This window comes from Notolepis coatsorum, assembly GCF_963971535.1.
Source record: "Notolepis coatsorum genome assembly, chromosome: 2".
Classification (NCBI taxonomy): Eukaryota; Metazoa; Chordata; class Actinopteri; order Aulopiformes; family Paralepididae; genus Notolepis; species Notolepis coatsorum.
The window spans coordinates 206103251-206225146 of record NC_140166.1 but is presented as its reverse complement, the minus strand read 5'-3'; the positions used below and the strand labels follow the sequence as shown (position 1 = coordinate 206225146).

Sequence of the window (121896 nt, the reverse complement as noted above, 5' to 3'; positions counted from 1 at the left end):
ATACAGTATATAGCACATTTTGTAATGGTACACATATTTGTCGATATTTGTCTATGCATCCTTACAATAAATAAATGGATTGATTCATAGATATTATGCATATTGCAGATCCTGTTATTAGCTCCTCTGGTCAGCCAAAACCGTCGTCTCATTAGTCCTCGGTCTGTGACTCAGATGCCACTGGCCTTCCGGTCACAAATAGATCTTGACCAGTGGCTTCAGACACAGGCTGAGATTTACATGAAGACATGATAATGAAAGGACATGGATACATTTATCTAGGGACATGAATAATTGGATCTAGGCTCACAAGTGCCATGGCTATAAAACACACAGGTCAGGAGATACGCTAATTTGAAAAATTAAACAGATATCCAAATGCTATAAATCAAATCAAATAAAATACAGTTTATTTGTAAGGCCCGACAACACACGTTAATGTCCCCATGGGCCAGACACGTCTTCTTTAAACAAGTCAAGAAGAAACATCACAATAAATCAAGAACAAAACAAAAACATGAAATCCAAAATAAAATGTAAAATAAATAAATTAATGCAACACTCCCAGACATACCCCACGCAAAGATAAGGAAAAACTCACAAAAAATAGGGAAAAAAGCACCACAGGCAATGTGGAGGGCAGATAACACCCTGCCTTTGGGCTATTCATAACTTCTCTAGTAGAACTTTCAAAAAAACCACAAAGTCTCATGTATAAAGTAGGCCAAACCTGTAATAAGGCTCTCTGGGCCAAACAAGCCAAACAAGCACCAAGTTCATGAAATGTCACATGACCTCAGGGGGTTGGACGCATTCTTTGCCCTCTGACTGGATATCAGCCTGTCAATATTTGGTGTCGTCACTTGGTCCCGCCCCCTGTCCTGACCGCTGCTCGGGAGGCTGAAACATGTAAGGTTAGCCAGGCTGTAGTGTCGGCTCGTAGCGTTAACTTAACCCACAACAACGTAGGAGGACATACTGGATGTTGTTGTTGTTGTTGTCAACCGCTGGTTTTACGGTGTTATGAAAAGAAAGATTTAATAATTGTCTTCCACTGGATTGAGGTAAGAGAGGATATTGTTAACTTCATTGACAAATCTGGCCGGTAGCGATGGCTCATAATATTAGCTCGCCTTGTGTAGCTTAACGTTAGCACAACTAGCTTGGCACCACCACCACCTATGAACATGCAATAAACAATAAAAACACATTAATCTAAATCATTAACTTGAGGGGGGTGACGTCTACAGGTACCTCAGCTGGCTACCAAGCTAGCTATGCTAAGGTTAGCATGCTAGCTATGAATGAAGATTGGTTGTTTGTGTCGACATGGCCATGATTGATTGAAAACTTTATTAACAGATTGCAGAATGAGTACAGTACAGCTCAATACACACAACACAATTGTTAAGGGGATGCAGACCAGAGAAAGACTTTCGTCTTGTTTACATTAATCATAACATAATAACACTACGACATACAGATAGACTATGATTTCTGCCCCCTTTCTCTGCTACTAGATTCAACACGATGGCGTCAGCAGCCCCTCACCTCCGACGCACGGACTCTGCCCAGGGGGACTTCTCTCCTCTCAAACACTTTGTTGTGGCCAAGAAGAAGATCAGTGATGTGTTTGAGCAGCTACTGGAGTATGTCAAAGTAGGGTCCCAGTTTGTAGAAGGTGAGTGAGTGAGTGTGTGTGTTTCAAAGTTTTGTTTTTATTTGTCACATAAGGTACATGTACATTACAGTGAAATGATGTATGAGCCTCCTGAGAATGTGCTTCATACAGTAAAGATAATAAAGTCCACAGTGTTTGCACCGACGTCACGATTTGGTCAGTAACCCGATGCGCAGCCATTATGGTGATAAACATTGACGTAAACAACGGGTGATTGAAATGTAAGATTTAAGTGGTAAGTACAGGAAAACGCGTGGAAGCTGCTAGAACATACAGAGAAGGATTCAGTGTCATTTATGACATACACAACATACATGACATAGGGACATACATGACATACAGGTATATAGTACTGTTACATTTGTGACATATACGATATGCAAATATACAGTACTGTTACCCATAGATCCTAACAGAAAATATATACATATGATGGGAGGAGACTGTACATTAGGAGGGGGTGGGTGGGTGGGAGAAAATATATACATATGGTGGGGAGGAGACTGTCTATTGGGGGGGGGTTGGACATTTACGGTGGCCAGGTGGTGAAGATCTGTACGAGCTGGCTCCTTCATCTTGGAGTTACGACCCGACAATTCTGCCTTCTATTGCCTATCCCGACACAGTGAACTACCTAGTTTTTTCACCAAGCCCATACACAGATGAAGACCTTAAATCTTACAAATGTAGGGCGGCTACGTGGCGTAGTGGGCAAGGCGCTCGCCACGAATGCGGAGACGCTGGGCTCGCCTGTTCGAGCCCAGCGCTCCACATTGCTTTCAGTTTAGCTGGTCGTTCATACTAATACACATTGGCCGTATTAGGGGGTGGGAAACTGATGGGTGGGGATCGGGCGTTGTGGACAGCGACTCCTACAGGTCGGTTGGTGCGCCTGCGCAGTAGAATCAGGAAGTGTTGGGGGCAGCGTGAGCCTCCCACGCGTTACTCCTCGCCACTGAGAGGTCGAGCTGCGCAGGTGAAAAGATGCAACTGCTGTTACCTCAAGTACCGGAGGGGACTTGTGCTATGTATGACTTAGTCCACATTGCAGCCGGCTTGTGGGAGGCAAGAAACAGCGTTCGTGACAGGGGAGGGTTGAATTGGATGATACGAAATTGGGATGGGAGAAAATATAGAAAATGGGAGAAAAAGTGGATCAAAAAAAAAATCTTACAACTGTTTGGATGCCTATTCCTACTATTGCCTGGTGTGTGGATGGGTGAGCGAGGCACAGTATCAGCTCATCGATGACATGTCATGTATACACACAGTGAAAGCCAAGGTGGATTCAATAACGTTACTAGATCGACTGATCTTTACATTTGATTTTTTTTTTTTCTAATAGTCTACTAGTACAAATGTTTGGATCGAAATGCTGATCGTTACTTTGGTAGTTCGTTCAGAGGGGAGAGGAGAGGGGGTGTTCGCCTCCTTTTTGCACTCTTCTCCCTGATTTGTAATAGCTTTTGGCAATGTCAAGTACTCCAAATGCTTTTCCCGGTCCGACCGATTAGTACAGCCAAAAACACGGCAATAATTGACCATTTTGAGCAACAATGACCAGGAACAGTTGCTAGTTTGCTTGCGTTGGATACGTTCAGTATCGCCCAAAAGGGGCGAACTCTGTCTGGTTTGATGATGCAACGTGAAAACACTCTATATACAAACTAAAGTACAAAATTAAGTATACATTAAATGCACTAGCAGTGCACTTTGTATTTGATTTTTTTTGTGTGTGAGAGATTTGTTTATCAAATATGAACCCTTGCAGTGAAGATATAAATCCGGTTGAAGTTTTTAGATTAACAGAACAACAACAAATCAAAACAGACTTCTATTGTTTCCTCATTGCAAGGGATATTGACATATCAAAGCAGGTCATGCAGTTTTCTCATCTGAGTTCATGTGTATCTGTGTTTGATTAGAAACCTGTCAGAATAAAGCGTTGGAGAACATCGCCAGTGAGGATCAGAAGAACCAGATCCAGGCCTACTCCAGCAAGCTGGCGGTCATCAAGGAGGTGCTGGCACGCAGAAACATGAAGGTGGCGTTTTTCGGCAGGTAAATGATTCCATTTCTTGGTGTGTAATTTCATGCTCTGATTGATTGATTGAAAACTTTATTAACAGATTGCAGAATGGGTACAATACAGTACGGCTCAATACACACAATTGTTAAGGGGATGCAGACCAGAGAGAGACTTTCGTCTTGTTTACATCAGGGTTCCCCCATTTTCAATTCATAGTGACTGGAATGAACATTGGATTTCACAGTTGGTGATTCAAGATTCAAGAGATTTATTTGTCACATACACGAGACATGTAGTGAAATGAAGGTGGCCATGCCCGCCTTGATTGTGCAAAAATAGATGGATAGATAATGGATAATAAAATAGACATGCTAAAAGTAATAAGAATCAAATACAATGCAATGCTAAACTTTAACTCATTCAGCGCCAGCTATTATCCGTATCCTGTAGCCAATGGGCCACGCTAAAAGATAGGCATTTTCACTGTGCGTCACGATCTTTTTTGCAGAGCTATATCTATATTCTATATTATAGCTATGGAGACAATACTATGGCTCATTTGACAGTCACCATCTCTCGTCCAACATGTAAAAAATAGTAAATTTTTTCATGTTTGCGTTTTATCCTGTGGTGAATATTGTATCGTTTCAGAGTGATCCAGGCTAATTCCTGGAAGCTGCGTTATGGAGCGCTATGTGAATTTAGCTAATTTTGCGTTCCAACTTGCTCGAATGAACCGTTTTACTTGGCGGGGTCCAAATTCTCCTCCCGGATCATATAAAATGTAACACACAGTGTGAAATAAGGTTTCAAAGGGTAGGCGATACTGCCACCTAGCAGGATTCGGCCGGCATTGCACTCTCGAGGTCTCAGAATGAGTTCCAATGGTAACAATGAGGTCTGTGAGAGTGTATAGGATATTAACCCATTCTCCGCCGGGCATTGTACCCATCCTAAACCATCCTCTGCCAGCTCTATTTGTCTATGGAGATGTTCACCTTCTTTGCAGGGCTATAACTTTTTAAATTGTATTGCTAAATTGACATTACTATGGCCCATTCAACATCAATTATCTATCGTTCAGGATGTAGGAACGTTTTACTTTTTCATTCACACATTCATACAAAAATACGGCCTAGAGTATAAATATGTTTTTATCGTTTTCTGCAGTATTTCATAGAACGTGAGATATAGCCATAAATGCATATATTAGACCAGTCGTGCCCAACCAGTCGATCGCGATCGACAGGTAGATTGTGCGCTGGTTTCAAGTAGACCGCGAGATTATTTTGGAAAATCATTTAATTTGATTTGATTTGGAGGGGAGGACAACACACGTTCGAGCAGTCCTGTGTATAACAGGCAGTCGGCAGCCTGAGCCAATCGATACCGTCTACATTCCGTACATTCCGGACAGCGAGCTTCACCCATAGGGATGCAAATTGAGCCTTTGTTTTCATGGAGTGGCATGAGTGGGGGTCGGGCCCATCACCTGGCAGGTACAGTATAAACATGGCTCTGAGACCAGCCTTGAGTCACTCTAAACTGCAAGATGAATGGAACACCACCAGCTAAAAAGAGGTTCATTCAGAGGACGCTACTTTTCAACAACGCAAGCAAGACTTCACTGCCGCCAGAGCCAGGACCCTCCGACGAGCTGCCGCCGCCAGGGAGCAGCTCCAACGTCGCCTCCGACGAGCTGCCGGCGCCGCCAGGGAGCTGCTCCGACGAGCTGCCGGATAGCACCAGCGTCGGCGCCGCAAGCAGAACCGGAGCAGCCAAAAGACCAAAAACATATAATTTCCATGAAGAGTGGGAAGAGGCTTACGTTTTTGTTTATTTCAACGCAAAATCAGTCTGTCTGATTTGCAAACAAACCGTGGCTGTGCCGAAAAAGGGTAATTTGGAGCGGCATTATACAACGATGCACAAGAAACACTGCGCGCAACTTTCCTCACATGCAAGCAGAACTTCAACGTCAGGGTGAGGACACCGCACAGTTTGATTGCACACATTATGAGGAGCAAGTTCAAAGCATCTTGTCAGAGTTTGATAAGCGCTTCACAGACTTTTCAATACTTGAACCTGTTGCAAGCTACATGTGTTTTCCATTTGGAACTGTAGATGTGGATGACATCAAATCCAAAGTGGCCACACTGTTTAATCTGGACAGCCATGCTGTGGAGAACGAGATCCTCACACTTCAAACTGACATTGAGATTAAAGCCAGGGCAACACAAGGGATGAAGGCAGAGTTCTGGGAGCTACTGCTGCCTGAGAAGTACCCCAACCTCAGGAGATATGCCATGAACTTAACAGCATTTTTTGGATCAACCTACCTGTGCGAGTCTGCTTTCTCTCACATGAAGATCATCAAGTCCAAGTACAGAACCACATTGACAGATGACCATCTTGTCGACTGCCTGAGGCTTGCAACCAGCTCCTACAACCCAGACTTTGAAAAACTAGCTACCTCTTCCCAGTGCCAGCGTTCTCACCAAGAGACATTTAATAAAAATAAATAAAACAAGATAAAGGAGAACTATCAGTGACTGTTGACAGACCTTTTTGTGGAATTGTTTTTTGATTGTATTCCATTTTGCAATGTGACAGCTCTGTTTACACATCATTCCTATTCCCTTTTAATTGTACATATATTTTTGTTTGGATTGTATTGTTCCACTTTTGCTTTGGCAATGTAAACGCATGTTTTCTCATGCCCATTGAACTGAGTGTGTGTGTGTTGTCAGTGTGTATGCAGAGTGAAATAAACGTGAGACGTTACAGTTAGTCTTGTAATTCCTACACTACACTGTTACAATGATATATAAAATTCATACTAACATATAACATATTTTTCAGTTAGTTAGAATCTAACTAACTGACAAATATATTCACAGTATTCACAGTGTCATAAGGTGCATAAGGCTTGTATTAGTAGTAATAATATATACCCATTCAATATGCACATGACAGAAAATATTATATGCCATATAATATTTTCTGTCATGTGCATATTGAATGGGTATATATTATTACTACTAATACAAGCCTTATGCACCTTATGATACTGTGAATATATTTTTCAGTTAGTAATTTTCAGTTAGTAATTGAAATTAATACGTTTTTAGTCATTATCTGAAATGATTAAAAAAAAAAAAAAAAAAATCTAACCCTGACTAACCTTACTGTCATGCACTTGTCCTAATAAACTAACCTACACTGTAACACGCAACACTTGATGAACATTGTTACTCAGCTGATAGAGTTGTACCCTTCTTGCTGTCTTGTCGTACAGAACTTGTAAGTCGCTTTGGATAAAAGCGTCAGCTAAATGACTAAATGTAAATGTTATGACACTGTGAATATATTTTTCAGTTAGTTAGATAGTCAATTATATTGACCTATTTGTTTACACTGCTTGTGTTGTTTTTACTACCTGTACCCCCTTCCCCCATGCTGCTATTATGCCTGAATTTCCCCAAGGGGATCAATAAAGGAATATCTTATCTTAGCCGAGAGTAGGACACATTTTGGCTGGTAGCTCTCGGCTAGGTGGCAAATTAAAAAGTAGATCTTGGTTCAAAAAAGGTTAATACACCCCTGTATTAGACCATCAAATGCAGTTTGATACCGATCGACGGCAGATAAAAACGCTGAAACTCACCCCAGTCTCCTCGTAGCGTTGGGTGATGAGAGTGGAGCAAAAAGATCGCTATTATGGGATGTTGATCGATGCGATCCATTGCCGGGTTGTATATTACTAATACACGTCCAAATAATGTTGATTATTGAGTTATGGCAAAGATCCATATCCACGGTGTCTGTATTGACGATCACCGATTGGCCGGACGAAAATAGGGGACGGACCAAGCACTTCCGGCCACTTCCGGTTTGGCAACTCGTCGATCGGCCACGAGGTTGCGGTATTGAAGCGTTGCAGAGTTGAGCGGAGTCCTACAGCAGCAGCCAAGACTCCATGGGTGAAATGTGAATACCATGACGAAAATATGAAATATTGATCATTGGCAGATTACGCATGGCGGAGAATGACGTGTTAACAAGTCATTGGCGAGCAATGGGTTAAAAAAGAAAAAAACGATCTAAAAATGTAATATTACGTGTTTGGTGCTCAACGGTTGGCGAGCAAACACGTAATATTACGGGATTGGCGCTGAAAGTGTTAAGAATAAGGTAATAAATACTATACACAATAATATACAGTTGTGTTTTTTAATGTGACCTTTTTTGTAGTGTGTTTGTGTGTGAGAGAGTGCAAGTGAGGATGTGTGGTGTGTGTGTGTGTGTGTGTGTGCTTGTGTGTGGAGAGATCAGTGTTCAGTGTTCTGATGGTCTGGGGGAAGAAGCTGAGTCTGAGTCTCTCTGATGCGTGAGACTGAGAATGACTTATCAGTATCCGGCTCGCTTTGATATATTTTAATGTAGGTTTTGCGCTGCGTGTAAAGTGAACTGGCTGGTTCTCCCTCACATTATTAGCATGCCAAGCAGCCTAGACGGCGACGCTCTCAAGGAACCGCTGAGCATTTGGTTTCACTATCTTTTCATTCACTCGTTTCACTCGTGTGCTTGAATGATTCACCTTGCCCAAGTCTTTTATGGTCCAGAACTTGCCCTGTGTAACTGAGTTTGATGCCACTAGTCGGCTGTGACGTTCCTCTGATGTGAAAGGGAGCCTGTATATTATTCACCAACAGATCCTTGTGTTATAAAAGATTGTGTTTGAGGTCAAATCAGGTTCCTTGACCTGAAGTGACACATTGACATGATGCAGGCTGCAACTGGATTAACTGATTAGTGACCAAGTGAAAAAGGACTTTCTCATCTTGTTAACTAATGCGCCTGGGTGACCTGTGTGGCTACGGTATGATCGCATGATGCCAAAACTTTTACTGGGATTTATATCCATATTTGGTTATTCTCCATTCCTGGATATTGGGAGAATTTTTGTTCTGCAGTCTGGGCTGTAAATTCAACATAAAATATGAGGGTTCTGCACAGGTCCAGATTCTTGCTTTCTGTAGTTGCTACTTTATGACCTAATAATTTATTAGTCTGTTATCAGCTTGAGCACAGTATTATTCACACATTATTACGAATACTAAGGTTATTATTGTTATCACTATGAATATACTTTCTTTGGTTTGTAGGGTTATCTGTGTTCTGTTTGCATTTATAATTCTGAAATATGGGAATAACTTGACCCCCCCCCCCCCCCCCCAACCCTGGAAGACTTAAGCGTGGGAAGGGGACTAACAGACCAACTCCACCGACTGCTTGGGCCAATCACCCACCCAGCCGTAATAAATTATTACAGTTCTTCTGTGAGGGTCACATAACTCCTCCCTTCTCTGATGGGGGAGGGGGGGCACGTTTGGTCTGTAACAGAAAATAATATGGGCCAGAGAGTGACTGCCGGTATTATTGTACTTTTTTTTTTAATATATATTTTTTGTATTATAGTTAATGCTAGAGATAAGTTTATTATTTTGTTATACACTGTACTGATGTGTGGGTATTACTTTTCAAGAGTGATATGTAGCCTATCTAAGGGCATTATTACTGTCACAATGACATCTTTCATTATTCATCGCTATTGAAGTCGGAACAGTGAGCGTGCCTATGCCTCCGTCTGGTTTAATGTCAGGTCCCATTCTAGTCACGGATGGTCTCAAAGACTGATGCAAATGTTCATTAGTGAGTCTTGATCTCGTCCAAGAGTTTTCAGCAGTTTTACTTTTATGTGTGGAAACGTCTTGACTGCATGCCCTTTGATGTTTGGATGAGTAGTTTGGGAGAGCGGCATAGAATTCAATGAGACCGTTGGGCTTGGAATGTAGAACATCACAGTTCTGTAACTCGGCCAAACTGATAAGAAGGCAGGGCTTCGACAATTTCGGCAACAAAAAGGTTCTGGAAAAGACCGATTTCTTCCACATAATAGTTCACCGGATCACACATCAAAACTCCTGGGCTTCCAGTGCTCCTTATAGAATAGAAATACTTTATTTATCCAGAGGGAAATTTGGCACCACAAATCGCTCATAGTAAACTGTAAACATTTGGGTAGACAAAAACGAAAGTCACGAATAAGCCTAAGAATAAAATACGGTCCGGGATATACATTTCCTATGTTACATTCTAATATAAAATATACATTAAGTGTAAAATTGTCAAAGTAAAAGTCCAGGAAGATAGTACTGTCACTCTGTGCTCAGTGATGCAGTGAGCCACAGTGATGCATTGTAAAGTCTGATGGCTGTCGCAATGAAGGACTTCCTGTGCCGTTCAGTGCTACATCTTGGGAGTCTTAGTCTAACACTGAACGTTCCTTGAAGATGGAACGTCAAGTTGAGTGTGAAGGAAAATAGTTCACATTATTATCAAATACAAATATGATATGATCAAAACATTTAATAATAAAATGTTTCTAAATGTGATCTGGCATCTTTCAAATGGTTGGGGTCCCCTGATATAAGCAGCCGTTGGCTAATGTTTATTTTGCCCATACAGGACGAGTAACGGGAAGAGCACCGTGATCAACGCCATGCTGAGGGACCGGGTGCTGCCCAGCGGCATTGGACACACCACCAACTGCTTCCTGAGCGTGGAGGGCACCGACGACGACCGGGCCTACCTCAAGACCGAGGGCTCCGAAGAGGAGATGAGCATCAAGGTTAAAAGAAACTGCACACACGCATACACATACTGTACAACCCGCTAATCTTAATCAGAACATCTGTGTTGTGTGGTAGTGAAAGGGTTAACCTTCTGTAGTGTGGTAGTGAAAGGGTTAAGGTTGTAGGTTGTTGTACTCTTTACATGTCAGGTGGTCGAGGGGCCAATCAGATTACTTCCTCCTCACCCATTATAACATGATGGAACCAAGCCCACACCTTGGTTTACTGTATCCCACCGTGTGACCCTAACTCTACCCTGTCACAATAAAAGCCCACACCTTGGTTTACTGTATCCCACCGTGTGACCCTAACTCTACCCTGTCACAATAAAAGCCCACACCTTGGTTTACTGTATCCCACCGTGTGACCCTAACTCTACCCTGTCACAATAAAAGCCCACACCTTGGTTTACTGTATCCCACCGTGTGACCCTAACTCTACCCTGTCACAATAAAAGCCCACACCTTGGTTTACTGTATCCCACCGTGTGACCCTAACTCTACCCTGTCACAATAAAAGCCCACACCTTGGTTTACTGTATCCCACCGTGTGACCCTAACTCTACCCTGTCACAATAAAAGCCCACACCTTGGTTTACTGTATCCCACCGTGTGACCCTAACTCTACCCTGTCACAATAAAAGCCCACACCTTGGTTTACTGTATCCCACCGTGTGACCCTAACTCTACCCTGTCACAATAAAAGCCCACACCTTGGTTTACTGTATCCCACCGTGTGACCCTAACTCTACCCTGTCACAATAAAAGCCCACACCTTGGTTTACTGTATCCCACCGTGTGACCCTAACTCTACCCTGTCACAATAAAAGCCCACACCTTGGTTTACTGTATCCCACCGTGTGACCCTAACTCTACCCTGTCACAATAAAAGCCCACACCTTGGTTTACTGTATCCCACCGTGTGACCATAACTCTACCCTGTCACAATAAAAGCCCACACCTTGGTTTACTGTATCCCACCGTGTGACCCTAACTCTACCCTGTCACAATAAAAGCCCACACCTTGGTTTACTGTATCCCACCGTGTGACCCTAACTCTACCCTGTCACAATAAAAGCCCACACCTTGGTTTACTGTATCCCACCGTGTGACCCTAACTCTACCATGTCACAATAAAAGCCCACACCTTGGTTTACTGTATCCCACCGTGTGACCCTAACTCTACCCTGTCACAATAAAAGCCCACACCTTGGTTTACTGTATCCCACCGTGTGACCCTAACTACCCTGTCACAATAAAAGCCCACACCTTGGTTTACTGTATCCCACCGTGTGACCCTAACTCTACCCTGTCACAATAAAAGCCCACACCTTGGTTTACTGTATCCCACCGTGTGACCCTAACTCTACCCTGTCACAATAAAAGCCCACACCTTGGTTTACTGTATCCCACCGTGTGACCCTAACTCTACCCTGTCACAATAAAAGCCCACACCTTGGTTTACTGTATCCCACCGTGTGACCCTAACTCTACCCTGTCACAATAAAAGCCCACACCTTGGTTTACTGTATCCCACCGTGTGACCCTAACTCTACCCTGTCACAATAAAAGCCCACACCTTGGTTTACTGTATCCCACCGTGTGACCCTAACTCTACCCTGTCACAATAAAAGCCCACACCTTGGTTTACTGTATCCCACCGTGTGACCCTAACTCTACCCTGTCACAATAAAAGCCCACACCTTGGTTTACTGTATCCCACCGTGTGACCCTAACTCTACCCTGTCACAATAAAAGCCCACACCTTGGTTTACTGTATCCCACCGTGTGACCCTAACTCTACCCTGTCACAATAAAAGCCCACACCTTGGTTTACTGTATCCCACCGTGTGACCCTAACTCTACCCTGTCACAATAAAAGCCCACACCTTGGTTTACTGTATCCCACCGTGTGACCATAACTCTACCCTGTCACAATAAAAGCCCACACCTTGGTTTACTGTATCCCACCGTGTGACCATAACTCTACCCTGTCACAATAAAAGCCCACACCTTGGTTTACTGTATCCCACCGTGTGACCATAACTCTACCCTGTCACAATAAAAGCCCACACCTTGGTTTACTGTATCCCACCGTGTGACCATAACTCTACCCTGTCACAATAAAAGCCCACACCTTGGGTTTACTTAAAATAAGGTCTGAGGTGCGTGAGAACAGGACGAATACTAGTTCAGCTTTCAGCCGTGTCTGAAGTGCCACAGTACTCCAGGGATGTTTCTAGTGGTGTCGGGTGTCTGAAAGGGTAGAGGGGTGCACGGGACACTGTCTTCACCTGAACCTGCTCCTATTGGTTGAAAGTAATGTCTGTCTGATGGAGCAAAACACGATTATAATGAAATGTTAATCATGTGAATCATTCTTGCAAGGAGAACAGTGTGGTAGGAGGAATGCTCCTAATTTCTCCTATCTCAAACCCTGCCCTCTTTTATTGATCCTTCAATCACAATTATTCCTTAAATTTCTCCTATGCACCTGTGAAGAGAAAGTTAGGGTGCGCAAAGACTTAAAGACACATAAGAGTTAACCCCTTATGCCCGAGCGGTCCGGTACCAGTACGAGATTGATATCACGCCATAAATGGATGAATACAGAACGTATTAATTAATGTTGCCTTTCTTTTTCAAATGTAGCCAAGAGTAAAGACCCTAACCCTATCAAAACAGCAGTCAAAGTGTATATTTTCAGCACTACGTTTGTTTACCAATGGTTTTAAGTGTTATTAGTGATATATGAGTTTATAGAAATCTCAGTGTATCGAGTCGGAAAAAGGCGCATATTGGTGCGAGCACATGGCACAACCTAACTTGACTTGAGTGTAGTCTTTTGAAAGAAGAGACTCGGTTTCGATGGGCTTTTGAATTTCATAAAACTACACGTCCCAGCTCACGACAGCCCCTGTCAATCATCTGTACTTACAGTAGATTTAATTCACGGTTTTTGCTGCCCTGTCAGGGCGCCTGGTGGAGATTTGGCCCGATCCATAGATGTGTGACTTGGCCATAATAAGGTCATTTATAGGCCTGATATTCTATATTCATATTTCAAATTGCATGTGTCCGGATGGCAGAATTCAGTACTGTATCTACAAAAAAACCTGTAAATCATCTGCTCTTTATTCATTTGCTTAGATTTTCTGTACACGTGATCTCAAGAAGGTGCTGAATTTTTCATGTCTGGTCAATTTTAGCATGATGTTATTCACCGTCAAAGATGAAAAAATTAAATAAAGAATATATCAAATTGATATTCTCCTTTTGGTTCATTACAATTTACTCAAGCCTAGTAACGGACACAATATGTCTGATACTGGGAATAGATGTACCTAGATACAAAGAACATGCAAATCGACTTTGTAGAAGTGGAGCAATCTTCCATTTACTTAGGTATGTATTTCTTGGCAAATTTTCCGAAAATATGGCTAGGGCTTAAGAGGTTAAGCTAGTTTTTGCTACAAGTTCATAAACCAGGCCTCTTGGGTTTTATTGATTAGGCTAGTATTGGCTAGTTTTGTGGGATCAGCACTGCCATTAAAATGAATACGCTTGGAAATAATTATTTGTGCTTAATTTGTTAGCAGTGTCTTTGCTAAGGTGTCTTTGCTAAAGTGTCTTTGCTAAGGCCAGATGAATCAGTCAAGCAACTTTACTGCAGCTACATAATGCACACAACTGAGTCAAGAGTGTCCCTAATAAGTGAAACATTGAAGTCCTGTGAGGTCAGTCTTTACTCAACCCCATCATCCGTGTCCCTCTGCAGACGGTGAACCAGCTGGCTCATGCTCTCCACATGGACGAGAGCCTGGACGCCGGCTGTCTGGTCAGAGTCTTCTGGCCCAAGAGCAAATGTGCCCTGCTGCGGGACGACTTGGTGCTAGTGGACAGGTACCACCCACACCCTGACACCCTGCACTGACACCCTGCACTGACACCCTCACACCCTGCACTGACACCCTCACACCCTGCACTGACACCCTCACACCCTGCACCAACACCCTGCACCTGACACCCTGCACCTACACTGACACCCTGCACTGCACCAACACCCTGACACCCTACACTGACACCCTCACACCCTGCACCAACACCCTGGCACCCTGCACAAACACCCTGCCACCCTGCACTGACACCCTCACACCCTGCACTGACACCCTCACACCCTGACACCCTCACACCCTTCACTGACACCCTCACACCCTGACACCCTGCACTGACACCCTCACACCCTGACACCCTGCACTGACACCCTCACACCCTCACACCCTGACACCCTGCACCATTGCACCAACACCCTGCCCCCACACTGCACCAACACCCTCACACCCTGCACTGACACCCTCACACCCTGCACTGACACCCTCACACCCTGCACTGACACCCTCACACCCTGCACTGACACCCTCACACCCTGACACCCTGCACCATTGCACCAACACCCTGCCCCCACACTGCACCAACACCCTCACACCCTGCACTGACACCCTCACACCCTGCACTGACACCCTCACACCCTGCACTGACACCCTGCCCCCACATTGCACCAACACCCTGCACCTGACTGATTATAATTTCTTTCCTCTCAGATAAAGACATCATCTATAAGAAACATCGAAATTCAATTGAAATTGAGAAAAAGCGGACTAATGGATTAGGAAATGAATTAGGAACATTAAGAAACTAGGGAGAGTATACCTGCAGCCACACCCTGACGGCACCCTGCACCCACACCCGCAGACTGAACTGTAGCGTAACTCTGTGTACATATAGAATACTATACACACAGTGTGCACATGTATAATATTTACTAAACACTGATGAACTATGGTGCAGTGGGACTAATATTTCTACTACACTCTTTACACCAGAGAAGAATCCCTCAAGCCCGTCCATCACTCTGTACTACCAGTGTAGTAGTTGTGTGTCCTGTAAACGCCGGGAGAGCCTGGAGCTCTGACCGGCCGTGCGCTTCAACTCCTCCCACCTCCAGCTTTCATTGACTATCTTTAGATTTGAACATGTCCACATTTCCTTCTATTCAAGCGCTTAAGATCCATCCTATTTTAACCCTTTCACTACCACACTATAGAAGGTTAACCCTTTCACTACCACAACTACTACAACGTGTGGTAGTGAAAGGTTAACCTTCTGCAGTGTGGTAGGGAAAGGGTTAACCTTCTGTAGTGTGGTAGTGAAAGGTTAACCTTCTGTTTTACATTTACATTTACATTTAGTCATTTAGCTGACGCTTTTATCCAAAGCGACTTACAAGTTCTGTACGACAAGACAGCAAGAAGGGTACAACTCTATCAGCTGAGTAACAATGTTCATCAAGTGTTGCGTGTTACAGTGTGTAGGTTAGTTTATTAGGACAAGTGCATGACAGTAAGGTTAGTCAGGGTTAGATTTTTTATTTTATTTTTTAATCATTTCAGATAGTGGTTGAAGAAGTGAGTCTTTAGTCGACGGCGAAAGATTGGACGGGATTCGGCTGTCCTAACTGGGATGGGTAGTTCATTCCACCATTGTGGGGCAAGGACTGAGAATAGGCGGCTTCTCTTTGATGACCCTCCGGGAGCTTGGATAGGAGTAGGTCTGAGGCGGCCAGAAGATGCAGAGCGTAGGGGTCTTGAGGGTGTGTAGTTAGAGACCATTGACCGGAGGTAGGCGGGAGCGGTTCTATAGTGTGGTAGTGAAAGGGTTAACCTTCTGTAGTGTGGTAGTGAAAGTGTTAACCCTTTGTAGTGAAAGAGTTAACCTCCTGTAGTGTGGTAGTGAAAGGGTTAACCTTCTGTAGTGCAGTAGTGAAAGTGTTAACAATTTGTAGTATGGCAGTGAAAGAGTTAACCTTCTATAGTGTGGTAGTGAAAGGGTTAACCTTCTGTAGTGCGGCAGTGAAAGCGTTAACCCTTTGTAGTGAAAGAGTTAACCTCCTGTAGTGCGGTAGTGAAAGCGTTAACCCTTTGTAGTGAAAGAGTTAACCTCCTGTAGTGCGGTAGTGAAAGAGTTGACCATCTCTATTCCAATGCCTGTGGAGTGAGAAGTTGTAACTGTTCCCTGTGTGACCTCCGCTCTCCTCCGCAGCCCCGGGACAGACGTCACGTCGCAGCTCGACAGCTGGATCGATAAGTTTTGCCTGGATGCCGACGTCTTCGTGCTGGTGGCCAACTCTGAATCCACGCTAATGAACACGGTAATGCCTGTTTAACTAAATGTGCTCACCGTCTCCTCCAGAGTCGGACAAGAAGATCGATACTGATTTCCTCTGTGCATTTAGTGTAAAGCTATCCGGCTGCAAGCTAAACTTAACACTAATGAACGGAAGTGGATATGGACCAGTAGCCTAGAGAGGCGTGTTTGGTCAACAGCTAGGCTAGTGGTCGGTATCCGCTTCCATAAATTTGTGCAGCCGAATAGCTTTCTACTAAACACACAGTGTAAATTTGATATCTATCTTCTTGTCTGACCCTGGAGAAGATGAGTGCATTTCCCATAATGTTGCACTTATGGAGTGCCTTTTGGTCTACATTTGGAAAATCTCCTCTTAGAAACATTACCTAGCACATCACGGTGCAACTTGCAAGTCAATGTTCATTACACATCTTGTACAGTGTCAATAGCAAGGCAGTAACTTCAGATGTAAGCCAGGTCATGAGAATGTCCCGGATTATTCTTTCAGACTAGATTAGGCGAATAATTCAATAATCTGTGAATTAGGGCTGAACAATTAAACAAAGTTTTATTGAAATCTCCTTCTGAATTGAATCTGCAATATCCAAATCGCAGAACGCTGCAATATTTGGTACGGTGAAATGAGAAATTCCATTCTAAATTGATCATTCTGGTGCTGCATTGTGGTACTGCATTGTGGTGCTGTATTGTAGTGCTGTATTGTGGTGCTGTGTTGTAGTGTTGTAGGTTAACCGTCTGTAGTGTGGTAGTGAGAGGTTAACCTTATGTAGTGAAAGGGTTAAGAGAGAGGAATGCATTATTAGTATTGGTATTTAAAAAAAGATTTTTTTTGCTAGAAGAATACCTGGATTCACAGGGCCTTTACAATCTAACATGCTTTTCAGGAGAGATGACACGTCTTCCAATACGTTTCCTATGTTCTTTTTAGCCTTTTGACCTCCCTCATGTAAACCTCCCCCCTGTAGTTCAGTTTTGAAATATGTCCTTATGTGGGATGAAGGAAGGGGCCAGCAGAGGGGTTTCCTGGCCCCAGCTCCATCTAAACCCCGGCGGTACACAGCCTTCCTGGCCCCAGCTCCATCTAACAGGGTTCGCACAAGGTCCTTGAAGTGCTTAACTCATTGACTGCCACACTCTTTTCCCATCTTTACTCAATGGCGCCAGCGTTATTGACAATTTTCGCAATGTTTGCGGACCCATCGTGTGTTCTGTATTATAGCTATGGAGACAATAGTATGTCTCATTTGACAGGCATTGTTTATAGTCTAACATTGACAAACCAGTTCATTTCTACATACTTTAGTTTGTGCGCTATTACACGCTAAACATCGCCCTTTCCAAAATAATCCAGTCTTTTTCATAGATTGCGACATATGACACGTCTTACCCCGAAAATGCGATCGTACCAAAAGCATGTTTTAGGTCCGGTAAAATACGACACTGTGATCGGTACAAAAACATGTTTTAGGTTCGGTAAAATAGACATAGAATGCACCTTACATTAGCCAGAAGGTACTCTAAAAAGAATAATCCCGGTGATCCCATCGCGCTCGCAATTACTCGTGTATGTGCATACTCGTGTATATGGGAAATAATAGGTTTGAGGCGATAAAATGAGCGATCGCTCTGTCCTGATTCTCTCTGAAGGGGAGGAGTTATTGCAGACACTCCCCACACTAAAGTGGCCCCACTAAACTATCCCAGTTCAAAAGGTAGGTGATACTGCCACCTGGCGGGATTCGATTGTCATTGCAATTCCAAAGTAGGCAGCTGTGCCAGCCAGGGAGACCCAGGAAGCTCCGAGCGAGTGTTTAGAACGGGGATCAAAGGAAAAAGATCAAGACCCGAGAAAAGTCGGGTTTGGCGCTCAATGGTTGGCGACGAAACCCGACTTTTCTCGGGTTTGGCGGGCAAAGAGTTGGTCCTTGATTTAATAAAAAAAAAATTAAAGTCAAGGCCCGGAATTGAAAACAGCTAATTTGTTAACAAGGTGCTTAAAAAGTCCTTGAAATTCAAATCAACCATTCGCATTGAACGTTTTGTTAATCCATGATAAAATTGTTCTGAATCAAGATTTACATTTCTTTTATTTAAAGTGTAACTAATTGTGGGAAATTGGTTTTAAGCCATAAATATTGGATCAGATATATATTTTTTATATATAAAAAAACAGCATTTAAAAGTGAATTGTATCCTTTTTAAATAAAAAATTGTGCTTGGAAAAGTACTTGAAAGTCATTGAATTTCTTTTCCCAATGTCTGGGAACCCTGATCTAAACTCCGGCGGTACACAGCCTTCCTGACCCGAGCTCCATCTAAACCCTGGTGGTACACAGCCCCCTCTCTGTCTGCTCAGGCATTCAGACTATGTCAGCACGTCCGTCATACAGAACTCCTTATCTGAGCCACGGCTCTTAAAGGGACAGGACCCACATTCCCCACATGGCTTTTCAGTGGAAATTAACTGGGGCTTTGACAGGCAGGCGCATAGACAGTGAAGCAAAAAAAAAGGCTTTAGACAGAAAGGGTTTGAATCCTGAGGCTTTGTGTGAACACTACCCATGTGTTGGTACCCCCACTGCACTCCCTCCTCACCTCGTGAGTGAAGCAAACTAAATGACACGGATAACCACTCTCATGGAAAAAACACAATACTAGTATCAGTTGAGTTGAACTTGTTTTTCAACAGGTTTGATTAGATTAGATTCAAATTGACTGTCATTGATCCCTCCCCCCACCCATCAGCACCGGTGCCCCCCCCCCTCCCCCAACCCACTAACCCTGTAGGCAACAGTATGCCCCTCCCCCAACCCGCTAAACCCGTATGCAACAGTATGCCCCCCCCCCCCCCTACATCCTATCACAACCATCACTACCAGGCCAGTCCGGTGTGGAAGCAGTTCTCCAGGATCAGCCTGAACAAGACCAGAGGACCAGACAACACCAATCCCAGGGTGTTCAAGGTGTGTGCCGGGCAGCTGGCAGCACCACTCCAGTACCGTATCCAACTTTCCTCCCTCAGATATCCACGTCTCTGAGCGGATCTCGGCCTGTCTGTACGACATCTCGGCCTGGATGACGACCAACCACCTCAAACTGAACCTAAGCAAAACTGAATTGCTTCACCTGCCGGCCAAATCCTCCCCCCTGACCGACCGTTCCACCTCAGACCTACTCTTATCCGACCTCCTGGAGGGATATCAACGAGAAGCCGCCTATTCTCTGTCCTTGCCCCACAATGGTGGAAGGAACTTCCCACCACAGTTAGGACAGCCGAAACCCGTCCTATCTTTCGCCGTTGACTAAAGACTCACTTCTTCAATCAATATCTGAAATGAAAAAAACAAGAAAAAAAAACGAACCCTACCTAACCTTACTGTCATGCACTTGTCCTAATATACTAACCTACACTGTAGCACTCAACACTTTGATGAACATTGTTACTCAGCTGATGGAGTTGTACCCTTCCTGCTGACTTGTCGTACAAAACTTGTAAGTAGTTTTGGATAAAAGCGTCAGCTAAATGACTACCGGTAAATGTAAGCCAATCTCTCCCTGAGGCTGAAGAAGGTTCCCCGGCTCTGGAAGACCTCCTGCATCGTCCAGGTGCCCGAGAAGGGACGCCCCAAGCGCCCTCAGCCACTATTGGGCCAGTCGCTCTGACGTCACAAGAACAAAGCTGGACGATATCCTGGAGAATCTAATCAAATCAAATTTATTTGTAAGGCCCGACAACACACGTTAATGTCCCCATGGGCCGGACACGTCTTCTTTAAACAAGTCAAGAAGAAAACATCACAATAAGTAAGGAAGAAAACAAGAACACTATAAAGTCCAATTTTTTTTTAAACAAATGCAAAATAAATAAATGCAGAACCCCGCCCGCTCCCTCTGAGGAGCTAGCCAAGATGAGGAGCACGTCCATAGACTCATCCCGCCCCAAATTGCCTCTGCCAGTCCTTCATGCCAGTAGCCATCAGGCTCCACAGCCGTGGGCATGGACTGCTGCCAACAGCTGGAGAACCGTTTGACTCTTAACTACTGAACATTGAACGGCGTAGTGTGTTATTGTTATTGATGGAGTATACATATGTTTCACCTGTGTGACCACACTATCTTTTTTACTGTATCTATTAATATTTTATCTTGTTGTTTTACCTCTACTCTGATATTTGTATTATCTATATTTTACTGTCATTTCTGTACCTGTACTTCCCCTCCTGGTGTTATGACACCTGAATTTCCCCAAGGGAATTAATAAAGGAACATCTTATCTTAATAATACAGCTGTGTTCCTATCCCAAAGATAATAAGAGTATCATCCTCTTCCTGTCACTGTCCACTGATCTCTCTCTCTCTCTTTATTCCACCCAGGAAAAACACTTCTTCCACAAGGTGAACGAGCGTCTCTCTAAACCCAACATCTTCATCCTGAATAACCGCTGGGACGCCTCAGCAAACGAGCCAGAATACATGGAGGATGTGAGTCTTTGTGTCTACTGTGGCTCCTGTGTTCACTTGCACTCATAGCACTGATCACCCCATTCAATTTCGATTCACAAGGTCCCGATTTTGATTTCAATATCGATTCAGTTAGGCTTGATGGCACTGGTTTCAGGGGGGATGGGGGTAGTGTAATATATATATATAATAAGTATGGTAATATAAACAATGTAAGGTAATATAATAATATAAAAAGTTTAAGGTAATTTAATAATATAATGTAAGTTAATATATTATAATATAAACAATGTAAGGTAATTTAAGGTAATATATAATGTAAACAATGTAAGGTAATATATAATTTATACAATGTAAGGTAATATCATGTAAGGTAATATAATGTAAGGTAATATAATGATATAAACAATATAAGGTAATATAATGTAAAGTAAGGTCAAAAATGTAAAGTAAGGTCATATAATATATAACCTTATAACGGGGCGGCGTGGCTCAGGGGTAGAGCGGGGCGTCCAATGATCGAAGGGTTGGTGGTTCGAATCCCGCTCAAGCCCATGTCCATCCCATTGCCGTTGTGTCCTTGGGCAAGACACTTAACCTACTTGCCTCGTATGAATGTGTATGCATGTGAATGAATGTTGGTGGTGGTCGGAGGGGCCGTAGGCGTTGATTATTCGCCACGCTTCCGTGAGTCTGCCTCAGGGCAGCTCTGGCTGCAATTGTAGCTTACCACCACCGGTATGACTGTGTATGAACGAATAATGGACTCTGTGAAGCGCTCTGAGTCAGAGCAACAGTCAGTCAGAGAAGAGCGCTATATAAATCCAATCCATTATTATTATAATGTAAGGTAATATAATAATAATCATTAATTCATTCAAACCTTTATTTATTCTTATATCTTCTATTTATAACTTATAGTAAGGTAATATTAATAATGTAATGTAAGGTAATATATAATAATAATAGGCAATAGGTAATAATAATTAGTGCTGTCAAAGTTAACGCTTTAATTTTGGAGATTAATTTAAATTATGTTTACTTCATGTCGCGGCTGACCCATAACGTGTGCAGCCAAACTAGATAAAGCGAGCCGCCTGGTTAGAGGACAGTCACTGGCGCGAAGATGGACAAAGGCAGACTTTTAGGCCAGAAGTTTCACTTTAAAAAGTTCCCAGACGGCTCGTTGGAGAAATGTAAAGTAATTTGCGCACTTTGCAAAGACGATTTCAACTACCATAGAAGTAGTACGTCTTTGGCGTATCATCTCAAAGCAAAACACCCTGCTGAAGTTACTTCCACTGGGCCTCGCCAATCTACGCTGCTGGAGTGTGGTGCTCGTGGGCGGATAACTAAACCTCTAAGTGGACTCTGCAGTCATTTGCGCTAACTGAGTAAAACAGAGGAGCGACACTATGCTGAGACATGTGCTGACCATTTTCTGGAGGTTGCAAATGTATGGGAAATCATGTGTTCTCACTCCCTCTTCCCCTGTTGTGTGTGTTCTCACTCCCTCTCCCCTGTGTGTGTGTTGTTCTCTCTCTCCATGTCTGTGTCCACCTGTTTTCTGTGTGGGTGTGTGTGTTCTCACTCCCTCTCCCCCTGCTGTGTGTTCTCACTCCCTCTCCCCCGTGTGTGTGTTGTTCTCTCTCTCTCCATGTCTGTGTCCACCTGTTTTCTGTGTGTGTGTTCTCACTCCCTCTCCCCCTGTTCTGTGTGTGTTTTCTGACATGAAGATGGAACACATTTTTGTTGTTAATATGATTTATATTACTAGTAGTTCATACAAGACATTATCGTCCTCTAAGCCAATCTGCACGTTACCATAGGCCTGGGTTGTTTTTATTTCTGTTAGCGCTGCGTATATAAGAAAGAGGTCTTTAAAGCTGACTCAATGTTGATGGTTTTGTTGTTTGTTGAGAGCGAAAGCACATGTCTCTGAGAGAGAGAGGAGAGGAGCAGGGTTGAGAGGTGAGACAGAGAGAGAAGAGAAGAGAGGAGGAGAGGTGTCATTAAATATGGATCATTGTGTAATATGGTCAAAGATCAAAGAAAGCTATTAAAATAGTCTTTGAATCTAAATATACTTTCTTTGTGTTGATTCTACATTAATTCCAGGATTTTACTCGAGTAAATATCTGTTACAAGCTTCGGTCTTAATTAGAAAAATGCGATTTCTTTTAATCTAGATTAATTACAGAAAATTGTGAGATTAATTAGTTTTTTTTTTAATCTATTGACGGCACTAATAATAATATAATGTAAAGTAAGGCCATTAATGTAAGGTAATGTAATAATAGAATGTAATGTAATAATAGAATGTAAGGTGAATTATATATATAATTATAAATATTACATTTATATAATGTAAGGTAATATAATAATAGAATGTAAGGTAATTTAATAATATAATTTAAAGTAAGGTAATATGTAAAGTAAGGTCAGTGTTTCCCATTAATTACCTAGACTGTGGCGGCCCTAATTAGTCCCGCCACAGTTGTATAATGAACAAACAAAAAGTTTAATAAAAAAAAATATATTAAATATATTATTAAAAAAAAGAATTTAAATATAAAGTTTGCCAATAGGGATTTATCAGTAGTATTGGCAGTGGTAGTAGTCGTAATAGTAATCCACTATATTTTTTTTATTTTCTAAAAAATAAACCAGTTCAACACGGGTAACCACTTTTGCTTCATTTCTTTGATGGCTCAAATGTATGCTCTAGTCCAGTGGTTCTCAAACCTCTCCTCGAGGCACCCCAGCCGTTCCATGTATTTGTTAAATTCCACCACCAGCACACCTGATTCAACTAATAAAGGGCTTGTTAAGTTGAATCAGGTGTGCTCGTGGTGGAATTTAACAAATACATTGAACGGCTGGGGTGCTTCGAGGAGAGGATTGGGAAGCTCTAGTCGATTTTGTGTTTTGAGCACAAAGTTCATCATAGATCTAGCCTCTTTATTTTTCTTTCAAAGTGCACCAGATTGATGCACTTTAAAATGTGCCAAAAAAAAATTCCGGAGGTTCACCCCCCATAGTCTCTGAAAATCCTGTGGGAAACACTGAAGGTCATATAATACAGTATGTAAAGTAAGGTCATATAATAATAATAAAGTAACGCCATGTCTTCCAGGTGAGGAAGCAGCACACAGACCGCTGTGTCCACTTCCTGGTGGAGGAGCTGAAGGTGGTGGACCGCGAGCAGGCGCCCAACCGCATCTTCTTCGTGTCGGCCAAGGAGGTGCTCAACTCTCGCATGCAGCGTGCACAGGGGATGCCTGAGGCAGGTAAGAGGAGGAGCAGGAGGGAAAGAAAGAAAGAAAGAAAGTGTTTTTTGTTTTTGTGTGTTATGGTTATTACTAGCAAAACTAGTTCATTAGATGTTTGGGGGGGATCTTTAATTTTGGGGCAATTTGATTAAAAACTGTTCATCAAAGAGACAAACTTATTAACATTAATATGATCATATAACCTCTGTATCTGTAGACATTGAGACTTTACATTCATTCCATTTTATATTGTTTTGCTCTCAGGGTCATTCCAGGGTTCCTCTATAATTACCCCACTCTCCACTACCTCTCCAGATAGCCCCCCCCCCCTAACCCCAGCCAGGCCATAAAGATGTCAGTTCTATATCTGCTGTGTGGCTGCTATCACCAGCACTCACATGGGACCCAGTCACCTGTATACTTGGCTGGCTGTCATTGTCCCCACTGACCTTTTTAGAGAGTTTGAGAAGGTTGCCTTGTGAACTCTGTTTTAGCGAGAGTTGGAGAAGGTTGCCTTGTGAACTCTTGTTTTAGCAAGAGTTGGAGAAGGTTGCCTTGTGAACTCTTGTTTTAGCGAGAGTTTGAGAAGGTTGCCTTGTGAACTCTTGTTTTAGCGAGAGTTTGAGAAGGTTGCCTTGTGAACTCTTGTTTTAGCGAGAGTTTGAGAAGGTTGCCTTGTGAACTCTTGTTTTAGCGAGAGTTGGAGAAGGTTGCCTTGTGAACTCTTGTTTTAGCCAGAGTTGGAGAAGGTTACCTTGTGAACTCTTGTTTTAGTGAGAGCTGGAGAAGGTTGCCTTGTGAACTCTTGTTTTAGCGAGAGTTGGAGAAGGTTGCCTTGTGAACTCTTGTTTTAGCGAGAGTTTGAGAAGGTTGCCTTGTGAACTCTTGTTTTAGCGAGAGTTTGAGAAGGTTGCCTTGTGAACTCTTGTTTTAGCGAGAGTTTGAGAAGGTTGCCTTGTGAACTCTTGTTTTAGCGAGAGTTGGAGAAGGTTGCCTTGTGAACTCTTGTTTTAGCCAGAGTTGGAGAAGGTTACCTTGTGAACTCTTGTTTTAGTGAGAGCTGGAGAAGGTTGCCTTGTGAACTCTTGTTTTAGCGAGAGTTGGAGAAGGTTGCCTTGTGAACTCTTGTTTTAGCGAGAGTTGGAGAAGGTTGCCTTGTGAACTCTTGTTTTAGCGAGAGTTTGAGAAGTTTGCCTTGTGAACTCTTGTTTTAGCGAGAGTTGGAGAAGGTTGCCTTGTGAACTCTTGTTTTAGCGAGAGTTTGAGAAGGTTGCCTTGTGAACTCTTTTTTTAGCGAGAGTTTGAGAAGGTTGCCTTGTGAACTCTTTTTTTAGCAAAAGTTGGAGAAGGTTGCCTTGTGAACTCTTTTTTTAGCGAGAGTTTGAGAAGGTTGCCTTGTGAACTCTTTAGCCAGGCCTCTGCTGTACAGTCATATACTATGTCCATGTAGTATCTGTCATCTGTGTTCTCTGAGTAACTACCAGGTAGGTAGATTGAATAGTACATACAGACTTTTGCTAGCCATGCCCCCCTCCCCCCTCGCTTTCATGGATACATGGAAATGAATTGGTCTTCAAATCATGGAAATGCATTCATAGCGAGCCGGAGCTCTGAAAGTAAAGATCTTTCTATGAAAGTAAAGATGAGGTGAATAAGGTGAATATCAGTAGGATGTTCTACCTCATCTTCAGCTCTAAATGACTGTTCTGTCTAAAAGGTGGTGCCTTGGCCGAAGGCTTCCAGGAGAGACTGCAGGAGTTCCAGAGCTTTGAGAGGAGGTTTGAGGCAAGTGTGTGTGTGCGTGCATGTGTGTGTGTGCGTGCATGTGTGTGTGTGCGTGCATGTGTGTGTGTGCGTGCGTGCATGTGTGTGTGTGAGCAGGTCTGTGTGAGCCTGTGTTTGTCCAACATCTTGTGTCCCACAGTATGTTCGTACTCAGTTCAGATAATAAAACCTCTTTCCCCGATGGAATCCAGATGGGCTGCTGCATCAAATAAATGAATTAAATCAAATAATCAAGCTAACATTTCAGGAGGAATTTAACTGTGTGAATGTGAATGTAGTCTAAATGATATATTACATGATATCTTTACATCTATCTCAACAGTGCAAACTGGTAAGGAAATTAAATCTGCTCGTAGTTCAATCAGGCCAAACACTGTAGACTCCTCCACTCACTAGGAACAGGATATAGCTTTAAAAACACTGAGGTCGGTGCATGATAAAGAGTTAGTCAAATCACAAGCGTTATAAACACTGAGGTCGGTGCATGATAAAGAGTTAGTCAAATCACAAGCGTTATAAACACTGAGGTCGGTGCATGATAAAGAGTTAGTCAAAGCACAAGCGTTATAAACACTGAGGTCGGTGCATGATAAAGAGTTAGTCAAATCACAAGTGTTATAAACACTGAGGTCGGTGCATGATAAAGAGTTAGTCAAATCACAAGCGTTATAAACACTGAGGTCGGTGCATGATAAAGAGTTAGTCAAATCACAAGCGTTATAAACACTGAGGTCGGTGCATGATAAAGAGTTAGTCAAATCACAAGCGTTATAAACACTGAGGTCGGTGCATGATAAAGAGTTAGTCAAATCACAAGCGTTATAAACACTGAGGTCGGTGCATGATAAAGAGTTAGTCAAATCACAAGCGTTATAAACACTGAGGTCGGTGCATGATAAAGAGTTAGTCAAATCACAAGCGTTATAAACACTGAGGTCGGTGCATGATAAAGAGTTAGTCAAATCACAAGCGTTATAAACACTGAGGTCGGTGCATGATAAAGAGTTAGTCAAATCACAAGCGTTATAAACACTGAGGTCTGTGCATGATAAAGAGTTAGTCAAATCACAAGCGTTATAAACACTGAGGTCGGTGCATGATAAAGAGTTAGTCAAATCACAAGCGTTATAAACACTGAGGTCTGTGCATGATAAAGAGTTAGTCAAATCACAAGCGTTATAAACACTGAGGTCGGTGCATGATAAAGAGTTAGTCAAATCACAAACGTTATAAACACTGAGGTCGGTGCATGATAAAGAGTTAGTCAAATCACAAGTGTTATAAACACTGAGGTCGGTGCTTGATAAAGAGTTAGTCAAATCACAAGCGTTATAAACACTGAGGTCGGTGCATGATAAAGAGTTAGTCAAATCACAAGTGTTATAAACACTGAGGTCGGTGCATGATAAAGAGTTAGTCAAATCACTAGGGTTATAAACACTGAGGTCGGTGCATGATAAAGAGTTAGTCAAATCACAAGTGTTATAAACACTGAGGTCAGTGCTTGATAAAGAGTTAGTCAAATCACTAGGGTTATAAATGCTGAGGTTGATGATGCTAAAGAGTTGGTCAAATCCTCAGTCCTTTATTTCCAGGCTGCTGTTAATGAGGAAGATGGCCGTTTACTAGGTCTTTATTGGCCTCAAAGGATAGTTAGTTATGCTGTACACAATTCTGTAATGACACAAATGTACACAATTTGTACATCCATTAGTGCATTAACCAATGAATGTACCAAATTGTTTAAATAGATAGTTATGTAATTGGAGAAAGTTGAAGAAAAAATGGTAAGCAAGAAAGATCCTTTTCCAAATCATGTAGAACCACCCAATAACCTGTTCTATCTCTAACCCCACACTGTGGGTCGTCTTCCCAGTCCTCCTTCATACTACCCTGTACTGGTTCCCAGTCCTCCTTCATACTACCCTGTACTGGTTCCCAGTCCTCCTTCATACTACCCTGTACTGGTTCCCAGTCCTCCTTCATACTATCCTGTACTGGTTCCCAGTCCTCCTTCATACTACCCTGTACTGGTTCCCAGTCCTCCTTCATACTATCCCGTACTGGTTCCCAGTCCTCTTTCATACTACCCTGTACTGGTTCCCAGTCCTCCTTCATACTATCCCGTACTGGTTCCCAGTCCTCTTTCATACTACCCTGTACTGGTTCCCAGTCTCCTTCATACTACCCTGTGCTGGTGCTGGTTGCGTTTCTCCACAAATCACTTTACTCTAGAGTCTCCCACTACTAGATCAACCAATGTGCCTTTTCCATCAACCTGAGTCTTCATTGCTGAAGTCTAGATTTGCTCTGGCGAGGACGTCTCTTCCTTTCAGTTCTATTTTCATTCTGTTCAGTGTCTCCTTTTGATTGTTGTCTCTAGTCTTTTGCCTGCACTGTGTCTCGTCTGAGTTGTTTTGTGTGTGGCGAGGGTGCGTTAGATAACCCTACTAACACGGTTGTTGCACGTTTAGATACATTCTTAACCTCTTAAGCCCGACGAGTCCGGTACCGGATCCAAGCCATAAATCCATCTCTACAGACTGTATGAATTAATGTTGGGTTATTTTCCAAATGTAACCAAGAGTAAATACCCTAACCCTGTCAAAACAGCAGTCATAGTGTATATTTTCAGCAATACGTTTGTTTACCAATAGGTTAAAGTGTTATTAGTGAAATATTCGTTTTGGGAATGTATTCAGAAATTAGCGAATATCCGCCATTTTCAATGCGCGCCGCCATTTTGTTTGTAGTATGAGGACAGGAGACCCAGAGCTTTCGAATGCCGTTGGAATTTCGAAAAACAACACTACCCAGCTCAAGCCAGCTTCTGTCAATCATATGACTTGTGGATACATTTTCTTATCTTATTTTTCGGGGTTTATCTACCACAAACCTGAACGTTATTGGCATAAATTGGAACGCAGTTTTCAGTACTGCATCTACAAAACCTTCTGTTTAATCATCTTCCCTTTATTAATTTGCTTAGATTCTTTGTACCGGTACATGTGATCTCAAGAGGGTGCTGAACGAGCTCAGTGGCAGTCTTTCATGTCTGGTCATTTTTAGCATGGTGTTATTCACAGTCAAAGAAAATAGAATTGATGTTCTCCTTTTTGGTTCATTACAATTTACTCAAGCCTAGTAACAGACACAATATTTCTGACACTGGGAATACATTCTCTGAGATCCATAGATGTCCCTAGATACCAAGAACATGCAAATGGTCCTTGTAAAAGTGGAGTAAGCTTCCATTTACTTAGGTATGTATTTTTAGGCAGATTTTCAGAAAATAGGGCTAGGACTTAAGAGGTTAAGCCCAAGAAAACGAATCAAATAACAATGATGTCTCCAGAATATCTAGTGTCTTTCTGACGTGCAATGACTGAACAGGCTTTTATCTGTAAACCCCGATATGATATTAATGAATAATTTTCCTGAATTCAGTTAATTATTTTCAGGAAATTGCTTTTAATCTCATCTAGGAGGACAGAGCACTCGATTAATAAGTAACTCTCTGTACTCTATAATTATATATATATATATATACGTAATTATATCGAGCACATTAACAAATTATCTTATTTTACCTTTGGCTGTTATTATTTGTTGTATTTCCTTTTCGTTCCTATGATTTTGCTATCGCTTCACTAATACGTTACTGTGTCATTAGAGGAAGCAGGGTCTTTTGGGACACGAGATACACACACGGCTGCTGTCGTCTTTAACTTGTTTCCTTTTCAGTTCTATGTTTTGTCCCCAAGTCTCAGGAGCAGGTGTGTATCTCGTACTCCTTTTTGTCCCCGGCGGCGTGTTGTGTGTCGCACGGCCGTAGCCCGCTGCCCTGTCACAGTAACGTGTGTGTTGTGGCCTCGCAGGAGTGTATCTCGCAGTCAGCAGTGAAAACAAAGTTTGAGCAGCACACTATCAGGGCCAAGCAGATCACTGAAACGGTCAAAGGCATCATGGACGCCATCAACATCGAGGCGGCCGAGAAGAGGTGGGTGTACCGTTTCATCCGCTTTCTCCTGATCTAGCTAGTTGGGAATGGGCCGGGCCGGGTTTCCCTGCAGTGTTTCGTTGTTCCGAGATTGTCTTCTCCTTTTGGATTTCCATGATAGAGATGGACTCGGCTATGAAACCTCCAGGAAACCCTGTCCTGACCTGTACTAAATGGGTTGGTGGTACGAGCTTAGAATGTATGTGGAAAGTAGTGACACAAGTGGTTATTATTAACTTGAAATTAAGTGCTAAACACAACCCCTAAATACACACTGACTATATAGACTACTACATTTCCTGTACAATGCAGTGTACCCAGTGTTTGTGACATCATGTCCTGTTGGGGGGGGCTACAGGGTGGCGGCGTTGGAGGAGAGGGAGTATCTGATCGATCGGCTGGATTTTGTGAGGAACCAACTCAACCTGTTGATGGACGACATCAAGAAGAAGATCAAGGCCATCAGCGAGGAGGTGGAGGGCAAGGTGAGGGGAGCAGTGAGGAGGTGGAGGGCAAGGTGAGGGGAGCAGTGAGGAGGTGGAGGGCAAGGTGAGGGGAGCAGTGAGGTGGAGGGCAAGGTGAGGAGAGCAGTGAGGTGGAGGGCAAGGTGAGGAGAGCAGTGAGGTGGAGGGCAAGGTGAGGGGAACAGTGAGGAGGTGGAGGGCAAGGTGAGGAGAGCAGTGAGGAGGTGGAGGGCAAGGTGAGGAGAGCAGTGAGGTGGAGGGCAAGGTGAGGAGGTGGACGGCAAGGTGAGGAGAGCAGTGAGGAGGTGGAGGGCAAGGTGAGGAGAGCAGTGAGGAGGTGGAGGGCAAGGTGAGGAGAGCAGTGAGGAGGTGGAGGGCAAGGTGAGGGGAGAAGTGAGGTGGTGGAGGGCAAGGTGAGGAGGTGGACGGCAAGGTGAGGAGAGCAGTGAGGAGGTGGAGGGCAAGGTGAGGAGGTGGAGGGCAAGGTGAGGAGAGCAGTGAGGTGGTGGAGGGCAAGGTGAGGAGAGCAGTGAGGAGGAGGGCAAGGTGAGGAGAGCAGTGAGGAGGAGGGCAAGGTGAGGAGAGCAGTGAGGAGGTGGAGGGCAAGGTGAGGAGAGCAGTGAGGTGGAGGGCAAGGTGAGGAGAGCAGTGAGGAGGTGGAGGGCAAGGTGAGGAGAGCAGTGAGGAGGTGGAGGGCAAGGTGAGGGGAGCAGTGAGGAGGAGGGCAAGGTGAGGAGAGCAGTGAGGAGGAGGGCAAGGTGAGGAGAGCAGTGAGGAGGTCGAGGGCAAGGTGAGGAGAGCAGTGAGGTGGAGGGCAAGGTGATGAGGTGGAGGGCAAGGTGAGGAGGTGGAGGGCAAGGTGAGGAGGTGGAGGGCAAGGTGAGGAGAGCAGTGAGGTGGAGGGCAAGGTGAGGGGAGCAGTGAGGAGGTGGAGGGCAAGGTGAGGAGAGCAGTGAGGTGGAGGGCAAGGTGAGGGGAGCAGTGAGGTGGAGAGCAAGGTGACGAGAGCAGTGGGATCAAAAAGTACAGGCATCTTACGCTCTGAAGTAATGGACTCTGAAAAGCACTGAAAATGCTTTTTCCGGGTCTGGAATAACTGGAAAGTCATACAGATCTTAAAATAATAATCAACCTGTTGAGGGATCGACGTCAAGCTTGACAGCTGGTAGAGCTAGGTGCCTTTTTTGAAGGAATAATGGGATTTTTTGCTGTATTACTAATACTAAGTGTGTATTTTTGTTCTAACCAGGTGTCCAGTGCCATGGGGGAGGAGATCTGCCGTCTCAACGTCATCATCGACGAGTTCCAGGCCGACTTCCACCCCTCCCCTCATGTTATCAAGATCTACAAGACTGTGAGTAGCAGGACCACCTAGATAGAGAGGTCTGTGAGTAGCATGGAGAGATAACTAAATTGATTGATCACCGTGGGTTGTGTCACAGAGCTGCTAAGATACAGTATATTGAGTTGTTGTCAAGGTGCCCCATGACTAGACATGCTATCTAACAAACTATACAGTCAAACTAAAAAAACTTCATTAAATGCTCACTTCACCCTGAAAAACAAACCAATGCAGATTTATTTTGCACATAACCTCACACACATTCAACACTCTAAACAGTTTTCCACACATTAATTTAGTTTGACAGTTAATGAGAGTACTGTACATTTGTTTGAATATGATCATCAGGGACATTGAATCCTTGTGTTGTTTTAATTACAGCTGTCATACCATACAAATCATGGTAACCGTCCCTATAAGACAAGGTATTGATAATTTTCCATCTACATAATTTCATGGAGCTGTAATTAACACAACACAAGATTCAACGTCCCCAATGACATCACTGGTCAAACATTTACTCTCAATAACTATCGAACTGAATTAATATGTGCAAAACTGTTCTTGGATGTGTGTGAAATTATGTGCAAAATAAATCAGCATTGTTGTTTTTTTGTGATGTGCCCCTTTAACTCTTTCTGTGCCATACCCGAGTATAGTCTGGTTTCGCCACCAGCGGTTGAGCTTTTGATTTTTTTCCTTTGATCCCTGTTCATACACTCAGCCGGAGCTCCCTAGGTCTCCCTGGCTCATCTGCCTATGTTGGAATTGCAATGACGATCGAATCTCACCAGGTGGCAATATCGACTACCTTTTGAACTAGGAACTGGGGATATCACTTGTCTTGTGATCCACTCCGGCTGTTTCCGCCTAGGAGTGGATCACAACATAGCAATCGGTGGAAGATTTGGTGCCTCAGAGCTAGGGATGGGTACCGAATTCGGTACTTTTAAGGTACCGAACCGAAACACGTCGGTACTACCGAGTATCGATTCAAGTGAGATACCGAATTTTTTTCTTCTTCATGTCAACGTTCACACGCACAATATATGCTTACCTAGGATTTGACTTAATTCAACAACAAAGCAGTCGGAGCAATGGCAAGCCGAAAACGGTCGGAATTGTAGTTATTTGAAGTTTGGATTTTTTTTTACGACTGAGGTAGGTAAATAACCATTTTTTGACACTAAAGTACCGAGAAAGGTACCGTTGGGTACCGGTATCGATTCAAATGTGAAAGGTACCCATCCCTACTCAGCTATTATTTTCCGTATGGTAGCCATGCCCAATATACACAAGTAATTGCGATCGCCATGGGATCGACTGGGATTTATTCATTTTGGAGTACTTTTTGACTGAGGTAAGGTCTATCTTAGGTAACCTGCTGGTATTATTTTTTTACGTAAAACTTGCTTTTGGTAACGATCACAGTTTTGAGTTAAAACGACCCCCCCCCTTGATGATTTTGTGAAGACTATGTACATGGTATATACCTTTTTGATTTGGAAGTATTTGGGGTTTCGGGCGAGCAACCAGAACGATTTGGGCATATTGCATATAACGCGTCATATCTCGCGATCTATGAAAAAAGACTGGATTATTTTGGAAAGGGGCGATGTTTAGCGTGTAATGGTGCACAAACTACAGTATGTAGAAATGAACTGGTTATTCAGTGATGGACTATGAACAATGCCTGTCAAATGAGCCATACTATTGTCTCCATAGCTATAATACAGAACACACGATGGGTCTGCAAACATCGCTACAATGGTAAATAACGCTGGCGCCATTGAGTAAAGATGGGAAAAGGGCGTGGCGCTCAATGAGTTAAGGCTCGTCTGAGCATGCCCAGATCTCTAACCTCATCAATATACCAGTACCAGGCCCTTGTTTGTTTTCTATTCAGTGAAATGTGAAGATGTATAATAGGGCTGGGCGATATGGAAAAAAATCATATCGCGATAACGATATGATAATGTTATCATATTTCTCGATATCGATAATTATCGAATTGTTATAAGTATAAAAAAAATTGAACAACAGATGTATGTTTATTTTGCAGCAATTCTTTGTCATTGCCGCCATCTTTAGTGTTACATCCCCTCACACTCCAGTTCTCAGGCTGCAGCTGGTTTAAAAGCGAAAGTAAACCGGCTTCTCTGCTGGCTGTGGCTCCAGGGGAGTTGAACAGTTCTGGCTCTGCTAGTTTATTTTCGATCTTTTGGCGCTTTTTTGGTGGACAAACCACCGCACATGTGCACCGTGACTCGTGACTGGAGTCTAGTTCTGCTAGCACACATAGCCTACTGTGTACAGACGGTTTCAAACTGTATTTTACATTAGAAAGCAAACAAAATAAATGGACAAGAGAAAAATAAATCTCAATTTGGTCAGTATTGTCATTTGGACAAGCAAAGCCATTACTTTAAGTTGCAGGCAAGAAAGACAAGTCTGTCCACTGTCTCTGGTTTCAAAACTGCCCTGTTGCAGGTCAAAAATTTTTTTTAAAGAAAAAACTATTTTTTCGATTTTTTTTTTATTTCGATATTCGATATCGATTATTAAAATATATCGCGATATTTATCGTTATATCGCCCAGCCCTATTGTATAACCACTATGATCATAACAAGGTACCGCTCGTCCTGCAGCTCGCTTACAGACTTACAATAACAGAGAGACACTATTCCTGGGACTGTTTTCGTCTGAGCTTTGACCTCTGACCTGTAGCTGCTGTCCTCTTCTGACAGGAGCTGCTGACCCACGTGGAGGAGGGCATGGGGAAGAACCTGGCCTTCCGCTGCTCAGACGCCGTCAACGCCTCGGTCCAGTCCTCCCAGAAGTGCATGTTGGGTAACTCGGCACAACACTGTTCTACTACATCACATGTTCTGTAACTCGGCACAACACTGTTCTACTACATCACATGTTCTGTAACTCAGCACAACACAGTTCTACTACATCACATGTTCTGTAACTCAGCACAACACTGTTCTACTACATCACATGTTCTGTAACTCAGCACAACACTGTTCTACTACATCACATGTTCTGTAACTCAGCACAACACTGTTCTACTACATCACATGTTCTGTAACTCAGCACAACACTGTTCTACTACATCACATGTTCTGTAACTCAGCACAACACTGTTCTACTACATCACATGTTCTGTAACTCAGCACAGCACTGTTCTACTACATCACATGTTCTCTAACTCAGCACAACACTGTTCTACTACATCACATGTTCTGTAACTCAGCACAACACTGTTCTACTACATCACATGTTCTGTAACTCAGCACAACACTGTTCTACTACATCACATGTTCTCTAACTCAGCACAACACTGTTCTACTACATCACATGTTCTGTAACTCAGCACAGCACTGTTCTACTACATCACATGTTCTGTAACTCAGCACAACACTGTTCTACTACATCACATGTTCTCTAACGCTGCACAACACTGTTCTACTACATCACATGTTCTCTAACGCTGCACAACACTGGTCAGTTCTACTACATCACATGTTCTGTAACGCTGCACAACACTGGCCAGTTATACTACATCACATGTTCTGTAACACTGGTCAGTTATACTACATCACATGTTCTGTAACACTGGTCAGTTCTACTACATCACATGTTCTGTAACACTGGTCAGTTATACTACATCACATGTTCTGTAACACTGGTCAGTTCTACTACATCACATGTTCTGTAACACTGGTCAGTTATACTACATCACATGTTCTGTAACACTGGTCAGTTCTACTACATCACATGTTCTGTAATGCTGCACAACACTGGTCAGTTATACTACATCACATGTTCTCTAACGCTGCACAACACTGGCCAGTTCTACTACATCACATGTTCTGTAACACTGGTCAGTTCTACTAAAAAAAAATCAAATTTATTTATAGGGCCCGACAACACACGTTAATGTCCCCATGGGCCGTACAGGTCTTCTTTAAACAAGTCAAGAAGACAACATAACAATAAGTCAAGAACAGAACAAGAACACCATAGGGTCCAAAATTTTTTTAGATGAATGCAAATAAATGAAAGAATGCAAGCACTCCCAGACATACCCCACGCGAAGGTAAGGAAAAACTCACTAAAACCTAACAATAGGGAAAAAAAGCTCCACAGGCAATGTGGAGGAGAGAAACCTTAGAAGGGCCGTTCAAGGGGGGATCTCCCTTCTTAGATGTCGGTGATAGTAGTGTTGCAGACGGACAGTTGGTAAGCATGCACTCATGTGTGTGGTGAGACACAGATGAGTGCATGCAATAGCAACTGTACATTTTGAAAAATTAAAGATAGAGCTAATAGCGATAGCAACTGAACATTTTGAAAGATTAAAGATAGAGTTGATAGCGGATCTATTTGAGGCACAGGGGCGGCGCAAGAGGGTCACGTCCTCCCCGTCTTAGTCACGGGACATTCAACACTCCGGTCGTTGCTCAGGGACAGCCGGAGACAGGGGGAAGGGGGGTGGCGCAGAGAGGGTCGCGAACTCCCGACATCATCGCGGGACATCCGGCACTCCGGTCACCACTACGAGACCTCCGAAGACAGGGGGGCACGCAGAGGGGGTCGCAATCTCCCGGCCTTCGTCACGGGACGTCCAACACTCCGGTCAACACTCCAGGACAGCAAGTCGTAGGAAGACAGGGAGACGGGACAGGCGTTAGACAGCTACTACATCACATGTTCTGTAACACTGGTCAGTTCTACTACATCACATGTTCTCTAACGCTGCACAACACTGGCCAGTTCTACTACATCACATGTTCTGTAACACTGGTCAGTTATACTACATCACATGTTCTCTAACGCTGCACAACACTGGCCAGTTCTACTACATCACATGTTCTAACAACATCTATATTACATTCACTTTGGTCTGGTTGACTTTCTTGCTTCATGTTTGTTCGTTTTTTTTCCTGGTTAAAGGGGAACTATCTTATAAATGGCCTTTTTGAGTGTTTAGCATTGTTTCCTAGCTATGTGAACTTATATTAATATGATCTATGTCTCAAAATTCTCATATTGGCGCATTCTTCCAATTCTCCTCTCACAATATTCACCCTCACTGAACTGAGTCATCTGAAAATGTGCCCTATATGTGATGTCATAAAGACACCGCTGCATGTTAATGTTGAGATAGAAGATGAGCTGCACACAGTGGCCCCTGCACTCTTGCCACATCAGCTCAAAACGGCTCGAGATCTTGAGGTAGAAAAATGCTGTTTTTGAGGACTTGATTAGAAATACAAAACAATGAATAAAAAAAATATATATATTACAGAGGTGTTCCATAGACTCACAGGAATTGTGTAAAAGTGCCCAAATAGTGAAAGAAATAGTAAAATAGTTCCCCTTTAAGTGAAAATGACCTGCTATAGACCTGGGCAGGCAGTGATTTATAGACCTGAAGAGTGAGGTTCCACTGTGATTTATAGACCTGAAGAGTGAGGTTCCATTGTGATTTATAGACCTGGAGAGTGAGGTTCCACTGTGATTTATAGACCTGGAGAGTGAGGTTCCACTGTGATTTATAGACCTGGAGAGTGAGGTTCCACTGTGATTTATAGACCTGGAGAGTGAGGTTCCACTGTGATTTATAGACCTGGGGAGTAGTGAGGTTCCACTGTGATTTATAGACCTGGGGAGTGATGTTCCACCTGTGATTTATAGACCTGGGGAGTAAGGTTCCACCTGTGATTTATAGACCTGGAGAGGGATGTTCCACTGTGATTTATAGACCTGGGGAGTAAGGTTCCACCTGTGATTTATAGACCTGGAGAGGGATGTTCCACCTGTGATTTATAGACCTGGGGAGTGAGGTTCCACTGTGATTTATAGACCCGGGGAGTGAGGTTTCACTGATTTATAGACCTGGAGAGGAAGGTTCCACCTGTGATTTATAGACCTGGAGAGGGATGTTCCACTGTGATTTATAGACCTGGGGAGTGAGGTTCCACCTGTGATTTAGGGGTTCACACTAGCCATCGGGGTCGAATCAGCGCGATCGCACCAGAATATCGCGTGATGAGAACGCCCCGTCCCCGGGGACGCTGATTCGCTCCAAACCTGGACCGCTGGAATAGGTGGTCTCGGGTGCGAACCAGCGTCCCCGACGAGGAGTGGGGCGTGGTGTGCAAGCTTACTGTAATGCTTTCATGCTTGCTTGAATTTTGGGCAGATAAAAACATACAGTAACAACTGGACAATACCCACAAAAACGATATTTATGGGCAATTTGGCGAGTTCAGACCTCAACCAAACAAGCATGTTGAGCCTCACGGTTCAGTGGATGAAAACTTCGAGATGAAGCCACGTTACAAGCCCAAGACTTCCCTGGCTCGCATTAGGCCTGGCAATTTTTTTTGCCATTGCTATATCTATACATTGGTTTCTTGTTCAAATGCATTTATTTCTATAGACCAGTGGTGCCCACTGCCCAACCAGTCGGCCGTGATCGACCGGTAGATTGCAGGCTGATTTTCAAGTAGACCGCAAGATTATTTTTATATAACATAGAGTATGTTGTCGCGGCTGAGATGAGGCTTGCTTTAGCGCAGAGCTTTCCTCTCATTTCATTATAGACACAGACCAGCGCGGACCTTCAATGACATGCAATATAATAATTGACTTGAGCAATGGGCTAACGTTAGCTGCTAACTAAGTTATCCCATGACTAGGCTAAGCCGCTAACCCTGGAAAACGCTCAAAGCGGACTCCACGACACCAGTTCCATTCGTGAGAAAAGGGGGTGGGTTATATTGACATGGCTTGACAAGAGTTTCAAAGATAACTTCATATTTATTGGTTATTCGTTTGAATCGTTTCTTTATATCGGGCATCCAGTTTCCATCACCGTGTTTTCAACTCTTCATGTGCTGACGTTCGAGTGTGACATCATCGCCTACGGCAGCTTACACGCTCAAAACGCAAACAGTAAACAAAACCCGAAGCGAACCAATACTGCAGTGTGTACACAAACCAGAGGGGGGAGAGGGAGGGGGGGTGGGGAGTTCACACTCAGGGACGGAGCGAGGACGGAGCGGAGCACCCGTTCCTAATGAGAAAGCCCCCTTATAGACCTGGGGAGTGAGGTTCCACCTGTGATTTATAGACCTGAAGAGTGAGGTTCCACTGTGATTTATAGACCTGAAGAGTGAGGTTCCACTGTGATTTATAGACCTGAAGAGTGAGGTTCCACTGTGATTTATAGACCTGAAGAGTGAGGTTCCACCTGTGATCTTTCCCCATTGTAGATGACCATTAAAGATCAAAACTATAAATATTACAGCCAGGTTAATAATCTTTGATGGAGGTATAGATTATTTCATTTTTATACCCACTACCCTTTGAGAATGTATTGCATGTATACACACACAGCCCTTTTCGTTTGTATTTACAACAGACAGAGAATGCAAATAATTGACCTAGATATTAAGGTATTGATTTTGTATACCGTAATTGCATTCTCCTTGTTAAATGTCTTTGCCTTATTCATGTCGTCCTCTAATAAGTTTTAATAAGATTGTTTAGTGGATACAGAGAACAAAGCCCAGCACCGAAGATGGATGAAACCTTTCGGCTCTCGGGCCGTGTCCCACAACACCCAGCACCCACACCCGGCCTGCTATATTTACCCTCCTCGCTAGCTCATATTATTATGGCACACGTGCTGCGGACACAAGACGGTGTGGTGTGATTACAAGGAGGAGGCGGGAGCAGCAGGATGTGGCTTGTTCATATTACATTTTAGAGGACGCCAGTTCCTGCCTCGTTTATGCTTCCTTTTCTCCATGTCGAGAAAAGGAAGTCTGTTTAAGAGACTAGTTCTGGTGTAAATTCATTCACTCGAGCTGCCTAGATTGATGACTTTGGTAGTACAGGGAATAACAACAACAACCATGGGTTAGGATCTGACGCCGATATGACATCATATCATCCCTTTTAGCTATAAGTGGGGCGTCTGTAAAACGGACCTCCGATAAGCACCCTACTCTCCTTCACTGTACTACTCTCTCTCTCCCTGTCCCAGAGTGCATGCAGCCTCTGCTGCCCCCCGGTGTTCAGGCCCAGATCCACATGCTGATACCCAGAGGGAAGTTCGACCTGAGCTATGACCTGAACTGCGCCACGCTCTGCAGCGACTTCCAGGAGAACATCGAGTTCCAGTTCTCACTGGGCTGGAGCTGCCTGGTCCACCGCTTCCTTGGCCCGGCCAATGCGCAGAGGGCCCTCACACTGGTGGATAACAACTTCCAGGTAACCGTGGGGTCATCGGCAGTGTGCAAACCATACCATGGTCTTCGGGGGAGCTCTTTTTTATTTGTATTTGGGGGGGGGGGGGGGGGGGGGGGTCAGTAGCTCTGCGTGAGGACTTTACTGTGACGCTTGCTGTAGATGAGTAACGTTACAGAACCACACATAGTCCACACAGGTCTGCATGCATGATGAAGACGCACATATTGAAATACACATGCTCAGATTAGCCCCTCTGGCTCTGATCCAACACTAAAAGACACGAGACAAGCGCAGCTGCGCATGTAACCAACACACTATAACCATACTGTAGAAGCCAAAACCGGCATATTGGAAATTGTATTATTTATGGTAATGGTATTGTATTTATGTTTCGAACACTAGGGGCACACCACCTCTTAACCCTTTCTCTGCCACGCTTATATCCATCAATGTCTGATCACTGCCAGCTCTATTTGTCTATGGAGATGTTCACCTACTTTGCAGGGCTATAACTTTTTAAATTGTATTGCTAAATTGACATTACTATGGCCCATTCAACATCGATTAGCTATTGTTCAGGGTGTAGGAACGTTTTACTTTTTCATTCACACATTCATATAAAAACTGTATAAATATGTTTTTATCGTTTTCTGCAGTAATTCCTAGAACGTGAGATATAGCCATTTATGCATATATTACATCATCAAATGCAGTTTGCTAGCGATTGACGTCAGATAAAAAATTTCAATTGTACAAGGTCCTAAACGTCATGACCCATCATCTGCTGGTGACCGGAGGGGGGGGGGGTCGTTTATAATGCAATGACCGACATTAAATGAATCATGTAGTATGGGTGATATATTGATCATAGCAGTTTGTATGGATAATAATAATCAAAAACGCTGAAACTCACCGCAGCTTCCTCGTAGCGATGGGGGATGATACTGGAGCAAAAAGTTCGCTATTATGGGATGTTGATCTAGATGAACCATTTCCGGGTTGTATAATAATATATACGTCCAAATAACGTTGTTTATTGAGTTATGGCAACCGATCGATTATCCAGTGTGTCAAGATGGAGTCCCGGGAGCGATCGCGAGTGGCGGACGGAATAGGGGGGGCACCAAGCACTTCCGGCCCCACTTCCCCACTTCCGGTTTGGCGATCGGCCACCAGGTGGCGATATTGAACCGTTGGAGAGTTGAGTGGAGGTCCCCAGCACCCGTCAATGATCCGTCGGTGAAATATGATTACCATGACAGATTTTTGAAATATTGATCTCAAAGACGCTGTAAAACGTCATTGGCAGATTACGCATGGCGAGGAATGACGTCTTAACACGTCATTGGCGATTAAAGGGTTAATATAATAGGCTCTGTAATTAGAGCAACGTTATGCACCTGCTGAGAGAGAAAACATCCTACCGGAGCAGATGTTTTGTTTTTTTCTTCTGATAAAACGTGGGTGAATTTGTGCCTGCAGCGCCGCCACGCTCCGATGCAAGAATAGCATGCATTTCGCTATCTATTACGGCGAATTAGTGAGCAATCATGAATCATACATTTAGTAATTTTACGCATTATACACGATGATGACTATACCGAAACTTTTGTAAAATAGAAATGCATGGCAAAATTTGCATTTATTGTCAGTATTTTAGAGACTCCCCAAAATTTTATTTTGTTTTGATTGTGCTTCATACAGTAAAAAAAAAGTTAAAGATTAAAGAAAGACCAAACACTATACAGAATATACAAAACTAAAGTACAAAATGCAAGCAAAAGGCAAACAATGAGTAGTGCACATCTTTTAGTAATAAATAGATGCAATATGGTGTAGTGTTAAAAAGTGTCTAAAGTGAATGAATGTTTAAAGTGAGTGTGCATGTTTGATTGATTGATTGAACATTTTATTAACAGATTGCAGAATGGGTACAATACAGTACGGCTGTGTGTACAATGAATATAGATGGATGGGTTATTATTGTTCCATAGAGTCATTGAGCATCCTGATGGCCTGGGGATAGAAGCTCCTTTTGAGTCTCTCTGTACTGGCCATGAGACTCCGGTATGAATGAATACATTGAGTTTGCCAGTTACTGGAACTGAATAGTTGGGTTGTTGACAACTTAAATGACTAAACTAGGAATGCACTGATACAACTCCCCCCCCCCCCCCCCCTCTCTCACAGATACAGACTCTTGAGTGCTTTAAAGTGTCGACCAGATTAGACAGAATTTCTTCTCCTTATGAGAAATGATCTGTGTGAAAAAGGCAAAAGCGGCAGTGGCTGTTTGTTGGTACTTGATTTTAGTGTTGAGGAAATTCTTTCCATAGCCATATTTTCCGAACATTCACCTAAAAGTACATACGCAAGTAAATGAAGAATTGCTCCACAACTACAAGGCCCATTTGCATGTTCTTGGTATCTACATCTAGAGAACCTCATACCTCAGGGAATGTATTCCCAGTGTCAGATATATTGTATCGGTTACTTGTAAATTTTTTCCATCTTTGACGGTGAATAACACCATGCTAACAATGATCAAAAGCAAAAAGATGCCACTGAGCTCATTCAGCTACTTCTAGAACAAGTATAGTAAAAAGCTAAGCAAATGAACAAAGGGCAGATAATTTACAGGGGTAACGTTTTGTAGATACAGTACAGAATTTTGCCATCCGGACACATGCAATATGAAATATGAATATAGAATATAAAATGCCAGGCCTATAAATGGCTCTTATTATGGTCGTGTAATACCTCTTATAAAAGTTTTATGAAATTTAGACATCCATCGAAAGCCTTGGGTCTTCCCTTTCTCTCGACTACAACGATTTTATGAGTGATTTCCTGTTCTCGCGTCGTCTAAATCTAACGTTTTCCAATGCAATGTGCATAGATTTTTTATGAGCTCATATTTCGCTAATAACACTTAAAATCATTGCTAAACAAACGTAGTGCTGAAAATATACACGTTGACTACTGTTTTGATAAGGGTTAGGGTCTTTACTCTTCGTTACATTTGAACCCAGCGTCAGACCTGTTGATACTGGACCTGATCTTAACCCAGACCTGTTGATACTGGACCTGATCTTAACCCAGACCTGTTGATACTGGACCTGATCTTAACCCAGACCTGTTGATACTGGACCTGATCTTAACCCAGCGTCGTGCCTGGCTCCCATATCCAAGGTCCATCTGTATGAGTGCGTCCCTATAAAGAACAGCTTCAAGCTTCTTGTCTCTCGGGGCGGTCAGGTGGCGTAGCGGAGATTGCGCTCGTCACCAATGCAAGAGGCTGCGGTCTCGACTCCCGGAGTCAGCGTTACCTTGGCTTGGGCTGATCGCTATACTAACTCGTTTGGCTGGGTTAGGGGGAGGGAAGCCGTGGGTGGGAAACTGGCGTTGTGGACAGCGACGCCTACAGGTCAGGTCTGGGCGCTTGCTCAGCGGAGGCAGGACTTGAGGAAGGCAGCGTGACCTCCCACGCGTTACACTTCACCAATGAGAGTCCTCGCTGCCAGGTGAGAAGAGAGCCACTGGCTGTCGCCGCACGTGTCGGAGGAAGCGTGCGGATGACTTCAGGGTTCCCTTGTACCGACCAGTAGGAGGAACATGCGCACAACAACCAGGTAGGGGAGGGGGGGAATTGGCACAGCGACTAAATTGGGACGGGGAGAAAACAGAGAAAAATCAGAGAAAGAGAGATACAAAAAAATAAAAAAGTATCTTGTCTCTGTGTCGTTGCCCAGATGGCCCGGCCAGCGCTGCCCCCGGCCCTCACGCCGTCCTCGGGTCCCTCCTCCATTGCGGCCCCGCCCAACCACGAGACGGCGGTCATGACCCAGGAGCAGCTGATGGTGGCCATGGCAACCAACCTGGCATCTCTGACCTCGCGCACCTCCATGAGTGTGGTCATCGTCGGAGGAGTGGTGAGTTGGTTTCTAACTTGGCGACAGGTGCTAAATTAAATCAAACGACTAAAAATCTTATGAAAATGGGGTTAGTGGCCTAATTTGAGGATCCTTAACATGAAATGGTTTTGGAACTCTTAACCCTTTCACTACCACACTACAGACGGTTAACCTTTCACTACCACGTAGTGTTGTTACTCAGCTGATAGAGTCGTACCCTTCCTGCTGTCCTCAAAACTTGTAAGTCGCTTTGGATAAAAGCGTCAGCTAAATGACAAAATGTCAAATGTAAATGTAGTGAACGCGTTAATTCTTTGTAGTGTGGTAGTGAAAGGGTTAACCTTCTGTAGTGAAAGTGTTAACCCTTTGTAGTGTGTTAGTGAAAGGGTTAACCTTCTGTAGTGAAAGGGTTAACCTGCTGTAGTGTGCTAGTGAAAGGGTTAACGTTCTGTAGTGTTAACCCTTTGTAGATGGTAGTGAAACGGTTAACCTTGTGGAGTGTGATAGTGAAAGGGTTAACCTTCTGTAGTGGTAGTGAAAGCGTTAACCCTTTGTACTGTGGTAGTGAAATGGTTAACCTTCTGTAGTGTGCTAGTGAAAGGGTTAACATCCTGTAGTGTGGTAGTGAAAGGGTTAACCTGTAGTGTGCTAGTGAAAGTGTTAACCCTTTGTAGTGGAAGTGAACGTGTTAACCCTTTGTAGTGTGGTAGTGAAAGTGTTTAAACCCTTCTGTAGTGTGGTAGTGAAAGGATTAACCCAAACAGCCCCTCTGAATGTGGTGCCTCTCCTCTCTGCAGGTGTGGAGGACAGTGGGCTGGAGGCTCATCGGGCTCTCGGCCTCTCTGTACGGCCTGCTGTACCTCTACGAGAGGCTGACCTGGACCACCAAGGCCAAGGAGCGCGCTCTGAAGCGGCAGTTCGTGGACTACGCCACGGAGAAGCTCCAGCTGATCGTGAGCTTCACCAGCGCCAACTGTAGCCACCAGGTCCAACAGTAAGTCCCGAGTCCACGCCCTGTAAATGGTGCATTTATATAGAACAGCTTTTATCCAAAGCGCTTTACAATTTTGTTCCTCACATTTGACCCATTCACTCACACATTCACACACCGACGGCGGAGGCGACCGTGCAAGGTGCCAACCTGCGCGTCGGGAACAATTGGGGGTTAAGTGTCTCGCTCATGGACACTTCGACACGCTGCCCGGGAGGAGCGTGAATGGACTTGCATGGTTCTTCATTGCCAGGGTTTGCACTTCCTGTGGTTTTATAACCAGCCTGAATTAGTCATCACATCAGGAATGACTGTAAATTAAGGTTGTTGTAATATGTCTATAGTATACTATTATGTTACTATACCTATATTACTACCTACTATGCTAATTTGTCTATACTACTATATATTATGTTACTATACCTATATTACTACCTACTATGCTAATTTGTCTATACTACTATATATTATGTTACTATACCTATATTACTACCTACTATGCTAATGTCTATATACTACTATATACTATCCTTATACTACTACCTATTACCTACTATGCTAATATGTCTATACTATCTATGCACTATGTTACTACACCTGTATTACTACCTACTATGCTAATATGTTTATACTACCATCTACTATGTTACTATCCTTATATTACTACCTATCATGCTAATGTCTATTCTACTATCTACAATGTCACTATGCTTATATACTACTCCCAACTATGCTAATATGTCTACACTACTATGGACCCAGATGGTAACACTATCCGACACGACTAGTCGACACTGTTAGACGAACAAAGCCACTGACCCTTAGCTGCCAGAGACGGACCCCTCCTGCCCACATGTTGTTCACGATGGCGCCGTGCTCTTTGTGCCGCCCAGGGAGATGGCGATGACCTTCGCCCGGCTCTGCCAGCAGGTGGACCAGACCCAGAGGGAGCTGGAGGCGGAGATCAGTCAGCTGACCACCAAGATACAGCAACTGGAGACCGTCCAGGGCCACTCCAAGACCCTACGGTCAGCCCCGCCCCTTTATTCACAGGCCACTCCAAGACCCTGCGGTCAGCCCCGCCCCTTTATTCACAGGCCACTCCAAGACCCTGCGGTCAGCCCCGCCCCTTTATTCACAGGCCACTCGAGTGGTTTTGATGACGTTGAAGAGTTGTTATCGTCTCGTGACGTGGGGCTTAGATAGTTTGCCCTCTGGTTTGATTGCAGTGTGCTCCAGTGGACAGCTGAGTGTCCTGATGGTTTGCCCTCTGGTTTGATAGCCCTTCACTGTAGCACACTGCAGAGTGTCTTGGTGTGTAAATGGGGGGGCGCGGGTGGACTGGGAGGACAAAATGGCGTCTTAACCATTTTGATGCACCTTGGTCTGTACGATCAACATACAACAAGACATCAGTGTATTTATAGAGCTTAGATTAGATTCTAATGTATTGTCATCATACAGTACAAGGAAAATAAGTTTGGCATCCAACCAGAGGCAAATGTAACAAGTGCAACAGCAATATACAATGTACAGGTGATTAAACTGGGTACAAAATATACAAATTAGTACTACTGAGTGTAGTGCTAATTAGGGCTGTCTTAAATACTTCGAAGCTTCGAAGCTTCGTTCGATGGGCATGGGATTCGAATATGAAAATAAATTCGATTATTAAAAAAAAAAAAAAACGTGTCATTTATAATTCAATGACCGACGTTAAATGATTCATGTAGTATGGGTGATATATTGATCAGAGCAGTTTGTATCGAAAATGGTAAAGAAAAATGCTGAAACTTACCCCAGTCTCTTCGTAGCGTTGGGCGATGAGAGTGGAGCAAAAAGATCGCTATTATGGGATGTTGATCGATGCGATCCATTTCCGGTTTGTATATTACTAATACACGTCCAAATCATGTTGATTATTGAGTTATGGCAAAGATTCATATCGACGGTGTCTGTATTGAGTCCTGGTACGATAAGCCAGTGGCCGGACGAAAATAGGGGACGGACCGAGCACTTCCGGTTTGGCAACTCGTCGATCGGCCACGAGGTGGCGGTATTGAAGCGTTGCAGAGTTGTGATGGCCCAGACAGCATCACCCAAGACTCCGTGGGTGAAATATGAATACCATGACGAAAATATGAAATATTGATCTCAAAAACGCCTTACGGAGTTATTGGCAGACAACGCATGGCGGAGAAACCCGCCTTAACGTGATTGGCGAAGAATGGGTTAATTACAACAAGCAATGCTGTTTGTTATTTAAGATGAGGTCGGACTCGGCACTGACAGATTTGTGTTCATTGTGCTGCTTTTATAAAGCCTCAAATGACGGCTTACAATATTTCATGAAAGCAAAATGTTTTGTTTGTCTAAGATTTAAAAAGGTTTAAACTTTACAGCACTGACAAAGTTGAACAAAGTGCTGTACAAGTCCCACAACAAAGTAAAATAAAAATGTTTATAACTTTTTCTTTTTTATCTCGAAGCTTCGAATTAAAATCGAATCTCTGCCCCGAAGCTTCGAATTCCAAAAAAAAATCGAAGGTCAGCCCTAGTGCTAATCAGATGTATGTACAGAGTTGTAGTTTAATATATGCAGTGATACAGGTGTAAAGACAGTATGGTAGTATGGCCAGCAGCGTAACTACTAAGAGTAGGATATGTACAGATATACAGTATAGTGTCTTTACTATTGAAAGGTTATGGAATAAATAATTTATTTTAAAAATTAAGTTCATGTGTATTGTGTATGCGTGTGTGTATATATATATATATATGAATGTATGCATGTTCTCTCTCCCCCCCTTCAGACACAGAGCCACAGACCTGGAGAGGCAGTTGGAGGAGTTCACAAGCCAGTACCTACAACCACAGCAGTGATCCCCACCCAGGCTGCCTGCTCCTCTCCGCCATCTTGGCTCCTTTTGAACCTCCTCCCGCCGGGACAGGGCCGCCGAGCCGCCGGGGCCTGCTCCTCCCGACCTCCGCCTCACTGGTCTCTCTCTCTCTCTCTCGCCTGTTTTAAAGTGGAGAGAGAGAAGAGCCGACTGTATCCCCCCTCCCCGCCTCCACGTACCAAACGGATACCTGCCGCGCTCAAACCGAGAGACTCCAGAGAACAAACTGTAGAATCAACCAGACGAAGATGGGATCTCTGCGGCTCGGACCGAGTTGTGGTCGAGAAAACCTTGTTTGGCATGAATGCTAAGTGTGGCCAGGTGCTGTGGATCACACTAACTGTGCTTCTAACTGTGAATATGCCTTTTTTTGACTAACTCTGCGGCGAACAAAGTTTGTGTGTTTTGTGTGTAAATGAAGAACTGTTGAGGCATGTGTTTTTCAGTTTGGAGTGGGGGATCTTGTGCTGAATGACCGGCAACTGGTCAAAAAGCTGTAAGAAATGAATGAAGAAAAGAGTTTATTTTTGTGAATGATCAGGACCTACTAAAAATCGATTGAGGGAAAACTGTATTAGGCTGTAAGGGAAGGCCCATCTTTGTTTTACATGAAGGATTCATGTTAGACTTGAAACAATCCGTGTAGATAGTCTTTTGATAATTTCCTGCATTTTATAATGTCATCGTTTATATAAATTGGGCCCATCATGAGAATTTCAACAGTCTTTTTTTTTCTTGATGAATGTGGTTTGAAATACCTCCTGATTTTTTCCCAGATTGTATTAAAAGAATATATGCTACTGTATATAATAGACTGTCTTATATTTGTATGTGGGTGGAATACCCTAATGCACTTGAGGCATACTGAATCACTGTATGAGGCAATTTTGCCTTTATATGCACAAGCCCCAACTCTGCTAATAAACACATTTATATAAAGTTGAAGTGTGAAAAAAAAATGTATTCTAACTTTGTAAGCCACAAAATCAGCCAACAGATATATTCTTGGTTAAAAGCTTTTTTTTTTCTTTTTCCTTTTTTTTTTTTATTGGTTACAATATCAACTCATGGCAACAGATCAGTTATCACCAAGCCACTGTACAAATACAAAAAAAAAATCTGGTGTGAAAAAGACTATAAAAAATTATTCCATAACAAGTGATTATAATTTCACACAATAGTACTGTAAGATAATTATCATGGCACCAAGTCCCTGGTTTTCACTGGCTTAAAAACACAAAACAATAAATAAAGGAGAGAAGAAGAAAATAATCAGAATGTTGGAAAAAAGGTTCTGGAGCCACAGGACAGTGCATTAATTTGTGATGTTTGTGGTGCTTGTTCACCAGCTGTAGAACATTTTAATTGAGTTTAGTGGGGTGCCATCTTTTTGCCTGACCCAGAGAGCTAGCCTCCTAACTGACTCCACATCATTGAAACACGCATGCGCGAGCGTCGTGGCCGGGTCTGGCTCAACTAGGCTGGCTTTTCCTCCCGCTCACAAAACTGCACAATTCTTCCATATTCATACACAAATTCAGAGGGTAGTGCAATCCTCATAAAATAGAATACTGCCTCGATGTACACAGAGAACACTAATAGTGTCACGTCTCTCTCTAAGTGGCTCTCTAAGACACAGGGACTCAACGCTGGAGAAAGAGTTGCATCGACACTGGAACTTCTAACCAGAAACAGTCAAAGTTTACATTTAGTCACTTTTAAACTTAATCATTTTGAGTCCTAGAAATAAAATTAAACGGCACACAACCATTTCAGACCAAGGCCATAAGCTGGCGTGAGGGACTCCAGAGTTGTGTTGTTAACTGAATAGATGTAACTGGGGGGAAATAAATGACTATAGGTAAATACAACAGTATGATCACCGAGGCTGAGCACCTGTTTGACTGGTGACTTTGTGGAGTGAAGTGTAGCTCCTGTCCCTGGTTCCATCTACTAATACTGCTGTGTTACACAGAACTCTCCTGTCCCTGGTTCCATCTACTAATACTGCTGTGTTACACAGCTGTGTCGGTGGTCAGAACATCTCTCGGTGATACAGGAGATCCCCTTTTGTCGGCTCATCAAGGCTCATGTCGGAATGAAAGTAAAAATGTAGGGGTTGCCGTGGAGGTGTCAAAGTTCAACATCTCAGTTCATTGTTTTATTGTCTTATGGCAACAAATGAATCATTAACTTCGTGTTGCATTCTTTACAGTACAGTCCATCCACTGTAAAAAAAAAAAAAAAAAAAAAAACTGAATTCTATATCTAAACATTTAGACTTAATATCATCTTGGGTGCAAAAAACTTCTTTTTATGGCCAACCGATTGGTAAAAGAAAAAAAACAATAAGGATGTCATTTGTGGCAATTGAAAAAGGTTGGCACCTTGAGTAGAGCCAGCGAGAAATGTTTAGTCGTGCCGACTGGCTTTCAGTTCACAGCTCAGGGTCTGTGGATAACATTGGCACAAATGAGAAAAATAACACTTATCTTCTATGTTATCCACGTCACGTGCATCAGTTCCCCGCCCCCCCCCACCCCCAACACTGATATGCAACACATTTCACATCCAAGGTACCTCCAAGATATTCTCAGACTAAACAAATAATAACCATTTTGTTTTTAACATTGTCAAAAATAAAATAAATTCATTAATGCAAAGCCAGGTAAAATTAGCTAAAAAAAAAAAAAAAAAAAAGATAACCAGTCACTATAATCACTGTAGGTCCAAGAGGGGTTTTCTTTGCGATCATTAATAAATATAACAAACTGCACGCTAGTAGAAAGCAGAATTGTACAAAATGGTGTACAGCACTTTTTTTATGAGAAGCCATACTGAGCTGCAGGTGGTGGTTTCTAAGCATGGTTTTTAGTGTTCACTGGAATTGGCAAGACTATGTGCTTCTTGTTGGTGTGAAACCGTTTCTTCAAACTGTTACAAGTGTAATAGCTCGCAATCTGTCTCTCAAACAGCATCAATAAGAAGTCTTAAGAGGAAACCTTTGCTGTGGTTGATGCTAGTAGATTACGGTCTAATATATATAGTAAGGCAGAATGGAGACACACCTCGTAGATTGAATGTTGGAGTAGGCACCAGAAATGGCAGATGGGTCAATTTTAAAAAAGAAGAAAAAAAAGCAAGAAAAAACAATGATGGAAGATGACTGAGAAACGTACTCTCCAGAGATATATATCGCCCGTCTATTGGGTATAATAAGTGACGTGTCCGTTGCTTACATTTGTACTAGTTTGTGAGTGCATTCCTAGCTCTCTATGAAGTGTACTTTTCTGTCTACCAAGTGTACTTTCTTCACTAGTAATACTTAACTGTTCATAGCATGTTTTTTTTTGTCTCTTTTTGTGTTTTTATTTGGTGAGGAAAAAACATTTAAAGTGTTAAATACAGACGAACCATAAAAAAGGGGGGAAAAAGAATTCCCTACAGGCTCAGGGCACTGGTGTATTGTCTACACTGGTGTTTTCTACAGGCTCGGGGCTCCTGGTGTGTTTTCTACAGGCTCAGGGCTCCTGGTGTGTTTTCTACAGGCTCGGGGCTCCTGGTGTGTTTTCTACAGGCTCAGGGCTCCTGGTGTGTTTTCTACAGGCTCGGGGCTCCTGGTGTGTTTTCTACAGGCTCGGGGCTCCTGGTGTTTTCTCTACAGGCTCAGGGCTCCTGGTGTTTTCTCTACAGGCTCGGGGCTCCTGGTGTGTTTTCTACAGGCTCGGGGCTCCTGGTGTGTTTTCTACAGGCTCTGGGCTCCTGGTGTGTTTTCTACAGGCTCAGGGCTCCTGGTGTGTTTTCTACAGGCTCGGGGCTCCTGGTGTGTTTTCTACAGGCTCGGGGCTCCTGGTGTGTTTTCTACAGGCTCGGGGCTCCTGGTGTGTTTACAGGCTCAGGGCTCCTGGTGTTTTCTCTACAGGCTCAGGGCTCCTGGTGTTTTCTCTACAGGCTCAGGGCTCCTGGTGTGTTTTCTACAGGCTCTGGGCTCCTGGTGTGTTTTTGAGGCGCTAACATGGTTTCAGTTCCATGACATCACTCGGTTAACAACTTGTTGGCAATAATAGGGGGGATTCTAAAAATCCCTCAAGGTAAAACATAACATGGCAAGAAGCACTGACAGGCATCTCTCTCACTCTCTTTTCCTCTCCTTAAGTCAATAGAAGCAAAATCTCACAAAATAGTCTCTTATGCGCCTTACATGGAGCCATGGCTCCTTTAACAACTTCATACGGCGACTGATCTCCAGTATCTCCACACAGGCCTCTCATACAGTAGGTGTTGCTCCTGCCTCTGAGATGACGTGGTGCCCTCCTCTATCATGGTGGGTCTTCTGGGGCAGCTCTTTAAACATGCTTTCTGCCTCAGATTAGTCTCAACTCTTTCTATAGAAATGGTGGGTTTTGGAAAGCTCATCAAGACAAAGACTTTATTTGGATTATGCGTTTGTATCGCACAGTTGGCGATTTTTCCTGGACCTTGATCTTGAGATATTCAGCATCCAATGATTTTGAGACCACAATCCAGTGCGCAGGGGACCATAGAACAAACAAAGGGCCTCCCGGTAAAATCTACAAGTCAACTATCTTGGCCTCCAAGCCATCCGTTTCTACCTAAAGGTGCTAAAACTGCAGACTTAAATCTTTTTTTAAATACCCTCGTTGGCTTAGGGGGCCTTTCATTAAAACACAACCGTAGTACGATTCCTTTGAGAAGAAAACCCCAGACTGTGGCGAAGGAAATGCCAACGGATTACAAAAAATAAAATCATAATAATAATCATCATCACCATCACAGCTATCATCCACATGGATACAATAGTTTTTTTTGTTTTTTAGTTTTTTTTAGTTACGGCACCGTGTGTGTATGCCCACGCCCATAACTGTCACGCGCACACACATGCATGACAACACTTACACACCCATGTATGAGGAGAGTGAGATAGAATTCGTAGAATGCGTGTTATCGCGTAGTATTGTGAATAGTATGTACATTTAAAACAAAGGCAGAAAACAAAAAACAAATAAAAAAAACAAAAACAATCATAACTCAAGGGTGAGAAATTAACTACAAAAATATATACATACACATTATATATGCATATATGATGCATATATACACACATAATGCTATACATATATACTGTATTTATATATACATTTACATATTACACACGGACTGTCCTCTAGTCTGGTGGTAACCACGGTAACATGCATTCTTTATCCACCCTGTCTGGGAAACCGAGGACGACAAACTGGTGTTTTTTTCCCCTCCATTTCTCCCCTCAATGGTTCACAACTCCTCTTTTTACTTTTTTTTTTGTTTTGTTTGTGTGTGTTTTGATTGGACAACTCTACGTAATATATACTGAAAAGCTCTTTTTACTTTTTTCTTTTTTAAACGTGTAATAGGTGGGTAGAAAAAACGTCACTCGGAAAGGTAGAAAGAGTTGGTGCTTTCTCACAGGCGGGGGTTGTTGTTGTTGTTGGGGTGGGGGGGGGGGGCGGGGCTCGTGGTAGAGTGGAAGGACGAGGTGCGTTGGATTTTGGTAGACAGTGTTCACCCCTCAGGTCCGGCCCCGACAGATAAGGGGAGGTGGATGTTTTTTTTTATTTATTTTTTGTGTTGGGTCGGGTTGTGGGGGTCAAGGAGGTGGGTGAGTGGCTGGGTGGATTGGGATAGGTGGGGGGGGGGGGGGGGGCAGGGGCAGGGTGAGGAGGAGAAGCCGTCTGGTTTTAATTCCAGATCCGGAGGAAACTGTCCCAAGAGCCGGTGGCCACGGCCATGCCGTCGTCCGTCACCCCTAAGCAGCTCACCCGGTTGTCGTGGCCCGCCAGCACTCCTGGAGAGAGAGACACGCACAGGGTCATTACAACTTCCTGCAAACCACAGAGTACACTAACTGACGTTAACCAATAGGGGTGGGAATCGCCAGAGACCTCACGGTCCGATACTATCGCGATACGGTGAAAATATTGCACTATTTTTTTTTTGTTGCTCAAATTTAATTTATTACCTTTTTTGCATATTCTTGGTATCTAATGACATCTATGGACCTCAGGGAATGTATTCAGTGTCAGAAATATTGTGTCTATTACTAGGCTTGCTTAAATTGTGATGAAACAAAAGGAGAATATGAATTATGATTTTTCTTTGCATCTTTGACAGTGAACACCATGATAATAATGACCAAACTTAAAAAACTGCCACTGATCTCGTTCAGTACCCTCTTGAGATCATGTGTAAAAAAACATCTAAGGAAATTAATAAAGGGAAGATGATTAAACCGAAGGTTCTGTAGATAAAGTACTGAATTCTCCCATCCGGACCAATGCAATTTGAAATATTATTATAGAATATAGAATATGCTTATAAATTACCTTATTATAGCCAATTCGCACATATATATATACATATATTATCTTTCAAATGCCCGAGTTCAATTTGGATTTAGTATCACCAGGCGTGCATAAGAACAGATAATGATATCTACTGTAATTTACTGTATTTTTTTATTTTCACCACAGTGCAACCATTTTGAAACTAATTTCAGATCCAATTGTTGCTACATGCTAACAATAGGGAGGAGAAACTAACTGCGTTTCAATATTTGTCAAAAACATTACCTTTTGTGGCTTATTATCCCGAATAATAACAGTTATTGACATAATTCATTCAGAACGCTGAACCCCCATAGAACTTGCCGGGAAGTGAAGTTCGGATGAATGCCAACGCTGATCCACAGCTATGCATGCCCTCGACAAAATGGACGCAAAAAAACTACAATTCCCATGGTTCAAAATGGTCACTGTCTTGGAATAGACTTCAGCAAATCGAGAAGGTAAAACTATCTAATGGCACTTTTAACCTATTGCTAAACTAACGTATTGATGATAATATACATTCTACATGCTTTTATGACATGTTAGTGATGTTAATACTTAATTTTTTTGCAACACTCTGAAAAATATTGATTTATGATCAGATGCCGTTTTGGGACCGGATCCAGTCCCGTCGGGTGGAACAGGTTAACCAAGCGTGTTAACGTTACTCTTCACTCACAAATCGTTGAAAGATAACGCCCTTTATGAAACTGCTAATCGCTCAGAAATCACAAGAAGTCACAAGGCTTGTAAATGTCACTAATCACAGATAAGTCAAAACCATGAAATCGCTCAGTAATCACTGAAAGTTACTCTGCTTGCAAATTAATTAAAGGATTAAAGGGGCACTTCGCCAAAACAACAATTGCAGATTTATTTTGCACATAATCTCACACACATCGCAAAATTCTATAGTTTTGGACAAATTAATTTAGTTTGACAGTTATTGGGAGTGAATTAGGCCACTGTTGATGTCATCGCGGACATTGAATCATTGTGTTGTATTAATTACAACTCAATGAAATGATATGGTAGCAGTCCCTATAAGACAAGGTATTGCTATGTTTTTAACTCATTTCATAGAGCTGCAATTACACAACACAAGGATTCACTGGTGGCCATATTCAAACTCATTGACCCTCAATAACTGTCGAACTAAATGAATGTGTCCAAAACTGTAGAGTTTGTAATTGCTTATTATGTAATTTGGTTATTACCATCACAAGACAACCCATTATTTTCAACCAAGAGACACTTTAAGTCCATGCCATCACGTGTACGTCTCTCATCACTATAGGTGATGCTAACATGAGATTCAGGAGATACCACGTGTGTACATCTCTCATCACTAGATGATGCTAACATCAGATGCAGGACGTCTCTCTCATCACTAGATGATGCTAACATCAGATCCAGGAGACATTAAAAGAGACCAGGAGACCGACCTGCTCGCTCCGCCTTCAGCGTGTCCCACACGTTGCAGTTGAAGTCGTCGTATCCGGCCAGCAGGAGGCGGCCGCTCTTGGAGAAGGCCACGGACGTGATGCCGCAGATGATGTTGTCGTGGCTGTACATCATCAGCTCCTGGTCGGCGCGCAGGTCAAAAAGCCTGCAGGTGGCGTCGTCCGAGCCTGTGGTGAAGGCGTTCCCGTTGGGGAAGAACTTCGTGGGGGGGAAAACATTACAGTAAGTGTAAGAGTAAAGCTTTCCTGGGGCTGGGCGTGGTGGTTTTTTGGTGGTGTAGCCACTGTGTTATATGGAAACGTGCCCTAGAGAGGTGTTACCGTTCTGTACCAGAACCTCATCCTGGTGTGTGATAGAGGAGATGAGGATAGAGGAGAAGAGGATAGAGGAGATGAGGATATAAGGACATGAAGAGATGATGATAAAGGATAGAGGAGATGAGGATAGAGGAGATGAGGATATAAGGATGATGATAGAGGATATGAGATGAGGATAGAGGAGATGAGGATAGAGGCTATGAGAATATGAGGATATGAGGAGATGAGGATACGAGGAGATGAGGATAGAGGTGACGAGTAAGGTTGGGTACCGAACTCGCACGTTCGGTCAATCTGTGCCATTTCGGTACCTTGAAAGCAGGTAGATTAAGACCAGGTAGAAAATAATCAGAATTCCAATCGCACGCAATTGTCATTTAATAATGCACACAGACCGTACAGTTTAGAAGCTATGATATCTATTATCTAGCTATTCAGCCCTGCATTTCGACAGCCCTGTTACAACTCAGCAGTTACCGTTTCTAGGTGCAGTGAAAACTGTGCGTAACGGGTCCAATGTGTCTAACATGCTTTGCATCCTCGTCATTCCTGTATGCCCACGTCACGCCACGTCAGGAATAAGAGGGGCTGAGCCCGAGACTCTCTCTCTCTCTCTCTCTGTTTGCGTGTCTCTGTACGCCAAGTAGCCAAACGTCACACTATAAAAAATACTGGATAGTTGATAATAAATATTTAACTTCATTAGCTGAAATATTCTAAAATCATTAAGTCCGCTATAAGATGTGGAGACGGTCATGCATGCCTTCATTACGTTCAGGCTCGACTACTGTAACTCTTTGTATGTGGGTTTAGACCAGCTCTCTCTACGACGCCTAAGGCTAGTGCAGAATGTTGGCCTTTGGTGTGGCTGCCCCAAAGCTGTGGAACAAGTCACCTTTACATATTAGATCTGCCCCCCAAGCTGTGGAACAGACACCTTTACATATTAGATCTGCCCCCCAAGCTGTGGAACAGGTACCTTTACATATTAGATCTCTGCCCCCAACCCTGGCGATTTTTAAGTCTCACCTCTTCTAACTGGCTTTTCCTTCAGGTTGAGCTGTACATCCTTGCTTCTATTTTGACTGTGCATTTTATATCTTTCTGTTGTATTTGTATTGTTATATGTGTAGTACTGTTTGCAGTACTATTTCTGTTTGTGTAAATTGTGCACCATGTGTTACTTACTTACCGGTACATTACTATCTCTTGGGTCTTTGGAAAGACCAGAAGAGGTCAGAGAGGAGTTTGATAGTATTTACTGAGGATGGCCAGATAGTGTTGATATTTAAATGTTTAAAAAAAAATATATATAATATATAATAAATGTACCGGTATACATGATCACAGTGTAAAAAAATATATACATTTGTAGGAATGGTTTGGGAGGGGAGAGGGAGGGGTTTCATTTTGTGTGGTGTGTTACAACAATAAATAACAGAATTGAGACGTTTCGACTTACAATTTCTGTTATTACAGAGAGTAAAATAGCTAGAAGGTACCGTTGGGTACCGGTACCCAACCCTAGATATGAGGAGATGAGGACAGAGGAGATGGGGATAGAGGAGATGATGAGATGGGGATAGAGATGATGAGATGAGAGGACTGAGAGATGGGGTATCAGTTTTCCCTCAACTCAGATGGAATTTCAATGTGTGCCGTTTGGGGTTGTGTAGATCTCTGGAATGCTAACGGTCAGTGTCAACCATTACAACATGCATTGATTATATTCCTTCTCACCATGAGAAAGCACAATGTGAGACACAAATCTAAATCTATATATACAGTACTCTGCAATGAATCAATCAATCAATCAATCAATCAATCAATGAAGCACATCTCTCTCCCACTGGCAGTGTGTGTTGTGAGAGTCCGGTACCAACTTCAAGTGCAATATTGAATATTCTACCCACTACTGTCTGACACTGTGATTGTTGTATATTCTGTATATTGTATAGTATTGTTTCTTTTTTATTACTTATGTGTATAGTATCATATTGTGATATTATGTTTATTTTGTATTACTTGTCTGTACTTGGTTGTACGCTCAAGTATAATGACAATAAAAATCGACTGTATTCTACTCACGCAGACGGCGTTGATGTCGGACACGTGGCCGGTGAAGGACTGCCTGCACATGCCGTCGCGCACGTCCCACAGCTTGGAGGAGGCGTCGCACGCCCCCGAGACAAATGTCTTCATGTCAGGGCTCAGGGACAGGCTCATCACGTCCCCGGTGTGGCCCGTGAAGACGGTCGCCTGCTGGCCCGTCTCAATGTCCCACAGTGCACTGCGGTGGCGGAGGAGGCAGGCAGGAGAGGTGTGACCCGTGTGAGAGAGGGAGAGAGAGAGAGAGAGATATGCATATATGAGTTTACACACATGTAAATGTAGTCTACACATCCAATTAATGATGGAATCCCCCCCCCCCCCCCATGTTGTTGTGAATATGTCCAGACTTTTGTCTGTAGATTAGATCGGAGTCCTGCTGTGACTCACCAGGTGGTGTCTCCAGAACTGGTCACTATCTGGTTGTCATCCAGGAAGCGACAGCAAGACAAATAACCTGTGGACAGACATCAACATCCTGTCAGCAGACAGACACCCGTATCATTCACATCATACTGAGGGCTGTGGAGGCGAACTGAACACCAAGGTACACCGTCCTGGATCCATGCAGAGCTTGTGGATCTTTACTATACATTCATCAACGATGTATAGAAAACGTGAAATTATACAAATGTTATTTTTTTTTGTTCATCTAAAATCTATGCTTGTGGCAGGAATGTGAATATTTTGGGATACAACTTCTATTCAAATAGACCCTTTTGAGTGAAAAAGCACCATGACAATTGTACAAAAAGTTATTGTAATTATGATGGGGGGAAAAAACAACTACTGTATCAAAGTGTGGACTGTGGCCATGTTAATGAGGTGCTCAGGTCCCACCTGTGTGTCCAGCCTGCTCCCCAGTGGACTGTGGCCATGTTAATGAGGTGCTCAGGGCCCACCTGTGTGTCCCGGCAGCTCCCCAGTGGACTGTGGCCATGTTAATGAGGTGCTCAGGGCCTACCTGTGTGTCCAGCCTGCTCCCCAGTGGACTGTGGCCATGTTAATGAGGTGCTCAGGGCCCACCTGTGTGTCCCGGCAGCTCCCCAGTGGACTGTGGCCATGTTAATGAGGTGCTCAGGGCCCACCTGTGTGTCCCGGCAGCTCCCCAGTGGACTGTGGCCATGTTAATGAGGTGCTCAGGGCCTACCTGTGTGTCCAGCCTGCTCCCCAGTGGACTGTGGCCATGTTAATGAGGTGCTCAGGGCCTACCTGTGTGTCCAGCCTGCTCCCCAGTGGACTGTGGCCATGTTAATGAGGTGCTCAGGGCCCACCTGTGTGTCCCGGCTGCTCCCCAGTGGACTGTGGCCATGTTAATGAGGTGCTCAGGGCCCACCTGTGTGTCCAGCCTGCTCCCCAGTGGACTGTGGCCATGTTAATGAGGTGCTCAGGGTCTACCTGTGTGTCCAGCCTGCTCCCCAGTGGACTGTGGCCATGTTAATGAGGTGCTCAGGGCCTACCTGTGTGTCCCGGCAGCTCCCGGGTGACACGCACGTTGCCCTCGCGGGTCTTTAGGCTGTAGATGGAGCAGATGTTGTCCAGGCCTCCGCAGGCCACGTAGTTTCCCGAGGGGGCGTAGGCACAGGTCATCACCCAGGAGGAGCGCAGAGGGATGGCATGCATCTGCGGGGGAGGGGAGAGAGGGGAACGAGGTTAAAAACAAACAACATGGACGCTGCTGGGGCTTCCCTGGTTTTATACAAAAAAAAAAAAGATATATAGTATATACAAAATAAAAGCTTATTTTTTTTATGATGATATGACAAAAATAATCAAATAAACAATCAATCAGGTGGTCAAAAGAAACGTAGGTAGGGAAACACTGGTAGCACCGTGTGACGTTCAGGGCAGATTCCGATTCAGATCGGAAGACTGCAATAGTAGGTGTGTTAAATCAATGGTGCAGTATTTAGGGAAGGAGTTGTCTGCAAAGACAATGTTGGATATTATGGAACGTGCACTCTAGCCTACCGGTAGGACTGGTGCCCTCTAGCTACACTCTAGCCTACCGTTAGGACTGCTGCCCTCTAGCCTACTGCCTGCTGCCTTGAATTAGAGTGTGTTGAACTAGATCTTTGATTCAGAGGTCAGAGAGGGGAGTCAGTATGGCTGATAGCAGGAGGGCTCTCTAATGCAGACTAACCAATGCCCGCTGTGACAATAGGTCTCCTCTCGTCCAAAACGTTTCTTCTCATCCTGCAGAACATTGTTCTTGTACAGATGTTCAGATTTGCCTTGTGCAGACAGCGTGTACGTACAATCAAGACTAGCCTTGTACAGACAGGAGCTGATCGTGGATTTTAGAAGGAGACAGCAGGAGACACACACACACCACTGAGGATAAACGGGGCTACCGTGGACAGGGTGAGCAGCTTCAAGTACCTGGGGGTCCACATCTCAAAGGACCAGACATGGACAACACACATAGACTCAGTCGTAAAAAAGGCGAAGCAGCGCCTCTACCACCTGAGACAGTTAAGGAAGTTCAGAGTATCTGGGAAGATACTCCAGTCCTTCTACTCCGGAGCTGTAGAGAGCATCTTGACTGGAAACATCACTGCCTGGTATGGCAACAGCACGGCACAGGACAAGAAGGCCCTACAGAGAGTGGTGCGCTCAGCCGAGCGTACCACGGGTATTGCACTACCAACCCTGCAGGTCCTATACAACAAGAGGTGCAAATCCAGAGCCTGCAGGATAATGAAAGACCCTCACCACCCCAACAACAGCCTGTTAATGCTGCTGCGGTCAGGCAAACGCCTGCGAACACCAGTAACTAGGACAGAGAGACTTCGGCTCAGCTTCTTCCCCCAGGCCATCAGAGCCTTGAACACTGAACTCTCCACGCACAAGCACACATGAGCACACACACAGTACACGCTCACACACTAGCAGCCACTTTAACATGAGCACACACACTCATGCTGCACACGCTCACACGTAAGGTCACTTTACAAAAGGAAAGGTCACTTTAAGAATAGTATAGTATAACTTGAGATTGTATAATATAGCATTGTATAGCAGTGTACATAAAGACCCAGTGCCTCATCCGTAGCTAACAGTGTACTGCACTACCACAGGACCTAGCATGTCCTACCATGCTCTGTAAATAACTCCTGTACAGATACCGATATGCCCTACTTTGTTTACTTGTTTATTGCACAATGTCGCTCTATTGGTTGGATTCTTATTATATATTATTACTATTGTATTATGCACATCGTTGTGGGCAAGACCCCCCGCATTTCACTGTATACCTGTATGCTGTGACAAATAAAACTCTTGTATCTTGTAAGACTGAGGTCAATATGTGCTCAGCTGAGATCTGCCAGCCTACCAATAGCCCTCAGAGCCAGAGACGTGTCCTCGAAGGCGAAAGAAGGAATGCACTTTCTCCTCCGCTGTCCTCATGAGGAATTCAAGTATTTCCTGAGTTAGTTTGTTTCTGAAGCATCCTGAGTTAGTTTGTTTCTGAAGCATCCTGAGTTAGTTTGTTTCTGAAGCATCCTGAGTTAGTTTGTTTCTGAAGCATCCTGAGTTAGTTTGTTTCTGAAGCATCCTGAGTTAGTTTGTTTCTGAAGCATCCTGAGTCGGTTTGGATGAATGATGAGTAAAACCTTGAGGGGGAGATGTATGCGCTTCAGGTTATGGACTTTTGCCATTGATAATTTCATTTCTTAACACTTGGAGGGAAAATATATAACGTAGTTCAAGTTTTGTTTTATTAGTCACATATAATGTGCATTACAGTGAAATGCTTGGTGCTGTATGAGCCCCCTGAGATTGTGAGTCATACAGTAAAAAGTTAAAAGAATAAAAGGCCAAACACTATACAAAATATACAACTAAAGGACAACCTAAAGTACAAAGTGAAGTACAAAATGCAAACAATGAAGTACAAATGCAAGCTTTTTTTAAATGCAAAAATGCGAAGAATGAGGTAGGGATGTCGTGCAAATATTTTAGTAATACATAGATAATTAGATATAATATGGTGTAGTGTTTAAAGTGTCTAAACGTGAATGTTAAAGTGAGTGCGTGCATGTGTGTGCAATTAATGTAGATGGATGGGTTAGTGTTACATAGAGTCATTGAGCATCCTGATGGCCCAGGGCAGGGGTCAATGCCCGTCAATGTGCAGCTCTTCCATCCATAAAAAATAAAAATAAAGAAATTATAATATTTTATTTCCTTTACATTTTTTTTTACTTTATTTTTATTTTTATGTCACTCATTCCATAAGGACATGGAATAAACATTTAAAAAAAAATTAAATGGTCCATTTGCATGTTCTTGGTATCTGAATCTAGGGACATATATGGATCAGTGTCAGAAATAGTGTGTCTGTTCTATTTAAAAAAAAAAATATCTTTGACTGTGAATAACACCATGCTATAATCTTATATTTCACTAATAACAGTTAAAATAATTGGTAAACAAACGTAATGCTGAAAATATACACTTTTACTGTATATCTCGGGCTTAAGAGGTTAACCCTGTGAGGCCCAAATTAAAAAGACATTAGCAACTTCAGAGGCCAGAGGGTGGGACATATAAACACATTTACTATCAAATAGCATTGTGAGGCTGAACAACAGGACCAATTGACTATACATGTGCTTAACATTTTTTAAATAAACATTCTTTTTTTAAATGGCTAAAAGTGATTTTGTAATTTTGCAACAGTGGGTCTCACAGGGTACTTTTAACCCTGTGAGGCCCAAATAAAAAAGACATTAGCAACTTCAGAGGCCAGAGGGTGAGACCTATAAACACATGAAGGGTGCCGTGACTGAAAAAGGTGACTGAAAAAGGGTTGAGAAACGCTGGTATATGGTGTGGCTCTTTGTGGTACCAGTAATTTTTGTGGCTCGTCTCTTGGTTGGCCACCCATGGCCCAGGGGATAGAAGCTCCTTCTGAGTCTCTCTGTACTGGCCATGAGACTCTGGTAGCGCTTGCCTGACCACAGCAGTGCAAAGAGGCAGTTGTTTGGGTGGCTAGAGTATGTATAATATAGTTTGGCATTATTAGAAATGTGTTTTCCTTTGTTACTTCATTGTGTTACATACATTTAGTCTTGTTGAATCAAGATAAGAGGAAACTTATCTTGAACTAAAAAATGCTGTTAAGCCACTGAGGGAAGGCAGGGTTTGCCGATTACCGCGTATGTTCTGTGTACTTTGCCTATAGTGGTTTTCAATGGAACTTTTTGCAACTGGATATTGTGCAATCAACGTGTTATCATCTCTCACCTTGTTTGTTGTGTAGCTGTCCCAGATGATCAGTTTGCCATCTTGGGAGGCGCTGACGAGTAACCTGGACACAAGTAAACAGGACATGAGGCTCACGGCCCCACAGAAGGCAGGCGGCAGTATCACAAGCATGTGAGCAGTATCTCCTGTCCCACCAAAGGCATGGTTGGTAATAAAGCGGCTTGTATATTTTATATACAAATTATATATCAAGATAAGATAAGATAATCCTTTATTGATCCCCTTGGTTGAAATTCGGGTGTCATAGCAGCATGGGGGAGGGGAGGTACAGGTATGGTAATAGTAGAAAGACATAAATATAGGCAATTAAATTGAATCTGAATATAAGGGGCATCTACTTCTGCACCAACAATACCCATGGCAGGATAGTAAATAATCGCTGAAGTAATTTTTCTCCGTTTCACCGCTTGTTACTGCCGTTTGCCTTTGTACTGTAGTTTGGAACTGAAGCCACCCGGCAGACTCTAAGGACAACATGCATCTAGATCAGGGAGGAGAGCGATGGGAGACAGCGACCCTATAGGTTCCTAACAGAGTGAGTGAGCGGAGAAGGTTCTCCGTCCAAAGCATTTCAAATACCAAGTCAAACCTCCTACTCCTCCACCCTTTCCCTCTATCTTTATCTTTCCCTTTCCCTCTCTTTCCCTCTCTCATTCCTCCTCCTTCATCCCTCTCTTTCCTCCTCCCTCTCCCTTTCTTTACATCTCCCCCTCCCCCTCTCCATCTCTTTCATCCTCCCAATTTTTCCCTCTCCCTTTCCTCCTCCCTCCCTCCCTTACCCTCTCCCTCTTTCCTCCTCCGTCTCTCTTTCCCTCTCTTTCCTCCTCCATCCCCTTCCTCCTCCCTCTCTTTCCTCCTCCATCTCTTTCCCTCCCTTCTATTTCTCCTCTTTTTACAGACACCCCTCATACCAGGACAGCAGCCAGAAATCCAGAATAACCAGCACTCTAAACAAGCCATATCATGTAATATTCATCACGTTATGTGAAGGGCTCAACAAAAGAGAGGAGGGGGTGGGTGACAGGGTAGCCAGAGAGCAAGGGCTGGGGGTGGGGATGGCATTAGGTGTCGGGGGGGGGGGGGGGGGGGGGGGGTTAAGGCAGGCAGGCAGACAGAGGGAGAAAAGACAGAATGTATGACTCAACAGAATGGCCATTCCTATTAAAAAACGTTCTTGAATGGTTTGGTTGGTTCACCTATAACCTGGATTTACAAGGAGAGGATGGGTTACAAGCCCAATGTTCTAAACCAGAATAATAAGAAGAGGACAGGTCACAGCTGTTCTAAACCAGAATAATAAGAAGAGGACAGGTCACAGCTGTTCTTTTTTTGTATCCACTTTTTCTCCTGTTTTCTGTATTTTTCTCCCATCCCAATTTTAGTCGTTATGCCAATTCCCCCCCTCCCCTTCCTGGTCGTTGCGCGCATGTGCCCCCCACTGGTCGGTCTAGCCCTGAAGTCTATCACATGCTTCCTCCGATACATAGGAGACAGCCAACAGCCTCTTTTCACCCATCAGCGCGGACTCTCATTGGTGAAGTGTAACGCGTGGGAGGTCACACTACCTTCACCATTTCCCTCCCTTGCTGTGCAGGCGCCCTGACCGACCTGTAGGAGTCGCTGTTTACAACGACCAGATTACCACCCACCGGCTTCCCTCAGTATGACGGCCGGCCAAGCCGGAGGCACCGCTGACAGCCGGATCCGATACCAGTGTCTCTGCGGTGGTAGACAGACGCTTAGTCCACTGTGCTACCCGGCCGCCAGGTCACAGCGGTTCTAAACCAGAATAATAAGAAGAGGATGGGTCACAGCCTCAACATTCTAAACTATAGTTATAAGAAGAGGATGGGTCACAGCCTCAACATTCTAAACTATAGTTAGAAGAAGAGGATGGGTCACAGCCTCAATGTTCTAAAGAAGGCAGGAAGTGGCAGCGTGGCAGTGTGGCACCATCTGCAGCGCTACAATCAAGAGGAGCGCTGCCACACTCAAATGTCAGTGGCTGTATACAAAACAAACAGTAGGCTGTTTGGCCTACTGCTGGTTCACACAGAGGGCACGGGGCACTCAAAGCCTGTGCGTGCCTTTACATCTTGTGTACTTAAAAAAAAATATATATATGTCCCTGACATTCTTAGACTGCTAAAAAAGATGATCTACTAATCGATTAAATATAAGATGAGCTCTTTGCATCTAGCATTGATGAATGAATGTAAATATAAGATGAGCTCTTTGCATCTAGCATTGATGAATGAATGTAGACAGCTAGAGGAGAGTGTCTACCATAGAGTTTGACTCAACAGAATGACCATTCCCATTCAAATTATTCTTGAATGGTTTGGTTGGTGTTATTTACATAATTGCATTATCTTGGTAATTATTCAAATAAGCTAGAAACCTTAGAAAACATACTGCATGTAGCGGTTACATCTTAAAAGGTTGAATCTGGACTGTTGCCAAACAATGACCGCTAAGCAAAATACCCATGCTTGGTAATGCACTTTGTTTAAATGTTTTGGTCCGAGTTTAGTAACTTATTATACTGTGAATTTCTCCAGACCTCTCTTGGCAGAGTCTGAGGTGTGGCCAGCGATGGCAACCCCTCTCCTATACCCATTCAAATCCAACCCACACATCGGACCAGAACAAAACAAGTAAACAAAGTGCAATACCAGGCGAGGCTCTTTTGCCTAGAGGTCACCGTTTGAAGGCATTACAGATTTGACCTTTAACCTGCATCTATTACACCTAAATATGTAGCTATTAGACCTAAACGCATAGCTATTACAACTAAACATGTAGCCATTACAACTAAACCTGTAGCTATTACACCTAAACACATAGCCATTACAACTAAACATGTGTAGCCATTACAACTAAACCTGTAGCTATTACACCTTAACCTGTAATTATTACACCTAAACATGTAGCTATTATACCTTAACCTGTAGCTATTATTTCTAGTATTATTCTAGCTAGTATTTCTGTATGACAACTAATAAAGAAACTTGAACTATTACACCTAATCATGTAGCCATTACACCTAAAAATGTAGCTATTACACCTTAACCTGTAGTTATTACACCTAAACATGTAGCTATTACACCAATTTCTTTTTAGCTATTACACCTTAACATGTAGTTATTACACCTAAACCTGTAGCTATTACACCTTAACCTGTAGTTATTACACCTAAACCTGTAGCTATTACACCTTAACCTGTAGTTATTACACCTAAACCTGTAGCTATTACACCTTAACCTGTAGTTATTACACCTAAACCTGTAGCTATTACACCTTAACCTGTAGTTATTACACCTAAACCTGTAGCTATTACACCTTAACCTGTAGTTATTACACCTAAACCTGTAGCTATTACACCGTAACCTGTAGTTATTACACCTAAACATGTAGCTATTACACCAATTTTTTTTAGCTATTACACCTTAACCTGTAATTATTACACCTAAACCTGTAGCTATTACACCTTAACCTGTAGTTATTACACCTAAACCTGTAGCTATTACACCTTAACCTGTAGTTATTACACCTAAACCTGTAGCTATTACACCATTTTTTTTAGCTATTACACCTTAACTTGTAATTATTACACCTAAACCTGTAGCTATTACACCTTAACCTGTAGTTATTACACCTAAACCTGTAGCTATTACACCTTAACCTGTAGTTATTACACCTAAACATGTAGCTATTACACCCAATTTTTTTTGCTATTACACCTTAACCTGTAATTATTACACCTAAACATGTATCTATTACACCAATTTTTTTTTGCTATTACACCTTAACCTGTAGCTATTGCACAGACACAAGTGAATTACCCAAATGCAGACTTTTGCACATCTCATCAACTTCAGATATATTTCCTAGGGTGAAGGGAGAGGTTACACGCGCTCCAACCAATCCACATAAAAAAGGGAGATGTAGGTTTGTCCAGTGCTCTTGGAGTCGGGGCGGGCAATCTTGAATCGGGGAGAAACTTCAGAGACCTGGTCCAAAGCGGAACACCGGGGCACACGGAACACCGGGGCACACGGGTTTAAGGCAATAAACCTATTTTATTACAGACTAGCGTTTCAATGGTGCGTCTTCATCAGAAGACTCATTTGAAGGGGCGCCAGTGCGTCGAAACATTAGTCTGCAATACATGTTTATTGCCTTAAACCCGTGCGCTCCAGTGTTTCACTTGGACCCAATCTCTGATATTTCCTAGGGTGTCCCGTCTGATTCAGCGAACCGCATGCATGCTAGTACGGTATTTTCCCTTGGGAAAAATACACATCTTAAATTACAACTCTCCGTGCTCCTAATGAACATCGGCAGCGGTAACAGTTAAAGACGCAGTTTGTAACTTTCCAGGAAGGTCAGGTTCGTCTCCGACACTGTTGCTCATTGCCTACAGATCGCCTCCTCTCCGAGCGGCATGCTTACACACAACCTGCGCAGCCGCTATTACCTGCAGTTTCTATTTGTTGGTACAGACACCACATAATCAACGTGATACTGCATCACAGCAGGGCAACGCAGTGTTTCATAGTGAAAGGCCTTTTAGAGAAGCATCCTTTATCAATCCTTCTCGATTTATGATAACGTTTTGGATGGATATTCCAGCGCTTTAGGTCTTACAAACTGCATCTTTAAGGTACAATCGTAAAGAAGCTACAGTGACTTCCTGTCTTGGGAGCTTGCAAACATCCTTATTGTGATTATACAGTGGTGGCGATATATAATAGTGCCAGTGACAGCAGTAGTACTTATAATAAACAGTAGTAGTGGTGGGAGTGGGGAGCAGTGCTGGTTGTTTTAGTGGGATTAGTCATATTAGTAGAGTAATAATAAAAAACAATAATAATAGTATAGTAGTGTATAGTCCCACACCTGGGACTGCCGTCACTGCCCCAGTGAATTGCATTGGTAAACAGATAAGACAGAAAGACAGATGAAACAGAAAGAAAGATAGGTAGTGATACATACATGTTACACACATGTTACACACACACACAGAAAAATCGAACATGTTAACAGTGGTGATGGTAGCAAGTAATTGTGTGCTTCTGGACGTTAAATACATTTCCCAATGCACAGAGCTCACACATTTAACTGCAGTGATAAGAGCTGCTGGTGCTTCTCGCCGTCTTAGTGCACTGCAGTAAGAGTTGTGTTAGTAGTAACATTAACACTGACATGTCAGTCAATATATGGTGGTAACAGGAGCCGCTGGCCCATTGAATTCCATAGGCGTTGATAGCAAAGTAACATTAGCCGTGTTCAGTTTCACTTCAGACCCAAGCCTGTATAAACCAGTGGGTTAATTGTGGTGTAATGTAAGATTCAAACATGTTGATTGAAATCAAACAAAGCTTCTTTCTCGTCTCTGGTTTTAGGCAGAGGAAATTTACTAAATGTAATAGATCATTTTTTTTTTAAACTTTTAGCATTGTTGACCATTTCTATTGTTTTATTGGCCAGCCCTTTGCTGCCCCACTGAACTATATAGAACTAGATAGTAAAGCAGTGATGTATTGACTAGTAATGAGCTGCGTTTGCACCGTAGGAACTGGGGACTTGTTCAGGAACTGGGGACTTGTTCAGGGACTAGAGACTTGTTCAGGAACTAGAGACTTGTTCAGGAACTGGGGACTTGTTCAGGAACTGGGGACTTGTTCAGGAACTGGGGACTTGTTCAGGAACTAGAGACTTGTTCAGGAACTAGAGACTTGTTCAGGAACTAGAGACTTGTTCAGGAACTGGGGACTTGTTCAGGAACTAGGGACTTGTTCAGGAACTAGGGACTTGTTCAGGAACTGGGGACTTGTTCAGGAACTAGGGACTTGTTCAGGAACTAGAGACTTGTTCAGGAACTAGAGACTTGTTCAGGAACTGGGGACTTGTTCAGGAACTAGGGACTTGTTCAGGAACTAGAGACTTGTTCAGGAACTAGGGACTTGTTCAGGAACTAGAGACTTGTTCAGGAACTGGGGACTTGTTCAGGAACTAGAGACTTGTTCAGGAACTAGAGACTTGTTCAGGAACTGGGGACTTGTTCAGGAACTAGGGACTTGTTCAGGAACTAGAGACTTGTTCAGGAACTAGAGACTTGTTCAGGAACTAGAGACTTGTTCAGGAACTAGGGACTTGTTCAGGAACTAGAGACTTGTTCAGGAACTGGGGACTTGTTCAGGAACTAGGGACTTGTTCAGGAACTAGAGACTTGTTCAGGAACTAGAGACTTGTTCAGGAACTAGAGACTTGTTCAGGAACTAGGGACTTGTTCAGGAACTAGAGACTTGTTCAGGAACTGGGGACTTGTTCAGGAACTAGGGACTTGTTCAGGAACTAGAGACTTGTTCAGGAACTAGAGACTTGTTCAGGAACTGGGGACTTGTTCAGGAACTAGGGACTTGTTCAGGAACTAGAGACTTGTTCAGGAACTAGAGACTTGTTCAGGAACTGGGGACTTGTTCAGGAACTAGGGACTTGTTCAGGAACTGGGGACTTGTTCAGGAACTAGGGACTTGTTCAGGATCTAGGGACTTGTTCAGGAACTAGGGACTTGTTCAGGAACTGGGGACTTGTTCAGGAACTAGGGACTTGTTCAGGAACTAGAGACTTGTTCAGGAACTAGGGACTTGTTCAGGAACTGGGGACTTGTTCAGGAACTAGGGACTTGTTCAGGAACTAGAGACTTGTTCAGGAACTAGGGACTTGTTCAGGAACTAGAGACTTGTTCAGGAACTAGGGACTTGTTCAGGAACTCGAGTGCGTTTGCACCGTGGGGACCAAGGTCTAAACAGAAGTACCAGGAGATTATTTTACCCCCAAAAGACACTGCTCTGGGGATAGAACTTTTCCTAAGTCCAGGAACTTTGGGGGGGGGGGGGGTGGGGGTGGTGCTCGCAGGCGCTGAACATTCTGAATGATCAGAGTACTCGTAGCATTTAATTTCAATTCCCCCGGCGAATATTTTCGTGACATCAATATTGTGCTGTGAGAACAGTCCTACATTTGTAGCTTAAGTATTTAATGAGACACTTAAAAGTCCATTTCGGCCAATGTCATCTTCTGTCAACCGGGAAATGCGAACGTGTAATGCTATTATAAACTGAATCTAGTGATCTATGCACAAAAGCTAATTTTTTTTTTTTACAATTAGATTGTATGGACTAAGCAGGTGAAATGTTTGCAGCTCAAGTATTTAAAGATTGTTATTAGTAGGCAATTTGGGCGCCTCGTTTGGAAACCGAGTCACGTCATCTGGACGCTGTGAGTCGCCAGTGCACCGAGTGGCCTGTGCACAGAGTGGCCTGTCGCAGGGAACACTGGTCTGTTCATTTAACCGTGATCACGAAGATCTGATCAGAGAAAACTGTCCTTCCGTGTTGTAACGAGACGCTGGAATGTCTAGAGACCTTTCTCACACGTCACCACCGGACTAATTGGGCTTAATCTGTGCTGATCTTTTCGCTGCAGGGCAAAGCGCGGATAACAGTTGTGCCGAAGGAACTTTAAGTTCTGCGCAATGCAGTTCCTGGCAACGAGAGTTCCTGGTAGTTTTGGTGCAAACGCAGCTATACTGTGCTTTGGTGTGCACACTGTGTGTTCCCATGTCTACATCGCTGCTCCAGTGTAGTGCATTTGTTTGCAATTCCAGTGCAATTTGAAGCATTAAATCCCTCCCTTACACACCGATGCTAGGTGTGGCATTAGTAACATCCTGAGTCATGGCTGCATCAGTGTCATACCTGGAGTCACTGCCCCAGTGCATTGCATAGATCTTGGCCAGGTGGCCCCTGAGAGTGCGGCGTGTCCTCATCTGTATCCGGCCCACAGAGTCCAGACCAGCTGTGATCTGCCAAAACACAGGAAGCAGCGTCAGCAAGCCCACACACTAATCATCACCATCACACACACACTCTCCTCATCTTACACACACACACCATGCCAGACACCAACACTGTCTGGGATGCTTGTGTCTATTGTAACAGCTAAGGCTACGAGAAATGGCCCAACATCAGTCACAACTGAACAATCATAGCACAGGCTGATATGAATGTAGTATACTTTGAAGATACTTTAACACTTTGATCGCCATGGGTTAAATTCATAATTTACCATCCCTCGCCATCTCTATTTGTCTATGGAGAAGTTCCCCTTCTTTGCAGGGCTATAACTTTTTAAATTCTATTGCTAAATTGCCATTATTATGGCCCATTCAATGTCCTATATGTATTGTTCAGGGTGTAGCAACGTTAAACTTTTTCATTCACATATTCATACTAAAATATGGTCTAAAGTATAAGTATGTTTTTATCGTTTTCTGCAGCTTTCTTCAGAACGTGATTTATAGCCCTAAATGCATTATATTGATGATCAAATACAGTTTGGTAGGAATCTGTGCGAGATACAAAATTTCAACTGGACGTGGTTCTAGAAGTTACTACGTGTCATCTGATGATGACCGGATGGGCGGGGGATCGTTTATAATTCCGTGGGCAGCGTTAGATGATTCATCCAGAGTGGGTCATATGTTCATCATAGCAGTTTATATGGAACACGTTAGAATATAACGCTGAATCTTACCGTGGCTTCCTCGCGCCGCTGGCAGATGAGCGTGGAACAGAATTTTTTCTATTATGGGATGGAGAAATGCCCGATCCATTTCCAGGTTGTATAATAGTATATACGTCCAAATCATGTTGTTTTTTCGAGTTATTTGCACCGATCGATGTTCACTGTATCAAGACGGAGTCTCTCTAACGATAGCGAGTGCCCGGACCACATATGGATGAGCACTACCGGTTCAAAGGCTCATTTCCGGTTGGGGATCTGCCGATCGGCCACCAGATGGCGCTCTTGAACCGCTAGAGAGTTGAGTGGAGCTTTGCAGTGTGTCTCAGGGCTCCGGAGGGGAAATATGATTTCGCTCACAGATTTTTGAAATATTGACATCAAAGACGAGTTACGGCGTCTTCGGCAGAATGAGCATGGCTAGGAATGACGTCTTAACTCGTCCCCGGCGATCATAGTGTTAATATTGACTGTGGTGCATGCTTGTAAATATTGACTTGAGGAGACATTAGCAACCTGCCTTTTTAATATTAGTTTAATATTGATCTAAGTTTACAATTTCTACTTTGCATAGCTGGTGACTAATGAGGCCAGTGGCAGGATTCCTGCTGCATCCATCTACATCTGTAAATGGTTCATTTATATAGCTCTTTTATCCAAAGCGCTTTACAATTTGTTCCTCACATTTTACCCATTCACTCACACATTCACACACCGACGGCGGAGGCGACCATGCAAGGAGCCAACCTGCTCATCGGGAGCAGTTAGGGGTTAAGTGTCTTGCTCAAGGACACTTCGACACGCTGCCCGGGAATCGAACCGGGAACCTCCGGATTACTAGATGCCTGCTCTACCTCCCGAGCCACAGTCACCCCCTGTGTCTACTGCAGCGGATCTCAAACTACGGGTCGCGGGCCAAAGTGGGGTCTGGGTAGGTGAAAGTGGGGTCATTGGCAAGTAAAAAAAAATTTAAATACATAAAAAAATAAAACAAATGTAATGTTCCGTCAACATATTTTGGCTAAATATGCCTCGTTTTATAAATGTGTATTGATAACATCTGCTGTAATAAAATGTTCTAATAAATATGCATGATCAAGTTCAACGTGTGCTTTTATTTTGATATTCCTTAATTCCACGTTGAAATAGACTCTACTGTATCATAAAGGCTTCATGTAGAGTCAGCAGGGTAAAGCTGGTCTCGTAACTATGGTGGTCTTGGGAAACCAAGGACTGGAACAGTCTAGTCTGGTGGACTGGATTTAGACCTGATCTGATGTAACCGGGGCACGAGAATCCATTACCTGTGACAGAGTGGAGTCGCTGCAGGCTTTCCTGGCATCCTGCAACACAAGGAAACACCAGTTACCATCAGTTACTCTACATACTGAAATAATAGTGAAACCAAAACAGAAACAGTAGAAACTCCTCATATTCTTGCCATAACAACAATATATAAAAACATGATTTGTTATTTTGTTCAACACTTTCATTACCACACTAACTTAGCCTTTGCTATCGCAGCCCCTGAACTGTGGAACAGCATCCCCACCTCCATTAGGCTCGCCCCCTCGATAGATGCCTTCAAATCGAGGCTCAAAACCCACTTCTACCTACTAGCCTTTCCCGTTCACTGACTCATGCCCTGTTTTTCTATGCGTTTGCCTGTGTGCCCTCCCATAAAACGGAGTGTGATTGTTGTCTATATGCATTTTTTTTTTTTTTTTTTATCTTTTCCCCCCTCCATTTTCCTCCGATTTTCTCCCATCCCAATGTTAGTCGTATGCCAATTCCCAATCCCTTCCTGGTCGCTGCGCACTTACCCCCCACAGTCAGATCATCTGGGAGAGTGGAGGCTACCACGTGCTTCCTCCGACACACGTCCAGCCAATCACCGCTTCTTTTCACCTGGCAGCGCGGATTCTCATTGAGAGGGCGTAGCGTGTGGGAGGATCACACTATCCCCCTCAGGTCCTATCCGCGCTTAGCAGGCGCCCCGACCGAACTGTAGGAGTCGCTGTTTACAACGACCCGGACCCACCCCGCCAGCTTCTCCCACCCTCTAATACAGCCAATTGTATTAGTGTGAACGGCCAGCCAAGCTGGTGACAACCCCAGCGAATCCAGGCGAATCCAGCTCACAGCTCCGGGGTTGGTGACGAACGCAATCTCCGCTCGGCCACCTAACCGCCCTCAGGGGAAGACATTCTGATAAATGACGTCGGGTCCGGGAATCGAACTCGGAGTCCACCAGATCCGCGACGCAGCACACTACCTCCCTCCAGATCCTTCCTTCGCTGAGCAGGCGCCCCGACCGAACTGTAGGAGTATTTTTCTGTTTACAACACCCAGGACCCACCCATCAGCTTTCCCACCCTCTAATACTGCCAATTGTATTAGTACGGACGACCAGCCAAACTGAAAACAATGTGGAGAGCTGGGATCGAACACGCAAATTCATGATGGAGAGAGAGAGAGAGAGAGAGATTTCCGGAGCTATGCTCGGACTCGGAGCATTTATTAACGTTACATTTTCAACAAGATTGCTGCTAATTAAACACTTTATGGAAACGGGGTAACGTTATGTCGAGTTCATACGTGTACTAGTGTAGTATGAACTCGACTTAACGTTAATTATAAAGGTGGCCAGCTAGCTAGCATAAGCTAACGGAGGAACGACTAGCTAACGTTAGCTAATAGCTGCATCGTTGGCACTGCTCTGTAACAACGCTTGCAAATGGGCATCATGGCATCTTTAGCTTTTCCTTCGTCGTTTACTTCAAACCCGAAGTACTTCCAAACAGCACTTCTGCTGTTTTCTTTATCCACAAGCACAAGTTGCGGAGGCTCTGCACTGGCCATCTTCGGAGCTAAACTCTTTGTTGACAAACTGTGAGGTCCGTGAGGGGGAGGGGCAAGCGTGCTCTGCAACAGCGTGTGTCTGTCTGTCAACAACTTGCGGTAGAACACTGCGAGCAAGCCAGCTGGTATCGATACTGCAAAAAGTATTGATGTTGCGGGAAATGAGTATCGAAACCGTTTTAAATATTCAGAATCGATATGTATCGATTTTTCGATATTTTTGACAACACTAGTGTAGTGTATCTTGAAGACAAGGCCCATTGAAAGCTGCTGTACTCTGTCGTCTACTCTAAGCCATCCTAGGTAGTCAAAGTGGGCAGGGGTGAGGTGGGTTTTAGGAGTAAGGTCAAGCAGTAGTCTTACCAGTTTGTTTTGTGATGTTTATTGTAATCTTGTTTTCAGTGCCTTTGAGGTGATTTGGTACCATGAGGTGCAAGCATAGTCGTAGTACCCTTGAATGAGTGCTCCTGTTAGAGTCTTCAGGGTATTCTTGTTTACCAGAGAGGAGATCCGGTACAAGAATCTTGTTTGTTGGTTGACTTTTTTGATTACATTGGTTGCCATTTTGTCACAGGAAAGTCTTGCCTCTAGGATGGAACCCAGGTAGGTAATTTCATCTTTCCTTGTGACAATATTGTCACCCACTGTAACAGAGAAGCAGTTGGCCTTTCTGAGTTTGTTATGGGATCCGAAGAGAATGGACTCGGTTTTACCCAGGTGTAATGATAGTTTGTTATCAGCGAGCCAGGTGCAGATTCTGCCGAGTTCAGAGCGGAGGGCTTTTTCAACCTGCAACTTGTCCCTGTCAGAGATCAGCAGGGCTGAGTCGTCCGCAAACAGGAACAAGTTGCAGTCACAAGGTGATGACATGTCACCACACGGTTAACCCATTCACTACCACACTACAGAAGGTGAACCTTTCACTACCACATTACAAAGGGTTAGCTAGCTAGATACCCATCACCCTGACCTACACTAATATTATACGTTATGCGTGTTGCGGTTATAGTAAATGAAAAAATTATGGATTTATTAGTGAATCATTAATAACAGAAACCAAATTAAGCTATGCAATAATTTACAGGTTCAACAGTATGAAGTCAATTGGTAATATGAATATACCTTGTGTAAAGGTTTATAAAAAAACAAACAAATTTTTTTTTTATACATTTTGACTTGGTTTGACCCTGAAAGAAAAGCAGAATTGTAATCAGAATCGTTCAAATCCAAACGATGCCCAACCCTAATCACAGGCCCATCTGCAGCCATGTGAGTCACAGGATGTAGTGGATGAAGGGAGTGTCTCTCACACACACACGCACGCACAGTTGCACACACACACTTACCCGAATCTGATTGCGTAGTTGTTCGGCTTCCTGCCGTAACTGCTCCAGCTCGCTCATGGTCCCTCTGTGATGAGCTCAGGCCACTCTGCTCTGCTCCCAGTACAGGCTGAGGAGGGGGTGGGGGATACACAGGCGCACACGCACACGTACACACACACACACTCACGCTCTCACACTCTTAGCAGCTGACACCTGCGAGACACACACACACACACGTGCACACAGAGAGAAAAAATACGATGAGTTCAACATTCAGACAGAGCAATGGGGCTCTTCATAGGGGAACCCATATGAAAATGAGCAGAATAGTATTCCTGTGTTTTTAGTTTTTTTTTTATTACAAGGAGTATTACAGAAATGCATGGTGAATTACTATAGTTATAGTATTCCTGTGGTTTTCCCATAGAAATACTATGTTTCTACAGTGATTCACTCTAGTATATCTATAGTAATTGGCTGCGTGCGAGAGAAGAAAAAAAAACGCAGGAATAATATAGTTTTACTGTAGTTCATTTTCATATCAGGAAGGCTTCCATCAAAGGAGCAGGGCCATCCTGTGGGCGGGGCTGCTTTGGCTCGAGCCGGGGGTGGGGGGGGGGTTCCGTCTCCACCGCAGAGGGTGGCATGGCTCTTCAAACACCCTCGGCCTGGTTCAAAAGGCCATCTGAGCCCGGCTGTGACCTTTACCGACTCAATCAGCCTTTTGTGTTGTGTTGTATTGTATTGTGCTGTTTGCATGGCCTGCCCTGCAGAAAACCCATGAGAATGTCGGATGCCGGAGCCACTGCCGTAGAATATGCATTGTAAGAACGCTCTATTAACCCTTTCACTGCCACGCGACAGAAGGTTAACCCTTTACTATCACATGACCGACGGTTAACGGGCTGTCGTGTGGCAGTGAAAGGGTTAACCTTCTGTGTATTGTCGCAGTGAAAAGGGTTAACCGTTTTTGGTACCGACACATTTGAACCGATACGGTACCGGTACCCAACGGTACCTTTTTTCGGTACTTTAGTCTAAAAGAAAATTATCCAAACTTCAAATAACTACAATTTCGACCGTTTTCGGCTAGCCATTGCTCCAACTGCTTTGTTGTTGAATCAAGTCAAATCCTAGGTAAGCATATATTGTGCGTGTGAACGTTGACATGAAAAGAAAAAAGGTTAAAATTCGTTTTCTTTTTTTGGTATCTCACTTGAATCGATACTCGGTAGTACCGACGTGTTTCGGTTCGGTACTCTAAAAGTACAGAATTCGGTACCCATCCCTTGAGTGACTTGTGTGAGTGAGTGAGTGAGTGAGAATATCTGTGTTTGTGTGTGGTGTAGGGCTGCAACGATTAGTCGACATAATCGACGATGTCGATCATAAAAACTCGTAGACACAGAATTTTTGCGTCTATTAGTCGTAAAAAAAATTAAATATTTTTTTTGCACTACCTATCTTTGTGAAAGTGGCTTCTCAGCTCTGGTCCAGCTGAAGACAAAGCAGAGGAACAGATTGGACATTGAGCATGACCTCAGAGTTGCTTTGTCTACCATCACCCTAGGGCTGGGCGATAAAACGATAACGACAACTATCGCGATAAATTATTTCCTCGAAATAAACATGAAACGTGGTCGCAAAGTTTCGATATATCGATTTTCCAAGCTTGGCTCCGTTCAGCCTCGGCTCAGCACACTCACTAACAACAACCAACGTTACGTGATGACGTGCTTACGCACAACAGCTAACAACCAATCAGTGAAGGAGATGGCCGAGAGCGAAGTAGACCCGGAAGGAGGTAGGACTCACTCAACAACAAGGCTTGCTAGGCTAATTAGCTTGCACGGCGATGTTTTATATATTTACGTGCCGAGTATGTGTGTGGCGTGAATTCTGAGGCCACGTTTATAGTAGTGGGGGTATACAGTGGACGTCGTTTCAATATATTGTGGCGGAAGAGAGTATTTTAGTGTCATATTTAGCACATTGTCATGGAATACACCATTTAGATACAACAGGCTGGCTAGGATAACTAGCTTGCACGGCACTGTTTTATATATTTACGTGCCGAGTATGCGTGTGTTTTGAATTCTGAGGCCACGTTTATAGTAGTGTGGGGTATACAGTTCGTTTCAATATATTGTGGCGGAAGAGAGTATTTTAGTGTCATATTTATTGTCATGAGATACTCCGCTTGTCGGCTAACTGCTAACATGCGCGGACTGATGACGACATCAACTCGACTTGAGACATTCGCAGCAGCCTAAGAAGTTAATTAAACTTGACAGACATTATATCGACGATAATTATCGATATCGAATTATATGAAAATAATTTTATCGCGATAACGTTTTTGGTCATATCGCCCAGCCCTACATCACCCCAAACTTTGAGACTCTTGTCAGGAGCAAACAACATCCCCAGTTATCCCATTAGTTCCCTGGGATGTTAAGCTAAGAAGTCTGCTAAGAAGGATATTATTTATTATTATTATTATTATTATTATTATTATTATTTCATTGTGTTTTTAGCCCTAGTTGCACTTTTGTTGCAACCCCACCAGTTATCCTCCCATTAGTTCCCCCAAACTTACTGTCGGTCTGTTATGTTAAGCTAAAAAGTCTGCTAAGAGCCCGGAAAAGGAGCCGCGCCCACAGGAAGCAGAGATGGAGGGTGTGACAGAAATAATCGTTAGATTAGTCGACTAATCGAATGACAAAAATAAACGTTAGATTAGTCGACTAATCGAAAAAATAATCGACAGATTAGTCGACTACCAAAATAATCGTTAGTTGCAGCCCTAGTGTGGTGTGTATAAGAGTGACAGAGAGAGAGAAAGAGAAAATATAGACTGTGTTTATGTGAGAAAGTGAGAGTGATTGTGTGTTTGTGAGTGTAGAAATATGTGTCAGATTGAGCATCTGTGTGTGTGTGAGTGTAGTCAGATGTGTGTTAGATTGAGCATCTGTGTGCATGTTCATGTGTGTGTGTGTGTGTGAGTGTAGATGCGTGTCAGATTGAGCATCTGTGTGTGTGTTCATGTGTGTGTGTGAGGGTCAGATTGAGCATCCGTGTTAGTGTTCATGTGCGTGTGTGTGAGAGAGTGTGTGTAGATGTGAGTCAGATTGAGCATCTGTGTGCGTGTGCGTGTTCATGTCTGTGTGTTGCCACTTATTTTACCTAGGGGAGCTGAATGTGGGTCACAGAGCACTTACACACTCCTCAGAAATGTAGCGTCGTCCCCCCTCCCCCCCCCCCATTTCATTTTCCAGGACGTTTTACAGCCTGCTGTCCAGAACGCCAACTGTCCCAGATAAATTTTTCAGTGACATTTTCTATAATTCAACAATTAGACCGAGCCCCAGCCAGCCCCATCTTCTCCGCAGGAAATCATGTCGATGCCGAGAATTATCTGCTCTTTGGTCATTTTACTGGAAGCTTTGAATCCACTGGTTACCTTATATGGGCCCGTGTACAACTCCCCGAGATCTGAGGGGCTTCACACCTCATGCTTTGTTTTATATCTAGGCCGTTAAAGATGTCTAAACACAAAGGGAACGTGAGTGACGGGTCACGTTGCTGTGATACATGGCTTTGTTTGATCTCCGCCTCGAAACATGTGGTCCGTGTGGGAACAAGGCCCTGGCCATTGTGTCTGGGCCGTGGCGACAGGAGAGGTCCTTGTCTCAGCCTGGGAGACCTTTGGCGGTATAATGAGGCATCTGGGACGGTGTGGCAATGCTTTCAGCTTGCCCAGGAGTGACGTCACTCCCCCTCGGCTGACGCAAGCCTGCTGGGGGGAGCTCCGAGCGTCAGGCAGCCTGTGATCTGCCGGTGCCTTCTGGCCGAGAGACGGATCCATTATACGCTTCTGAAAACGCTACGTCACGTGTGCGCCGTGACTCGTTCGCTTGACAAGCAACCCGGGTCAGCCTTCTATTGGTCGGCCAAATGTGTGCGATCGATGAGGCTTTCACCCCCCCCCCCCCCCCCCCCCCAGATTGTGTCATCGAATGCAAACGAGCGTGCGGGAGGATGAGGAATGAAAACGTGCAGATGTTTGATGAAATGTGTGTGGTGTAAACTAGGCCAAAGGTTGGCTGAGACTAACGGGTCTCTCCAATAGACACCACTTGACTCCCGTCTGCTCGGGGTAGAATGCAACACAAAGCTCAAGTATCCATTTTCTTCATACTGCTGATGATAACCTTAGTCAATCAGAAACCAAGAGAAGCTGGTCAGACTTGGAGAGAAGAACAGCACTTCACTCACAGTCTACAGTCCTGAGAACAGGCTCCCAGAACAATGCCGCTATGTGAGGCCTCAGGCCGGGCATTCACGACTACTGCATTTTAGTAGTCATCCACCACTCCCAAAAAGCAGTTGAATAGTCAATTAGTCAATTCATCGCAGGAGATGTAGACTTTTTTTCTCCACCTAATAACAATGATCAATCGTCAAAAGGGTCTCGAAATAGCCGAGTCCTCGATTGGCTCCGATAGGCTGTTTACAAATGAACCGTGATCCGCCATGATCCGATTGGACTAAACCTAAACTAAACTGAACTGCAGTAACAACACGACTGCTTTCTTGCCGGGATAGCAGGAGTCTTTCCTCCTCAAAAAATGCCTTAAATGTTGTTTAATCAAAATGGCATAACGTAGAAAATGATTCTTCAAACTAATCTATGTTCAACAACAACCAAAGTTATGTCCACCTTCACTCATTTTGATCGTTGACTACTCGACTATGCTGTGAAACCCCTACATAGCCAGGGCTTACCTTTCACTTCTGTCCTCACTCAAACTATAGAAACCTTAGGCTTCAAACCTCATGACACCGACTGTAGAGTGTGTGTGTGTGTGTGTGTGTGTGTGAGAGTGTATTGCTTGCTAATGTGTGAGGGAGTGAATACTTGCTTGCTAGTGTAGTGAGTGCATGAAATTCATGAATACTTGCTTGCTAGTGTGTGAGACTGCTTGCTAGTAAGTGCTGGTGTGAATACTTGCTTGCTAGTGAATGAGTGAGTGAATACTTGCTTGCTAGTGAATGAGTGAGTGAGTACTTTAGGGCTGTCTTAAATACTTCGAAGCTTCGTTCGATGCCATGGGATTCGAATATGAAAATAAAATTCGATTATGTAAAAAAAAAAATATATATATATATATGAATCTTTTTTTTTTTTGCAAAATCAACTCTGCCTCTCTTTGTTAACTACAACAAGCAATGCCGTTTGTTATTTAAGATTAAGGTCGGACTCGGCACTGACAGATGTGTTCATTGTGCTGCTTTTATAAAGCCTCACGGCTTACAATATTTCATGAAAGCAAAGTGTTTAGTTTGTCTAAGATTTAAAAAGGTTTAAACTTTACAGCACTGACAAAGTTGAACAAAGTGCTGTACAAGTCCCACAACATAATTGTTTTTTAAATATATATATTACATTTTCTTCATTTTTTTTTTTTATTTATTTCGAAGCTTCGAATTAAAATCGAATCTCGGCCCAGAAGCTTCAAATTCCAAAAAAAGAATCGAAGGTAAGCCCTAGAATACTTGCTTGCTAGAGAATGAGTGAGTGAGTGAATACTTGCTTGCTAGTGAGCGAGTGAGTGAGTGAATACTTGCTTGCTAGTGAGCGAATTAATGGGTTATTGCTTGCTCAGTGAACTTACATGTGTGTGGATGTATACAAGTGTGTCATACAAGCGTGTGTATGTAGGGTGTATAACATCACAGCATTATCAGTCACACTACTGCAGTATTAGGAGGGGCTGGACACGTTATCATCAGCTTTTGTTTTTTTTGCAGATGAACATTCCCTTGAGCGTGGAAGCTGTGGTATGTAATCTGATTCTTTTTTTTTATCCACTTTTTTTCTCCCATTTTCTATTTTTCTCCCATCCCAATTTCATATCATCCAATTCAACCCTCCCCTGTCTCGAACGCAGTTTCTTGCCTCCCACAAGCCGGCTGCAATGTGGACTAAGTCATACATAGCACGAGTCCCCTCCGATACCCTAGGTAGCAGCAGTCGCATCTTTTCACCTGCGCGGCGTGATCTTTCAGCGTCAGGGGTCTGCGCTTTGGAGGGGCGCCGCCCCATGGCCCCATCGCTTCCTGATTCTACTGCGCAGGCGCACCAACCGACCTGTAGGAGTCGCTGTCCACAACGCCCGATCCCCACCCATCAGTTTCCCACCCCCTAATACTGCCAATGTGTATTAGTACGGACGACCAGCTAAACTGAAAGCAATGTGGAGCGCTGGGCTCGAACAGGCGAACCCAGCGTCTCCAGTATTCGTGGTGAGCACCACGTAGCCGCTATGTAATCTGATTCTGAAATGTATCATAAAAAACAATAGTAGTTTTATTTAAACACTGTGTAGGCTTTGCTGAGGCTCTGACTGAATCTCTTCTCTGGTAGAGGAGCGTCAGAGACAATCATTAGGCCTACATACAGTACATCCAAATAGGGAGGTACATTTGTTTTTTTTTGATCCACTTTTTCTCACATTTTTCTATTTTTTCTCCCATCCCAATTTCGTATCATCCAATTCAACCCTCCCCTGTCACGAACGCTGTTTCTTGCCTCCCACAAGCCGGCTGCAATGTGGACTAAGTCATACATAGCACAAGTCCCCTCCGGTACTTGAGGTAACAGCAGTCGCATCTTTTCACCTGCGCAGCTCGATCTCTCAGTGTCGAGGAGTAACGCGTGGGAGGCTCACGCTGCCCCCGACACTTCCTGATTCTACTGCGCAGGCGCACCAACCGACTTGTAGGAGTCGCTTGTTCACAACGTTCGATCCCCACCCTTCAGTTTTCCCTCCCCGTAATACGGCCAATGTGTATTACTGCGGACGACCAGCTAAACTGAAAACAATGTGGAGAGCTGGATTCGAACACGCGAATCCTAGCGTCTCCACACTGGTGGCGAGTGCCTTGCCCACTACACCACCTAGCCGCCCTGGGAGGTACATTTGTTTACGTGAAGCCGGCATCACGTAGCGACAGTGGTTCAGGAGGTAGAGCAGTCGTCTGGTATTCCAGAGATTCCCGGTTCGATTCCCACTCCTCCCGGCAGTGTGTCGAAGTGTCCTTGAGCAAGACACTTAACCCCTAACTGCTCCCAATGAGCAGGTTGGCACCTTGCATGGTTGCCTCTGCCGTCGGTGTGAGAATGTGTGAGTGAATGGGTAAAATGTGAGGAACAAATTGTAAAGCGATTTGGATAAAAGCGCTATATAAATGCACCATTTACCATATACGTGGCAATTTCACAACAATCGCCACAAGCCGGAATATTACTCGCGTGCCGTGACTTGGAGAATTCCATATCATCTGGGCCTTTTACATGCGTGCATCTTCCCCCGGGGTGTGGGGGCTGCGGGACAAACACTGGAATGACAAAGGGGGGGCTGTGTGCCGCGGAGCTGCCTATTGTTTAGTGTGCGGCAGCCGGCTACAGTAGCTAGCACTGCTTGGCACCACCACAGCCAGGCCTCTCGGGGCTAAGCCTGGCCCCGAGTAGGGTTGGGTACCATTCACATTTGAACCGATACCGGGAACCGGTACCAGTTCCTGGAATTCGGTATCGGTACCCGACGGTAACGTTTTTGGGTACTTAACTCTCTGTAATAACAAATAATTTTATTGTAAAGAATAAGTCAACATTGTTATTTATTTAGAACATTGTTATTTATTGTTGTAACACACCACACTAAATAAATCACATGATCATGTATTATGTTTTTAAATGCTTAAATATCAACATTATCTGGCCATCCTAAATATTATCAAATTCCTCTGATCTCGTCTGGTCTTTCCAAAGACCCAAGAGACGGGACAGTAATATATCTATATTTGTGGAAAATGCTCCCTCTTTAGTATATTACACTCTTATACTAAACATGTAAAGGTACCGAAATGTGGTACAGATTGATCTAGCGTGAATCGGTACTCGGTAGCGCTGATGTAATTGGGTCGGTACTAGGTGGTAGCCTACCCTTAAAAGTACTGAGTTCGGTACCCAACCCCAGCTCTGAGAGAATCTCCTCTGCCGCACTGACATCAACCACACTAACGTTACAACTAACCTAAAGTTAGTTTAGGTTCGTGTTAACGTTAGATAATGTACAAAATAAACGTATTCCGCTGCTATAGACGTCGCTCTTTTATTTTGAAACCCCCCAGAAAGGAAGTCATTATATTAGCTTTAGTGTTAGCTCCGGTTAGCTCCGAGCGTGCAGTAGTTAGTAGTATATTATCAATACCAGCCATTGGATTACTGTTTTCTAAATTGGGGAGGCTTTTAATCGTCAAGGTAAGAGGATTTTAAGTCATGGTATCCATAAACTTCAATCGGTTCGGATCCTTTGAATGAATGAGAATGTAAACAAACACGGCTTCCACGTAGAAATCACTGACTGCGCTCAGAGGAGTCGTTCGGCAAAAAATAGTTCCGAGTATATCTGCTTAGAAAACGTAAATCGAATTCAATTATTTTTTATATCTCCACGTGGCAAATACACAGGTCACAACATGTTTACAGGAACGTTTTGGAGTTGTATTTGGAGTGTATTTGGTGACTGTAGGGCACTGTAGGGAACGTCAGGCTCTAAAACTCCCCCACTTCCAGTGATGAAGCTAAGCTACGCTAACGGAGCGACTGTTCCCTAAGCTAAATGCACGCACAGAGACAAAAAAGGTATGTATTTTCTTGTCTAACTCCAGGGAAGATGTTAAATAAGCTAATTTCCCAAAATGTTAGAGTTTTCCTTTAAAGCTTGAGATTGTTCCTTCTGTTGCAGAGTTTACCTTTATCTGCAACCTTTGTCAATCAAGTTGTACATGTTTTAATGGATTGTTATCCTTACTCTTCTTGTTGTTTGCCTTTTTTTTTTGCATGTACACTTGACGTGACTGTAAATGAGGGAAACCTCAGTTGCCTTTTGAATTTAAATAAAGGTTTGAAATGAAAAAACACACACATCTCCTCCTCCTCCTCCCCCGAGTCCCTCTGGCCGGCGCAGCGCATCTCTCTTGACATTAATCCACATTTCAGTTGCAGAATAAAGTAACGTGCATTCTCTTTCATTTAGTAAAGTATTTCCAGTGCGAGTGAGCGTGAGCGGGCACACACAGTTGTGCCCTTCCTGATGGCTTGTCGTACAGAACTTGTAAGTCGCTTTGGATAAAAGCGTCAGCTAAATGACTAAATGTAAATGTGAATGTAAATGTGGGTGATATGGCCGAAATATCATATCACAATATTTTGTATTAGTTTTGACGGTATAACTGTATTTGAAATTACAATGTGATATGACATATTTTTGTACTCATTATGTTGCAATACAATTGCCATGGTGCTACATCATTCAAAATTATCTATTTTATGTCACTTTCTTTTAATACTGCTGCGAGGGAATTATCTTTTGATTTCACTTGAAAATATGCAGTATGTATATATATATATATACGTGTGTAGAGAGATGAGTTTTTTTTTTTTACACTGTCCGACTATATCATGGATTACGGTATTGTAAAAATCCATATCTTTGCATGGATCCATGACGGTGTACCTCCCAGCCCTAGCGTGTCCCAACTCGTGCCTTAACCTCTGCCTCAGTAGGTCACAGTGTCAAGCCTTTACTGCAACTGTCTGACAAAGTCTTGGGTTACCGATGTACCATAATGGACCCTGTTCATATTGGAACAGATGTATTACAGGACACCGTCTCCCCAGAGTGTCTGTCTTTAGTGTCCTGCCATGCATCCACAGGACAGTAAGTGGTCAGTGACTTGGCACTGTCTGAGACGTATGACCCCCTGCTGTACTCTGATACCTGTTCACCTACACAATGAGGTTTTCAGGATGTCAGACATCTTTAATAACCGCCGGTAAACCAAACGGTGGCATTACGATGTTGTGAAAAGATTATATCCTATTGATTGCGCCAATTGTCTGAATTTCCTGGCTAATAAGCGACAAACAACCTCAGTTTCTAAGGGGATTGGCTTAGTGGGGTCATAGTGTAGCCTGGCACACAAATTATGGTTCTGACCTGTGTGGTAGCAGGAATAGTGTGTATGTGTGTGTGTCGGAGAGAGAGAGAGGGAGCATATGAATTAGGCCATCAGGTACCGGTGTTATTTGTGACAATACAATGAAGTTCCCCAAATTTCAAGTTAGGGTTTAAAAGTAGATATTATCAGCCAATAATAATGAATGATTATTATCAGATACTTTTTGATGTGTCATAGATGGGTACACACAGCTGTAACTAAACCATAATATTGGGTCCACTCCATTTAGGTGTACCAGTGCCAATGCCAGGGTCCTGGTGTTGTGTGTTCTCACTCATATGGCTCTCTCTGGCACACCTAAACGGAACGGAGCCATTATATTAATGATACCAACCACGGCTGTGTGTGTGTCCATCTATAGCCATCTATGACACGTCAAAACATTTGCTGTGAAAAAGGGTCTAAATACCCATCTCATTGTATTGGCCTAACATCAGCAGCATCTTTGGGATATCTCGTGGGGTTACCGGTTTTCTCCTGGTTAAGAGTTAAAAATTTAAAAATAAATAAATGGTTTGATAAAAACCAAAGTGAAAGTAGTGGACAAGGCGGTTCCACCAGGTGTCAACTTGTCCAGGTCACGCGGGGACTATTCCAAATATCTCCGGAATGGAGCCTGGTGGTGAGTTTCCAGTCAGATAGGCCAAACATACCCATCTCTTCCTGCTGGTCTATTGGTACTGGCTCGTTGGGAGGAAATTCCTGAATCTGTTCAATATCCAACATGTCAAATTCATTGAAACGGGATAGCACGTCTGATAAACGTCTTGTAAAATATCCGAGACCTACCATGGAAACAGAATTCAGTCGCTCACCGATATAGCCCAAGTCTCTGTAATTGTTAAGAGTACCTGAATTAACTAAATATTTGCTCTTGGCAGCACAAGGGTTTATTGTAGTTTCGGCTGCCCTATGTTTTCAGCTATAGCCTAGTAAAAGGCCATAATAATATGGTATGTATTCTATTACTATTGCTTGTTTTCTCTTCTGGGAAGTATTCAGGTGTATTGAGCTCGCCAGTATTAGGCTATATTACGGAAACACTTAAGAAGGGCAAACATTAGCATTATGAGCTCATGATGATCCTGGTCTAAATTATAGTGCTGCAATTTCGCACGTATAGCAAAAGCTACAGGTGGATTCTTTCGGCACAAGTAACAATTGAGTTACAAATTGTTATCGTTACATTGTAATAACAACAACAACCTATTGCGCACAACTCGATTGTAATAACAATGTAACGATAACCATGTGTAACTCAATTGTAACAACAGCAATAGGTTGTTGTTACAATAACCATTTGTAACAACGACACAGGCTGTTGTTACAATGTAACGATAACAATGTGTAACTCAACTGTAACAACGACACAGGCTGTTGTTACCATAGATATATATATGGTTGTTACAATGTAACGATAACAATGTGTAACTCAACTGTAACAACGACACAGGCTGTTGTTACAATGTAACGATAACAATGTGTAACTCAACTGTAACAACGACACAGGCTGTTGTTACCATAGATATATTATGGTTGTTACAATGTAAAGATAACAATGTGTAAGTCAATTGTAACAACGACACAGGCTGTTACAATGTAACGATAACAATTTAACAAATGTTCTCGCCGCTTGTTCGTTCAAAAAACAAAACACAGATATTGACATATATAATCTACAAGGCTCGTGATGCATCTTATCGAGACGGTTTTGTTCCTTTTTCTCACAAAAGCAACAAATCGCACGAGCCACGCGCCCCCATTACACGACCAATATAGACCAGTTGCCGATCGAATGCAGGCAGAATGTGATATTATAATTGATAACGTATCACAACATATTTAACGCGAATGCTTCTCGTCTTGTGACACCGTTTGGACCGTATACACAAGTAGATTTCCGCGAGTCACTTGACAGCAGCCCCTCTGCAACAAGGCCGCGTTTTCATAACACGGAATTTTGAGCGATGAAAAAAAACGCGACAAAACGCAGTAAGAAGAACAGTCTTATCGAAAGCGACAATGTTCAACGACACAAAAGCACGTATCTTATCGACGGAACGTTTCGCATCTCCCTAATGTAGAACCAACCGTGCCGACATAGGAGAAGACTCAAAGCAGGAAATAAAGAAAGATATCCAGAGGGGCTCCAGCAGCAGCTCGCGCCGGAGCTCACTACGTTCTCACCTGAACCGGGCTGTGCGTCGGTCCACTCCGTCTCGCGCTAATCCCTCTTCAGATGATGACACTCATCATGGTCCCAGCTGTGAGATTAATGACAAGACAGCTGTGTGTTAATGTTAAGAAGACTAATTAAAGGGCTTTAAAGGGCCAGGCGCGCGCGCACAACTCGCGGAGCATTTGACCAAATTTTCACCCAAGCAATCTAATCACCACACCCATGGAACTGGGAACATGGCAACAGCGCTGCGCGGAGGAGGGGTGCGCTCCGAGGAATGGTGCACGTTTTTCTATCCGATAATAATTATAACACGTTTGTGTATATCGCCAGTGAGTCGGAACCTTCTTCTATTTGTGATTGTGTTTTTATTAACATCACAATAACACCTCCGTGTCTAATTAAACCACGTTGGAATTGGTCGCGTCACCTACAGGGGATAATGGTATGGTCCGGCAGCCCCCTCAACAAAAAGAAACAGAATGGGATACAGGAAACAAATTGTAGACCAGCCTCGGTGGCGTTTGAAATGGACTTCTAAACATTTCGTGTTTATGCATTTTACACACCAATAAGCCGAGTGTTTAGACGTAGTCGTACTGATTGATTGAACATTTTATTAACAGATTGCAGAATGGGTACAGTACAGCTCAATACACACAATTGTTAAGGGGATGCAGACCAGAGAAAGACTTTCGTCTTGTTTACATCAGGGTCCCCCATTTTCAATTCATCATAACACGACATACAGATACAGTATTGCTATCTACACATTTATGACATACCAGATTTGCAAATACAGTACTGTTTGTGATACAAAAATAGTCTAAAAAAGAGAGTATATACATTTGACGTAGAAACTGTACATTGGAGGAGGTTGGGTAGGTGGGGGAGGGGGACTGTACATTGGAGGTGGGGTTGGGTAGGCGGGGTGGGGGAAACTGTACAACTGTACAAGCAAAACTGTACATTGGAATATCGACGAAACCATACTTGGTTCCAAGAGGTTCCTGACTGGTGCCTATCATAGCGGGAGGTGAGGGGTGCAGAGGGAGAAGTCACATGCACTTATGTTTTAAAAAGCATACATTTGTACTTTATTGTTTGCATTTTGTACTTCACTTTGTACTTAAGGTTGTACTTTAGTTTGTATATTTTGTATAGTGTTTGGCCTTTAGTCTTTTGACCTTTAATTGTATGAAGCACAATCTCAGGGGGCTCATACAGATCCAAGCATTACACAGTAATATACATTTAGTATGCCTATAATAAACAACAAGTTCATTGATATTCTATGTTAAAAAAAATAATAGTTAGAAGAAGAATATGTAAAAATGTGTTTTATTTATAAATATAGTAACATCAGTAATGTCTAAAATCATGATGTCACAAATAGTACATTTTTGGAATGGGAGAGCTGAGCCTGGTCTCATCCCGGGCACACCGCGCTTAGCAAGAGGCAGTAGGCTTGTTGAAAAGGATTTCTCTTCATTAGGATGTGATGTATTTTTAATGGGGCCAATGAAAGGGAGCGGTGAGATAGGCTTCTCCTCATCTCTGCACGAGTCATAATCAATGGAGGAGAGATGAAAGTTGGCCATCCCGCGGAATGGCATGGGGTCAAGTTAAGTCTAATTGAATTCATACACAGCAGTAGATTAAGCATGCCAATCCGATTTCCCCCCTAAATGCATTATGAGGATTAGGATTAGGATGATAGCGGAGAGACATATTGTGGGGCTGGTTTGTTGCTGGTGTAGAGTCTGTTGTTTTGTTGTTACTTGGGGGGATAACCTGGGAATAACATGCAGTTTAAGAATACATGTTATTACTATGGATTAGGACAGTCCAATCATACATGTTATTACTATTGTTTAGGACAGTCCAGTTATACATGTTATTACTATGGTTTAGGACAGTCCAATCATACATGTTATTACTATTGTTTAGGACAGTCCAGTTATACATGTTATTACTGTGGTTTAGGACACTCCAGTTATACATGTTATTACTATTGTTTAGGACAGTCCAGTTATACATGTTATTACTATGGTTTAGGACAGTCCAATCATACATGTTATTACTATTGTTTAGGACAGTCCAGTTATACATGTTATTACTGTGGTTTAGGACAGTCCAGTTATACATGTTATTACTATGGTTTAGGACAGTCCAGTTATACATGTTATTACTATGGTTTAGGACAGTCCAATCATACATGTTATTACTATGGTTTAGGACAGTCTAATCATACATGTTATTACTATGGTTTAGGACAGTCCAATCATACATGTTATTACTATGGTTTAGGACAGTCCAATCATACATGTTATTACTATGGTTTAGGACAGTCTAATCATAGTTATTAGTATGGTTTAGGACAGTCCAGTTATACATGTTATTACTATGGTTTAGGACAGTCCAATCATAGTTATTACTATGGTTTAGGACAGTCCAGTTATACACGTTATTACTATGGTTTAGGACAGTCCAATCATACATGTTATTACTATGGTTTAGGACAGTCCAGTTATACATGTTATTACTATGGTTTAGGACAGTCCAATCATACATGTTATTACTATGGTTTAGGACAGTCTAATCATACAGTTATTACTATGGTTTAGGACAGTCTAATCATACAGTTATTACTATGGTTTAGGACAGTCCAATCATACATGTTATTACTATGGTTTAGGACAGTCTAATCATACAGTTATTACTATGGTTTAGGACAGTCCAATCATACATGTTATTACTATGGTTTAGGACAGTCCAATCATACATGTTATTACTATTGTTTAGGACAGTCCAGTTATACATGTTATTACTATTGTTTAGGACAGTCCAGTTATACATGTTATTACTATGGTTTAGGACAGTCCAATCATACATGTTATTACTATTGTTTAGGACAGTCCAGTTATACATGTTATTACTGTGGTTTAGGACACTCCAGTTATACATGTTATTACTATTGTTTAGGACAGTCCAGTTATACATGTTATTACTATGGTTTAGGACAGTCCAATCATACATGTTATTACTATTGTTTAGGACAGTCCAGTTATACATGTTATTACTGTGGTTTAGGACAGTCCAGTTATACATGTTATTACTATGGTTTAGGACAGTCTAATCATAGTTATTAGTATGGTTTAGGACAGTCCAGTTATACATGTTATTACTATGGTTTAGGACAGTCCAATCATAGTTATTACTATGGTTTAGGACAGTCCAGTTATACACGTTATTACTATGGTTTAGGACAGTCCAATCATACATGTTATTACTATGGTTTAGGACAGTCCAGTTATACATGTTATTACTATGGTTTAGGACAGTCCAATCATACATGTTATTACTATGGTTTAGGACAGTCTAATCATACAGTTATTACTATGGTTTAGGACAGTCTAATCATACAGTTATTACTATGGTTTAGGACAGTCCAATCATACATGTTATTACTATGGTTTAGGACAGTCTAATCATACAGTTATTACTATGGTTTAGGACAGTCCAATCATACGTGTTATTACTGTGGTTTAGGACAGTCCAATCATACATGTTATTACTATGGTTTAGGACAGTCCAATCATACGTGTTATTACTGTGGTTTAGGACAGTCCAATCATACGTGTTATTACTATGGTTTAGGACAGTCCAATCATACGTGTTATTACTATGGTTTAGGACAGTCCAGTTATACATGTTATTACTGTGGTTTAGGACACTCCAGTTATACATGTTATTACTATTGTTTAGGACAGTCCAGTTATACATGTTATTACTATGGTTTAGGACAGTCCAATCATACATGTTATTACTATTGTTTAGGACAGTCCAGTTATACATGTTATTACTGTGGTTTAGGACAGTCCAGTTATACATGTTATTACTATGGTTTAGGACAGTCTAATCATAGTTATTAGTATGGTTTAGGACAGTCCAGTTATACATGTTATTACTATGGTTTAGGACAGTCCAATCATAGTTATTACTATGGTTTAGGACAGTCCAGTTATACACGTTATTACTATGGTTTAGGACAGTCCAATCATACATGTTATTACTATGGTTTAGGACAGTCCAGTTATACATGTTATTACTATGGTTTAGGACAGTCCAATCATACATGTTATTACTATGGTTTAGGACAGTCTAATCATACAGTTATTACTATGGTTTAGGACAGTCTAATCATACAGTTATTACTATGGTTTAGGACAGTCCAATCATACATGTTATTACTATGGTTTAGGACAGTCTAATCATACAGTTATTACTATGGTTTAGGACAGTCCAATCATACGTGTTATTACTGTGGTTTAGGACAGTCCAATCATACATGTTATTACTATGGTTTAGGACAGTCCAATCATACGTGTTATTACTGTGGTTTAGGACAGTCCAATCATACGTGTTATTACTGTGGTTTAGGACAGTCCAATCATACGTGTTATTACTGTGGTTTAGGACAGTCCAATCATACGTGTTATTACTGTGGTTTAGGACAGTCCAATCATACGTGTTATTACTGTGGTTTAAGACAGTCCAGTCATACATTTGTGAACACGAACAACTCTCAGAGAACATAATATAAAATATGCCACTTTACTATACCATGAGCACATAAGCATGGAAGGCCCCAGTGGAAATCAAACCCATAACCCTGGCAGTGCTTGTGCCATGGTCTGCCCACTGAGCTACAGGGCCACTAAGACTTGAACCAAGTCTGAGACCATTTGAGATTTGAACTCATATCTCATCCTTATCATATCCTTTTATCTTTCTGATTCCATTTATTTACTAGAACATGGTTCTTGCTTGTCTATCTGTCCCATCTCTATCTGTCCTGTGTGTGTTTACTGATGAAGCACTCTACTGTAGCCCTAATCAAAACTGCCCCCAGGGGATTAATCAAGTTTTATCATATCATAAACTGCTCTGGTCCAATAACGTAACCGCTGTATAACCTAGGCCGTCGTTTTAAATCAGAGGAGAGAGGTGCAGAGGACTGTGATGGTATCAAATATGCCATCCTGGAAATGTGGATAATAAGGGACTTATGATGTCATAGCCTTTAATGTAATGTAATTACACTTGCATAACAAGATGGCGTATAAGGTAAGGTATGATATCAGACATGCTATAGCTCACGTGAGGTGTTAGAATCAGCAGATAAAGCATATATTCATGGCATTGAGGATACAGATACAAATGGTTTTCTCACCTTTTGAGTGCGCTTAGAGAAACACGTCAACATTCTCCAGAGATGGACAAGGAGATAAATACCAGTTTTCTCTCTGTGCCTTCAGTGGAAAGTTATCCAGTTGCACGCTAGCCTAGCTGAGCACAAATGAATGGAAGCAGATACGGATCAGCTATCCTACTGTTGGCCAAAAACACCTCTCCTGGAGTTTTAAGTTAGGCTAGTGGTCCGTATCCGCTTCCATTCATTTATGCTAAGCTTGGCTAGCTTGCAGCTGGATAGCTTTCTACTGAACACACAGATAGGTATCTATCTTCTTGTCTGACTCTGGAGAAGATGGTAAGCACATTTCCCACAATGTAGGCGCGTTCCTTTAAGGGGAAATTAAGTTAAGCAAGGTTAAAAAAATTATTGACAAAGATATTCAACTGTGGGTGATTTTCTGGGGGTAAACAGTGTTGGGGTAAATAGACTGACTGATGTTATAATTAAATTACTAGTTTAACCAACATTTCCAGTAGTTCAGTTAGTTGACCTACATTCACATCTTAGTCATTCTTTTGTATTTCACTTACACATTACACAGTAGACATTTTAATTTATCATGTATAATCATATTACCCTTATCCTTTTAATAAAGATTACACCATATTTTACACCATATCAGACTCTTAGTTAGCCAACACTGGGGGCGCTGGTACATTCTACTATTCTTTGTTATATTCTTTACTGCCATTCTGCTATTATTATTATTATTATTATTATTATTATTATTATTACTATTTCTCATCGTCTTTTTTCCTGCTTGTAACCCCCCCCCCCCCCCCCCCCCCCCCATTGTCTATGTGGTACCTCCAGAATTGACATCGAGTCAAGGTTCAAGCCTTAACTCTCTCTTGTAGACTCTGAGGCTCTTTCGGCAGGGAGTTGTCCTCAGTATATTGATATCTATCTATCTATCTATCTATCTATCTATCTATCTATCTATCTATCTATCTATCTATCTATCTATCTATCTATCTATCTATCTATCTTTTAAGTGGAAGATGGACGTGTAGGATTTCAATGTGTACTGAGACAGTATAGGCAGGGTTGTGGCGACATAAGAGAGGACGATCAACAGAGGATGATATCGCCGTGGGTCACGCAACCAAAGCGCTCCGTTAATTCACGCGTGAAGTTACTCAACAAATTGATTCATAGCTGCTCAAGGTAGATATAAATCATTCCCAGCAAGTAGTTGCAGCTGTAATCATGTAGATTTTAGTATAGTCAGTACATTTAACAGGCTTTTATTTTATATATTTATTTATATATTATGTATCATCATTATTGTTATTCTTCTTCATATTATTGTTCTTATTCTTCTTATTGTTATTGTTTTTATTATAATTTTCCACAATTGTGTTCATCAAGAGAGGTCAAATGAACAGAGGGATAATGTGATTTGATTGGTTGCCTCTGTGCACCGTGCACTCTCCAGTGAGCAGCAAGAGACCCAACTCATTAGCTAGCTGAGAACCAGAGTCAAGGTGTCCCACAGACAGTACATCCTTGACCAATCAGGTCCCCTGACCCATTGCTTGGCAACCAAAAGGAGAGGGAGGGAGCAAATTGACAATGTAAAAATAGAACATCAATAGCCTGGTGTCTGAAACGCACACACACACACACACGCACACACTGCCAGAGCTATAAATAACTTCCCAGAGCCGAGAACAGGTAGGGTTCGTGTACAGTATCTCAATTGTCTTCTGTCCATGACACCTATTTCAATTAATGCAAACTCACAGTGGCTAGTGTCCTAGTAATATATTGAATGTACAGTTAAACCTAATGAACTGGAACTGTTTGAATTGTGGGGGGTTGGAGTTCGCATTTTAAGGCTTGGAGGAATAGCTAAGACTGAAAAGGGCTTTTGTTCATTTGTCTGGTCGTTAGGCTACATTGTAAAAGCTCTCCCTGAGCGCAGAGCAGGTAGCGTTTATGTGTTGAGAATGTCTGTTACCATCAGTCCATGTCAGATCGTATGTTTCCAAAGGCTACATTATGCAAACCCACCATGGCTCATGTCGGGCAACTGATTTTTATGTACAGTAGTACAGTAGTGTTCAATAAGTTCTGTGGAACCGTTTGCATATTTGTGGGATTCATGATGAATAACCACAGACATTACCGGAGCCATATGATCTCATCATTACAGCCCATATCAGCCCATTGTTAAAATGTACCACATTGAATAATAGGTATACAATGCATCTATCAGATTAGATTAGATTCTAAATGTATTGTCATCATACAGCACAAGTACAGTACAACGATCCAACCAGAGTACAAATGTAGCAGTAAAGTACAACAGCAATATACAATGTACAGGTGATTAAACTGGGTACAAAATATACAAATTAGTACTACTGAGTGTAGTGCTAATCAGATCTATGTACAGAGTTGTAGTATAATATGTACAGTGATACAGGTATAAAGACAGTATGGTAGTAGTCATACTGGCCAACAGCGTATCTAGAGTAGGACATGTACAGATAGATATAGTATCTAGTCTACAGATATGTAAAAGGGCAGGTAAGAACAGATGGGTGCGGATAGATATATATTGAGAATAAATATATATTTATGGTACATACAGCATTATTGTACATGCTATCATACAGAGCTATGGGTTATATGCAGGTGTTCAAGTAAGTATAGAGGGGTTATATGCAGTAACATGCAGTAAGCATCTATCAGTAACACATAATAAAGAAATACACCAGTGATGTTTAATCCAAATCTCACATAACTCCTCTGACATGAACCCAGTGTGTGGGTGATGGAATCAAGGAGAGATAATGAACCATCAATCTAAAACAGCTTCTCCGATACCTATTTTTATAATATGTTCCCATTCTTGTCCCCATGTGGCGTCGCAACCCGATGACCTACATGTAATACTTTCAGTGTATCAAAGGCAATTAAAAGATGTGGCAACAGTAGAACCTTAAAAGGCTATATCAGGGCCGTCTTATCCAGCAGACATATCTCCAGGGGAGGCTGGCCGTTGCCAGGGCAACGCTCACAAATGGCAACTGACGTCAAGAAGGTAGGAGAAATACCAGGGAGAACCAGAGCTGCTATGCATAATGGATCATTGAAAAAAGGGCCCTCTTGAAGAGTGCTAAAGTGACTTAAAATATGTGCGCCTCATCAGGCTCTCTCTCTCTCTCCTATGCTCGCGTAGTGGTCCCCCTCGGTGTGGACACGTACCCATCTGGCACCTGGGATCACACCAGGACTGGCTTCACCTGGCATGTGTTGCAACCGTACGCTCTCTTCTCCCAGGAGTGACATTATTTTCTGTGATTCCACGAGAAAACAGATCAACCGGCACCGTTACAAGTCAAGGGATCCGTAACCACAACCGCCACCCTTCTAGGTTCTGTGATAGAAATATTATCATGTCATGTAGATCTGTGTTAAAATACATATTCTATCTCTGATAGCCCTTGACTAGTTAATATGATCAACTACTGTAGTATACAGCTCAAAGACACTAGACAGTCTTAACAGTGTCTCTTAAATACAGCCAAAGGGCCAGGAGATATGAGAGGTCCAAGGTATTTTCCTCTCCAGTTCTAGTTTGAAGACATAACAAAGCCATAGACCCATTCTTTGTTTTAATTCTTCTCATCTTTATTATTATATCTGGTATCTTATGTACGTCATGTAAATGATGTATTTAATGTACATCTTGTTCTTGTCACTTTCTGGTCAGGCACTCGTGTGTCTCTGATGATAAACTGATCACTTTTTCTATGGCCATGGAAACAGAAATGTTCTATATTTTTATACAAATTGACTCGATCTGAATTCATACAGCTTCACTGTTTGGCTCATTTTAATATTCCACAAGTTCTCAAGAGATGAGTCTGTGTGGTGGTTCTTGATGAATCCGTTGAATTCCAGAGCCTGTGGACAGACGCTTTGCTCCTGTCCCTGTGTATGGTTCTTGTGTAATCTCGGTGCTATTGTTGGCCCGTGAGAGAGACTGTCACGGATGCTGGCAGCTCGCTGAAGTGCCCTCATCAGTACTGTGATAAAGCCTCTCGTGTAGTGTTGGGAATCACACTCTGGAGAAGCGTGACACTGATTATGGAGCCCCAGTTTGCTGATGGGAAAAGGCCAGGTTCTGTAGCCTACCTACCTACCTCCCCTCGGACGCACAGCATGGGGTCAGAAGTGACCTGGAAGAATGATCTTGTTTTGATATCTTTGCATGTTATGCATTTTGAGACGCTAACTACATTTCGTTGTACTCTGTACTTGTACCCTGTTCAATGACAATAATGTTGAATCTAATCTGATCTAATTGTATTACTCAATATTTAATTCCTCATATGAATATGAAATATGAATTCCTCAACTAAGAATAGGAATATGCAATATTAATTCCTCCACAAAGTTGTTTTCTAACATCACAAACACACATTTTAATGTTATTTTATTTTGTTTTTGTATCAATGCATAGCATGGGTAGAATGGTTAGAATTATGGATGTCCGATATTATCGGCCGACCAATATTATCGGCCGATATCGGCAGTAAAATGTGATATCGGAAAATATCGGTATCGGTTTAAAAAAAGAAAAAAACAATAACAATATTTGTTATATATATATCCAGTGAAATTATTAGTTACCTGAAATTATTCAGTTTTTTGGGGGGGGAAACCCTGCATATATCGGTATCGGTTGATATCGGTATCGGAAATTAAGAGTTGGACAATATCGGAATATCGGTATCGGTAAAAAAGCCAATATCGAGCATCCCTAGTTAGAATGCATAGCATGATGTTTATTACCGGTGGTAGCTACAATACCACTGTATTCTCTATGATAAGGTTGGTTGTTCTTCACTGGTATCTGTATATTTAAGCCCTAGTTGCAAAATTACCATAATACTGTATATCCTGTTTCACCCCAGGTGAAAATCTGCATAAAATGTATACTAAATCAAATCAAATTTATTTATAAGGCCCGACAACACACGTTAATGTCCCCATGGGCCGTACAAGTCTTCTTTAAACAAGTCAAGAAGAAAACATAACAATAAGTCAAGAACAGAACAAGAACACCATAAGGTCCAACAAATTAAAAATAAATGCAAATAAATGAAAGAATCTAGAATACCTAGGTAAATGGAATATTGCTCCACTTCTACAAGGGCTATTTGTATATTCTTGGTATCTAGGTACATCTATGGATCTATTCTATGAATGTATTCACAGTGTCAGAAATATTGTGTCTATTACTAGGCTTGCTTAAATTGTGATGAAACAAAGGAGAATATTAATTATGATTTTTCTTTGCATCTTTGACAGTGAATAACACCATGATAATAATGACCAAACTTACTCCTCGTTCAGTACCCTCTTGAGATCATGTGTAGAAAAAATCTAAGGAAATTAATAAAGGGAAGATGATAAAACCGAAGGTTCTGTAGATATAGTACTGAATTCTCCCATCCGGACCAATGCAATTTGAAATATTATTATAGAATAGATGCTTATACATTACTTTATTATAGACAATTCGCACATTTATATATATATACATATAGTATCTTTCAAATGCCCGAGTTCAATTTGAATTTTAGTATCACCAGGCGTGCATAATAAATAACAGATAATAATATCTACTGTAATCGACTGTACTTTTTTATTTCTCCCACAGTGCAACCGTTTTGAAACTAATTTCAGATCTAATTGTTCCTACATGCTAACAATAGAGAGGAGAAACTAACTGCTTTTCAATATTTGTCAAAAACTTTACCTTTTGTGGCTTATTATCGCGAATAATACCAGTTATTGACATATTCATAATTCAACTCTGAAATTTGAACCCCCATAGAACTTGAAGGGAAATGTAGTTCGGAAAAATTCCAACGCTGATTGCCAGCTATGCATCCCCTCCACAAAATAGCTGCAAAAAAACTACAATTCCCATGGTTCAAATTTTTAAATGGTCGCCGTCCTCCCGATAGACTTCAGCAAATCGAGAAGGTAAAACGATATAATGACACTTTTAACCTATTGCTAAACTAACGTATTGATGATAATATACATTCTACATGCTTTTGTGACATGTTAGTGATGTTAATACTTGAAAACGTTTGATTTTAAAATCGCAATTTTTTTGCATTACTCTGATAAATATTGTGGGGGACAATAATGGACAATAGAATTCACATTCATATTCTGTCACCTCCATGTTCATTGTTATGCACAGGGTGTGGTTAGAGGGCATTGACGTTATGTAGTCACACGGGTTGACGTGATGACGTATTCGTTTGTATTAAGGAAGTAGGAAGTAAACATGACACGTTACGTGTATTGCATCTAAACAACCGTCTGGCAGTCTGTTTGTTCCGCATTCCTACAGTGGTGACCCTGATATTCGTTTTTGGACGCTTCCAAAGACTGGATTACATTTTTTTCTTTTTTGAACAAGCAAACATGGCTGTGCAAATGAAGCTACCGGAGTTCTGGGAGCAGCAGGCTGCTGTTTGGTTCGCGCAAACGGAGGCGCAGTTCGCTATACAGAGGATAACAGCGGATGATACAAAGTATTATTACGTGGTATCCAGAGTAGCACATCTGCTCTGGAATCCTCCGGAGGATAGTAAGTACGACACACTGAAAGACGTACTGCTGGAAACTTTTGGTCAAACGGAGTCTGAGCGTGCACGTCAGCTACTGTCTTTGCCGGGCTTGGACGATGCTAAGCCATCGGAGCTAATGGATCGAATGTTGGCTTTACTACCAGGCAACCACAAGCCTTGTTTTATCTTTAAGGAGCTATTTCTGCAGCAACTACCATGGCAAGTGCGGTCGGCTTTGGCTAACTCTCCCATTATAGACTATCGGGCATTGGCTAAAGAGGCTGATAGGTTTTTCTCTGCTACACAACAGTGTCAGGTGGCTAACAATATTGTGTACCAGGTGGATGACTCTCCGCCCCCTGCTGTTGCTGCTGCCCTGTCCAGAGCCCCCGCCCCGGCCCAGAGACAAAAGCCCACAGGTATGTGTTTCTACCATGCACAGTTTGGCTCTAAGGCTAGAAAATGCCTACCCCCATGTAACTACCCCCATGCCAAGGGGTCGGGAAACGAGAGGGCCAGCACCCGCTAGCTGCCATGAGTGTTGGCCATGAAGGCAGTTTATTATTTATTAGAGACACACTTTCTGGGCGGCGTTTTTTGTGCGACACTGGGGCCACTGTGAGCGTTTTACCCGCATCTGTTTTGGATATACAAGCCGGAGTACGGGGTTCACCACTAGAGGCGGCCAACGGCAGTCCCATACGGACCTATGGTGAACGGCATGTGACATTGTGTTTGGAGGGACAACATTTCTCATGGACGTTTGTTACCGCTGAGATGTCTAACCCATTGTTAGGTGCAGATTTTTTGTGTGCCCATGGGCTGCTGGTGGACATTAAAAACCGGCGCTTGGTCAGCGCAGAGACTTTTAGCTCATTCCCATGTGAACTCAGTGGTTCTAGCTCCTCAAGGCTGTCCAGTACCCTTACTGCCTCTGAGTTCTCGAGTATGTTGGCGGAGTTCCCAGTTCTTACCATGCCAACTTTTTCAGCAGCTACAGCTAAGCACGGTGTGGAACATTATATACCGACTGCAGGCCCGCCAGTACATGCCCGTGCACGGCGCCTGGATCCAGGTAAACTGGCTATTGCTAAAGCGGAGTTTGAGGCGATGGAGTGCCTCGGCATAGTGCGCCGGTCCAATAGCCCCTGGGCCTCGCCACTCCATATGGTGCCAAAGGCCGCCGGAGGTTGGCGCCCGTGTGGTGATTATCGCCGCCTGAATGATGCTACGACCCCTGACCGCTATCCTATACCACACATTCAGGACTTTTCATCTCGCCTTGTGGGGAAGGTCATATTTTCTAAAGTGGACCTGGTTCGTGGTTATCACCAGGTGCCGGTGCAGTCACAGGACATTTCCAAGACCGCGGTAATCACCCCTTTTGGGCTTTTTGAGTTCCTCCGCATGCCTTTTGGGCTCAAGAACGCTGCCCAAGCATTTCAGCGCCTCATGGACAGTGTGTTAAGGGACCTGCCTTTCCTGTTCATTTATTTAGATCCTCATCGCCAGCTCCTCCAGGGCTGAACACATGGTTCACCTCCGCACACTTTTTGAGCGCCTGAGTCAGCATGGCTTGATTCTTAACCCAGCCAAGTGCCAGTTTGGACTGCGAATAATTGATTTCCTCGGGCACCGCATCACAAAGGATGGGGCAGTGCCTCTGCCATCGAAAGTGCAGGCTGTGAGCGAGTTTCCGCAGCCCTCCACCGTCCGGGCACTACAGGAATTTTTGGGTATGGTGAATTTTTATCATCGCTTTGTGCCTGGCGCAGCCCAGCTCATGCAGCCCCTCTACGAGGCACTCAAGGGCAAACCTGCTAAGCTCACTCTCACCTGGACGGAGGAGATGGAGGGAGCTTTTAAAAACACTAAGCAAGCCCTGGCTACAGCGGCCATGTTGGCGCACCCATTACCTGAGGCGCAGATCGCTCTCACAACCGACACATCGGATTATGCTGTTGGGGCAGTGTATGAGCAGCTAGTCGATGGTCACTGGCAACCCCTTGCCTTTTTTAGTCGGCAGCTCAGAGCCAGTGAGCGCAATTACAGCACTTTTGACCGGGAGCTCCTCAGCCTCTATCTGGCGGTACGGCATTTCCGTTTCCTGTTGGAGGGCCGACCATTCACAGCATTTGTCGATCACAAACCATTGACCTTTGCTATGGCCAAGGTCTCAGAGCCATGGTCCGCTCGCCAGCAACGCCAGTTGTCCTCCATCTCGGAGTTTACAACAGACATCCAACATGTGGCCGGGAAGGACAACCCTGTCGCCGACTGCCTCTCTCGTGCTATCATCAGTACGGTCCACCTCGGGATTGATTATGCACAGATGGCAGCCGATCAGCTTTCCGACAAGGACGTCCAGGCATGTAGGACCACCGATACAGGTCTTCAGTTGGTGGACATCTCTTTTAATGACACTGGTTCTACACTCCTGTGTGACATCTCACTTGGGCAGCCTCGCCCTGTTGTCCCTGCCGCTTGGAGGAGGCGTGTTTTCGACGCCCTTCACTGCCTTTCTCACCCGGGCAGGAAACCATCTCAGCTGTTGGTGGCAGCCAAGTTCGTCTGGCACGGTCTTAAAAAGGATGTTCGGGATTGGGATAATTCTTGTCTAGAGTGTCAACGGGCCAAGGTACACCACCACACCAAGGCCCCACTAACCCCTTTCAATGTGCCTGAAAGGCGGTTTGATCATGTGCACATAGACTTGGTTGGGCCACTGCCACCATCACACGGTTGCACCCACCTCCTTACCATGATTGACAGGACAACCCGTTGGCCAGAGGGCGTGCCACTATCTTCAACTACATCTGCCGACATTGCACAAGCATTCATCGGCACCTGGGTTGCCCGTTTTGGTGCTCCATCGGATATAACCTCCGACCGGGGGCCTCAGTTTACATCGGAGCTCTGGAATGCTGTGGCCCAGGGTCTCGGGGTAAAGCTGCACCGTACAACGGCTTATCACCCTCAAGCCAATGGACTGTGCGAGAGGTTTCATAGGTCAATGAAGGCCGCATTCAGGGCCAGTCTTCGGGACAATGGGTGGGTTGACAGACTTCCGTGGGTCATGCTGGGCCTCCGATCAGCCCCTAAGGAAGATCTTCAGTCCTCCTCAGCTGAACTGGTTTATGGGCAGCCATTGCGAGTCCCCGGGGATTTCATGCCCAACACCACAACGCCTTGGTCTGCTGGCCAGCAACGGTCTGTTTTCCTGGACAATGCCAAGGTATTTAGGCCGGTGCCTACGTCACAGCACATTGTGCCCCAGGCTTATATTCCACCGGATCTCCATACAGCAAAGTACGTCTTTGCCCGCCATGATGCCCATCGGTCGCCACTACGGCCACCATATGAGGGGCCTTTTCGTGTTCTGGAGACAGGGGACAAGTCATTTGTAGTCGAAATAGGAGGGAAACCGGACCACATTTCAGTGGACCGTCTGAAACCGGCTCATGTGGACCTGGACCGTCCGGTTCCTGTAGCTCAGCCGCCGCGGCGCGGCCGCCCTCCGGCCATCAAAACCTCAGACCGCCCTCCGGGGTCTACGGGTTCCACCATGACGCAGGGTTTCCCCCTGGCCGTTAAGTCCTCAGACCACCCTCTGGTGGTAACTGGTCCCGTCGCTACACAGACTCTGGACACCCGAAGCCGCTTCGGCAGGATTTTACGGGGTCCTCAACGGCTCATGCTGCCAGTTCTTGTGAATTCTGGGGGGGCGCATGTGGGGGACAATAATGGACAATAGAATTCACATTCATATTCTGTCACCTCCATGTTCATTGTTATGCACAGGGTGTGGTTAGAGGGCATTGACGTTATGTAGTCACACGGGTTGACGTGATGACATATTAGTTTGTATTAAGGAAGTAGGAAGTAAACATGATGACACGTTACGTGTATTGCATCTAAACAACCGTCTGGCAGTCTGTTTGTTCCGCATTCCTACAATAATGTCATTTAAGGGTCGGTACCGACCCCGTGGGGGGGAACAGGATATTACATCTATGTTGCTTTGGAACCCTGGTCTAACTTAACTCGCCCTAGTGACTGGCTGGTTCTTCAGGTTACGGTACCTGTGCCAGGACTGATCTTGGATCTTGGCTTTTAGTATTAGTGCAGTGCACTCATGGAATCTCTTGCAACATGACCTAAAACAGAATACCCATATTCCTTATATGTCCATTATCAGCCTGTAACTGTTTTAATTGATATTGTTGTTGTTTTGTATGATTGTATCAGCTGGTTTGCTTATTGGTTGTATGTTTTGATGTCTTTCTTCATGCTCTGCATCGTTGTAAATGAGGGCCTCCTTTAATTGATTTCCACATCTTAAATAAAGGTTTGAATGAATGAATGAATGGGTAAAAAATGACCCGTATATATTTTATGAATGGAAAATGTATCCTCAGAGACACATGGGGGCGACATTATTGTCTTTCAGATTCTGAAGCTGAGTGAAGATACTAGTATCATATGAAACAAGCTAGATAATGGTAGATAGTGCTCCAAGATAATGCTAGATAGTGCTAGATAATGCTAGATAGTGCTCCAAAATAATGCTAGATAATGCTCCAAAATAATGCTAGATAATGCTCCAAAATAATGCAAGATAATGCTCCAAAATAATGCTAGATATTGCTATGATATGTAAAGTTGCAAAGGTTTTAAAACAATTAAAAAGCTCTCAAATGGTGACTTTTTGTGTGAAATGAGGAGTAAGTCAACAGCGACATGGGCAGACCTAGTACTTAGCTTAGGTTTCAGGAAAGAGTGCTGCAGAGGAAGCGTACAGAGAGAAGAAGTGAGAGTCAGTCAGTCTGGGGGGAATCCCAGTTGCTTGAAATCGGGAGTGCAACAAACAACTGAGAACAAGAGTTGACTTGCTGTGAGTTTCCTTAGAAGTGATGACTCATGGTAAGTACAGGAAAACCCGACCCCCAAACTTTAGAAATACGAATGCATGGGATTATGCAATGTTTAGGAATAGCAGTATGTGTGTGTTGTAATTACACACAGTATGTACACAAAGGGGTTTCAAAATGGACTTGTTTGGGAATTTGATTGTTTGATATCTATGCAAAGTCACCCTACTGTAGCAAAAGAAAACTGAATAAACCATTGACTTCCATTGTTTCACATGGGCTAACTTGTCTCAAGGCCACACAATTGCTCAACGTTCATATTACAGTATACAGCCCATTAGTCAAACTCCCTCTTTTAAGTAAGAGGTTTTGAATGATATTTTCCTTCCAGAATTGTTCTCATATTGTCTTTCTTGCTGATATTGGGTTCCCACAGTGCACCACAGTGGGATTTTAGGGTGGATTCTCCATTAAAATACTCAAGAAAAGTCTATTATACATAAGTACATTTGTATACATTCGCTAATGGGTGGCATTGGAGTCCACCTTCATCTCCTAATCTTCTACCTTCATCTCCTCATCTTTTACCTTCATATCCTCATCTTCTACCTTTATCTTCTCCTCTTCTACCTTCATCTCCTCATCTTCTACCTTCATCTCCTCATCTTCTACCTTCATCTCATCATCTTCTACCTTCATCTCCTCTCCTCATCTTCTACCTTCATCTCCTCATATTCTACCTTCATCTCCTCATCTTCTACCTTCATCTCCTCATCTTCTACGTTAATCTCCTTCATCCTCTACCTTCATCTCCTCCTCTCCTCATCTTCTACCTTCATCTTCTCCTCTTCTACATTCATCTCCTCATCTTCTACCTTCATCTCCTCATCTTCTACCTTCATCTCCTCATCTTCTACATTAATCTCCTTCATCTTCTACCTTCATCTCCTCATCTTCTACCTTCATCTCCTCATCTTTTACCTTCATCTCCTCATCCTCTCCTCATCTTCTACCTTCATCTCCTCATCTTCTACCTTCATCTCCTCATCTTTTACCTTCATCTCCTCATCATCTCATCTTCTACCTTCATCTCCTCATCTTCTACCTTCATCTCCCCATCTTCTACCTTCATCTCCTCATCTTTTACCTTCATCTCATCTTTTACATTCATCTCCTCATCTTTTACCTTCATCTCATCTTTTACCTTCATCTCATCTTTTACCTTCATCTCATCTTTTACCTTCATCTCCTCATCTTCTACCTTCATCTCCTCATCTTCTACCTTCATCTCCTCATCTTCTACCTTCATCTCCTCATCTTCTATCTTCATCTCCTCATTACCTTCATCTCCTCCATCTCCTACCTTCATCTCCTCATTTTCTATCTTCTACCTTCATCTCCTCATCTTTTACTTTCATCTCCTCATCTTCTACCTTCATCTCCTCCATCTCCTCATCATCTCCTCATCTTCTACCTTCATCTCCTCCATCTCCTCATCTTCTACCTCCATCTCCTCATCTTCTACCTTCATCTCCTCATCATCTCCTCATCTTCTACCTTCACCTCCTCATCTTCTACCTCCATCTCCTCATCATCTCCTCATCTTCTACCTTCATCTCCTCCATCTCCTCATCTTCTACCTCCATCTCCTCATCTTCTACCTTCATCTCCTCATCTTCTACCTTCAGCTCATCATCTTCTACCTCCATCTCCTCATCTTCTACCTTCAGCTCTTCATCTTCTACCTTCATCTCCTCATCTTCTACCTTCATCTCCTCATTTTCTACCTTCAGCTCATCATCTTCTACCTTCATCTCCTCATCTTCTACCTTCATCTCCTCATTTTCTACCTTCATCTCCTCGTCTTCTACCTTCATCTCCTCATCTTCTACCTTCATCTCATCATCTTCTACCTTCAGCTCATCATCTTCTACCTTCATCTCCTCATTTTCTACCTTCATCTCATCATCTTCTACCTTCATCTCCTCATCGTCTACCTTCATCTCATGATCTTCTACCTTCATCTCCTCATCTTCTACCTTCATCTCCTCATCATCTTCTCATATTCTACCTTCATCTCCTCATCTTCTACCTTCATCTCATCAACTTCTACCTTCATCTCCTCATCTTTTACGTGAAAATCCAGGGTGCACTTTTCAGTGAGCTTCTCCTCTCCAACTTCCACATTGACTTCCATAGTAATACTACAGACGTGAAAAAGTGCAGCCACTTTATTTCTGCATGTTGTGGCATTTTATGTTCAACTGAAAGCCCAGGAAGTGGACTCGAACACCACCCAAAAACCAACAAAGTCCACCCTGCCCTAAAATCTCAAAGATACAGTATGCAACTTGCAAGTCAGATTTGTTTGCACAAAAGGCAGAATTAGACAACTTTTGAAAGGAAAATATTGTTTAAAACCCTTTACCAAAACCTATAGATGAAGTCTGTCTCAGTAACGATAAATAATGAAAAGTTGAAGTTGTGAAGTTGTTTATAAACCCATCCCTTACCTTAACGCTGACCTGAACCTACACGTTAATACATTGCTGAAAGTCTGTTGAAACTATCCTGTTGAGTCTACTACTGATGGTAAGTTGAGTGCACCCACAGACAACTAACACACAAGATGTAGATAGATGTAAATAAAGTGTGACCCAAGTTTTTGCCAGTAATGCAATGTAGCCCAAATTCAACAAATTGGGTGAATATACTATACAATACATATATATTTTTTTCTGCTTTAGTAGACAGGGCAGCAAATCAGAGGAGAGAGAAGGGAGATGACATGCAACAAGGGTCTCAAGTCGGATTCAAACCTATGACATTGCAATTACATGGGTTGCGCCTTAGCGCATGTAGATTTCTACTGTTATTTGAAATATACACCTTCAGCCAAAGCTCTAGAAACCGCCCTCTCTTTTGGTATAGATAGAGGTGGTACTTTGCATAACCATACAAATATATACATATAGTTAAAAAAATTTTTTAGCAAGATTCAAAAGTCAAGGTAAATACCACTCTCTCGACCGCTGGCCCCACCCTTTTCAAATGCCTCTCAGCTCAAATGTTATGATGCCATGTAATCATTTATTCATTACCATAAAGCCCTCACATTTACATGTTGGCGCAACCCCAGGTTCAAAACACAAGACTCAAGGCATCACCACCTACACGCCTGAAATATGAACAAAAATATGAAATATGAACCAAACAAAACACACCCCACCCAGCTGGGTGTCAGATACACAGCTGCTCATCCCGACAAGCCCCCTGCACACAATGCCAGGGACACCATGCGCACACACTAATACACACGTACACAAAAACCAAAACAAAAGTTATTACATATTTACCATGATAATCTTAATCCTTTTTTTTTTTTTTTTTTTTTTTTTTTTTTACCTTTCTCCAGTGTTGATGGGTGGGGAGGAAGTGGGCGTTTTCCACATACGTCCTCAAAGTGCATGGAGTGTGAGCGATACAGGGGAGCGCTGTGGCTTCAGTTCTTTTCCTCTCTGCTTCAGTCTAGACGCTGCAAGGAGGAACAGAGAGAGAGGGGGTAAAGAGAGAGAGAGCGAGAGAGAAAGGGAGAGAGTGAGAGAGAGAGAGAGAGAGAGAGAGAGAGAGAGAGAGAGAGAGAGAGAGAGAGAGAGAGAGAGAGATGGTGCTGGTGCATGGGGGAGAGGACTGGGTGAGTGTAGGAGGAAAGGCGGAGGGGGGAGGGGGGTTACCATCGCAACACTTCCGGTATTTTGAGCTCATGGGAGAGACGCGCTCCCTTGCCTCCCCCTCACGAGCTCCATGTAACGCGGAAGTGCAGTGGTATGCTATTACGGGCTCTAATCAACATTCGTTTTATCCTCACGCGCTCTCCCAGTCCCCCCTCACAAGCTCCATGTAACGCGAAAGTGCAGTGGTCTGTCGAAAGAGGAGAGATGGAATAGTATTTCTGTTAAAGGGACAGGGTTTGATTGATTGGATTGATTGAATTGATTGATTGAAAACTTTATTAACAGATTGCAGAATGGGTACAATACAGTACAGCTCAATACTTTCGTCTTGTTTACATCAGGGTCCCCCATTTTCAATTCATCAGGACATATATGACATACATGACATACAGATAGACAGTACTGCTACTACATCTATACATTTATGACATACCAGATTTGCAAATACAGTACTGTGTGTGATACAAAAAGAGTCCAGAAAAGGGAGTATACATTTTACGTAAAAACTGTACATTGGAGGAGGTTGGGGGGGGAAACACTGTACAACTGTACAAGCAAGACTGTACATTGGAATATTGACAACCATACTAGGTAATTGACTGTACATTGGAGGGGGTTGGGGGGGGGGGAACACTGTACAAACAAGCAAAACTGTACATTGGAATATTGACAACCATATTAGGTAGTCTGACTGTACATTGGAGGGGGTTGGGTTAGGACATTTGTAGGGGCCTGTTTCGAATTGCAGTCTCCCGTAGGTGTTCTTTGAGAGTGGTTTTGAATGTGGGTAGTGATTCACATTCCTTTACAGCTTTGGGTAGGGCGTTCCACATTGATGTGGCATAATTGCATACCATGAGGTGCAAGCATAGTCGTAGTACCCTTGAATGAGTGCTCCTGCCAGAGTCCAAGCATTTCACTGTAATGTACATGTACTTTATATGTGACAAATAAAACAAAACTTGAAACTTGAACTTGATTTTGCGTTGGCCACCTATTGCACTATTTAAAATGAGCCATGACGGTGAACTGTAGAAATTGAGATTGAGTCAGTTGTATATAAAACATAGAACATAGTTTAATATCTGTGCTAATACAGAGATCAGTTTATAGAGAGACACAAGAGCGTCTGACCAGAATGTGACAAAGAGCTCTTGATCAGACACACATTAAATACATAATTGAAATGATGTACATTAGACATCAGAAATGGCAGAAAGGTAAACAAGAATTATACCCCAGTGGGAGAAATGAATAACAAGCCTTGGCAGTGTTATGTCTTTCACACCAGAGGCCAAATGCCATCTCCTCCTAACCTTGGTTCGTTGTTAAAGAGACATACACAGACTGTAGCCTAGTGTCTGGGCTGTAGTCAGACTAGTTGATCATATTAACTAGTGTAATGGGAAATATTAAAGGACTAAACGATGAGCGTTTACAAATCATTCTGAGTCATTATTAATAATAATAGGAACGTTTATTTCACCGTGGCCACAAATGAAAGGACAGTTTATAGTCAGAGACAATATGTTAACACATTAGCGTCTGGCCATAGACTGACCAAGAGTTCTGTTCAGACATATGTTAAATACACAGTTGTCAGACGTAACATAATATCAGATATGATGATGAAGGTAAACAAAAATGGTTCTCAGTCACTGGAAGCAACAACAAAGAAGTTATGGCTGGGGAGATGTTGGAGTCTTCTTAAAGAGACATACACACATTAACCAGTCAAGCTGGTCACACTGAAAGTCACGCTGTATAACATGATATCTCAACACAGATCTATAAGGACATGATAATATTCCACGACACTAGTCAAAAGCTGTACAGAGATTTAACACAGATCATAGATAACATTTCCATTACACACTCAAGATGCTATAGGAATTGTGCCCCGTGGATGAAACCCACCTCTGGTTGGAATTCATTATTTGAATGGAAGGTTACAGGACTCCTAAGATATAATACAGTTAACCCTTTCACCACCACACTATAGAAGGTTAACCCTTTCAGTACCACACTATAGAAGGTTAATCCTTTCACTACCACACTATAGAAGGTTAACCTTTCACTACCACACTATAGAAAGTTAACCCTTTCACCACCACACTATCGAAGGTTAACCTTTCACTACCACACTATAGAAAGTTAACCCTTTCACCACCACACTATCGAAGGTTAACCTTTCACTACCATACTATAGATATAGAGGCTTAACCATTTCATTACCATGCTATAGAAGGTTAACCTTGACTTTCACTAACACACTATATAGAGCGTTAACCTTTCCCTACCATACTATAGATATAGAGGGTTAACCCTTTCATTACCACACTATAGAAGGTTAACCTTTCACTACCACACTATAGAATGTTAACCCTTTCACCACCACACTATATAAGATGATCCTTTATTGATAAGATGATCCTTTATTGATCCCCTTGGGGAAATTCGGGTGTCATGGGGGGGATGCATAGCTTCACAGTCCTATACATTCCAGTATCTATGTACACTATAGATACACTTAAACTATAGATACAAATACAATATAATATAAAAAGTACAAACAAAAGATAGTCCAGTGATGAGAGTCCAGTTGTAACTGAGGGGTACAATTCCCTGACTGTATTGTTAGATATGATATTTAATACCACTACCTCTTGTACTTTAACTTCTGGCCATCCAGTACATGATATAAGTATGATGAACACTTTCCCACCTGATGAAACGAATCCACACAAATGTACCAAATCGAAGGTTTAATATAGCAAAAGGTATATACAACGGTCACTTAATTACATTTATGATTTGAAATATGAAATATGCACTTTTATGGCAAATGAGTATTCGTAGGTAAATCAACATTGAATGTCCAATCTCTGGTTACGCAGGGAGTAAGTATACAACCTGGAATATTTAGGAAACGATAGCGATGGTACTTAAATGATTATAGCTGGATACACTAAGGGGGGGGGGGGGTCCCGCTGGTAGTAAGACAGTAGGAGGGGGGGGTTAGAGAAGCCGCTGGCGGTATCCCATCTGGCCGACGGTGTCTTGGGAGAATCCAAAGTCTTGGACACGGTGCCCACAGAACCTCGGTCCGCAGACGAATACAGCTGGACCCTCTGTGGACGGTAGCTGCCGGTCCACAACGGAGAGACGTGAGGCGACCTCACTGGTGTAGAGCGCCGTCTCACCTGGAGTCCTCTCCGGGGGGTAGTTCCAACACTCCGCAGTGTTGGCCTTTATCCATGGAATAATCAAAGCACCCAAAGCATAATCCAAGCCGTGGAAGGCTCGCCGTCGTCCGGGTAGAGTAATCCAATATACAGGTCCAGTCGCTCTTGGCCCGGAGCTCCTCGGATGCAAGCACCACTAGGGGTCTGCTCAGCCTGGTTAAGCGTCCAGATAACGTCAGGAACGATGGGGGTACTGATAACTTTAGAACTCTAACCGAACGATGCACCATACATAAATAGACTATTATTAGCTTAATAGAATACGTCCAACTCGACGGTATAGTGCCAAACTATGACTATTCAACTATTAATCTACACGATATCTCAATGCCTATTCTGGGCCAAGTAGGCCTTACTACACCGCACGTGCGTCGTGGGGAGGCTTTGCGTCTGTCACTCTGTTGGAGGGTAAAGAACTGGACTAAAAAGGAAGTTCTACTTTACTTGCGCCATATATATATGCGCTATGAACAAATAGTACCATTCGTATTTCGCCCGACATATTCCTGCGCGGAACCGGGGCTTGCCACGACATGTTAGGCGGCACGATTGAACTTGGACCTAGGGGTATGGCAACCTGGCGCCAGGTTCTCGTCCAATGGTAGAATGAAACTATTATGGGCTGTTTAGTAGACTAAAGGGATATTCAGTGCATATTGTACAAGGAATATACAGGGGATATCAAACGATATACAAATATAATTAAATATATATATATAAATAAATATATATATTCGGTTTAATCTGATCCTTCACAACACCAGTGATATGAGTCTCTAGTGCAAAATACAAGATAGTCAGTACGGTGATGTGAGTCTCTAGTTCCTTTTATTACCACACTATAGAAGGTTAACCTTTCACTATCACACTATACACTATAGAGCGTTAACCTTTCACTACCATACTATAGATATTTCATTACCACACTATAGAAGGTTAACCTTTCACTACCACACTACAGAGGGTTAACCTTTTCACGATTTTTTTTTATTGCCCATCATATCCAGACAAACAAAAAATGTATCTTTAAAAGTGTTCACCCCTTCCTTGTGGTAAGACTAAAATAGCTCAGGCGCAAAATGTTTAACAGCATAACTTGCTTTGATTCCATATGCTGTGTCTCCAAGGAACTGAAAAATACCAAAAGTAATTGGAAAATATAGAAAAAGGTATGAACATGACAATTGCACAGCCCTGTCCTATATTCTATTCTATTCTATTTTTTATTCAGATTTAGTTGATATATTCCACCTTAATTGTCTGTTAATGTTGCACCAAACAACCAAAACAAATTCCTTGTATGGCTCTACCTCCCAACAGTGGCTCGGGAGGTAGAGCAGTCGTCTGGTAATCCAGAGGTTCCCAGTTCACGATTCCCGCTCCTCCCGGGCCTGTCCTTGAGCAAGACACCCTAACTACTCCCGATGAGCAGGTTGGCTCCTTCCATGGTTGCCCCTGCCGACGGAGTGTAAATGTGTGAGTGAATGGCTGAATGTGAGGAACAAATTGTAAAGCGCTTTGGATAAAAGAGCTATATAAATGCACAATTTACCATTTTTGTATTTATGTGCAAACTTACTTTGCAATAAAGACCTTTCTGATTTCTGAAAATACGTGTGTGACCCAGGTGTGAACCCAACGTTTGACATGTGACTCCCCTCCGCCCACATAACCTGGATCTGATAACTCCACCCCTCCACCCACGTAACCTGGATCTGATAACTCCACCCCTCCACCCACGTAACCTGGATCTGATAACTACACCCCTCCACCCACGTAACCTGGATCTGATAACTACACCCCTCCGCCCACGTAACCTGGATCTGATAACTACACTCCTCCGCCCACGTAACCTGGATCTGATAACTCCACCCCTCCGCCCACGTAACCTGGATCTGATAACTCCACCCCTCCGCCCACGTAACCTGGATCTGATAACTGCATCCTGTCACCGTCTGTCTAATGTCAACATTTAGTCTTTTCCCTTATCTTTTCATTTTCTTACTCATCTTTCGCTATTTTCCAGGTCTCTCTTCAGATGCAAAAGTCCATTTTCTATTTGTTAATTGATAGTTTATGTACAAGAGTATTTAAGAGGTTTTATTATATTTTAGACTGCCATATTAAATATATTATGTTAATCATATTATGTAACATGACATTTTCACATTTCACCCTAACATGTTTAGGATATGGAGAAAATATAGTATTTGAAAGAAATACACAAAACATTGGCAAAATATTTCTGTCAGACACAAAAGATCATCAAAACATCATTTATTTTGATGGCTCATGATGAATCAATCACCCTCCCAAATCATATCAACCCTCATTCTCTATAGCCTGGTATCAGCATGTATTCGTTGTATGTTCCTCTCTCTGCAGCAAGGAGTTGTCCTTGTTTTCCCCCCTCATGTTTAGTTTTGTCCTTCCTTTCAGCCCTTCTGCAGGACACATAAAAGGAGTTACATGGTTGGTAGGCTGAGGGTTCTGCACTTGGTTTGGGCCAGAAGGCATTGGGGTCTCTGGTCATGCTGGCTGAGAAGCAGTGGGACCCTCACCCTTGTGGGTAGTAGGCTGGCAGGCCTGTGGGACCCCTGTTGACATCAGGTCATGGAGGCCAAAGGGACATCCTTGAACGGGGGATAAGATAAGATAATTCTTTATTGATCCCCTTGGGGAATTTCTGGTGGGAAAGCAGCATGGGGGGGATACAGGGTGGGGGATGCATAGCTTCACAGTCCAGTATCTATATATACACTATAGATACACTTAAGGTATAGATACAAATACAGCATAATAATATAAAAAGTACGAACACAAGATAGTCCAGTGCATTAGAGTCCAGTGATATGAGTCTCTAGTGCAAATAAGCAAGATAGTCGGTACGCTGATGTGAGTCTCTAGTTCTCAAGTCCAGAGTTGTGACAGTGATAGCTGCAGAACCGGCCGATCCGGCCGACCGAGCCCTTTGTTGTAGAGTCTGATGGCTGCCACTATAAAGGACTGGCCCAGGCGGTTTGTGGTGTGTAGATGTTAGTAGGAATGAAGGTGACCGTTCCAATGGGACTTCTGCAAGAGTCTCATATTCCATATATTCCACAACCTGGTTCACCTCAACCCCTGTTATGTGCCTCTGGTCAGAAGACAGCCTGCGACCAAAATAACTGTGAGAAGGTGGTCGGAGGAGGCTCAAGAGGCACTACAGGGCTGCTTTGAGGTCACAGACTGGCAGGCACTCTGTGAGCCCCATGGAGAGGACATTGATGGGCTCACAGAGTGCATCACAGACTACATCAACTTTTGTGTGGACTCCAATGTTCCATCTAGGACTGTTACCTTCTACCCTAACAACAAGCCATGGGTCACTAAGGACATTAAAGTCCTACTGAACGAGAAGAAGAGGGCTTTCAACGCAGGTAACAGGGAGGAGGTCAAACGAGTTCAGGGCAAAGAGAAATACAGGAGGAAGTTGTATTGTATTAAACCGGCAGGGGGAATGGGAGTGGATGGAGATGTAGACCGGGCTAATGAGCTAAACCTGTTTTACAACAGGTTTGATACGGCGGCCCCGGCTAGTCTGTGGCCCCCCCCCCCACCCCCACCCCCACACACTACTCCAGTTGCCCCGCCCACCCCCACACCTCTCAGCCCTTCAACTCGAGCAACCCCCTCCCTCCCCCCATCTCTGGTGCAGCCTGTCTGCCCCCTGCAGCTTGAAGACCCGCCCGCCCCTCCCCCAAACACCTGAGACCCCCACAGTGTGGCTCTCTGCAGACCAGGTGAGTATACAGCTGAGCAAGTTACACGCAGGCAAGGCTGCGGGTCCTGATGGGGTGAGCCCAAAGGTACTCAAAACCTGTGCCTCTCAGCTGTGTGATGTGCTCCAGTTCATATTCAATATGAGCCTGAGGCTGCAGAGAGTCCCGACACTGTAGAAAACCTCCTGTGTGGTCCCTGTCCCTTAAGTGCCTGCGTCCCAGCACGTCCAAGGACTACAGGCGCTGAGGCCGGTGGCTCTAACCTCTCATATAATGAAGACCATGGAGAGGTTAGTCCTGGAGCAACTCCGCCCAGTGATCAAACCCCACCTAGACCCACTCAAGTTCGCCTACCAGCCGCGACTGGGGGTAGAGGACGCTGTCATCTACCTGCTGAACCGAGCCTACACACACCTAGACAAGCCGGGGAGCACTGTGAGAGTCATGTTCTTTGACTTCTCCAGTGCTTTTGATACCATAAGGCCTGGGCTGTTGGGTGAGAAGTTGGAGGCGATGGAGGTAGAGGCCCCCCTGGTGTCCTGGGTTGTTAACTATCCACAGACCACAGTACGTGCGCCTACTTGTACGCTGTTGATGCTGATTGATTGATTGAAAACTTTATTAACAGATTGCAGAATGGGTACAGTACAGTACAGCTCGGAGTGGGGGGGGGGGTGGGTAGGAGGGGGGGGGGACACACTGTACACTGTACAACTGTACAAACAAAACTGTACATTGGAATATTGACAAGACCATACTTGGTAATTTACTGTACATTGGAGGGGGTTGTGTTAGGACATTTACAGGGGCCAGTTTCGAATTGCAGTCTCCCGTAGGTGTTTTTTGAGAGTGTTTTTGAAAGTGGGTAGTGATTCACATTCCTTTACAGCTTTGGGTAGGGCGTTCCACATTGATGTGGCATAATTGCGAAACGTGTTTAGTCCCTTGTTTGAGCCGAATCTGGGTTTAACATGATTTGTGTAGCTCCCTCTGGTGTTGTGATCGTGGTATTCACTGACCTTTGGGAAGTATTTTGACATGTACATGGGTACCTTGGTCGTGTAGTGTATCTTGTAGACCAGGCCCATTGCAAGTTGCTGTGACCTGCTGGGGCAGCGGACTGAGAGCAGGGGTCACAAACAAGCTGGATAAGCTGGTCAGGAAGGCCAGTAGCGTGGTTGGGGTGGAGCTGGACTCTAGTGAGGGTGGCGGAGAGGAGGAGCCTTGCTAAGCTCCAGGCCATCAGGGAAAACCCCTCCCACCCACTATACACAGACTTGGCTGACAGGAGGAGCATGTTCAGAATCAGTGCTAGGCTCACACTACCTAAATGCAGCACTGAAGTCCTTCATTCCAACAGCCATCAGACTATACAATGCATCACTGTGCCTCACTGCATCACTGAGCACAGAGTGACAGTCAACCAACGAACTAGATTCTTGTACCGGATCTCCTCTCTGGTAAACAAGAATACCCTGAAGACTCTGGCAGGAGCACTCATTCAAGGGTACTACGACTATGCTTGCACCTCATGGTACCAAAGCACCTCAAAGGCGCTAAAATCAAAATGACAAACATCACAAAACAAACTGGTCAGACTACTGCTTGACCTTACTCCTAGAACCCACCAAACCCACTTTGACAACCTAGGATGGCTTAGAGTAGACGACAGAGTACAGCAACTTGCAATGGGCCTGGTCTACAAGATACACTACACGACTAAGGTACCCATGTACATGTCAAAATACTTCCCAAAGGTCAGTGAATACCACGACCACAACACCAGAGGGAGCTCCACAAATCATGTTAAACCCAGATTCGGCTCAAACAAGGGACTAAACACGTTTAGCAATTATGCCACATCAATGTGGAACGCCCTACCCAAAGCTGTAAAGGAATGTGAATCACTACCCACTTTCAAAACCACTCTCAAAGAGCACCTAGACTGCAATTCGAAACTGGCGCCCTGTAAATGTCCTAACTCAACCCCCTCCAATGTACAGTAAATGTCCTAACCCAATCCCCTCCAATGTACAGTTTCTTCGTCAAATGTATATACTCTCTTTTTTAGACTCTTTTTGTATCACAAACAGTACTGTATTTGTAAATCTGGTATGTCATAAATGTCTAGATGTAGCAGTACTGTCTATCTGTATGTCATGTATGTCATATATGTTAAGATGAATTGAAAATGGGGGACCCTGATGTAAACAAGATGAAAGACTTTCTCTGGTCTGCATCCCCTTAACAACTGTGTGTATTGAGCTGTACTGTATTGTACCCATTCTGCAATCTGTTAATAACGTTTTCAATCAATCAATCAATCAAACCATCTTCCTGGACTCTTACTTTTGATACAATATTACTCTACTGTAGACTTCAGTATATTTTTACTCTATTTATTTACTGTATATTTTATTCTATTCTTATTCTTAGGCAATTTGTTTTGTTATTCTTATTCGTGACTTGTTCTGTCTAAATGTTTAATGTAAGCGATTTGCAGTGTCAAATTTCCCTCGGGATAATATGAGTATTTCTATTCTATTCTATTCTATTCTATTCTATTCTATTCTATTCTATTCTAGTTCTAGGTCTGGTTCTAGTAGTTCTAGTTCTGGGCTGATGCTAGTAGTTCTAGTTCTAGTTCTGGTGCTAGTAGTTCTGGTTCTAGTTCTGGTGCTAGTAGTTCTGGTTCTGGGTCTGGTTCTAGTAGTTCTAGTTCTAGTTCTGGTTCTAGTAGTTCTAGTTCTAGTTCTGGTTCTAGTAGTTCTAGTTCTGGTGCTAGTAGTTCTGGTTCTGGGCTGGTTCTAGTAGTTCTAGTTCTAGTTCTGGTTCTACTAGTTCTAGTTCTGGTTCTAGTAGTTCTAGTTCTAGTTCTGGTGCTAGTAGTTCTGGTTCTGGGCTGGTTCTAGTAGTTCTAGTTCTGGTTCTGGTGCTAGTAGTTCTGGTTCTAGTTCTGGTGCTAGTAGTTCTAGTTCTGGTGCTAGTAGTTCTGGTTCTGGGCTGGTGCTAGTAGTTCTGGTTCTAGTTCTGGTGCTAGTAGTTCTAGTTCTGGTGCTAGTAGTTCTGGTTCTGGGCTGGTGCTAGTAGTTCTGGTTCTAGTTCTTTCTGGTGCTAGTAGTTCTAGTTCTGGTGCTAGTAGTTCTGGTTCTGGGCTGATGCTAGTAGTTCTGGTTGTGGGTTTTGGTGACCGGACATTCTCACGAGCTGCACCCCGACTCTGGAACTCCCTCCCTCAGACCATCAGAGACTCTCCCTCACTCTCCACCTTCAAATCCAGACTCAAAACCTACCTGTTCTCCCAAGCATTCAACCTTCCTTACCCATAACCACCCTCCTCCAACCCACCACCATTTTCCCCTGCCCTACGTTCTCTCCTCTCCTGCCCCCCCCCCCACCCCCCTTGGTTTTCCCTTACTCTCTTCCCGACTGTCTCCCCTACTCACTCCCGTATTTGTTATCCGTTACTCGTGGTTTTATGTTCCTGTGTATTCTTATTGTTCTCCGTTTCCCTGTGGTTCCATGTTTCTTTGTTTTCTTTGTTTCTTCTTTGCCTATTGTCAGCGACTTTGGGTCTTTGAAAAGCGCTATACAAAATAAATGAATTATTATTATTATTATTTAGAATAGACTAGAATAGAATAGAAATACTTTAGATAGTAGTTCTGGTTCTGGGCTGGTGATAGTAGTTCTGGTTCTGGGCTGTGGTGCTTATCCCGGTTTGCAGTTGGTTCAATTTGCTAACCGTCTAATAACCGATTTGTTCTTCCGTGGGCTAGACATCTCACAGCAGGCGGCTCACACCTCTCCACAACAACACATCATGGGCTCCAGCCATCCACACCTCTGGACAGGGGGGCGTGTGAGTGTGTGTTCTAAAGTCGAAGAATTGGTGCCAGATTAGGCACTGGCCCAGAATCAGCCCTCAAAATGCCCTGGTGGAAAGGGGGTATAGAGGAGCTCCGCCTGCAGCGAGGCCACGTGGAGTGGTATTAATAGGAGGGAGATCTCTATTGGTTTTGGGCCCAGAGGCAGCTCTGTGTCAGTGGGCTGAGAGGAAGAGGGCAGTGGGACATCCAGAAGTAACACAGTTACTCAGGTTCTTGTTTTTTCTATCTACTTTTTTCTCCTCCTTTTTCTGTGATTTTTCTCCCCATCCCAATTTTACCTCTCATGCCATTTCTCCCTGTCCTGTCCTGATCGTTGCTCGCATATGCCCCCCACTGGCTGGTTGTAGGGAGGATAGAAGCCTTGCATCACATGTCCCCTCCGATACATGTGGAGGCAGCCTGTCACATCTTTTCACCTGCCAGCGCGGACTCTCATCTGGCGAGGGGTAACGTGTAGGAGGCTCACACTGCCCCCACCATTTTCCTGTATCTGCTGTGCAGGCGCCCCAACCGACCTGTAGGAGTCGCTGTTCACAACGACCAGACTACCACCCTTCGACTTCCCACCCGCTAACTCTGCCAATTGAGTTAGTATGACGGTCGGCCCAAGCCGGAGGCAACGCCGACAGCCGGATTCGAACCCGGTGTCTCTTGTGTTGGTGACGAGCGCAATGTCCGCTGCGCCACCCAGCCGCCTACAGTTACTCAGGTTCTTGACATGGCGGTTGATGCCCTGGAGGCTTCGCTTTGGTTGGACTGTGGCTGCATGTGCTGTGGCTCCACTGAACCACCTCATAGGGATCAGCTCCTTCCAGGGTTCCTGCGGGGTATTACATTTAATAATCAGAATTACACAGCATATCAACCCTGTCCGCGTGTATATTTTCCCTAACGGAGTTGCACTTCCGCGTTCGGTTTGCGCGATCTGATTGGCCACTGACGTTTTTTTCAGCGCCAATCGCGTTACTCCTAACAATCGCGCCAGCAGGCTGTTACCCTAACCCTAACCTTAACCAACTAACCCTAACCCTAACCTTAACCAACTAACCCTAACCCTAACCTTAACCCTAACCTTAACCAACTAACCCTAACCTTAACCCTAACCTTAACCAACTAACCCTAACCCTAACCTTAACCAACTAACCCTAACCCTAACCTTAACCCTAACCTTAACCAACTAACCCTAACCCTAACCTTAACCCTAACCTTAACCAACTTCGAAAGAGTCGCCAAGCTTAACCAGTTTGTTAAGAGTAACGCGATTGGCGCTGAAAAAAACGTCAGTGGCCAATCAGATCGCGCAAACCGAACGCGGAAGTGCAACTCCGCCAGGGAAAATATACACGCTTCCAGGGTTCCTGCGGGGTATTACATTTAATAATCAGAATTTTAGGCCTTCAAATGTCTTAAAAGGGTCTTAAATATGGTTTTTACATGTCTTAAAGTTGTATTGGATTAGGAAGTTAGTTCTATGTTCTGTCTTCTCTGTATCTTTATTTGGGGGAAATGCCGGGCTGCAAAGTACAGTATGATAATAGCATCCGTTCTCCCCCAGCAACAAGTCGTATGGAATGACTTCTTTCATAGTATTTTTCTTGCATACCTTTGGTGATTAATGTTCCAGGTAAAATAGATAATAATGGTCATCTTAGAACCATGTAATCATAAAATCATCAGCGAGGGGCCCTCTATAAGGTATTTTAGACATGTGGACATTTGCAAATTACAAATTAATATTTCTCACCAGTTACCAAAATGTGTCATCCTTACCTTTGCACCACAATGGCTGAGTGGCATTGAACGTGTGTCCAGTGTCCTCCTAGATTCAAATTCCACTCCTGGTAGGTCAGCAGAAGGAGCCAAATCGAATGGCATGCTGATTATAGTGTGGTAACTTTATTTCAACCAGGATCAA

General features: G+C 43.3%; 2 protein-coding genes across 2 annotated transcripts; one reads left to right on the top strand and one right to left on the bottom strand.

Moving 5' to 3' along the window:
• The first annotated feature begins 908 nt into the window (after nt 1-908).
• mfn1b (mitofusin 1b) lies at nt 909-52296 on the top strand. The gene is made up of 18 exons (XM_084309002.1): nt 909-1064; nt 1521-1681; nt 3607-3742; nt 10242-10404; nt 14186-14310; nt 16507-16615; nt 20989-21096; nt 24212-24365; nt 26065-26132; nt 30011-30132; nt 30491-30617; nt 31846-31950; nt 34687-34789; nt 40005-40231; nt 43963-44142; nt 44922-45118; nt 46009-46143; nt 47929-52296. The coding sequence occupies exons 2-18, from the start codon at nt 1531-1533 to the stop codon at nt 47996-47998; spliced, it is 2280 nt and encodes a 759-aa protein (XP_084165128.1). The 5' UTR covers nt 909-1064; nt 1521-1530; the 3' UTR covers nt 47999-52296.
• A 134-nt stretch (nt 52297-52430) lies between these two features.
• LOC311224146 (guanine nucleotide-binding protein subunit beta-4) lies at nt 52431-88803 on the bottom strand. Its single transcript, XM_084309003.1, has 10 exons — nt 88621-88803; nt 76363-76554; nt 73459-73497; nt 71329-71435; nt 63542-63605; nt 59749-59911; nt 58679-58745; nt 58268-58469; nt 55844-56060; nt 52431-53857 (listed from the first exon to the last, which is right to left on the bottom strand). The coding sequence occupies exons 2-10, from the start codon at nt 76417-76419 to the stop codon at nt 53751-53753; spliced, it is 1023 nt and encodes a 340-aa protein (XP_084165129.1). The 5' UTR covers nt 76420-76554; nt 88621-88803; the 3' UTR covers nt 52431-53750.
• Between the last annotated feature and the right edge of the window lie 33093 nt (nt 88804-121896).

Bases quoted from the DNA above. Each gene is read 5' to 3' on its own strand.
- mfn1b (XM_084309002.1), top strand. From the start codon at position 1,531: ATGGCGTCAGCAGCCCCTCACCTCCGACGCACGGACTCTGCCCAGGGG. The intron at 30,133-30,490 runs GTGGGTGTACCG...GGGGGGCTACAG, and splicing joins ATCGAGGCGGCCGAGAAGAG to GGTGGCGGCGTTGGAGGAGA. The intron at 40,232-43,962 runs GTAACCGTGGGG...GTCGTTGCCCAG, and splicing joins TGGTGGATAACAACTTCCAG to ATGGCCCGGCCAGCGCTGCC.
- LOC311224146 (XM_084309003.1), bottom strand. From the start codon at position 76,419: ATGAGCGAGCTGGAGCAGTTACGGCAGGAAGCCGAACAACTACGCAAT. The intron at 73,498-76,362 runs GTAAGTGTGTGT...CTTGTGTTGCAG, and splicing joins AACTACGCAATCAGATTCGG to GATGCCAGGAAAGCCTGCAG. The intron at 59,912-63,541 runs GTGAGAGATGAT...CCTCCCCCGCAG, and splicing joins ACAGCTACACAACAAACAAG to ATGCATGCCATCCCTCTGCG.